General features: G+C 38.9%; 3 protein-coding genes and 1 pseudogene across 7 annotated transcripts in view; all 4 read left to right on the top strand.

Annotated features, from left to right (window-relative positions):
• c12h1orf53 (chromosome 12 C1orf53 homolog) overlaps window positions 1-5,581 on the top strand; it is an 18,903-nt gene extending 13,322 nt beyond the window's left edge. For both annotated transcript variants that reach the window (XM_088350369.1, XM_088350368.1), the window contains exon 4: window positions 1,448-5,581. In XM_088350369.1, coding sequence (XP_088206495.1) covers window positions 1,448-1,529 — 82 coding nt within the window. In that variant the 3' untranslated portion in view covers window positions 1,530-5,581. The remainder of the gene's footprint in view (window positions 1-1,447) is intronic.
• An 8,636-nt stretch (window positions 5,582-14,217) lies between these two features.
• Window positions 14,218-35,928, top strand: lhx9 (LIM homeobox 9). 4 transcript variants are annotated; one of them, XM_088349504.1, is made up of 6 exons: window positions 14,218-14,352; window positions 16,670-16,931; window positions 17,940-18,142; window positions 20,955-21,313; window positions 27,385-27,587; window positions 33,903-35,928. In XM_088349504.1, the coding sequence occupies exons 2-6, from the start codon at window positions 16,758-16,760 to the stop codon at window positions 33,957-33,959; spliced, it is 996 nt and encodes a 331-aa protein (XP_088205630.1). In that variant the 5' UTR covers window positions 14,218-14,352; window positions 16,670-16,757; the 3' UTR covers window positions 33,960-35,928. The 4 variants fall into 4 exon arrangements, with proteins under 4 accessions (XP_088205630.1, XP_088205629.1, XP_088205627.1 ...); XM_088349503.1 differs by lacking the exon at window positions 33,903-35,928 and adding an exon at window positions 29,715-32,259 and having other exon boundaries at window positions 20,958-21,313; XM_088349501.1 differs by lacking the exon at window positions 33,903-35,928 and adding an exon at window positions 29,715-32,259.
• Window positions 35,929-59,566: 23,638 nt separating this feature from the next.
• On the top strand, window positions 59,567-131,813 carry nek7 (NIMA-related kinase 7). The gene is made up of 10 exons (XM_088348828.1): window positions 59,567-59,923; window positions 84,713-84,799; window positions 97,605-97,745; window positions 99,150-99,212; window positions 106,019-106,129; window positions 111,303-111,411; window positions 112,200-112,307; window positions 119,892-119,986; window positions 126,187-126,300; window positions 129,196-131,813. The coding sequence occupies exons 2-10, from the start codon at window positions 84,740-84,742 to the stop codon at window positions 129,304-129,306; spliced, it is 912 nt and encodes a 303-aa protein (XP_088204954.1). The 5' UTR covers window positions 59,567-59,923; window positions 84,713-84,739; the 3' UTR covers window positions 129,307-131,813.
• Window positions 92,181-92,303, top strand: LOC148355330 (U2 spliceosomal RNA; annotated as a pseudogene).
• Window positions 131,814-144,179: the final 12,366 nt, after the last annotated feature.

The following is a 144,179-nucleotide window of genomic DNA, read 5'->3' as shown; positions in this document are numbered from 1 at the left end:
CATAAGAAATTTCAATTTCTTTCCAAGGTCCTCCCATGAGTCCTTTTTTTAAAGTTAAAAAAGGGGGTGTGGCTTATCAAATAATGTAACATAATTGGCTAATAGTGGCAATGTTTTAAAGCACAAAAAGTCAAAATAACAAACAACATGGCAACATAAGAGTAAAAACAAATAACAGTGAGCCAAACATAACGAACTGTGCACAATAATAACAGACAAAATAACTAATAACCTTGGCATTCTCAGAAAAAAATATTTCAGGTGTCCGATTGTAAAAGCAGAATAAATTATTTACTTATCATTCCCTCTTTTTTATGTAACAGAATAAAATGAATTATCAGCAGTTTTTATTGTCTGAATAAATGATTTACCAAATAGTATGTTGGGTAGAAGAGATGTATCATATTTTCCTTATGCTAAGGTGCACCCGTTCATAAGGCAGACCACCAACAATAACTTTCCATATACAAGGCACTTTGATTGATCAGTTGTAACATCACTGGTTATAATTGCACACAATTGTATTGCATTGAATTCAACAGGACTTAAACACAGAATGCAGCGTGGGGGGGTTTATTCACTATACCACTAGATAAGCATTTAACCTTCAAAAAGAGTATTACTTCTTATTGCATCATCACACTATTTTTACTCACGGTACCTAATTGTTGATGTTGTAATTGGGCTGGGCTGCAAGAATATTGTCAAACATTAAACTGGTCCATGGTACAGCTGACTCGCAAAGTTATTACAAAGCACAGAAATTTTTATTTGAATGACGAGAAAGTTATTGTAGGAAGTAATTTGGTCGTTCTAAACAGAATAAAGAGAACACCATTGTGAGAAGTAATCTGCCCTGAAATATATAAATATATGCATGGCCGCACATATTCACGTTTGTCACTTACAATACTTAGTTTTAGCTGAGAAAAATTGAAACAACATTCTTTCTACTCTTAACATATCTGGTACCGTGACTAAAAATAGAGTATGAGGTAAAACCTGATGCCTTTTCATATGTCATCTACATGCCTGGTAGTAAGAATTTGGTGCTCTCCTAGCTTTTTTTCATTGCAATCAACATAATGCAATTGTGATCAGCCTCCTAAATCCCTAACAACCTGGTCCATTTTGGTGATCTTACCATCGCTAGCCAGTTTGATCACCATTTCCTCTACTAGTATGCAATTGTGGTTTAGTGATAATATTGTATGATCAATAACTTTACAAAGAGGACAATGTATTTCCAACTTTGTATGCATATAAGGCTGTTTTGGGGTGTACCTTATTGTTCAGAATGTTTTTGTTTGTTGGAGAAGTTGCTTTAGCCAGCCAGACCAGACAGGATCCTTTCAGGCATTTTGGACTGAACATCTCTGACCTTCAGCTCGAGCATATGCTGCATCAGAGATGTGTGGCAGCTACTAACCGTGTGCCTTTTTCGCAGGATGTTGGCACTAGCCGCGGAGAAAAAGAGAGCTGTCCAGTTTACAACCGGGACCAGACGCGGTCCAGTCACAACCAGTTGACAGGCCGAGCGGTTGAATCTCCTCTCGTCGCCTCCAACTGGCACGGCAGCCCCACGGCCAACTACTTGCACCGACGTCACTTACAACTTCTCCATCATTGTTGGCAAGACTGGCTGCAAACTGACGCATGGCTGGCCAAGGGGTTACATAAAAAAGTGTTATTGCTTAGATCGCTGAAAGGAACATCAGTCCCAGCAATTGTCGAGACCCTGTCTTAGTTGTCGGTGCATGAGCACATGCAGAAGTGTTTTGATAATCAAGCATTTCGAGCATCTCCATCAATGTCTGGTCCACAAAGACGATGTCAGTTTGCCTCAGGGTAGCACCCTGTGCAGTGGTCATATGGACAAGCACATCCCTGTGGTAGAATTAGGGATAAAAACACGCGGTCGCTGCGTGACAGTCAGGGTGCCAGATTCCTCTGGACAGACTGGCTCCAAATAGCTCTGAGGGGCACTTTCCTCCCCTGGACCGCAAACCGCGCACACGCTGATGCCAGGCCGAGTCGTGGCTGCCGCCAGATGAGCCCAGATGAAAGGAGAGTCCGGGGCACTCACTGGCACCTCCGCGAGGTACTGCATTTTGGCAGGTTTATTTCTGCCTGACCACATGTGTCGGTAGACGCAAGCTTGGTCCTAAAGGACTTTAGGATCAAGAGGTTATAGGTTTGACGCCCATCAAGGACATGCACTCCCTCCCACCCAGCACAACCCCCACCCCAAGGCAGTGGCCTATTTGCAGAGACATGCTGTTAAAAATGTGATTGGTTGCTGGACAGATTAATTTTTTACTCTCATTTTGATAGTACAATGCTGCCTCTACATGCCTATTGATCACATTTCCAGCTAACGAATGGCCTCTTGTGGAAAAATACTGCATCTATATTTGATAGAAACTTCAGGGTACAATGGGTCCTTGGAATTGATTGATATATTTATTGATTTCCCTCTTTTCGAAAAGCCCAACTCATAAACTTACACTTATGTCCCGAATGACGGAATTTTGGCGTGCACACTATCAATTAACTTCACAAAATACTTATACATGCACATAATCTGAAAGTGAAAGGACTAACCTAACTATCGCAATTGGAAAATTTGCAGTAGGACTAATACCCTCATTGAACTATTATGTGTGTTTCAATCGCTTTCCATAATCTAAATACTGGAGATATTCAATTGCAATATGTTATTTACCTGGGTGTAAACGCACCCAATGATGAACACCTTCCTTTTGAGAATTCCAGTGGTAGTGAATATCTCACTATCACTCCTTATATAACAAATCAGAGTGAACCGGATACATACAAAATACAATATTTTCTTTGGATTTCTCTTGCAAGGTGCTCTCAGCCACTGGAAGAAGCTTTGCCTCTTTCGACAACCGTCTCTTAGCATAAGACTAAGTCCAAAAATCATTTAAAGCGGTGTGTTTACCCAAAAACCTCCACTTTGTCATATTGCCATAGGAAACATCCATATGTCATGTTACCTTGTCCTTTCTAGTGTGGCCAGATATGAACTAATGTGTGCGCCAGCCCCCGGGCTGATAACCTATCCTCAGGGGATTTAAAAGAAGCGTGTGGAGGTGGCGGCGGGCTATTGGAGCTGTTCAGGGTGTGGTATTGGGGGAAAGGGGGGTGTCTGGTGCGTGCAGGCAGCAGTTGGTGTGCAGAGACCAGAGGCTCAGACCAGCTAGTTAAGAGCTTCTCTCTCCTATCCTCCATCTGCCAGGGACTGGGGTTGTGATTTGAGCTCCAGCAGAGCAAAGCTGGGAGGAGATCGAAGAAGGGATGGGGGGAGCGTAAAGAGACAGAAGAGGAAAGTGGAAGAAGATGGTAAAAGTAAGCAGGATAAGGAATTGTTGGAATCAAACGCAAAGTATATAAACTGCATGAAAATTTTTTTTACAGCATTGTCCTGTGAATATCTACCTATCTCTCCTTATATAAAAAAATACAGAATATCTTCCTTGGGTACAACATCTTCCCGGAGAGGATCCGGACCTACATGAAAGTACAATTGGGGGGACACAATGTCATCAACGTCCCGTTTTGCTGATGATATTGCCAGACTGGCACGAGAAAAACAAGAGATCAGGTGAATCGCCTGGACAAAGCATCACCCCATTATGGGATGGAAATCAGCAAAGGGATAGAGAGTAAAAGAAACAAAGAGTGCATGATAGATAGATAGATAGATACTTTATTCATTCCCGTAGGGAAATTCACACTCCAGCAGTCTACCCTGTTGTTTGTTAACAGATTAACATGATGCCCTAGGGGTGCTTGTAGCGAAGTGGATGACGTCACACGCTAGTCCAAAAGTTCGACATCCCTGCGGCCGATGGAAACACCACCTAGTGATAGCGAGTCCGCCTTCTCTCCGATTCCCGCAGGCTTTCGTGTCTCTGTATAGCGGCGCTGAAGCCGGATAGCTCCGGGTGGCTACACGTTAGCGTCCGGGGTGCTAAACGTGAGCCACGTTTCCGCAAAAACACAGCAACTGCGCTCCCTGTGCGCTTCGATGTTTTCCACCAGCACTCTTTGGTCTTATTTGGTAGTGAGTTCACATTTACCATGATTACGGACGCTACCGCAGACTTATAACGCTGCTAGCCGCTTAGCTAGGTCCGGCTCTTCTTCCACGATAGGCACCTCATCACACCGGCACGAGAATTCTTCAGGGCAAGGAGTTGAATCCTCAAATAACTGCATTTTTGTGCGCAAAAACCCATTTCCATAGGATAGAAAGTAATCCAAATGTTTAGTTGCGAAACGGGAAGAAAAACACCGAAGATAGAAGCAGACAATAAAACAATAAATCACAAAAAGTGAGAGATAACAGGGAGAGTTGCTGGAAAGGCAACCACTCGGTGGCGGCGTCGCTTTGATAGTCACACTAAGTAGTATGCCAGATTTTTGCAGACTTCAAAATACGCATTTTCTATGAAAACTACAACAACAAAAAACGAGAAATGATTATCTTTGTCTTCAACATGTTGATTATTATAAATACAGATGCTCCCCTACATACAACCATTCGAATTACGTAAAACGGTAGATGGATGGCGAAAAATATCTGGACATTGCTGTAAAATAGATTTTGTAAGACATGACTAGTGCTTCTTTCTGCTGCTACCGGCATGTGGCGCTGTGAGAGCTCACCCGGCATCTACTCCGAGGAAGAAATTCGCTTCCTATTCCTAGTTCATGTAAAAACATTCCATATTGTATCTCCAGCGTGCTAAGATCTTTGACATTTTTATTGTTTAATATCTCGTGCATCCATTTATTATGGTTGGTGTGAAGTGTTTCTTTTGAAATGAAAGTCACATGAGAATGCTTGATGCTAGATATTCGACAATACTCAAAAAGGTTCAGATAAAATATTTTCAAATTATATTTATTGTTACAGCACGTTTGACACAATAGAATGCTCACTGTGTATAAAAACTGATTGGGCCCTCAAATAAATATACTCCTTTTTCCTCACCCTATGTCCCGACTGTCAGAAAAGTGTTAATAAGGAATGTCAATGCACAGATTAACCATGTGAGGACCCGATGATGGCGACGTCAACAAAAATAGTTAAAAGCCATGCTCCTCTAAGCCTTGTCACCATATTGGGAAAACACTGAAGTTTAAAGAACTTAAAAGAATGCTGAAGCATAAAAAAAAGATTTTGAGTGATGTTTTTGATTAAATAGAAGATTTCTGACCAGCTCAAATTATCCTAATTTGAGTTTGTAAAAAATAACACTCCAACCATGATGTTAAATATTTTTACTCTTAATCTATGAAATGTCCATTGACTATTTTGATCTACTTTGGCATTCGACATCAATGGAGTCCTCCCGAGCGTGTGGGAGGAAATAGAAAGAGCAAATTCCGCTTTAATTGGACAATAGTAGAATCGTACCAGTGGCCTGGGAGGAGAACGTGTTAACCGTCAGGACTGCCAATCACTTATTTGGGTTGTTTTGAGACTCAAATGCTTGTTGGAAATTTCCAATGTCAAATCTTTGAAATAAAAGAATGCGCAAGAAGAAAACTTTGTGGAACTTAATGTGATTTCAAACAGTTTATGGGAATTCAAAGGGTTAATTATTTTCTCAGCTTACTTGGGTGCAGCATGTCTGTCCCAATGAAGTGTTTCCCAACCTTTTTTGATGCAAAGTCACACTTTTTCAATACAACAAATCGTGAGACACAACAGTGATACAACATTTTAAAATGTGGAATTTTGGCTTTATTCAGTCAGTACTGTGTAGAAAAGGGGTCTCCAGCGTGGTGCCCATTAAGGACAGTTGAGATCCCCACAGACCTGTTCTGAAAATATCTCACCAGTGCTGCATCATCATACCTGTCAACCCGTACAAAGTACGTTTATTATGCATTTTAAGACGTGTACGACGTACAAGAAAATCTGTACGGAAAAACGCAAATTTGTCAATTATGGGTACCATCCGGTATACACCGACTATCACGAAACAGAAAATCAAGTCAAACGAGTTCGCCGCGGTAGCCTCTATCTCGATATCGTTTTTTTTTTTTTTGCAAACGAAGCGAGCTACTGTGCGCATGCGTCTGCCTCCTGGGGATTTCCCACCATGCATCATACACCATCGGATTTCATGTGGTAGTTGTGTAGTGAAAGGGAGTCCGTCTCTTTTTGAAGAGAACCGGCTTTTTCGGCTCAACTCATTAAGGAGAGCCGGCTCTCAAACGTCTCACTTACCTCGATGCATTATATTACAAATGATTATGCCGTATAAAGAAGTTAAGAAAAAAAGGAAGTATAAAAGGAGAAAATGAAAAAAGACAGATTTGTGGTTATTTCTTTAATCAGTATATGACCAACAATAATTTAATGCAGAAAATTAATCAATAATTTGAATAAGAAAATGTATTATTCTACTTAATTATATTTGCATGTATTTTTTTCCTTCTACAGTGAAGCTACTTAATTTTTTAACTTTTTTTATAATAAACCTCATTCATGTCGAGCAACTCAGTATCTCACAACAAAATGTTAATTAACAATATAAATGATATAACGGAACACATGTCCAATATAACATGTTAAACTAAATAAATAAACATGTTTGAAAAAAATATGGTGTAAGATTATTTTGTAAGGGAAAATAAGACAGTTTGTAAGGGCATAGAGCCGTGGAGGTTGACAGGTATGCATTATTGTGATTATTTTCATTTTTTTACTTGTTTTATTTAACCCCTTTTCAGGAATAAACCCAGTAATAACATCGTCGCAACATAGTAATAACATGATAAGTTGTTATTTTGGACATTCAAATAAATAAATTCCAGTTTTTGGGCTTCGTGGACAAAAAAAAAATCTATTTAAGTATTGCTAATTATTTTTTTATAAGTGTGTTTTAAACTTAGATTTAAACACTTCAACTGAGGTTGTAAATTAAATCTCAGAAGCCAGAGCATTCCACGGGCCTGGGGCCCGAATGGAGAACGTTCTCATACCTGCAGATATCTTCTTGGTTCATGGGATCAGTTAAAGCGAATGAGCACAAAATTTGCAGGGGTTTTTGGCACACTATATGGCTACATTTTTAATTTGATAATTAGCTATCTTCCTACATTTTTAGCTATCTAGGAAGCTATCTAGCTAGCTAATTACATATTTTTGCATGCTATCTAGCTAACATTTCACCTTTTTTCTCGTTACCAAACAAAATGTTGGTCTCTTATTTAGCTAGCTATCTAGCGTTGTGTTTTCTACCTGGCTATTTAGATGGGTTTCTACTCTTTTCGCTATCTAGCTCCCTTTTTAGGTATTTCGCAAGCATCCAGCTAAGTTGCTATTTTAGAATTTCATATAAAACTGGGTGCCCTTTGCGCTAATTAGTAACAAAAAGTAGCTTGACGCTTGAAAAAGGTCGGAGACCCCTGGGCTAGAATGTCCCATAAATTGAAAATATGAAGTTGTTCTCATCATTGTGTTTTGAATGTAATTTATGTTTTATTGCGTCCGTGGCTTAGGAAGTAGTACGGTGAATTAAATGTTTGTCTAATTTCATTAATTTGCATTACGGTTAACTCGTTTTTTTTCTTCACATTTTTACTAAATTTCAACTAGTTTGTGTTGTTAAGTATAAAGGGAAAGACAGGAAAAATATATCTAAATTAGCAAACGTACTGTAAGCCAAAAGAAAACATTTGTTAATCGAATAGTTTTTTGGGGGGGAAAAAGAAGAAAAATAATGCATACAATGTAAGGTGGACAATTTAATGCAGTAAACTCAACAAAATTTCCCAGCACACGAGTGTTCCGCGGCACACAGGTTGAAAAACACCGTCTGGAGGTTTTATCTAATTCTTATTTCTGATTTTTCAGCCTTTTCTAAGAATTACCATATGATAATTAATAATTAATTAATTGGGTCAACTAAATAGAAAAGGTTTGGCTTTCGCACCATTAAAAATTGATTAATATGAATTTGTTATTACTCTAAATTGTAGTTCCAATGTTGGTACCTTACACTGTTGAGTATTAATACCATAAAACAGTGTTTTGACGACCAGTGTGTTTTTGTAAACTAGTGTGCTGTCTGTTGTGCCACAGGAAATAGTCCAAGTTTATCTAATTAGTGACAACAAATTGATCGTTACTGATAAATTGATTCTGTTTTAGTAGTGGACACCTGCAAAGTAAATTGCATTAGATGCTTGTTATCGTGCACTGTTCTTGGTTGTTTTGACTATTATGCACTTGTCGCTGTAGCCCATTATTTTGCTGTTATTTGATTTTCACAAAGGGCGGATCTGCTTTTGCAACCGAGTAGATTTAATATCAAGAAAGGGCTCAGGGCAAGGCTTTTAGAAGAGGTTGGAATTTTTTTTATGGTTTGGGCTCTCCTGTTTTCCTTGCAAGCTCAAAATACATTGATGTCTTCTCTCCTTATTTTGAGTGTCTATTAAACATTAAACCTATCAATTACGTTCACACAATGCAACGAGTGCCACTGGATCAAATCAAAACTGCCCAGAATAGGTGGTCATTATGTGGTTTTAGCGCCTCCTTGTGGACGTTTTATAAAAATCTTTGCATTTTGCCTTACTCAATTTTCAGACAGGGCTGAAACATCCATCTAACTTGTTATGATATTTTGGTTATTTTGATTTTATTTTACTTTTACTATTTGAGGAAACACTGCATTATATCCAACATACACCCCAAAAAATTTATTATTACTTAATTGGCACAACTGTTTACTCATTTTAAGTAACTTTTTTTCTTGTTTCAAGATAATTTATCCTGTTTCTTGAACAAATAGGTGAAAATATGCTTCAAATAAACAAAATTAAATTGATGCTAGATTACAGCAATCCCTAGCATTATCGTGGTTTACTCATTGCAGTTTCACTACTTTAAGTATTTTCAACGTGCATTGTGTTCTGCATTCTGATTGGCTATTCAGAGGAAGATGCTTTCTATCGCCAACAAATTTGTACATCTCTACCTCCTAAGCCTGCTCAAGAGCCACATTTGGGTCTTTAGCATGCCCAAGTGGCTCCCTGGCGCATTTTAAAAATGTTTGATAATAGAAATATGTATAAACTTTGTAGGACAGAACCGGAATGTGAATGTAGTTTTCCATTACGTCCACATGATGGTGGCAAAGTATCAAGTAAAGTATAGTCAAGGCATGTTTATTTGTAATGCCTTTAATCACAAAGAGTCTCAAAGGGCTGCACAGACCACAGATTATTGCAAATCACACTATTATGACACCATCCCCTGATCTAAAACCTACACGAGGGCAAATAATACACAGATATTGTCAACATAAAATATAGGTTATTCATATGCTATGGAATAGAAGTGTGTTTTAAGCCTAGATTTAGACTGCGGTTTCAGATCAAATCTCAGGGGGAAGAGCATTCCACAGCACTGGGGCCCGAATGGAGAACACTCTCGAACCTGCAGATCTCTTTTTGGCTCTTGAGAACACTAGTAGATGAGCATTTTCCGAGCTAAGGCTTCAGATCGGAACATAGGGCGAAATTAAATCAGAAAGATCTGAGGGAGCAAGTCCATGCATGATTTTGTATACTACCAACAGACCCTGAATCGTTTCCTTAATCCATACAGTTGTTCAATGAAATTAAAATAATAATTTTGTAGTCCAGGTGGTACAGTACTTTTATTTGTTAAAAAATACTGGAGCCTGTATATTAGGTTTGTTCTTGGACAACAAATAAATAATTAAATCGATCTTAAAACTGTTTTACTTCGCGGCTTTCGACAATCACAGGATGTTTTAAGTACGCAACCCCCACTGAAAACGAGGGGATTACTGTGTGTTACTCAATTTTTGACTAAATGAGAGAGAAAAAATGTTTAGGTTTCAATAAAAATCATTTGTCCCTTTCATGGGAAGAAAAGCATTAGTCTGATGCATAAAATGGTAGTTTTGGTGAGTATGTACTTCATGTGGCAAACAATCGTCACTATTTATAAACCAGTCAAAAATTTGTAGAATATAAATCCTGTTTTTTCCATGATAGACTTAGGTCTGCTTTGTTTGTAAATATTTCCAGGATACCATCTACTAACCAAGGCACGTGTGACTGGGATGCATCTTTGCAGCACCTCCCCCTCCCATCCTCCCTCAGATCCTCCTCCTGAAACCCCCTCAACACGCCACCCACCTCCCGTCGTTTCCCTTCCACACTCCTCTCCCTCTTTCTGTCAGCTTTTTCACCCGAGCTTCCTCAGTTCCACGGCAGATCCCTGGGAGAAGCTACCCGCCTCCCCGGCCTTGCCGGGGAAGGAGGCTGGGTGTCACTCGGGGTGACCCAGAAATGATAACGCCAGATGAACCTTGAGACGTTCGCTATGATAAGCACTAAGCTCTCCGGCACAGAGCAGGCAGTCACCCGTGGTCTGAGGTAGGCCCGGTTGAACCGAGACTGCTGGACGTATACCCGCTGTGAGAAGCTATCACGCTCAGGAACCCACGGCATCCTCTGTGCACATTGCAGTACACAGTGAAACGGATCCAGGCGCCCCCCCTCCTCCATTGCATTATTGATGAGAGAGGGAGAAAGCATAAGGAGCAAAGTGAGTGTATAACAGCATGGCACGTGTTCATTTATGTAAGCAGGAGAGGTGTAATTAATTGTCACCCTTTGCTCACAGCCCAAGTGTTCACCCAGACAATCTTCTATTCGCTCCTTGTCAATTGAAATAACTCCACCCACACCTCCTGAAAGTGTGATACTGCCTGCAGGAAGGCTCCCTGTGTCATTTTAACATTTCAATCCAGGTGCTTAAAGGTCTGGGCTATTTTATGACCATTATGAGCATCCCTTTATGGCTCCCCCCCCCCTTTTTTAACATTGTCCAGACGTTCGGGGACAGAAATATTCATAGCCTAAAGCATCATTATTCGATAGTTGAGGAAATATTGTCTCGTTTGTAGGTCAGGTACGAGGTAGCACTTCAAAACAATTTTGATAAAAAATACAAATATCTGACATTAATAGAATGGGTAGATGTTTCACCTTCTTTTATTCGTTAGTTGATGCATTGTGAGACCAAAAGGGTGTAGAACACTGGTTCTCGAGTGGTCTGACTTCAGGACCCACCATTCTACCCGAAAGACAAGCTGCAACCCAAATTTAAAAAGTCCACTTCCCAAATGTATCTAATGAAAGTATTGTGCTGTTTAAAGTAAAGAGTAAAAAATACTCGCCAAAAAAACGATTTTAAGTCCTGTATATACTTGCATATCAGCCTACATTGCATATAAGCAAAACCCTAAAACTGCTTTAAAATAATCACATACATAAATATTAATAGAGTGTGTACCTAAACATGGATGATATTTACTAAAAAAAGATTAATATACTACAAAAATCTAAGAAAATAGATTTTTTTTAAGAACCTTTATCGTACCATCGAGCTGCGCCAAAATGCAGACATTCGAACACCATTTTTGTATTTTGCAATCGTTTCCATATTCGACTTAACTATTGTTGTCACTATTTTCCCCTTTTTTTCCCCTTATCACTAATTCTCTTGGCACCATTATAAAATGCAAAAAAAACGAAAACCAACACAATAATAATAAAATGAGAATTGGTCCCTCTCTAACGCGCTGCTTGACCAAACGGGTAGAAGAGTTCGAACAGAGCATTATCGCCATCTACTGCTAAGGAGTGTAATTAACCCTCTGTTTTTTCTTCTTCTTAGTATTATTTTGTCAACGAAAAGGCCCTGGCCCCACTGCAAATGGGTCCGCGACCCACTTTTGGGTCACAACCCATTAGTTGAGAAACACTGGTCTTCAACAGCGGTTGCCAACCTTTATTGAAGCTGAGAGCTACTTTTTTGTTCGATTAGGGAAAAGGACTCCCAGTAGTATATGCATCTCTAAACATACTATTACTATGTTGTAAATAGTACTTGTAATTAATAAAGGTTAAAATAGGCTCAGTCGACCACAAAACATCATGCCACATAGATATCAAATTTCCTAAAATATTACAATGACCCAGGATATGTTTTCAGGACCAGTCTGTGGGCTATTCAGGCGGTGTTACAGGGCTACCTAGGGCCTGCGGGCATGACAGTGGAGATCCCTGGTTTAGAATGTAAAATCTCATTAGCAATTGAGCATATTAAGTGTGAATGTTGTTTAAGGCGCATGTTATAAAAAAATGAAAAAAATCTGAAAAATAATTTAATTGGATAGTTTGTTATCAAAATAACTAAATCTGACCTTTTACATAAGAATATTTTGGTTACTTTTGGCATACAGTACAGTCAACCCTTGTTTATCGGGAGGTTACGGTCCAAAAACAACCCGTGTTAGTTGAAATCTGTGAAGTAAAAAAAAAAAAAAATTATTTCACAATTATTATACCATTATATACTCTATTATACATAGAAACCAAAGAACAGACCCTCTTACTGCCCAAGCATTTCTTTAACAAAAAAGTACTATACACAGTACCTGTAAACATTCATTTTGTATTTTCTAAATGTGTCAATCTCATGGCCCGCGGGCTACATTTGGCCACTTTATGTGACCCGCAGGGGCTTAAACTGTCTCTTCAATTAGGAATAAATGGTTCAAGACTGCTTTGACCAAAAGCTACATTTCCCACAATACCTCTAAGTGACGGCTCAGCATCTCTAAATTATAGGGTTTCTATATCAATGCCAACGGGTGGAAATGAGAAATTATCTCAAATGCCCAATACTATGTTTTTATATACATTTAATAGTATACATAAGAAGCTATAGCCCGTCAATGCAACTGTAATGTTTAAGACTTGAATACGTTATCAATTTGGTTATTTCATATTAGTAGTAACATTTATAAGTTACCCGAGGGCATTTGTGGACATTACGCTGATGTGGCCCTCGGTGAAAATTAGTTTTAGTGTTCCTCATCTGGTGGGTCAGGACCTAAAACTTGTCGCGGACCAATTTTCAGTAGGTCGCGGGCCTTGCTTTGGCAAAATAATGCTAGAGTAAATTACACTCCTTAAAAGTAGCTTGCTACAATGCCTTTCTCAATCTTTTCTTTCTTTTCAGTCAATATGCCCTGTCTCAATTGCGTTTGAGAGGGACCACTTCTCGTTTTATTGGGATTTGATTGGTTTTATTTCCTTTTTCTGGTAATAATAATGGGTTCGAAGAAAGTAGGTGATAAAGGGAAGGAAAAGTGAAAAAAAGTGACACAACGATCGATTTGAAGAAGGCAAAGATTGCGAAATATGAAAAAGGTGTATGAGGGCCATTGAAGTGCGGCTGGGGGGTACAGTAAATGGTTTAAAAATATTATATTTTTCGCTTTATACCAGTATATAAATCTTTATCTACTTAATTTATTATTTTCGTTCTTTAGGTACACGTTTTATGAATATTTTGAATCAATTTTTCTTTGTGGCTATCTTAAAGCAGTTTTAGGAGGTCTCATATATGTAAGCTCTCTATGCCTGAATATATGATACTAATTTTGCTGGTCATTTTGTTTTGTAAAAAAAAAAGTTAATATATTCTGCTATCTTTGCTTTAAATTGTGCAATCCTTTCATTCAATGAATTGGAGAAGTGGATATTTTCTTGGGATTTGGGTTATAGCTTGTTATTGGGGTGCAATGGAGTGTCCTGAAGTCAGACTAGTTGAGAAGCACTGGTGTAGGGGATTGTTCTACAACGTGAGTGGAATATTTGTTTTTGTTTGGGGTACTGGTTTGTTTACACAAATTGACCCATTTTTTTGTCTGAAACAAATTAGTGGAGTATTTTTTTTCATAGCAAACCCAAGAGGTTGCAGGTTCGAATTAACCCAACTAATGGATCAGTCCGTGCCTGACCCAAATTGGGTTATTTTCGACACAAGAATATGCTTCATGAATCATCACGCGGATGATTATGGCTCGCCATCAGGCGGTAACCGATCCAGGATGGTGTTATTACGCCCTTTGTTTTTAATTCGCGGCGACATCCGCCATCAGAAGCTGCACGCGCGCAAAGGAAGGCCATTGGCTTGCAGTTTGCTGTGCGCCTTGTTGTGTCTTTTGCATGCACGCCGGAGGAATATTTAAATGACTTGCGTTTTAATTGAGCTTGGAAGTAGAGCCGCAACTCACAAACGTTGAGCAACCCCCATCTACCGGCAGCCGGGCAGTCAACGCCTCTCTCTCCTCTCTACTCCTCCTCTTCTCTTCTCCTCGATCTCATCCACAGCATATTGCAGATCGGATTGGAGCTTTTGCTACTCCGCCGTGCGCACCTTGCGCTCAACCTTTACCTGCAGAGCATCCCCAGGTAAGAACCAAACTCTGTCCGGCCTGTCTCCAAATTGGAAGGAATTCGGTGCAGCAAGATATTGGTTAACGAAAACTGGAATAGCTGGGAACGGAAAAATCCTCTTTTAACTCTGAAAAACACCCATTTTGGTTTTTGTGCGTGCTGTGTATCTTAGCCTACATTTAACAATAAAATTAGAAATTGGGAATAATTCCACACGATAAAAATAAATGAAACACTGGTTACCATCCTGAGATAATGTGCGATACTGAAAAGAGATGATTCAGTTCTTTATTCGTTTTTTTATTTGTATTTATTTTTACACTACAAATAATAATTTATTATTTTTAAACTGTGGTATTTTGTCCTGTCAATGTATTTGCACCGACAGGATGTCACCTTTTAATTTTGTTGTTCGTTCCACATGCTACATACAAAGACAATAAACTCTATTCGGTTCGGTTCTATTTTATATATAAATGTCACGTTTTCTTAATTTATTACAAAAACACGAAAGCTTCTCTGCAGCCTTTCACCGATATTCTATATGGTAAAATATCCCCTCAAAATAGTAGTTTGTATTATTTGACGTCGTTTAAAGACTTGACAAAAATATTGAATTCACTACTTTAGAAAGAGTCATAACAAAACACAATCTATTCTCTTAAATGGGCGTTTATGAGAAATTGAGAAAGAAAAAGTGGGAAGTAAAAGGAACGTATCTAACAGGCATATGACAATTATTCTTGCAAATCCCCAAATGGCATTATGTTGTGTATGTGCGCTCTACGTGCTCATTGGCGCGTTGCTAAATTGTCCTAAGTCAAATCAAATGTTACTGCTGCAGGCTACAAGTCGACACAATTCTCCTTTTATTGACATTTGAAGTCGTCAAAAATTTGATTTTTTTTAATTGAATATTTAAAAAGACGTGCAATTTTTATAATAGGGTGCATTCGTTTTGTATGTAAAAATATGTTTTTTTTAACCAAGACATTATAAGAGTATCTGAATCAACGTTCAACCCTTTATCTGGCTTCCAATTAAGACTCCAAAACGTATGGCAGAAGTGCATGTCGAAGGCTGACGGTGTAAAAAATAAAATATTGCGACCAAAGGCCGGTAGGCCGACACTTACAGTCATGGTAGCAGATGTTGCCATATTTTTCCTTTAAATGCTCATATAAATTTGTAGCACCAAACCTCTGCATGCAAATCTACACAAATAATAATCATGCATCGTGTCACGCCTTATTTTTGAAATAATGTGTATTAGCAATTCTCTATGACTTGACTGACACGTTTTAATATATCTAATAATCTCAGTAAAGCCTGGTTTTGTGGATCATGTCAATAATAAACGAAACTTCTGAAGAGGTGGTAATTGGTGAAGTCAAACCCCGCCCACTGTTTCTATTCGCCTCTATGGCTTTTAATTTTTTTTGCTGCACACGCACATCACTAACCTGGTGGAAAATGTCACTCCATGCAAGCTATCCTCTTCTCTTTATTTAAAAGAAACAAATGTACTACACTGATTTGGTCCCAAGCAAAATATAAATGAAGTTCATAATTTAAGAAACATTGTAAAAAAAGGCAATTTAAGGAGTGTTGATATCATTGGCATGATTTGGCTTAAGGTTTAATAGAATTAAATCACACCTATAGTGCACGTGCACACAGTGAAGCAACTTAACATTGAATGCAGCTTCTGATCAATTGGTTATTTTATTGTGGTATGAAGACGAAACGGACATTTGGTGACTGTAGTACTCATTTTAAAATTTATATTGTACATTTCAGAATGTTCATGTGTTCACGTGTAAAAAATATATAGATAACCAAGTGAATGTGTAAAGTTGCGTTCAGAGGTCCTAAAGAAATGGTCTTCTATTGTTGGGCAATAGGAATAAATGGCGAGGGAGAGTAAGAGAGGTAGACTGAAACTGGAGAGAAGAGGGAGAGAGAGGATGGGGAACTCCTCCCACCAAATTATTCAGACTGGGCAGGCTTTGCTCTCTTCACAAATAGGACACGGTGCTCAAATGCAGGCAGTTCCAATCTGACCTCCAAATACCAAGGAGCCTTGACTGGGAACTTTGAAATTGAAAAAAAGAAGAAACAAACCGAAGCTTGTGTCATTATTTTTGGCTGCAGCCCCCTCCCCTTTTTATTCTCGTCATCCATTTGGACTATACATGTTTTTCCTTGGATGAGAGACATTCTGGAAAGAAGGAACAAGCTCTTGCGCGTCCCACCCATGCTCCTGCTGCTGTTGTAGTTTCTCTCCCTCCATTTTTGCTCATTTCTTGCTTCCTGTTGCCTTTGCATGCAGTTGGGCCGGTGAATGATCCGACTCTCGGCGTTTTGGATGCACTGAACCGAGCCGGCATCGCAAGCGCACCGGTCGGCGTCCACGGTTTATGGAAGTCGTGGGCTGCAAGGCAGAAGCTCTCACATTGCGCCCAAGACCGGGAGCCATGCTTTTCCACGGGATCTCCGGGGACCACATTCAAGGGATCATGGAGGAGATGGAAAGAAGGTCCAAGTCGGAATCGCGCTTGGTCAAAAGCATGCAGATCAACGGTAGAGAGACGGTAAGGCGGGGCCTTTAAAACGAATTGTAAGGAAATATTGTGTATTATTTCTGGCGGCTGAATTGCACCAGGATTCCGTTTGAAATTAATAGTTCAACAAAACGCTGTCACCTTTAAAGTTGATCAAAATTGTCCACATAACTTGACACGTTACAGAAGATACTTCTCCTATCAGACATGCATTTTAGCGCTTGCAAAAATAATACTTTAATTAGGCTACCATGCTTTTTATTAAATTTGAAAATGATGCATTCCTTAAATATCCAGTGCACTCCAAACATTTGTCAACAATACAAACACACCCATCAACTTATACTTTCCCCCCGTATTTTACACGTTTTTGACCATTTCAAATAGTGTACGCCATAAAACAGCTTTTGTACAAAAGGAAAAAAATAAACTCGTTTGTTTGTCAAATCGATCTCGTCTTGCCAATTTCAGGTCGAACACGGATCGTCTCGGTCGCTGGTATACAGCCGACGACAAAGTTATTGTATATTGCTAATATTGTCGCAGTACACGAGCAAATGCATGTTACCCTCCATCAATTATTTATTTTGAATTAAAGTGTGACAGCTTCTGTTACAGAGTAAAAACATTTGTAGTTTTGGAGTAGTCTGTAAATAAAATCCTGCACTGCTATACGAATAATAAGCAACACTAAATCTACTGCAAGTGCAGGGTAAAGAACTAAGAAGGATGCTAAAATAATTGGTTACGTTAATTTGGAAAAAACAAATAAACTTCTTGACACAAATTATGTTTTTTTTCAACTTTACATAGTCGGTCTTGCTGTGCGTGATTGTGTGCCACATTGTGTTTGTAAGGTTTATTAGGGGATCAATTGTCTGAGGTTGACAGGTATGCACAATGTGAAAATATTTGATTGTGCAGTGTTTTGCACCGTAAGGCTTATATTTAAAAAAATGCAAAATGTGACAGTATTCTCGTACAATTTTCTGCAGTATAGAAAATAGTTTTGCTGTAACTGTTTATTGTTGTGTCCAGACCATGCCCTCCATGAGCCCGGAGAAGCCGGCTTTGTGCGCCGGCTGCGGCGGCAAAATTTCGGACAGATACTACCTCCTGGCCGTGGACAAGCAATGGCACCTGCGCTGTCTCAAATGTTGTGAATGTAAATTAGCGCTGGAGTCGGAGTTAACCTGTTTCGCAAAGGATGGCAGCATCTACTGCAAAGAGGATTACTACAGGTAAATGTATACACGGACGTCGTTCAGAAAAACTTTTATTCAGATCTACATGTTCGAAGAATATGGGGGTTGGTTTTAATAGGAGGTATATTTACTTAGGTTACACGATTGGAACAGATCCCACCAATAGGTTTAAAACACAATTCAATGTAAAATTCAGATTATTTTTTTAACCGGGTGTGTGAGTGCTTATCTTTTAAACAGGCCTTTTGATTTTATGTAAAAAAAAAAATCATTGGCAGCATTTATTTCCCCCTAAACTGTATTGGTTGAAAAGAAATAATAACAATGAAATTAGATGATGATTATTAAAAATAATTATTAACAATAAAAAAATCTAAATTAAAACTAATACGAATCTGCCCCGCAAATACAACCGGAGGGTGTCTCTTTAAAATAGCCATCTTTTTGTGCTCATTCCGTGCATTTGGCAGCAATGGTCCAGTGGAAAGGTAAAGTAAAAAAATCACCATATTAATTAAAAAATACCATCTTTATATTTCGTATTACTAAAAAACAATATTAAATACATTGTAAACAAAACAAAAACGAATTTGACCCACAAATGCAAATGAATGCTGTCTCTTTAAATCGCCATTTTCTGCTTATATTGGGTAGCGAGCAGTAATGGTACAAAAGAAAGGTAAAGCAAAAAAGCTTTTTTTTAATAACAAAAATGATGTATTCATATTTCTTACTCCTAAGACACACGATTTAGTAAATAAATTGTCTTGCAATTGAAGACTGCCTCTTTAAATCGACATGTCTTTGTCCCTTTTTTATGTTTTTTTTAATTGAACATTGTATCCCTACAACCAAATTGGCATAAAACTGTCGATCACTATAACGTTATTAATTTTTTAGGGAACAGAAAGAAAGAAAATAAATAAATACAGTAAAAAGAAATAATAATAATAAGGACATGTTTAAGTCAACACGTTCATATTTATGCTTATCCTGCGCATCTAGCTGTAATGGTACATTAAAATGGTAAGGTAAATACGCTATTTCTTATATACAAAACAAATAATATTTACACTTTAACTCCTATTACACTATACATAATAATTTATAAACGAAACGAAAAACAAAATCGCAAATGAAGACTGTCTCTTTAAAATGCCTTTTTTTCGTGCTTATCTAGGGAAGTTAGCAGCAATGGTAGAGTGCGTAGGGAAAGTAAATCAAAACAAAATCTATATTAATTGCGAAAGAGACGATATTGCTTTACTCTATTCGCCCAAGATTAAATAAATTAGTCTAGAAAAATAACAACAACAAATATTTGACCCGCAAAGGAGGGCTGTCTTTTCACATCACCATCTTCGTGCTCATCCCGGTAAGCTAGCTCTAACTGGACAGTGGAAATGTAAAGTAAATAATCTCTTTTTAATTACAATTGCTTATTAATCTAACTTCTGTTACTCGAGGTAAAATACATTACGTTTAAAAAAAACATATTCGACCCATCGTTGCAAATGAATGCTCTCTCTCTAAATCGCCATCTTTTCGTTTTTAACCCCGGAATTTAGCAGCAATTGTACTGTGGAAAGGTAAACGATTCCTAAACAGATGATGTTTATTTTTCTTATTCATATTACTCTAAATAAAATACGTTATAAACAAAAAACAAACCTATATGAAAACATTTGACTCGCAGTTAACAATAAAGGCTATGTCTTTCAAACTTTTTGTTCTTATCCCGGGAAGCTAGCTGTAATCATACTATGGAACGGTAAAGTAAATGAGCTTTTTTTATTAAAATTACAAAACTTTCAACCAATTCTTATTCTTATTGCCCAATAGTAATTACATTAAAACCCTAAACATATTTGATAGATGCAAATGAAGACTGTCCCTCGAAGTCGCCATCTTTTCCTGCTCACCCCTGTAAGCTAGCAGTGATGGTATAGAGGAAAAGTTAATAAGCTCTTTAATTCCTACAAAACTGACTATAGTTATCTTAATCCTTGCAAATTATACACACCAAAGAATATATTAGTGACACTTGGTTGTAATAAAACTAAGCTGTTTAAAAAAGTGATGACGAAGGTGCAGGGGGTGGGGTGGGGGGTGTTGTCATGCATTTGAAATAATGTACTATTTGGGAGAAAAACGCTAATAGAACTGTAAGCTGTTTTTTATATTTCCATTATGAAGGATTTAGCAACAATGATGTAAAATGTATATGACCTGCTCTGCCGATATGAGTCGCACGTAGCAACGTTCTATTTTTAGCCACAGCCCGATAACTAAGAAATAACAAAGAAAATCATGAAGTTAAAAAAAAAAAAACTCGCTATCTTGAAATATATGACATTTAAAAACACGTTCTGCGAGTTTTATAATCCACATACATAGGGAAAGTATAAAAACAACAATTGAAGATCAATATTTCGTTTTAATAAATATATGCTAAAATGTCTTTCAGTTTGGGCTCAGTCTTTTTGTGTATGTGTAAAAGTGCCTTTGATCAAATGTAACTTTAGAAATAGACTATCCCTGCAACTGTAAAAACATTTGAAAGACATCACACCCAAAAAAGCAAAGACAACTGGAAACGTGATTTTCTCATGTTTTTGATCTCCAAAAGGTGTACCGAAGGCCGTAATTCAAATGGCCATAGCTTCGAAATATAATGTTATCATATAGCTTTGACTTTAGTATCATTTTAAAGATCATTTCTTATTCTTTTCCATTGACACAAACAACCCAAATTTGAGATTTGCCTCTCTGTGACTCACTTCGGTAGATCAGGTCACATATGTATTTGTGCTCCCAAGAGTGTGTTTTGACGATGCGTCTGTTCCAGAAGGTTCTCGGTGCAGAGGTGCGCGCGTTGCCACTTGGGCATTTCCGCCTCGGAGATGGTGATGCGTGCAAGAGATTCTGTCTACCACCTGAGCTGCTTCACGTGCACCTCATGCAACAAAACTCTCACAACGGGGGATCACTTCGGCATGAAGGACAGTCTCGTCTACTGCCGCCTCCATTTCGAGAGCTTGGTGCAGGGAGCTGACTACCACCCCCAGCTCAACTTCGCCGAGCTAGCAGCCAAGGGCGGCGGCCTCAGTTTGCCCTACTTCAATGGCACCGGCACGGCTCAAAAGGGGCGGCCGAGGAAGAGGAAAAGCCCTGCCATGGGCTTGGACTTACCAAGCTATAACACAGGTGAGGTCCACACACAATTCAGTGCCAAAGGCGGATTTTCACGTCATTTACTTAAAACATGTCATTAAATGCTAGAACAAACAATTTCGCTGTATGTAAAGTACATTTAGTTAAACATTGAGTAAAAGTAAAAATATTTGTGAATGAGAAAAATCCAACTGTTACTTAAGCAACATATCATTTTGCTATTCAAAACATTTTAGACTTTAACAACCCTTAAATGAGCAGAAGGTCCGAATGTGCCTTTTTTAATAAATCGACATTGATTGGTCAAATATTACACCCTGTCCCTTCAAGAAAAAATTTCCAGCAAGATATGAAATATAAAAATATTGTCAAATTTGAAAAAAGAAAAACAAGCGACATTTTCTGACAAGGGAGTAAGATTTATGTTTCTCAAAAAGAATATAAATTAGTGATACGTTTAAATTAAATGTTACAAGAGTCACTGGCAATACCATTATAGCAACAGTCTCCAAACTTTTTGAGATGTGGGCCGCAATGGTTTAAAAAAATTCTCTCAAAGCATATGGTTGGTTGGTTCGTTGGTTGATTGGTCTGTTGGTTGGTCGGTTGGTTGGGTGGTTATATACCTTAACCACAAGGGGTCGTAAGGGAACCATTTCCTGTGGTGAGTCTTGGGCAAGTACAGCCTGGTGATGCCCATCCCTCTCCAGGCCATCATATGTTTCCACTCGATCTTGAACCGGGGAGCGTTCACTGCACTACAAAGCATACACATATGGGAAAAAAATATTTAGGTTGTTATTGTCTTTGCAAAATATTCTTAAAATGTATGACAATTTTATGTTGTTGATTTATCCACTCACAATATGAAAATCCTTTAACAATTGCATTTCAAAGAATTTTGTATTTACAAATATAACGCATTATTAAATGCAAATATATGTGGCCACAAGATATTCCTATTGGCCTTACAAAATACTTTTGAAATATGTCTATTTTATTGATTTCTCAAAACTTAACATAAAAATATATTCCTTTGATGAATCGAATGTCAAAATATTCAGTGTTTTTCAAAATAACACATTATTTAAATAAATATGAGGTCACAACAGTCCCACTTTCCAAAGACAATCATGTCAGGTCGATGGGCCGGTCCAAATTGTCCCTAGGTGTGAATGAGCGAGCGTGTTGTCTCTGTGTGTCATGTGACTTGCTGGCAACCAGTTCTGCCAACCGCCCGAAGATAGTTGGGATGGGCTCCAGCATTCCCGCGGTCCTACTGAGAATAAGCAGTGCAGAAAATGTATGAATGGATGAGGTCACAACAGGTGGCACGGCAGATCAGTATTCTGCGCGTTTGCGGCACAGTTCTGTGGTTGCGGGTTCAAATCCAGCCTTCATGTGCAGAGTTTGCATGTTCTTTCCATGCTTTCCATGCCTCTGGGCACTCAAGTTTCCTCCCACATTCCAAAAACATGCATGTCAGGTTAATTGGCCGGTCCAAATTGTCCCTTTAGGTGTGAATGGGCGAGTGTGTTGTCTGCCCCTGTGTGCCCTGCCACTGGCTGGCAACCAGTTGAGGGTGTCCCCTGCCCACTGCCCGAAGACAGCTGGGATGGGCTCCAGCACCACTGCAATCCTACAGAGTATAAGCGGTATAGATAAAGGATGGATGGGTGATTTACTCATATTGGCTTTACAAAATATTTTCAAAATGTATGTATTTTTTATAATTTTGATTTCTCAAAAAACAACATGGCGAATATGTCCTTAAGTTGAATTTTTTTTTTTAATTCAGTGTTTACCAAAGTAACGCGTTATTTTAAAAAGAGGGGTCACCTTATGTTCTTTAAAATGGATGACTATTTTTCATGTTATAGATTTCTAGAAATACAACATCACCACATTTTTCCAATAATGAATTGAATTTGGAATAATTTTATGTTTACTAAAGCTACATGTCATTCCAATAGATAGGAGGTCACACATTGCCATCAAACAAAAGATCAACCCATGTCCTTAGTATAGATTTGTGAAAATATACATTCTAAGAGAAGCAGCCAAAATATTTTTACATAATTAAGATAAATTGAACAATATCTCATCAATTGCATAAAATGAAATTACAACGTTAATTTACACTTTTTCTTTACTAAACAACATAATTTTAAAAAAAGCACTAGCTCAATCATACATCACTGTTCACTTTTGTTTGAATTCAGATAAACCAAACATAAATTGGAATATAATCTTATGGCAGGCTGCTTAACCATCGTTTTCCAGAAGTTCAATGCATTTAGTAGAAGTATATTCAATTCTTTAGCATTTTTTTTTTATCTCAGTGGAATATTGTACAACGTAATAAAACCGTTTTCACTATTTTCTAAATATTTAATGAAAAACTCATCCTGGGAAAAATGGATTGATTGTTTCCTATGTTATTTATAGAATCTATATTCGTCATCCAAATTACCTTTTACATGAGAAACGAAAAGAACGTGTATGGATTATAATTAGGAGATTCTACCATTTTTTTTGATTGATTACGTGGTATTGTAGAATTCCCTGCTACAACCTGATCATCTCTCACAGTACACATCTAAATTAGACGATGAGTTCAAATGTAAATCTGTGGATGCGTTGTGTGTCTGAATGAAATGCATCTGCCCTCAGGCCAAACGATGCCCCTCGTTGCAATGTTTTCTGTCATCCGTTCATTTTCACATCCATCATGCAAACGTGTAAACACGTGATTTTTTTTGCTTGCTTGCATGATTACACTTAAAAGCATTTACACTGCTGTAAATACAATTCTATTTTAACGTAACCAACAAAAACGGATAAAAAAAAACCGAAACTGTCTGTGACTGGGAATCGCTGCAGCGTCCCAATTTTTCGTGCGCGCTTGATAAACGAGTCATTGTGCTGCTGTGCTTGCGACGAAATGGGGGCAGGAAAAAGCAAGATGGGTAATCTGCGCGTTAATTGTTCGGGCTTAATTGGAAGCGACGTTGGAATCTCGGGCCTCCAAGCCAGGCCAGGCCAGGCTGCTCCTCTCAGGCCACCGCATCAACTGTATAGCACAAAAATGTTCCCCTTGTATCCTTTATGCAAATCTGGACTCCCCCTCCTATAGCGAGTTTTAATTACGAAGTGGAAAATGCATTCTTGTTTGCACCTAAATAATATTTCCACGCGTCGTTAATATTTAATATAATAAACAATGAATAATCAAATGTGATTTATTAAATATGAACTCGACAGAAAAAAATCCATTTAGTCAATTTTGAATGCGTACAAACCTTTGACACCCTTTTCATAGTAGTGTTCCCCAAATGTTGTTGTTAATATCCGTCAGTCTGAGCACATCTAAAAGCTGACATTTGCTACAAATAGGATCCGATTCGGCGGTTGTTTTGATGTTATTTGTCTCAAGTGAGCCTTTTTCTTGCTTGTTTTGAACACGCCAATCTGGCTGAGTTGCTCTGCTGAGGATTGTTGTTGCACAGTCCCTCCATGCAGGAGGTTAGGTCTTCTTTGGATACAGAGCCCCCTAGTGGATCAATTGTACAAAACAACGGCAAGGCTCATCATGCTTCGTTTTATGAGAGTGAAAAGATGCCAAGTAGAGCTGTTGTTACAAACACAATAGAAATCAGGGGTGCTCACACTTTTTTAGCATGCCAGGTATTTACACACCTACCAGGGCAAAATGATCTACCCACCACAAAAAAAAGGAGTTTCATCAAGAGCAGTCTAGAATTCAAAAATGTGTCCTAAATAGTGCAATTGAATGCTTTCTGTATTTCTCAATGAATGCTTAAATAAATTAAATACATTTCATCAAAATGAAAATATCTAATACTATAGTAAACACTATTAATTGATTCAAGACGGCCTTTTTTTAATTGCCAAAGCTTTTGTCCAATGATGCTCTTAAAAGAAATTTGTATCACTGTACTGCTGAAGTGCAGTTTGTTAAATCAGAAAAAAAAATCTTTGTACTGAAACCTTGCAAATACCTACATTTTTAACGAATAATGAACATTTCAACATTTACCTAAATAGTAATTTAATTAACGGTACTTTTGCTTTTTTTTTTTTTTGATGAACTCTATTACACATTTTGCAATGTATAAATGTACTGTAAGTGCAAATATTACATTTCAATTGGAATCTTTATCATGAAATACTTTACATCATAAGCATAAAATTAAAATCAAATAATCGTAATAAATTACACTTTCACAGTTCACGGTTCCCTTAACTGCTAGGGTCACCACTTCTTGTGCTGTGTCTTGTGCAAGTACAGCTTGGTGGCACCCATCGCTCTCCAGGCTGTTTTTTTGGGGTTGGAGTTTGCTCCCCCACATGAAACAGATAGTATACATCGACAAAATTGAGCTCTCCAATTTGTTACTGGTACTAAGCAACCTTGACATCTATGCCGAAATACTGCATTTAATAATCCTATCAAATACAATTGACATAATACTTTCCCGCCATCTACCAGTACTACCTCAGTTATCCACCGTTAGATCACGATCTATGTAATGAGCACCCCTGATATAAACCATAGCTTTGTACCAAATTTTCCTGCAGATTTATTATGTTTTTCTGTAGTTCTTGCTTCAAATTTACTGTATTAGTGTGTATAAGTGTATATTAAATAGTATGTTGCATTTAAGCTTAAGTGTTGTCCAGTCTAAAGTAAACTTTAAAAGGCGAATCCTCTAAATCAGAGGTCAGCAAACTTTGAGGAAAAAATTAGCACAGTTGGCCAACCCACTGAAGAAAAATAGCTGATTGATGAACATACTTTTTTTTTGTATATGCCAATAGTCTTGAATCCGATACCCCGGCAATACATGAAGAAAAAAGATAACATAAACAAATCCATTTTTTAGGTTTGCATTCACTGCACATGTTTTGTTTCATTGTCTATTTGTTTATAAAGGGAACATTTCATCTAATTGGTCTTTAAACACATGAAATATACAAATAATTTTACACGTTTGAAAAATAAAAACTTTATTTGAGAGTTATGCCAAAGTAAAATCTCCATTTTTAAGCACTAAATTTGAACATTTGCATTGAACAACGTAATTCAATAGGTTTAAATCAGGTGTTTCATTGCATAAAATGTAATCTTGATTTTTTTTTTTTTTTTTTTAAAGCAAGCAATTCATATGAGTGCAATTGTATTTCCTTAAGCAAAGACTGTTATCTTTTATATCAACTAACATCAGGATGGGCATTTGTTCTCTGTGTGATGAATGCTAATCAGCATATACGTAGCTACAGTGGGTGGAGTGGCGCGTTGCATCCAGTTGGCATTTTTAATACTGCAGGTCATTGTATGATTAAAAACAACTTATTCTTTTTCATATGCTTCTCTCAGCATAGTCTCGCGGGCTGGATTAAATCCGTTGGCGGGTCTGATGCAGGACACAGTTTGGTGACCCCCAGTCGTATTTATGGTCTCAGGCGGAATTAATAATGTGCAGGGGTGTTTTCATTTCGAACGATGTGCCATACCACAGTTAGCGGACCTCTCACTGGATGTCTGCCTTCAATTTTTTACAGTTTTGTAACTTGGAACATGATGCACATTGTCCCCCATAATTACAGTTTCACAGTTTACGGATCCTAAATAAAAATGTCATTATTCACATGATGAATGAAAATATAACAGACTGCATGAGAGTAACATTTTAAGTGAAATTTGAAACTAACTATATACTGTTATACATATATACCGTTTTATAATGAGTGTATGTGTGTATGTGCTATTACATTGTGGTGAAATATTGCACGTCACAATTCAACTTAAATTCCACAAATCTAATCTATTGTGCAGCCCATGCATATGTGTGCCATTTTTGCAAATTATTGACCAATCATAAATGTGACTTGTGCTCTTTGACGATGCATTGTAAAACGCGCTACTTTTGAGGACCCTTCCTTTGGAGAATCAAGGATTTTATTTGATGCCAACAGTTATAAACATAAAACATAATTAGATCTCAAAAATATTTTTAAAGCTGGAACAACGTAAGCACATAAGCCCACAGTTGACATGGTTCCACGTTTTCTGCCTGCAGGGTGCAACGAGAACGACGCGGACCATTTGGACCGGGACCAGCAGGCCTACGCACCAACGCAGAAGACCAAGCGCATGCGGACCTCCTTTAAGCACCACCAGCTCCGGACAATGAAATCCTACTTTGCCATCAACCACAACCCTGACGCTAAAGACCTCAAGCAGCTGGCCCAAAAGACGGGCCTGACCAAAAGAGTTCTCCAGGTAAGGACGGTTTTGTTGGTTAACAGACCTCAAACCCCTCATTCACAAACATCCCTCCACTTACCACAACCGACCCCTCGCCCGTTTATCACTTTTTCTTTTTTCCTTAATTTTTTTTTTCTTTTGACATTATGGATGTAGTCATCAGTGTTGGGTGAAAAAAAGTAATTAGTTTCAGTGACTACTTACCTTATGTAAAAAAATAATCGCGATACCCTTGTAGATTACTGACACCAAAAAGTAGCGCATTATTCTGAAAGTAACTATCTCGTGACAAATTACGGTATATACTCATACATTGAAGGTGAGCCCCTAAAACTGCTTAAGAATAGCCACCTGATAGAAGAAGAAGCAAAAGTGTACTATAACCTTTAGGAGCGTTAAACCCTTCATATTTCTAGGCTAGTGTAATCTTGAGAGCTTGCAAACGTACACCTAGCCGAGACACTCCATATCCATTTTGTCCCTGAGATTCAACCCATTTCCTCCTCCATAATGACTGTTTGAATTTGGAAAAAAACATAATTACTAATTAATTTTTGCGACCAGTATTCAATTTTGATTCAATTTTTATAAAAAAAAAAGAGAGATTTTTTTTGATTACTTAACCATCATGTTGTCCTCAGGTTAAAAATGACCTGCCAGTATGTCGTTAAAAGCCTATAAAGATCCCTTTGAATGAAATTTAATATAACTTGTTAAATGTTATGACTTAGGGGCAGCACGGCGGCGCAGTGGTTAGCACGTGTGCGGCACAGTTCTGAGGTCATGAGATTAAACCTCCTGTGTGGAGTTTGCATGTTTTCCACGTGCTTGCGTGGGTTCCCTCCCACATTCCAAAAACATGCATGTCAGGTTAATTGGCCCGTCCAAATTGCCCCTAGGTGTGAATGAGCAAGTGAGTTGTCTGTCCCTGTGTACCCTGCGACTGGCTGGCAACCAGTTCAGGGTGTCTCCTGCCCACTGCCCGAAGACGGCTAGGATGGGCTCCAGCACCCCCGCTACCCTACTGAGGATAAGCGGTGCAGATCATGGATGGATGGATGGATGTTATGACTTTTCCTAGATCGGTTCCAACATTAGAGAAATTAAATGTGTTTTTTATTCACATTTCCATGTAAGCTGGATGAAAAAGTACAAAAATGGTCCTTAAAATTCAGACAACAGGTAGGGTAATGATTTAGACATTTTTTAACCATAAGTAATCGCCCTGTTCTGGCTAGCTTTGTTACAGTGTCTTTCTGCTCACACAAGGCTCAACCCGCAGTGTCTTGAGATCACACGATCGCACTACATCATACCGCAATATCGATGAGTGCAGCCCTATACTCTATAGCTGGTACTGTCCAAGAGTTTTGCTTCTGTCCAGGTATGGTGTATTGCAATAATAATTTAACAAATTTTAAAAAATCAGTTCTCTTAGACTGTAAATTTTGAGCTCACGTTTGCCTATTGATTTAGTTGTTCGTGTACAAGCCACGCATAGCATTTACTACTGGTGAGACACAACCAAATGTGTTCATATAAACTGACCCATGATTATAGTAGTTGATTTTATAGTTGTAAATACAACTTGGATGCAAGTATATATGGTAGGGAGAAATTATTGTACTCAGTTTGAGACGCTGTTACCGTAACTGTATTAAGTTGTACTTTTTAGGGCCATATAAACATGCCACCTACACTAAGAATGTGATGACTATGGTAGCATTAATCCATTTTAAGCAAGGGGGGAACAGATTAGATGGCATTGAAATTCGAGAAAGGTAGCGGAGTAATGCACTATGTTGTAACGATGTTTGAGTCAAATTTTCATTCATAACGCTTTACAGTACTCGTTACTAAGAAAAGTAATTGTATTCCAGGAACGAGTTACTCCCAACACTGACTGTAACTGACCCCTTCCCTGTTCATTGCTTTTTCTGTCTTTCTTCCATCTTTATTTGAAATATTATGGATGTAGTCAGATGTTTTAGTGGTGTACATTTATGAGGCGGAAACGAGAGCACGAAGGCAAGAAACCGACACAGTCGTCAGGCGAAATATGCGTTACTTCCTCTGTTGATCTGCGGCTGTGTTTCTTGAAAGCGTCCAAAAAATAAAAGCCCGACTGGCATTGGTTTTCAGGTTTGGTTCCAAAACGCGAGGGCCAAATTCAGACGGAACGTTTTGCGACAGGAGAACGGCGTCGATAAGACTGACGGCGCCTCGCTCCCGCCGCCTTCGTCCGACAGTGGTGCAATGACTCCCCCCTCCAGCGCGGCTACGCTAACAGACCTGACAAACCCCTCCATAACTGTAGTGACCTCCGTCACCTCCAGTTTGGACAGCCACGATTCGGGGAGCCCTTCACAAACTACCTTGACGAACCTTTTCTAAGCTAGCGGACTGCTTCTTCTTTTTTTTCTTTTTTTTTTTAAACCCATCAAAATGTTTGCCAATTTTTTTTCAATTGCCCTTTAAAGGTATTCCCGAATTCTTAAACGCGCAAAATGTGAGGAAATAGTTTATGGTTTTTGCATAAAATTTTAATATATTTCATCTGTATATTCTAATTATTTTTCGAGATAATGCATTCTGAAGACAGAATGTCTTGTCTTTGTCATCATGAGCTGTGACATTATCGGAGGAACACCAGCACCCTCGCAAGCCAGTTGCCATTTTGGTTTACATGTAAATTAGTAAAAGAGGTTATGTGTTTTTTACACACAGTTTGGGAATTTTTGCAGAGAATGCCTAGGCGCTGTGTAGCAGTTCGATGCAGTAATGGCCAAACAGTGACAAGCCCAAAGCTAGCTGGGAAAGAATCAACGTCACGGCAAAACCGACTCTAATCCCAGTCTAGCTGGCCATAAAACGCACAGTGGGCAGCCAACGTGTGCCAACCAGGAGCAAACAAAACAGTAAAGCCCTAGCCATCCCCAAGTTTAACTGGGAGCTACCCGGACAAAATTATATGAACCACGACACACGCTGCAAAAAACACAAAGCCACAATTGCCTACCTAAAAAGAGTGCAAGGCAGACAAGGAACGTACGCTGTAACGAGAGGAAGTAAACTTACCCCATGCAACTTTTGGAGGTCGAAGCACGCAACTCTGACAGAATCGTGACGAGACCCCACGACAGGGTGAGCAAAAATGTGCAGTATTCAATTGCTGTTCACTGAGCTGACATCACATATTGTGTTAATGGGAGTCGCCGTGCTGAAAGTGATGTTTTCCTTCAATGACGTCACAGCTCTAGAGGATATTATGAAAATCATTCAACTTTGGAACTATATTTCTCGAGTACCCCGGCTCGTAGAATATTTTGCAACATATTTGCATAATTGTAAGGAGAAACACTGCACGTTCTGTGATTGAAAAAAATCTGTTTGGGAATACCTTTAAATCAAGCAGAGATGGCCCTGTTGAGGAGATCCAGAAGAGCAGTGGCCACAAATCTTGTGTAGCATTTGACACCTTGCAGCAGAAAATGACTTTATAGTAGAAATCAAATACTATTTTCTTATATGTTCTTTGGGCCCCTCTTAGCTTCTTCATGGCATCACAGATTGCAGTGGTGTGCATTGACAAATGTTTTAGAACAAGGGCTATTGCTTTGAGTAAAAAGTTCACTTTTGCTAACATTTCCTCATAAAATTTTCAATTTAACAAATGAACAATTATGAGATAATATGGACACGTTTTTAAATGTCTCACTTGACTGTGTTTGTTCTTATTGTACTATTGTCTAAACTGTTAATATATTACAAAAAAAACTCTGTAAAAGGGAATTTTTTGCTCAAGCACCGCCTCTTGTCTATCTGTGCACACCACTGAGTAACAACCAATCATGGATGAGCTTCTGAAACCACGTAAACTGTGTCAAAAAATAAACACCCCCTTAGATTGCGTTTGCTTCCTAACTCACAATACTAGTCAAAATTCTGCATTCAGACCAGTAAGGGCAGAAAAAATCGTGAAAAAACTTTTGTGGCAGTTGATCTTACCTACCCTCAATTTCAGTTTCTTTATTGTACATTTGTAGTGATTATGGACAAATTGATCCCTTATGAAGTAATGCGGAAATTATGACTGTAATTGTACGCTTCCTATCCCGTTTCTGTTCCGATTTCATTTGGGAAGCAAAACATGTCGAATGTTCTGTATATGGCTCCAAATCCAGAAGACAGTCCTTGAATTCTCTTTTTGAATGTCTCCCATCTGTACGGCAGTTGAATCAGTTGTTACGCTGGAAAAGTCATATTTCTTTAACTCAATTTGAAAACAGTGTATCTGAAAAACAAACACTGTTGTAATAATACAACATTTGAGACAAATTATGACAGGAGCACAAAGCCCTTTCTCCAAAATAAGAGTACATTATTGTTGCCTCATGTTGCTCAGGATTTGTTTTTTAATGGGCATTAAATAGCAGCCTGGATTTGCAAAAATAATCATCTTACCCCACTTGCAGACAATTTTGCTTATTTTAAGTTTAAATGTTTAACTGAAAGATGTTTTAGTTGAGTTTTAGGAAAAATAAGCTTAAAATCAACATGATTGTCTTATTTGGAAAACTATTTTATTTTATTTGGTCATTTTAATGTTTTTTTTTTAAACTAGGTGGCAAATTTTTTTTTTTAATCTTAAAAAAAAAGGAACAGCTAAATAAAAACCAGAAAAAATGTAGTAACAATGAGCAAAGAGATTATGGGTTCAGAATTTGGCAGTGGTTAGTGGGTGTGTCGCACAGTTCTGATGTCATGAGATTGAACCTCCTGTGTGAAGTTTGCATGTTCTCCCCATGCTTGCGTGAGTTTCCTCCGGGCACTCCGGTTTCCTCCCACATTCCAAAATCATGCATTTCAGGTTAATTGGCCGGTCCAAATTGCCCCTAGGTGTGAATGAGAGAGTGAGTTGTCTGTCTATGTGTGCCCTGCGACTGTCTGGCAACCAGTTCAGGGTGTCTTCTGCCCAATGCCCGAAGATAGCTGGGATGGGCTCCTGCACCGCCGTGACCCTACTGAGGATAAATGGTGCAGATCATGGATGGATGGATGGATGGATTCAATCATAGAACACAATTGTACCAAATCTCATGAGGATTGTATCGTTATTTTATCTGAAAAAAAAGAAAAATATCTTAGAAACCAAAACAATGCAGGAATATTAAGCAAAATTCGCTCACTATGTGTTCTTCTATCTTTTATCTTGTTCTCAAAAAATAAAAAATGAATCATTCATAAGCAAAATGTCTCGTTCAGCAGATAGGACTGTTTTGCAAAATTTACGAAAATGAACAAAATGAACTACCGCCTGCTAAATCGGATAGATAATTTGGCTAATATTTTTACTTATAAGATAGCTTAAAATATTAAAACATATACTTCAATAAGCCAAAATTTCTGCCGATGAGGTAAGAAGTTATTTTTTGCAGTTCCGATATTTGCAGTTAAAACCGACTTCCCGGTAAGCCACTCGTCACCGATCAGAAACCCCCGAAAATGTCGTATATTGAATAAAATCACCACATGACACTGTTCACTGAAAGATAGAGAAAGGAGCAGCGTCCTGATTTGTTCAATAATTGAACAAAATGGTTCCTCCGAGTCTACTGGATGAAGTAGATGCCTAACTCAGTTGTACTCCATGTGCCTTATGCAAGACAAGGTTGTGAAAATCAGGATTTTGTGTGTTCTTTGTGAACTGATTCACACCCTTTGGACGCCTCACTAGTTTTGTACTGTTTTTTGCATCTTATTTTCAAAGATCTTTTTATGGTGTATCCTGTTTTGGGAAAAAAAGAAGAGGGAGAAGGATTTTGGGAAGGATGTCATAAAAGCATTTGTGCACTCTTTCAAATATAGTTCCAAGAACCTTATATATTGATCTTCGTGTTAATAGTTGAGTACAGTAAGTGTTCTATCAAGATTGTCCATGTTTCCCTGTTTCTTGATAAAGATGGTGTATAGAAACTATTTCCCCCGTAAATATTTATGGACCAAACGGTTGTTATATATCTTATTCAATTTGTGTGAATAAAAACAATACTTTGCTTTAAACTGCTTTTTGTTTTCTTGCACTCGGCTCAGGGAGAGTTGTCTGTTTTTCATTTTGGCTCCCGTTTTCATTTCTATCCCCTCTTTTTGCCGTAATGCCCCACAGATTTGCATCCAAACCCTGCAGTCCAAAGCTAATCTCGAATGCATGATTGTAGACTTTTCCATGGACGGAATGCCGCAGACGTGGTCAAAGTAAAATTCAATGCAAACCTGGTTAAGCGAGGTTGCTCTGTAGTTAATATATTCTTACTCTATCGTTTCTTGCAGGGAGAACAAATCTTGGGGCATTACAGCCATACATCCCGACGTTTGAAAATTCCCTAAAGTTTTAAAGAGAAGGGGGAAACTTTGATGGCAGTTCGTCAGCATTGAAGACAAAGACAGTCTTAGGATGAGATGATAAAACATTGAGATCAAATATTCCCTTGCAAGTGTACAGCAGATGTTGTTTTGGGTTTGAATCCGTCCAGCAAGGAGGCCCCGTGATGATGTATGACGCCCCACTCCTTTTCTGTCTTGGAAGGACTCACGCACAACTATGACAATAAAATATATTGTGATGTGGTGAAAACAAACTCATAAACACACACCCACACATACACAGGGGTGGGCAAACTGCAGGCCGGAAGCCACATGCCCATCAGGCTTTTTTATCCGGCCCCCTAAACAAAAATGTCTGTAATACATGTATATAAAAAATGTTGGGGGCTAAAAAAGTACTACCAAAAACAAAATGTCAATTTGGTGCCATTCTTGTCCCCAGTGTCTCCAACATTCAAATTGCTTGCTACTTTTTCTTTACTTACTATTTCCATTATGTATTTACCAAGTTACGGTATTAATGTATTAATCCAGTGTCTGAAACTCGTGACAAAATGTTAGCGGACACCAGGGCAGACAACTCTGAAAAGTTGCCTGGCCAAGCCATAAAGTTGCCTGCCCCATTTTTCACAACTTGAAACACAATAAGATGACTAATTGCAAAAAAAACCATTGTTGCAAAGTATTAAGGATTGATAATCAGAATATATAAACAGATAGATAGATACTTTATTCATCCCCGTATGGAAATTCACACTTCCAGCAGTATCTTTGTGTTGAAAATAAAACAATAATAAAGTAAAAGGAATATAATACATAAATACCCGATGTAACGTGTTACGTGTTGTTATAGAGTATTTTAGATAGTGCTACATAAAATACACACTGTAGTAAAAATACGGTAATATGCAAATGTGGGGGTGGGGTTCAATGTGGGCTTTTACTCCCCCAGGTGGAGTTAAAGAGCCTCATGGCATGAGGAATAAATGATCTCCTCAGTCTGTCCGTGGAACAAGACTGTGACAGCAGTCTGTCGCTGAAGCTGCTCTTCCGTTTGGAGATGATAACACTTTAAAATTAAGGTTATTATAAATGTACTTATAACATTCGTTGCATGTATATGACATCACTGTTTTCCATCTGCTATGAGTATGTACCTGTATTTACTCATCTTCATTCATGCAATGTTTACGTTGCGTCGTCTGCAACAAGCCACGTGAACTCTTTCCACAATGCTTTTAATGTACGTTTGCGTTTTGTAGCGTCATTAATTCTGTTAGCTTCTCTTGAATCCTTCTTCTGGGGCTGAAATTTTGGCTCGATTCCTAACCACTTATCCATTTTTTATGTGTTCTCTTGGCGTCTACTTTGGAAAATGATATGCAAATGAACGACCTTATAACGCTCGGGAAAGTCCGGAATTACGAAGTTATTCGATGCAGGCTTCTGATCGGCTGTATTCAAATTGCCAAACGAACCAAAATTCAGAAATATCCAAACTGAACAAAGATTTTGAAATCGGAATAAAGAAAAAAAACAAGATTTATTTGTTCTTTCTTGAAAAAGTTGTCGGACACCCGGGCAGAGACTTTGCGTAAGTTGTACGCCCGATGTAAAAGATGTGTCCGGGCAGACATTATTTCAGACACTGATTAATCCCTTAAATCTTAGACAGCCCGACGACGGGCTATCAGATTATTGATAAACAAACACGTGTCTTCACGATTTCCCTGGACACTAAAATATATCATGCCACGTATCATTAGGAAGCCCAAACTCTTGGGATTCAAGATATGATAGAAATATACCCATCACAGAAAATACATGATCAGTCTGAAACCAGGTACCCGAAAACAATTAAGCTGGGATTGCTCACCAATAACGTCCCCTGGTGGTCATATCATGAGTTGATTCTTCACAAAAAATGGTTTGGTTATATTCACAAGAATCCGGTCAATCCAACTGTCAAATATTTACTCCAAAACATGCGTTAATGCCGACAGATTAAAACAATCCTGAAAGTATTTCTTCCCCATAATTTCCTTTTAAAAGTAAAAAAAAACTCTTGAGATAATTTCTAATATGGCCATTAACCCCTGACACCAATCTCAGCCAATTGCAAGCTTTTTTCACAAATATGACCTACTTTGGCTTCAAAACATATCCGCCAATAGTGACCTGTTCAAATGATGATTAATTCTCACATTGGTTAGCCAGTTAAATTCCCAACATAAATCAATGAGATTTTCTGGGGGTGTATACATTTTTACGTGCAATTATCACACGCAAGTGTGCACAATTATGAATTGACTTCTGGAGAGAGACTTTAAACATTTACAACTCTTTAACAATGTCCAAAAATTGGCCAAAGTAATATACCCGGCTGCAGAGGTTTTAGGGCTGTAAATTGGCCGTCTCCAAATGACCACTTTGGGAAAAGCTTTGACATACTTTAAGAAAAATGTGTCAACTGCAGTGTTTAGTTTTTCGGATTCTGATCAAATTTGACCTAGGGCTTCATGGTATTGTCCCAGCTGCTTTCAAGCTAAGATGCTCCACTTTTGCAGGCGTGTGATTGCAAAAAAATAAAAAAGGCATGATAAAAACCTTATATATCTGTGTGTTCCAAATTAGATTACTCAATGTTATCAGCTCTTGCAGTGATTATTTCAGTCGGAGACAAATCTTGAGAGTGTTACCTTTCAAAACGTTTCAAGAACACATTCCATGTACTAAGGCTACGTCTTGGGTTGGGATTTTAGGTGAATTTCACAGGAATGGTAAGGGGTTAAATTTAATAACAAAAAAACAACGTCTGAACTATTCATACTGATTTTTGAGTTTTTCAAAGTAGATAATCAAATAGTGCTTTTAAAAGGGGCATCATTTATTACTTTGTTTTATACTTCTAATTGAACTGAGAATGATCCAAGGCAAGAAACATGTCTTCACGTTGTCACCAGTCACTTATATACATCATGCCACATATCATTGGACTATTAATTTAAAAGATTTCAAAATATACTCACACCAGAAACATCACAGTCAGTCTGAAACAACATACCAGAGGATTTTAGGTGAATTTCACAGGATTGTTAAGGGGTTAAAGTGTCACTGTCTGTCCCGTCCTGTCCAGTATCGACCCCATCCGTCCGATATCTGCAATTGCCCAAGGATTTATATCAAAATTGGACATCGAAATTAAACAGGACAAACTAGACGAGAACGAAACTGGGGATCGATATTAAACAGGACCAAATAGACGGGAACAATACCGGACAGGAATACAAGCAGGAAACCGGACAGTCTAAACCCACGTCTTGCAGGTGCAGAGGATTGTTGACGGACTGACAAAGGGTGAGTGAGAGCACTGAGCTTGAATAGAAGGGAAGCCAATCTGTCAACGAGCTGCAGCTGACGCCACATGGGCGGGGCCAATTGGGCGCCATGGCAACCGAGACATAACGGGACGGTGTGTATTATTTAGCATTCTTTCTGGTTAAAAACAATGTATTTGACATAGCCTGAACTTCACCTCTAAAGGATAATCGTTTGAATTTTTTTGTCCTTGCAGGTTTGCTGCTTTTGTATTCATTGTAAAATATAGATTTAGATTAGATACATATATTCATATGTTACAGTAATATACAAAACAAGTGCTTCAAAAATAAAGGTGATGCAAATCTTTTATGAACTAAAAGGGTGATGGGAGGGGGGACATTATAGAGGTAGGGTCCGGGAAGAGGTATGGAACTTGGATTTTGTAATCTTTGATGCTTCTTTGGTCAAAGGAACATTCTGGTTTTGCATGCACCTTATGGTTAATGTTTTGAGCTATCTCTTGAGTCGCTGTGTGATTGTCCTCTAGAAATTAAAACATGTGGGATAGAAAAAAATGTCCCTTCCACATGTTTAACACACGCATACATAATGTAGTAAATAGACATACAACATGCTTGACATTCGTCACACTGTAGTAGAGAGCTGTTATAGTGTTATATGTGAAGGATTTTATACATTTGACTATAAGGGATTTTGTACAATCAAATACAAATACAGTCCCTTAGCAGGCCTGGTCTGGCCCGCGGGCCGCCTGTTTGACACCTGTGGTTTAGACACTTGCGTGAATGTGTAAGTGTGAAGTACATTGTAAAGCGCTTTGGGAAGTCTGCAGTGACTTAAAACGCGCTCCATTTACTTTATAATAATAAAGCCACACAACAAACTTTAAATATCCAGAAGTTCTAGCAAAGCACCTAGAGCAATTTGATTAGGTGAGTGGCTGGAATGGGTGGGGCTTGTCAGATTAATTTGGGATATTAATCTCTGGCTGATATGAGAGTCAAGGAAGATGCAGATTTGATATTTCCAGGAGGCCTCCAGTTACCGCGGGGAGAAAAACGGACCCACTCCTCTGAATGACTCCTCTTTCTCACCGTGGCCCTGTATCGCGATTCTTTTTATTAGAAGAAGTCAAGCAGTTGTAAAAACATACCGTGATGAGTTTCCTGTACCCTTCAAAATAAACACTGAAAGTATGCGTGTTTTTAAAAAGAATCATATAAAAGAGTAGAAAAATAGAGAACAGAGAATAAAAAACAGTATGAAAGCAAGTATATTCCATCAGAGCCATTTGTAACGTGAGTAACTGAGAAAATTACAAATAACTAAATGTAATATACCTTACATCTCCCCCCTGTTGTAAATTTCGAAGAACATCAGTGAAAACAATACCAGAGGTTTCAAGTTTACACAGCCTGTACGCCCGATGCGCACACTCCTTTTCCTCGCCCAGCGCCATCTGCACTGAAGGTAAATACGTTGATATCCCTGTTAGCAGTATTTTGTGACACTTTTACTAAATAACTTTGCTTGCATCTTGAGGGAGACATATTTTGAGTGGTACATTGATATGAGTCGCAGTCTCTGGCATTATTAGCATTTTATAGATTTGATCAAATTATCAAATAAAATGTGCTGAAGAATTAGCTTTTGTCTGGAGAGCGGGGTTGGCGGGTTCTTTGAATTTTGTCTTAAAGACTACAAAATACAACTACAGTACCACTGCAATAAAACCACAGATATACTACAAAAATTATACCGTGGAAATACTACAAAAATACTATTGTAGAAATGGCCAAATTAAAGAGACCAAGTCTCAGCTCAACAAGCAGCCAGAGAATCTTGGCAAGTCGGCAGACAAGCTTGATCAAACTAGCGGCCAAACTGGTGGGACAAAGCCAGCAGTCAACCTCTGCCTCAACACCCTGCATCCTGTGGTCCTCGTCCCACCCGGTTCTCAAGCCTACCAGGATTGCACATCGCTTTACAGCATAGGACATAAGGACTGGGTCGCCATCTTCATTGAAGCAGAACCTCGCAGAACATCTTGTGGTTGCTAGGTATTGGTGTGACGTTTTTGTCTATCAAAATACAAAAACCTAATAATATAGCCAATGTTGTTATCTATCCAAATGGTGCCAGTTTAAGTTCTCAACTTCTAGTTTTGTTTTGTTTTATTTTCCTATTATTGTTTTGTGTTCTATTCAAGCATCTTCAGTAGATGATTAGTAAAAGAAAACTCCATAAATCCAATAGTGTGTGTGTCTTGATTAAAGTACCGTATTTTCCGCACTATAAGGTGCACCGGGTTATAGGGCGCACCCCCAAAAAATAGTTTTTGGTCCTATATTTTCCATACATAAGGCGCACCGGATTATAAGGCGCTACAATGGGAACGTCGACAAAACAGTCAGATAGTTCAGTCAAACTTATTACCCCCGTAACATTCCGAAAGCTTGCAAAGAAGCAAATATGTGTCGTAGACACGTGCGAATGCGGTGTCCGTACGATGTCACCAAACAAACATTTCTTAGTTTCCATTTTATTTTTTGCTGGCAACTGTGTGGACAGCAAAGTAAGAATTTTATTGTGCAGGGAAAACGGGGTTCTTTACTGTGCATATGACAATAAACACTTTGAATTGAATTTAGTTTAAAAATAGACTCATCACATCAAGATCGTTCTTAAACAAGATACCAGAAAAATATAAAGCCGCCTAGCTCACCTAAGTTCTCTTGCAGCCATCACGTTCAATAATGATACGTAACCATGGTCTTCTTACAAATGTGAGTGTAGTAAATCCAAGAGAGTAAAATATTTACAAATACAGAATAGTAAAAAATGTTTTCTCTATGCCGTAGTGCAACCCAACATGTGATTCACATTCATCTTTTTCGGCCAATTGCAGGCTTTGTTTCGCCCCTTTAGCCTATGCGAGCCTGTAAATGATAAAGAGGATCCGCCCCCTTTACCTCCGAATAACTTTAGCCAATAGTGATTGATTCAAATGATGATTGACACATTGGTTAGAAAATGAAACGCCGGTATATAAATCCCAGCATACACCGCGGACTACTTCGCCTTCGGGGAAAAATCTAGTCGGCGGCTGCTTGCCTTAGTTGCAAGACTTTGCGACTTAATATTGATCCATATATAAGGCGCACTGTATTATAAGGCGCATGGTCAGCTTTTAGGTGCGCCTTATAGTGCGGAAAATACGGTATATTGAACTATCAAAAACGGTAAAAAAAATTCACCTAAAGTGAATGTAGCCGACCTTCAGAATAACTAAACAAGGTTTTTAATCAGTTTTCCTGACATAATGATCCAAAAACCTATGATAAGTGGTTCTCCAAAAAGGTGAGACGAGTTTTGAAAAGAATAAACTCGGCTATTTAATTCAATCGGTCGATAAATTGTTTGTTAGAATACTTTATTTACCACGCATTTTCGCTACACCACTAATAGAGTGAAGTCATCAACTTGATATGCAGGATGTCATTTCTCCCATCCAAAATGGTGACAGTGACTTTGATATGAGAATCAACGCTGATAAGAGTGATGAGGAGGCAGTTGAAGAATGATCAGCCCTCTGACTGCCCAGCTGATGATCACATGGACATTGAACTCCAACCAACCACACCGTGCCCTATGACAGCTATTGCTTGCTGAAAAAGTAATTTATCAGTCCAAATACAGATATTTTTTAGCCAAAACCTCAATGATGATTTAACGTCGCTCTAGACACCATTGGACTGCTTCCAGAAGTTTGTGTCAGAAGACATGATTCAGGCTCTGGCCACAAAACACTACTGTACAGCTTGCAAATGGGAGAAAGACTCTGAGTTCCCCTCCGTTGGTGATGTGATGTCAGGTAAAATATTTCAATCTCTGTTGACGTCATTGCATTTTGTAAATAACTCAACAGTGCCGGAGTCACTGAAAAGACAAACACTGGAAAGTCAGACCTTGTCTTGGTTCATTCAGAGAAAAATGCCTCCAGGTGGTACCAGAAGAACATAACTCAGTTGATGAGATGGTGCGTCGGTTCATGGGCAAATTTACCAGTATATGCAAGGAAAGCCAAATCCATGGGGATTCAAGGTATGGGTGAGAGCTGGAATCTCTGGCATGGTGTATGACTTTGACGTGTACCAAGGCAGTGTTGATGGAAAATTATCAAAATCTGAACTTGGATTGTCAGGGGATAAAGTGATATAACGTGCCTCCACGCTTCCAATAGGTCAGAACCATTAGATATACGGAGACAACTACTTCACCTGTTTCCCATTGGTAGTGAATCTCCGTGTTTAAGGAATTCAGTATGAAGGAACAGCCAGGCAGGTGTGCATACCCAACTTAACCTTGAAGATAAAAAAAAGCTTGAAGAAAAAGGGCAGAGGAAGTTTTTATTTGCTAATGGAAGAAGAACACAACATCACTGATGTCAAATGGTAGGACAACAGGGCAGTCACACTCGTATCATCCTTTGTTGGACCAGAACCTGTACAGAAGATTCAGCACCAGGACAAAGCCTACAAAACTTACATTGAAGTTGACAGGCCTGACATTGTGGGTATCTGTTACATATGTAACGGGTGTAATAATAACTTTTGTTTTATTGAAATTCCTGCTGAAATATGTTGTATAGTTTCTGTATAAGTGTCCTGCAATGATGAGTCTAACAGTGCCACCTGCTGGTATGTGGTAAGGTTTGGTTTGGCTTTAGACTTTGCGACAGGAAGGTGGGTTTTTTTGGCAGTCTACAACGAGCTGCCAACGGTACGACACGATCTTTTGGTGCTCCGCAAAAAGTTAATTTTAAACATTAAAACCACAGCTGACAAATCTCTCAAAATGCACAGTAATGAGATTGATGTTGTCAAGCTGTTTGGATTTGTTTTTGTTTTGTTTCTGTCGTCTTTTATGTTAGTTTTGCCAGACGTTGCATATTGTGCTAAAATGCTAATTCTCCTTATAGAGATCAAAGCCAGCAGAGAAGCTTACCACGTGTTGTGTTGTGACTCATTCATTTGCATGTAAATTACACTCGTTCTTTATACTCGTTATTGTTATTATTTCTATTTTCTCATATATATAAAACGGATGATGTTGGTTGAAATTCAGACTAAAGAAAAATATGTTGAATTTATTGTAAACGTTAAAAAAACACTACGATCTCTTGTTAAAAGTATCTTGTTAAAATGGATTGTGATGGTTGATATTCTAAAATGTATTTTATGTAAACTGAAAAGAAAGCTCTTTCATATGTTTTGGGCAGTCTACAACGAGCTGCCAACGAGATCAAAGCCAGCAGAGAAGCTTACCACATGTTGCGTTGTGACTCATTCATTTGCAGCAACTGTTATAAAAACCTCATCATCCAGTCCAGCGTGAATGTGGATCTTTGGTTGGACAGGTACACCGCGGTTACACAAATACATGGGTGGTGTGGATTTGTTGGACTTCCCTGCAGCCAAGTACGAGAATCACATAAAAACCCGCCGCTGATACTTGTACATCTTCTGGCACAAAATCATCCTCGCCGTGATCAATAGCTGGCTTCTTTACAAGCGAGACAGCAAAGTTCTCAACATACCCAGGAAAGACATCCTGATCAGAAGACAGCTAGCATCTTCACTCATCCTGGTAAGAATATTGTTCGCAATATTTCTCTATATTTGTTGGTTCTTAATATTTTTTACTTGCATCTTTATGTATTTTTAAATGTATGTTCTGAAGTCATGTGGACACCCTCCATTGAATGTCTACAAGGATCTCACAGCACACCTTCCGATGAAAACAAAAACAAAAACAGGATGCTTCAAGGCATTGTGATAAAGAGTACACCAGCCTGATGTGTAGCAAATGCAATGGTTGCCTTTGCCTCATAAAGGAAGAAACTTTTTTGAAGGATCACTTAAAATACATAAAGTGAATGGAGCAAAGAGGAGGTCAGAATGTGGCCTAAACAAGGGGAATGAAAATAACTTTTCATCCCTTTTTAAAAATCTTTCTTTTGACTAATAAATGACTTATTGATATAAAGAAATTGACATGATGTTGGGTTAATATTCATGTTACACAACATACTGTTATGGGGGCGGATTTTGTAGGGGTTATTGTTCTATATTCATTGTCAATTATCCATTATCTATTATCGGTCAATTCATAATTCACTACAAAGCCACGGGCCGAGACACTTGTTCTCGGCCAAGAGGCCGAGTCAAGGTCCTAGTACTGTCCTGACCAACACGTGCCGATACTATGGAGCCAAGTAGGCAACCAAACCCACCCCACAAAGAAACACTTAGTTTATATTTGCTCAGACAAAGTAAATACAGATACAGAAATTCTGCTCCTCACAAAGCCCAATGATGCCATATGACAACATAAAAAAAAAAAAAATACTTATACGCAATTTCTTTAAAAAATATTTTATTTCTGCATCTGAAGAATCTCACAAGAATATCTGAAAGGTAAAAAAGATTGCAGGTAATTTTCTGTAACTGGGCCTTACATTTTTTCGATAGTTCAATATAATATAACCAAGACACATAACTTATATTGATGGAGTTTTCAGAGGAAACTTGACTGGAACACAAAACAAAAGCAGGATAAGTAAATAAACAAAGAAAAATAGAACTTGAGATCTTGACTGGCACCATTTGGATAGAAAAACAACGTTGGCCTAATTTTAACTGTAGATAAGATTTCAGCAAAGTCGCGTCAATCTATAGCCGACACAGTGAGATGGGCTTTAGTCTCGGTTCTGTGGTGTTGGCGTGTAGTTCTAATGTTCTTGGTGGTAGAGTGGCAGTCCTCAAGTCTGTTGGCTCTGTCTGGACCAGGATCACTGCATGGTGTTAATGCTGTGGTCCTTTGCTGGATTCCAATAACTTGGCAGCGGGCTCGATCAGGCTTAGACATCAGATAAGCAAGGTTTTTTTGGTTGCTTGCTTTGTTGGGACTTGGTCAAAAACCTTTTGGTTGTTTACGGGCCAGGATTTGGGCCTGTGCTGCTTGTTTGGCTGGAACCTGACTCGCTGGCTTCAGAGAACTCTTTTGGAAACCAGACATCTGCTCGCTGGCTTCTTTGAAACTGAAAATCAGGTGCTGAGACCGCTCCGCTCCCGGCTCCAGCCTCCTGGGGGGGTGTGGAGACACCATCGTCTTACGTCGGCCTCCCACCGCTCTGGCTGGCCCCCTGGAGGGAGTTGTCAAGGCAACTTTCGCTTCACTCATGCGAGAAAACACCAAACCTCACGCCAGTTGCCACTAGATCACATCAATCACTGTGAATAATTTAATTAAAGCTTAGCAAGAAAATCCAGGCAATGGAGATGTGATGCTACAGGTAACTTCTAGACATCAGCTACTTAGCCCATGTGACAAATGCACGGGGTGCAACACCATCAGAGGGCACATTGGACCCCACGAAGAACTGTTGTCAACTGTGCGCAGACGGAAATCTCAGTGGTATGGTCAAAATCATCAGGGATGACCAAGATCATTCTCGAGGGCATAGGCCAAGGGGGAAAGTGGAGAGGAAGAGCGAAAAAGAACTGGACCGGGAAGATTAAGGAACGGACTGGACTTTGCCACGAGCCCAAAACGGGCTGGGGACCGTCAACAGCAGTGTTCCCTCTAAGCTGGGCGCGTGCACAACTGTGCACTGCCTGCACATTCTCGGCACACAAGAAAATCTATCCAGCGCAATGTTCCCTCTAAGCTGCGTGTGTGAGTTTGGTCACTTTGAGTCTCCATAGTTTGTGTTCTTCCTTGGGATTTTAAGCATTCGTTTTCGGTTGCACTACACCGAAGGACAGAGTGCCCGCGGACCTGTTTTTGAAAATAGCCCACCAGCGTTGGGTCATTGTAATTTTCTCATGAAATGTTTTTTTTTTGTTTGTGTGTGGCTGATTGAGTCTATTTCACTGCCCTCTTGTGGTAGCTTGTAGGCAACACGCCCCATGTAGGGTCTGTGGCAATTTGTGTGTTAAATCAGCTGTATGATACACAAAAAAATATTATACATCATTTTTTTCTCGTATATTGGTTACCTTTCCATGAGAATATTGTGTTGTTTTGGTGTGGGTTTTTGGGCCTTTTTCCCACCAGTATAGGCCTCAGTTTTTCTGTTACCAGACCAACACAGAAGGGTATTGCGACAAATCTGCTCAATATCTTTTTATCCATTTTTTCATCTAAATAATATTAATTTTACCATGTGTTATTAAAAGTTTAAGAAGCCTCAATGCTATAAACAAATGTATTTGGTTTTGTATGCTTGTGGCGTTCACACAATAGATCCAGCCACATACAGGTTGCATTTAGTTGGCTAGAAGGTTCTCAGCCTTTGAATAAAATGACTAAATTTTGTGCAGGCTTGGGGAGTAACGGAATACATGGAACGGCAAAAATGATGTTGGCAAGCTGTTTGGATTCATTTTCATTTTGTTTCTGTCGCATTTCATGTTAGTTTTGCCGGAGATCAAAGAGATCAAAGCCAGGAGAGAACGCTTACCACATGTTGTGAGTCATCATTTCATTCGTATTTAGTTTCTTTTGTCTTTTATTAGCATATTTGGTATTGAAGTAATCCAAATGTAATTGAAAGTAATCCAGTTAAAGTAACCCTACCCAACCCTGACCACACGTTACTTGACCTTCCATTACAAGAGTGCAGTGACAACTGGTGTGGAATGATGACTGAGGTGCAGGTCACGTGATGTGCAGGATTTTATTCGTGTGATGCGCAGTTTTACACGTTGCTGTGATAGTGTCGTTGCTGTCACATATACTTGTGATGGGGCGCGTTTGTGCCTGCCTGTTGTGCCTCGCTAGCTTCCTCTCATTGCTAAGCGTCTCTTTAACCTCGGCTCACGCACGCGCTGACACCGACTCGCACCGGCGCCCCCGCGTCAGGGGGGTGACCATGTGAGGGAGACGCCGTGTGCGTGTGCATGCAGCATCATGGCACGCACACGCATCAACATGGTATCTCCCTGACATGGTTATGGAGGACTGTCCCTGGCATATGTAGAAATAAATGTAAAACAGGATTGGGAGGCTTACTTTAAAAATGTAATCCGACACAGTTACCTGTTTGAAAATGTAATCAGTAACGTAACACGTTAATATTGCAGTACTGTAACTCAATTACTTTTCAATTACTTACCAAATATGCAAATGAAAGACATAATGTAATTACATACCTGTCAACCTGTACGGTTTTGCCATACAAAGTACGTTTTTATGCATTCTAAGACGAGTACTACGTAAAAGGAAATCTGTACAGAAAAACGCAAATGGCTCCCTGGTGATTTTTCAACAAACCACGGCCTTAACAACCTCCCCAAATAGAATGCCTCGCAACGCCGAGCCTGACAACGCCAGGATATTTTGCTTGTTTTTACATATGGCAGGAATGGTCCTCCATAGCCTGCTGAGTGATGCAGAACAGGTGGAAGAATTCACTGGACATGTGCCAATATACTATATGAACAACAATAAAAAAGGCACACGGCACCCAAATCGAAAGGTTGAAGAACAGATTTTATGAGTGATGCCAGAAACAATATGCCAGTTTTGTCCTTCACATTATCACAAACAATCTCTCCCATGCCTCATTTGCACAAAGCTCCCCCGTGCACCATAAATCCTCCGTTCCTCTGTTGTGCAGTTATTCTATATTTAAACGTATTCATCATGTGATGCTTCGCATCTCCGCAACCTTGAAAACGCTGCGATCAAGGCCGATAACAACGGGCTGCCGTTGCGCTTTGAAGACAAAACAACATTAATTAGACCATAAAATGGAAATTCGGGCTGCCTCCAAACGTGAACACCGAGTCAACCTTTCTCTCCTGCAGGTAGCGCTTGCATGAAGGGGGAAGCCGGCGTGCAATGATGCGGCGTGTGTCAGTGCCTGACAGGTCAGCTTTGTAGCGCTCCAGTGTAACCTCGCAGTTGCTGTTCCGGCTTCGGGATGCTCGCAGCTTCTCTCTCCTCCGTCTGCTGCCGTCTATGAAGTGTGCGCCTGATCACAGCCGCTCTGACGGCAGCTTCTGTCTCTACCGCAACTGAGTCGTGCATCACCCCTGAGCCACATCAACAACACAAAGCGAGACAGGAGGGGGAAACATCAACGCATTTTTCAAATTCACTCTTCAAATCGGCAAGAGTAGATGTATCTACCTACCTACCGACCTATCTACCTACCAACCTACCTACCTACTGTACCTGCGCACCTACCTAACAGGTTTAAGGTTTGTTTCGAATAAACATATTCATTATTTATTTGGAACGTCAAGAAAGCATCATACAAACTGTGGCATGGTGTCACAAGCCAGAAACGGAGACAGGACCCAGTAGCGTTCGTTTACTCCGTTTTATTGATAGAGAAAGAGAGCAGTGCTTGCTTCCACGATCTGATGATCGATGGACACGGGTAGCAGGTGGCTGGAACGCGGAAGTGGCACTTCCGTGTCGAGCAAGGATAATCGTAGGCAGCAGGGATACTGGTCACTAGCCAGGACGGGAGGGCAAGGGCGGTATAGAGTCCAGAAAAGAAGTCTGCAACAGATATCAGGCAGGAAACAAGGCAAAACAGGTCGAAGCCCGGGATGGCAGAACAGGGCAGAAACGGGTCCAGAAACAGGTTGGCAACAGGTATCAGGCAGAAGAAAACAGGGCAGGAAAATGTCAGAAGGTATGAGCTTACCTAGCTGTTCGCAAACGGTCTGACAGCTTCCTCTTGGAAGCCGGGGGTTTAAAAAGAGTCTCTAAACCAATCAACGCTAAGGGCTGTTGGCGCCAATTGGGCAGTCACAGGTGCCCTGAATCAGCAATCATGACACGTGGGAATAAAGATTTTATTGTCTTACTGTAAGGCCATGCGCTGCTTCTTTTGAATCAAAGCATCAATCGAGAGTTAATCATCTATTATGAAAAAAGTTCATGCTACAAGAAAAAATACTACTGGATGGCTTAACTTGTTGTTAGTTGGCTAATACTATCATTAATTATATCTGTTGTGGATTAGGTCTGCGCCAAATCAGAATCCTTGGTGTCACTATTGCACTCTGAGGCATGGTAATTGCAATAACAGACACTCAGCACAGTAATCTTTTCCTGTCCTTTCCGACTCCCTGGCTGGTGGTGATATGAGGGAGAAGGACGGATTGGGTTGAGTCAGCAGACCAGCACCTGAACCTAAAGCATGTCAAAGTCTGCATCAACCAGCTGGCTGAGATGGGAAGCTTTGTTCTCATGGACTTCTTGACCAGTTTTACATATTACCTATTTTTTATTGATGTTAGCTATGTTTGGTGTATTGCAACATCCATTGTATTATGGTCATTCTAGAACGGGGATTACCACTTGTGTGGCCACTTCTCAAGGTGTCTTACTTTACTCATAATCAGGGTTGGGTAGGGTTACTTTAACTTGATTACTTTCAATTACTTTTGGATTACTCCAATACCAAATTTACTAATAAAAGACAAAAGAAACTAAATATGAATAAAATTATGAGTCACAACACGTGGTAAGCTTTCTCTCCTGGCTTTGATCTCTTTGATCTTCGGCAAAACTAACATAAAATGCGACAGAAACAAAATGAAAATAAATCCAAACAGCTTGCCAACATCATTTTTGCCGTTTCATGTGTTTCGTTACTCCCCAAGCCTGCACAAAACTTAGTAATTTTATTCATATTTAGTTTCTTTTGTCTTTTATTAGCATATTTGGTATTGGAGTAATCCAAAAGTACTTGAAAGTAATCAAGTTAAAGTAACCCTACCCCACCCTGCTCATAATGAGGTTTTTCAGTTTTTCCTTGCCCGCAGGTAGGTCTCAGATCAGGGGATGGTGTAATTGTGGCTTTTGCAGTCATTTGAGACATTTTGTGATTAAAGATATACAAATAGATGTACCTTCTCTTTACTTGTATGTATTTAAAAAATACATGTTCATATAACTGTTTATTTATTTTTGCTTATCATTCAAATCAATAATGTTTTCTTAGCTCAATAAGTTACCGCTAGGAGACACAAAATATCACACAATGCCCCTTAAAAAAACAAAAACATGAAGCTAAGAATTAATTTTTAAATATTTTGAATGGGGGCAGTACGGCAGTGCAGTGGCTAACGCATGTACGGCACAGTTGAGGTCATGAAATCGAACCTTCCTGTCTGGAGTTTGCATGTTCTCCCCGTGTTTGCATGGGTTTCCTCCCACATTCCAAAAACATGCATGTCAGGTTAATTGGCCCGTCCAAATTGTCCCAAGGTGTGAAAAAAGTTTGGAAAACACTAGCTAGACAACAGTTTTGAGTTTCTTTTTTATGAATGAAAGGAGCAGTATACAAATAAGTTTGGTAAGCACTCACAAGCTTCTCTCAGTTCACTTAAAGAAACGGTTGACAGATGTGTCTGTATTGTGTAGTTTAATCAAAACAAGTGCTACAAGGCACAAGGAATAATATAAACTACGGCGACTCAAAGTGACTGAACCGCACTAATTTTCTACTAATTGTTGGGTTTTGGGGGTTACCCTTAGCAGGAAATGGTAAACAGACTGCATTTATATAGTACTTTTCAAGTCACGGAAGGCCTTACAAAGCGCTTTACAATGTATCTCACACTTACCCATTCACACACACTCATGCCATGCTTATAATTAAGGGTTCAGTGTCTTGCCCGAGGACACTAATCTCTGAGGAGTCTGTAATTAAACCTGCGACCTGTTGATCCTTGATCCCTACCTCCTGAGCTACTGCCACCCTTGTAACATTACAGTAACAGTAACATTTTGTTAATTAACAGGTTAATTAGATGTGCTATGTAGTGAAAGAGACTACAATGGATTCTCTTGACAAAACACATGTAGGTTAGTAGAATTGAAAACGTTATTATCTTTATTACAAATGGAGGTCCATTTCTCAATTTTTCAATTTCTATATGTTTTAACATGTGTTTGTCCAACAAAAACAATACAAGAAATGAGGAGACTATTCCACTATTGACCAAATGAAACAATTTTCTTCCTTCTTTTATAATTAAAGAATAAAAAAATGTTAAAATAACGAGAGTAATACTTGAAATGAGTACGAACTTCTGCCAATGCGTTTTTCTTCCAAAGTATTTGAAGTTAGATGATTTCTTTTGGCATTGTCATGAACCAGGACAGGAAACAGGAATGAGAACCCAATCGCGTAACGTTATTCATAGTTTATTGGGGAGAGGAGGAATGAGCGCACACTCGATCCGGGGATCGATGGTCGCGGAAGTAGATTGAAATCAGAACTAAGGAGTGGTCAAAATCAAACAGATCGGGCCGAAAATAAAACAGGATCAAAAAACAGGCAAAAACGGAGATTCACAGGACTTGGCATATCACAACAGAGTCTAGCAGGAGTTTCACAGACGCTCTGACACCAGGCGACTCACAAGACAGCGTTTAAGTAGTCCGGCAGCAATCCGTCAACGTGTTTCACCTGGTGTCCATGGGCGTGGCAACCGTGACAGAACCTGGCGCCACACGGCGGGGACCAATTGGGCGCCATGGCAACCGTGAGAGGCACAAATTACAATACACTATTGTTTTTCAATTTTTCCGAACAAAGAAAATCTATAATTTGGGATTTTACTACATTTTTAACATTTTTCTCCAAGTTTTGCCATGCTTTAATCTTGTCTTTGATCAAAAAATAACAAAAAATACTGTAATTGTTCAAATGAGCAAAATGTTATCTGAAAGGAGGACCAAAAATGTTTTACTAACTACTAACTTTTTAAAAAAAACTAAATAAGAGAGTAATAAAAATCAGCACATTTATGTGCAAGAATTTTACCTTATTGGATTTATTTGATTTGTATTTTTTGTAGTGCAATTTTAACAAAATACAGTGGTACCTCGACTTACAAATGTCTGCATACAAAAGTTTCAGGTTACAAAGTACATGAACGAAAATTTTTTTTCCCTCTAGTTACAAAGGATTTGCATGATACAGGGCCGATGCGTAGGGGCCTTCGTGTCCCCTTCCCGCTCAATAAAGTCTACTGCATGGTACCACTACGAAGAGCTATTATTCACAATGGCCCCCATGAAAGACATGCAAAAAAGTGAACAAGGAGAAAAGAAAGTGGGACTCTATAGCATACGAGTAACCTAAACTTCTTATATGTAATAACTTGTGAAGCCCTTAGAGACTAATTGTGATTAAGGGCTATACAAATAAAAATGACTTGACTTGACTTGACTTTTTCTAGCAATTGAAACAAAGCAAGAGATCATAGGAACGATGAAAACATACTCTGCCGTGCAGGAGGAGTTCAGAGATGAAAAGGAGGAGCATGCAGCCATCATTCCATCACCCAGAAAAAGTGTTGACAGTTTAGGCTATCGCTCATTATGATGACGTCTTCCGCACGCATTTGCGAAGGATTGTCCCGAGCCGGAAAAAAGCAGACGTCATTGGATCAGTTTTTCAAGAAACGCAAGGCAAACAACACTGCTGAGGACCAGTTAAAAGGTAAATTAATATTTTTATGATTTCCTTTATTCTTTGTTTGCTAACATTATGTGCCTCTCGTTTTACATTTTTTTGTGAGGTAATCTAATTTTAACATGTATTTGTTTAATGTTTGAATGCCCTTTAATGATTTATCAAAAAAATCTGTCATACTTTTGCGGGACTTGGAATGGATTAGCCCATTTATACTCAAAAGGTGTCTCTACTTACAAATGTTTCAAGTTACAAAGCTACTCCCAGAACAAACAAAAAAAATTAAGTGAGGGTACCACTGTATGTCATTTAATATATTTCCCTGTAATACGACATGAGCAGATATTTAGTATTTAAAAAGAAAAAAAATTGTAATCTGCTCCCACTTACTGATTTGGATAAATGTTACAGTTACTTAGCTGATCAATGGATAAAAGCAAAAACACTGAACAATGGCACATCCATCCATTATCTGCACCCCTTATCCTCAGTAGGGTCGTGAGGGGGCTGAAGCCCATCCCAGCTGTCTTTGGGCAGTGGGCAGGGGACACCCCGAACTGCTTGCCAGCCAGTCGCAGGGCACAGAGACAGACAAGCCATTTGCTCATTCACACCTAGGGACAATTTGGACAATTAACCTGACATGCACGTTTTTGGAATGTGGAAGGAAACCAGAGTGCCCGGAGGAAACCCACGCAAACACGGGGAGAACATGCAAACTCCACACAGGAAGGTTTGATCTCATGACCTCAGAACTGTGGCGCACACGTGCTAACCACTGCGTCGCGGTGCTGCCCGAACAATGGCACACTGGTTGAAAAACACTCAATACAGGAATGCACACCAAAGTTAAGTTTTTATGCACAAACTGTCCGAAAAAGAGCAAAATTCAGCGGCACAGAATTGGAATCTTGATGCTATTGTTGCAGTAAAAGGTATAAAGTACCCCAATTAATTCACCACTTGAACCGCCTCCATGCAGCCTGAAGGAAGAACCTTTTGTAAGCGTCTTACCTGCAAGCAAAACTAAAAGTTTGCAGGAGGGAATAGAGTGAAACGCATCACAGCACTTTGTTGGTAGCGGTAAAAACACTCACAATCAAAAGGATACCCCATGTGTTAAATAAACAATATCAGCAAAAAGAACACAAAAAGTTTTCTATTGGTTTAAAGCGCCGCATCAGGCAGACAGGCACTTTTTAAAACAATGGAAATTCCACACAATTATGAAACAGTTTTCCACCAAACAGACGTGGCGGCACGCGCGTTGAACTGGAGAATCCGCGGGTGCAGCTTCCCGAGCAGACTGATGCATTACTTCTCATCCACCCGTCTAATTATTCCCTCAGAAACCTGAAATTTGAAGATACAAAAGACCGTCCCTATCTGTCACTGAGCGCCATTGATCTTATTGAGAGAAAATGTGGGTGTAGTGGAAACCCAATATAACTTGCGCCATTAAATTCCACACAGCATTATTCACATAGCGAATTGACAGATATCTGCGAGACATTTCTTTTAATCTTCAACCGTTGTTGAAGAAAAGGAAAGGGGGTTGTGAGGGGGGTCTGTACACTGCAGGCATCTCTCTCCCTTTTCCATTTTTGCTGTGAGGTTAACAAAAAAGCCGATTGAAGTACGGCGGAAAAAACACCATCCCACCTAACTTGTTGATTATTAACAATACGCGTGGTAAGACGGATGGATCACGCGTCTTTGAAATTTGTCAGTGTGAACAGGACGACAACAGCAAGCTTTTATCAAAGTCGTGTAAAATGATCAATTCCGCATGCTCGTCTGCAATCTCCAATTCCATTTAGTTGTCAATACGTCTTGATGATGTTTGTAATTATAAAACAAATTGGATATTGTGTAACTGCGTGTGTTCTCATCTGTTAGCCAGCGGACTACGCAGTGACGCAGAGCTGACGGATAATCTTTGCTGATCACTGCTCCGTTTTGAATTATGACGATGAAGCACGGTAAAAACTCCAACTGCAAGATTTAAAGGGCCTGAAAGATTTTCTATTTTATTTATTTGACTATAAGGGATTTTATACAATTTTATACAAGTCACATTTATTGAATACAAAGAAGAATTTTCACAGAGGAGGCTTAAGTTCGATGACAGGTCGCGCTGTTCCAAGTGCGGAGTGTTTTGGCTGGGGAATTTTGATAACGGGGTGCTGACGAAGGACTCAGGCCTTGTTTTGATAAACGCTTGGCATTGTTTTGAGAAGCACTTTTCTGATATGAGTTTTCCTTAGACGTGGCGGTGCCATTCGGCGAGGAGGTGGTGAAGCTGGCACCTGACCCTCCCCAGTTTTTTTCCATGTCTCCATATCTTCTATGAATTTGCATTTTAATATGGCCAAAAGCCACAGTAAGTACATTCAGCTGAATATGCATCGCTTCAAATGATGACTAAGATGTACAGCAGCTTCGTTTATTTGGAGATCTGACTGTGCCTCACTGGGTCCTTGCCCCAATTCCACGCCCATGGGCGCAACCAGCCTGTTTTGGGGGGTGCTCAATCACCCCAAAATTCAACCCAAGCACTCCGGAATTATATACATTTTAAAACTCTCTTTTTGCCAATAGGGGACAGGATTTTTAGTGAGGAATTGGCTTTGTATAATGAATAAAAGCTCCCTAAAATGGGATTCAGGTGATGTCAACTTTAAAGGAGTTGTTCCAGTGACAATGATTTTTCTACCATGTGGCCCCGGAGTTGAAATGAGTTTGACAGCCTTGCTCTAGGGGAACCTCATGTTATACGAAATACATTTTTAAAATTCACTTTTGAAAGAATAATGTCATTACCTCTCAACGTTTCTTGATTTCCTCATACTGAGGTTTTTGAGTTTTTCCTTGCCCTCACGCGGGTTTTAGATCATGGGATGGTAGTCTGTCGTCTGTACAGCCCTTTGAGACTCCTTGATATTAAGGGCTATATAAATATATATTTTTTAAAAAGTAAAACAAAACAAAAAATATGAACAACACAGAGTCCATTGCCTTAAAATTTTTCAGTCCTTTTGATTCCTAGCACTGCTCCTCTAACCCCTCCCCGCTCCTCTTTTGCTCGTATAGTGTTACCTATGGCATAGCGGCGGAGTCTGTGGAGGCTCCGGGAGAATGTTTTACAGTGCTTATGTTGAACTACTATATTGGCACCCAATACCATGACTTTGTTACCATCAACAGATATTAGTTCTCATTTTAACAGCATTGAATCAAACGCAACAATGATCAGCTTAGATTAAATGTTGCATGTGTGTAATCTTGGTGTGTGGTCATCCTCTCAGCACCAGCACGGACATTTGCAGTTTTTTTCTGTAAAAAAGCACCATGTTTTGTTAAGGGTCTATTACCCACAGTAACTATGAAGTCATGGGAAAAAAACTCCTCCTGATTTATTTCTAAGTGAAATGGAAACAAAAAAAAAACAGCCAGACACCCTGGGTGCTCAGCACCCCCAAAGCTCTGGACCTAAAATCGCCTCTGGTCACGCCACTGGTAAAAATGTCTTATTTATTGTATAACCTGACTAGCTGGCTACTGAAGGCGAATGACATTCCGAGTATTTGGACTTAGAAAAAAATAGAGCTGAAGAGAAGCAAAGCAGTTGAGGACATTTATTACAAAGTTCAAAAATAAAGCTGCAATCAGAGTGCACTACGGACCAATTAATGGAGACGTGTTCTCCCACCAAAAGGGATGCAAGAATGTTTCGGCCCCTCTCTTAGAGTAGAAAAGTTGTACATGAAGCATTACAGACACTCAGAATTTAGACCTCACGTTACAAAGCAAAAAACAGGACTCCCTCAACAAGATTAGTACTGCACATTGCTGAGTCTTCAAAGTTGCATGGTAAGACCATTGCTGTGAGAGTACAATAATATAAAAGAATACATTCGGGAAGTAAATACTTCACTAAAATCTGTGGATAAATATGATGTGCATTGACAACAGTATAATGTGATAATCAAAGTAATGATGTGATGATTAAATAATGAAGTTAATATTGTCACGGTTGCCCATTGCCCTCACTTGGCCCCGCCCGTTTGGCGCCAGCTGCGGCTCGTTGCCTGATTGGCTTCCGTCCTATTTAAGCTCAGTGCTCTCACTCAACCCTTGTCAGTCTGTCAACGAACCTCTGCACCCGCAAGACATGTGTTTTGACTCTGTCCGGTATCAATCCCGTGCATCTCGTCCTGTTTGAAATCTGAATCCAGTCCCCAGTGCCTGGTATCAATCCCGTCTGTCTTGTCCTGTCTGATATCTGACTCCTGTCTCAAGTATCGGGTATCAATCCCGACTATCTTGTCCTGTTTGATATCTGACTCCAATCTACAGTATCGGGTATCGATCCCGTCTATCGCGTCGTTTTTGTTATCAGACTCCAGTCTCTAGGGTCTGGTATCGATCTGGTCTGTCTCGTCCTGTCTGATATCTTGCTACAGTCTTCGGTATCTGGTATCGATTCCGCCTGTCTCATCCTGTCCGATATCTTGCACCAGTATCCGGTATCGATCCCGTTTGTCTTGTTCTGTCTGATATCTGTCTCCAGTCTCCAGTATCTGGTATTGATCCTGTCTGATCCGTCCTGTCCGGTATCGATCCCGTCTGCCCAGTAACTGCTCGGGTATCTGGTATCAATCCGGTCTGTCCGGTATCTACCCTGTCTCTCCAGTATTCTGGTCTCGATCTCGTCGGCCTCTGGCTTCCTGTATTTCCATGCCGTACTTCTGTCTTACTTCTTCCACCCAGCGATCGCCGAATCACTGGCATTTGTGTTCACGCGCATGACTGCCCCATTCCTGTAAAATAAAGCTTGTGTGAAAAGGTTACGCATCTGGGTCCTCCTCCGGTTCTGGTTTTGACAAATATAGCTGGAAAACTCATGTTATGGTAGCAACATACTCAGTGACCTAGTTCAATAATCCAACACTATGTCATAGAGGGAAGCGTTATATTCAGAATGTAATTGTTTTTATTTAATTCAAGTTTCAAGTATCGTTTATTTGAAAAGGGACAGGTATGCTGCATAAACTCATGTCACATACTATAACATTTTAGCTAATTCTCAATATCTGTCCCCAGAATAGCTATTACAAAAAAAAACAAAAAACAATATATATATATATATATATATATATATATATATATATATATATATATATATATATATATATATATATATATATATATATATATACACAATCAGGGTTGGGTAGGGTTGCTTTAACTTCATTACTTTCAATTACTTTTGGATGACTCCAATACCAAATATGCTAATAAAAGACAAAAGAAACTAAATATGAATAAAATTTGAAAATTTTGTGCAGGCTTGGGGAGTAACGGAACACATGAAACGGCAAAAATGATGTTGGCAAGCTGTTTGGATTTATTTTCATTTTGTTTCTGTCGCATTTTATGTTAGTTTTTCCAGAGATCAAAGCCAGGATAGAAAGCTTACCACGTGTTGTGAGTCATAATTTTAGTCATATTTAGTTTATTTTGTCTTTTATTAGCATATTTGGAATTGGAGTAATCCAAAAGTAATTGAATGTAATCAAGTTAAAGTAACCCTACCCAACCCTGTACACAATATTATAAAACAGCACATCTCTGATTAAAAAGTCTTTAAGTTTATGTCTAAAAAGGACCCAGTTTGACTCTTACTTTAGTTCAGCGGGTTAACAGTTCCAGGCTTTAGCGCCTTGTATAGTAAAAGCTTATCGTCCAAAAGTAGTTTTCCGCCTCGGGACTTGACAGTTCCCGCTCTGAGCTCCTCTGGTTTTGAAGCTCACAGCCCTAAGGGGAACTATGCTCTCACTAAGTACCTGAGGAGTCCTGTTGATGGAAGCATTTACAAATAAGCTTTTAATGAACTTTGTAAAATATAACATTTTTTAGTTCTCCAAACTAACACAATGACGTGACCTAATGGACTTTTTATCTAAAATTTTAACCGCTCTATTGTAAATCATTTGTAGTGGCTTATTATAGTGACTGTGGCCTGTGACCAGGAGCAGATGCAGTAGTTTATGTGTGAAAAGATAATTTTTTGGCAAGTTCATCCTCCTGGTGCTTAGTGTTGACCTTTGGTTACCGCGTTGCATCATCTGTGTGATTTTCAGGTAAGTCTCCAAGCAATATGTAACCTTTTGAGTTTTTCCTTGCCCTGTTAGGAAATAAACTATTAAAATGTATCGTTTACCAAATTGTTTAAATTACTATCTGACTCCATTAACCAAACATAACCTTCATTCACCTAACAATGCATGCTCGTTTCTTTTTGGGAAAAGATGTACAAGAATAGACAACATTTTCACACGGGGGCAGATTTATTTTCTTAAAGTATTTAACTAAGTGAACTCCATCGAATTAGTCGAATTAGTGTCAAGCGTTCTCCCTCGATCTTCTGCCTTTCTCGATCTTCTGAAGTTCTCTTGGCCCACACGTTTTTTCCACAAGCCGGCACCCCATGCGCGGGCCATAGACTCCCCACGAGGTCTCCACCTTCTCAGAGAAGAGCGTCGTGATGTCTGTCCTTGTGCGTCTGGCCTTCTGCGTAGAGTCAACAGAACTAAACAAAACGTTCGCATTCGGAACGGTGTGACCTGAAGCTCACTCAGTGAAAATCTTTTGCATTAAATGTAATTTGTATTTGATCGTACAACATTTCTTATAGTCTCATCTCTCATCTCATCTCATTAGCTGTACCGCTTACCCTTATTAGGGTCGCGGGGCGGCTGGAGCCCATCCCAGTCCTCTCCGGACAGTGGGCAGGGGACACCCTGAACTGGTTGCCAGCCAATCGCAGGGCACACGGGGACAGACACCTCGCTCGCTCATTCACACCTAGGGACAATTTGGACCGGCCAATCCACGTGAAATGTCTTATAGTCTCATCTCATCTCATTAGCTGCACCGCTTATCCTCAGTAGGGTCGCGGGGGTGCTGGAGCCCATCCCAGCCATCATTGGGCAGTGGACACCCTGAACTGGTTGCCAGCCAATCGCAGGGCACACGGGGACAGACAACTCGCTCGCTCATTCACACCTAGGGACAATTTGGACGGGCCAATCCACGTGAAATGCCTTATAGTCTCATCTCATCTCATTAGCTGCACCACTCATCCTCAGTAGGGTCGCGGGGGTGCTGGAGCCCATCCCAGCAATCATCGGGCAGTGGGCAGGGGACACCCTGAACTGGGTGCCAGCCAATCGCAGGGCACACAGGGACAGACAACTCGCTCGCACATTCACACCTAGGGACAATTTGGACGGGCCAATCCACGTGAAATGCCTTATAGTCTCATCTCATCTCATTAGCTGCACCACTCATCCTCAGTAGGGTCGCGGGGGTGCTGGAGCCCATCCCAGCAATCATCGGGCAGTGGGCAGGGGACACCCTGAACTGGGTGCCAGCCAATCGCAGGGCACACAGGGACAGACAACTCGCTCGCACATTCACACCTAGGGACAATTTGAACCGGCCAATCCACCTGAAATGCCTTATAGTCAAATGTATAAAATCCTTCAGCCCTCATGTAGGTTCGAGATCAGGGGACGTTGTAATTAATGATAGTCAGTAGTCTGAAATAATCTGTGCAGCCCTTTGAGACTTCCTGTGCGCTATACAAGTAAACATGACTTGACTTAACAATACCCTATTTAAAAAAGAGGAGCGTCAAGGAAGTCATCAAATGAAACACATTTTTGGGAGGCTAGGGCCTCTGTGCGAAGTCTCGCGGTATTTGACAGCTCCCCGGGAAGGCTCCCTTGTTTACATTGGTGGCACGCGTGTCAGAAGTTTGGCGGCTGCTGGGGGGCCTAGCGGACGGACTGCTTGCCTGCCTTTCACAACACGCTCACAAGCTCACTGATACGGCAGCACTTTCTCTCCAGTCTTCCCCAAAACCGCAAAAAACTTGAGGGTTTCGACAACGCAACAACAGGCTGAGCCAGCCAACTCACCCCCTCCTCCATTGCCGGTGCTCTTGGACAGGAAAAGTCCGAAAAAGACGAGCGGTGTAACAATTAGTGGAGTGTCTAACGCGTGAAGAGGGAATAGTTTAGCAACATAACTGCACTTCCTGGTAAGTCCTTACACAGCCGACCGTGAACTTAGCTAAACTACTACGGAAGCGGCTAAAGGCTGTTCGTCAAGTGTTTAACAGAGTTATTTCGGGCAAAAATTGGACTAAACTATTGCTAGAAGTTCTCCAGGGTTACTATTGTCGTTGCCCATGCGCGAGAATTTCCCATTTAAGGAAGGAGGAAAAGTTAGAGGAGTTCGTTAGCTACCTTAGCTTGCTCGAGGCTAGCATTTAGCAACGCTGACTTTCACTACATTCCGCTCTGAGTCGAAGCTGCTCGTGTCAAGTGTCACTTCGGAATGATGGGGTGTTTTTAGTCGAACGTTTTCCGACCAAACCGACGGCGTTAAATACATTTAAGTGTTAGATAACTACTTGTTGACTCCATACAGAGGGTTCTAAATGATGCAACATAATACTCCGTAGGCTTTGAGTTGTACTGCTTTTTTCCCTACTCCAATAGATTTAAGCGATTGGATTTTCTAAAATGTTTTTAAAGTTGCGTTATGTGTGTGTTGTACGAGGGGAACACGCTCCTGTCATGTTATTACGTGATTAAGAAGGCGATCATGTGCCTCTTGTCATCCAGCTAGACACGTGTTTTCACTGCTACTAACTCACCTCAAGAGGCTATCAGATCATATAAACCAGGGGATTTTCCAGGTTCAGAGATTTGGGGTACTGTGCACCCAAAGGGTCTGGCTGGTTCAATATTTCACTCGGTAATCTAGAATCATTCAACAGTAATCTATACCATGCCCTTACAAACTGTCGTATTTTCCCTTACAAAATACAAAATAATCTTACACCATATTTTTTTCCAAACGTGTTTGTTTATGTAGTTTAACATGTTATATTTTACATGTGTTTTGTTATATCATATATATTGTTAATTAACATTTTGTTGTGAGATCCTGAGTTGGTCGACATGATTGAGGTTTATTATAAAAAAAAAGTTCAAATTTTAAGTAGCTTGGACTTCACTGTAGAAGGAAAAAATACATGCAAATATAATAAAGCAGAATAATTCATTTTTTAATTTAAATTATGAATTCATTTTCTGCATTAAATTATTGTTGGTATTATACTGATTAAAGAGATAACCACAAACATGTCTTTTTTCATGTTCTCATTTTATACTTCCTTTTTTTCTTAACTTCTTTATACAACATATTAATTCGTAAAATAATGCATCAAAGAGAGTGAGCCGTTTGAGAGCCGGATCTCTTTAATGAATTGATCCGAAAAAGCCGGTTCTTTAAAAAGAGACGGACTTCCTTTCACTACACAACTCGAACTCGTTTGACTTGATTGATTTGCCGTTTCGTGAAAGTCGATGTATACTGGATGCTGCCTATAATTGACAAATTGCGTTTTTCTGTACAGATTTTCTCGTACGTCGTACACGTCTTAAAATGCACAATGAACTTACTTTGTACGGCAAAACCGTACAGGTTGGCAGGTATGGTAACCAGGAGTGTAACTTCCCATTTGTTAACATTGCATTACATTTCAAACTGATCCCATCAGTATTGCTGACAACCATATACAAATAAATTAGGAGGAGGTTTTGTGTATTTCTTTATAGTTAATGTGGGGAATAGACTCTCACCTGAGTACAGTGCCTTTTTTAAAGAGAAAAAAAAAAAGCAAAAGTCCATGCTGGTGAGGACATAGCGTACACATACGCAACAATTAGGCAAGGCTGATCATTCTTGCATTTGATTCAATGCTGCTAAAATGAGAGCTCATACTTGTAGATGATAACAAAGTCAAGGTATTGGGTGTTAAGATAGTTGTGTGTAACATATTCTGACCGGAATACACCGGAGCCTCCACAGACTACGGCACTATGACACCAACCAGCTGAGCCGAGGAGGAGCAGAACTAGGAAACAAATCGACTCAACCATTTCAAGGCAGTTGTGTTGTTCTCATTTTTGTGTTGTTTTACTTATTTCATTTTATGTAGTGTTTTACGTCATATCTGAGCCTATTCTAACCTTATTAAGGTAAAATATTTTATAAATGCTATAATTTTGCTTGGGTTGAATTTGGATGTGCCCGAGCACACATCTGTATCCTTTTCATTTGCAGTATTTTGTGAAGAGTGTACAAAAGAACTCTGCGGGCACTGTGTTTTGAAATGATTATTTACGACAAAAAATGTTGGTCAAAATATGCCATATCGAATTTTAGTAACATTGAGTGAGAGACCAATTTTAGGTGGTTCATTCGTTGATGTAGGACACAGACTCTGGCATTATTATTATTATTATTATTATTATTGCATAGGTTTTATCAAATAATCAAACTTCAAACAGTGGAATAAATGCATTGAAGAATTAGAAATTGTTTGGAAAGCTGGTTTCGTGGAATTTTGTCCAAAAAAATAAAAATACATTGCATTCATGTGTCTTTGAGTCAAAAGATTTGCAACCCAAAATTAATTGAGTCAATATGGACCTAAAGTTTTTAGCGTGAAAATATAGATATTGAAACCAGTAATTCATTTACTAATCTCCGATTTTGAAGAAAAGTGTCAAGTTGTCAAAATCTAACAAATAAGCAGGATTGAAAAAGTGAAACGCTTGGCTTAAGTACAAAAACGACAACACCGACTACAATGTTCCCACTATGCTTCCACAAGTCTGAGCAATTACCGTAAAATTCAGACTAAAAGGCTCACCTGATTATAAGCCGCACCCAGTACATTTTTACAAGGACTTTTTTTTTTTTTTTTGTACAATGACTTTGTTACATCAAGTACAATTCATATTATCCCACCGTGTAAAATATTGACTCCAAAACACACGATAAAGCCAACAAATAAATAGAAATCTGTCTTAAACATTTCTGCTTTGTTGGACGTTGCTTATTTTTATAATGTGTTCGTTTAGCCACATTATTTCTGTTGACAAATAAACAGGCTCGTAAAATTATTCCCAGTATAGTAGTTGTCCCTCCTCTTTCGATCGACACCTTTTCCCAAAATGAGCGTCCGTTTATGCTAGTTTTATTCATGTACAAAGCGCAAAGTTACATTAACTCGCGTCTTCCTGGACACGTATATAACATGTGTCTCACTGTTACATTATTACTGCTCTAGCACTCCTGGAGACCGTTAGAAAATGAATTAATAATAATAATAATAATTTCCTTGTATTGTCATTCTGTGTAACAATGTACACAGAACGAAATGTCGATTGCACCTGACCCGTTGTAGCGAGCTGATGCAGCCGCAGCCAACAGAGGGCGCCGCCGACCACTTTTTAAGTCTTAGGAATGACTCGGCCGGGGCGCGAACCACCGACCTCCCAGTCTCAAAGCGGGCGCCTTACCATCTAGGCTACTGAGCTGGTTAGCCACATCATTGCATAAGCCGCAGGGTTGAAAGCTTGGGAAAAAGTCACGGCTTATAGTCTGAATTTTACGGTACACAAAGTGTGTGAGCATTGCTTGCAACATCAACCCTGCGAGGGGCAACCAAATCATTATCAAACATGTTCAAAACCCGAGATCAAAACAAGTTACATTTTTCTGAGATCCTGGCAATAGTAAATTATTTTTTTTACATATTTATAAATTGGTAAATTTACTATTGGAAATGTTACATGGCTCACAGATGTGTTTTTTCTTCTTCATTTAAAAAAACAAAAACAAATTCTGTCCCCTTAAGGAAATTTATTTTCACGGATTGTACTGGAGGGGTACACTCAGTGCTGTCACAGCAGAGTGTGCGCCCAATGACCTACCTACACCACCTGGTATTACCATGCGGTCTCCAATACGACCAGGCCTGACCCTGCTTAGCTTCCCGAGATCAGGTGGTCTCAGGATGTATGAAAAGATTGGCGCGTGCGTAATGTAGCTTCATTAAGCGGTTTCATGAGTACAATTTATACCGCAACGTTATTGACGCACAGGCAGAAACAGACAGAAGAGGGTTGGGGGCGACTGTTTAGCCAATCAGAATGCAGAACACAATGCTCAATGACAATCCACAGAATGGCAAAACCGTGATATAACGAGAGATTACCTTAAATTTCATCTGATAGATTTTCCTTCTCACTAGGTGACTTATGAGGACATACGTCCCAGAAATGAAATGTTGGGATATCCTTCTGATAACGAAATGTATAACTCACCATACTTGACAAAACCCCTCTAAATATTCAACAATGTGGGAGTTCTGTCATGTGGGCATCCATTTATTCATCTATTGTTTTACAATGCTTGCCTTTAGCAGCGTCAAATGCACCCTACCTCTTCTGAAAAGAGGAGGGGACAGAGAAATACATTTTCTCCATCATGGTGGATTTGTGGTGTTTTTAATAGCTAGTTATAGCTTGGATATCCTCTCTGAGGTAATGCAAAATGAATAAGGAAAGTCCGATCAGAATCCTTGTTTTTTCCCATGTTGTCATCAGGCAGTTCTGACAAAATTATGTAAGTCCGTATTGTAACATAAATGCTGATTTTTGTTGTAAATGAAAGCATGTTGGGGTTCAAGAGTATTTTGTAGTCTGATTTTTGTGAAATATTCAAATCTTTTTTGGTAGGGCATTTGAGCATGGCAATGGTGTGATAGTAGTCAGTGGGGTCTTTTTAGACTTTATGTAATTGAAAAACATTTATTTGAACTTCACGTAGCTTGAATTGGATCTGCATCGTTTAAAATGGGAGCCCTATATTTTGAGATGACAGCGGCAGGGCAACCATACTGAGGAGAATAGTGCCAGATTGCAACCCATATGTGGTTTTTGTGCAGTTGTCATTGATGGTTTTGTAATGACGGACCAAATTGCATTAACTTGTCATCGTTTTCCGGGGATTAAAAGAAACACCAGCTACCTGACAATGACTGATCATACAAAAAGAGAAGTGAAAAAAATCTGACTGGTTACTTCCATTGCTGTTTAATTTGCATGCATAAATTGTGGACTTGATTTGTGGGTGAAAAAGTAGAAATATCTCGAGTACCGTATTTTCCGCACTATAGGGCGCACCGGGTTATAGGGCGCACCCCCAAAAAATAGTTTTTGGTCCTATATCTTCCATACATAAGGCGCACCGGATTATAAGGCGCTACAATGGGAATGTCCACAAAACAGTCAGATGATTCATTCAAACTTATTACCCCCTTAACATTCCGAAAGCTTGCAAAGAAGCAAATACGTGTCGTAGACATGTGCGGATGCGGTGTCCGTACGATGTCACTCAAATGCATTGTTCCAAATATCATTCGGAAGGTTAAAGTCTTGGGATTCAAGAAATGCCAACCATTCCTTACTTTCTATTTTCTTTTTCGCTCGCAACCTTACTGTGCATATGACAATAAACACTTGGAATTGAGTTTAATTTAAAAAAAGACTCATCACAGAAATCGAGATCACTCTGAAACAAGATACTGGGAAAATATATAGCTGGAGTAGCTCACCGAAGTCGTTGCGTTCAATAATAATGTGCAACCATGGTCCTCTTATATCCGTGAGTGTAGTAAATCCAGGAGAGTAAAATATTTACAAATACAGAATGGTAAAACATGTTTCCTCTATGCCGTAGACAACCAAACATGCTATTCACATTCATCTTTTTCGGTCAATTGCAGGCTTTGTTTTGCCCCTTTAGCCTATGCGAGCCTGTAAATGATAAAAAGGATCCGCCCCCTTTACCTCCGAATAACTAGCCAATAGTGATTGATTCAAATGATGATTGACACATTGGCTGGGAAATGAAACACCAGCATATGTATCCCAGCATACACCGTGGACCACATCGCCTACGAGGAAAAATTTAGTCGGCGGCTGCTTGCCTTTGTTGCGAGACCTCGCGACTTAATATTGATCCATATATAAGGCGCACTGTATTATAAGGCGCATGGTCAGTTTTTGATAAAAATAAAGGCTTTTAGGTGCGCCTTATAGTGCGGAAAATACGGTACTTGTAAATATTGAGTAAAGTACCATACTGGCAAACTTACGGTTTTGCTTCTGTAATGTTTTACTGTATATGAATTGTTTTGGGGAAAAACACAGAATACTCTCTCCCGACGGATGTCATAAATGTTTCCAGATGTCACCACAGTGTTTAGTATTTAGAGTGCATGCCTTGTGGAAAAGAGCAGCTCGCCGTTTTCCTTGGTGCTGCCGTGAAAAAAAACAAACTAGCCGCATCGTATTCAAAGACACAGTAGCGGCTTGTAGACTTTTATGATAGTTTGGATTTGGTTCATAAGAATGTGGGTAATTTAAATCATTTTGGGGGGGTCCACTCCTTCCACAATGAAGCTTTTCCTGTACAGTTTTTAAGTCAGATGGTCAATAATGTTATTCATGTTCCTGTTCTCTGTTGAATATTTTTATATTCAAGCCATCAAATTTAGCAATGATTGAGGGGAAATGATTCAACTGTGTGTGGGTGGGCGCTGACATATCTTGTAGACCTTATAATTACTCACTTGAATGTTGCCACATTTGATTTTCATCAAATACTAAATAAAAGATTGACTTTCCAAGCGTCCCCAGGAACCGTCTTAGTAAAGTTGAATGTCAGCTGTCAAGGTGTGTTATTGTGAACAGGATAAACGACAATGGCAGCCAAAGGTTTTGAATGAGTCTCAGTGATTTAGAAGTACTGTACTGCCAGGACAAAATGATTGTGATTGAATTTAATTAGGTTTAATCATACTTGATCCTACATACATTTAAACAAGCACCACAAAAGGACAAACTTTTTTAAGGAACAAATTCTCTCTCATTTGATTATGGAAATGCTGACATTTTTTTCACCAGAAGGACTAAGCCTTTGCTGTTTCCTCCTTTTCTTTTAATGTATTTCACAAAACAATACAGTTTCAGTGTCACCTCCTATAAAGTGTTTGACTACTGTGAATTAGATTAAAATGTGTCCCCTAAATAATCCAAATGCTAGGTTTGAAGCAGTGATTTAGTGTAATGGAATTCACCAATTCAGACAAGAATTCCCATTATAGCCCTTAAGCTGGTCATTTTACTGTACTGGGGATCAGAAGAGGCATTTGTCATCTGATCACTTTAAGTCATATTTTGCCTTTGGGATCTTTTTATTCAACAAAAAGAAACATAGGAGCTTTCTTCCTTCACAATGCATATTAGACAATGCTTCCTTAGGCCATTTTGAGCTACATTTAACACATTCTTGGAGGATGTCAAAGACCATAGCCACGAATCGCACAAAACTGCTGTTGGCAAAGGATCACGGCAAGCTTTATGCGTCGTTGGTGTTCCAACTTTGCAAATTTTTAAGTTTCAAGTTTGAAGCATTTAAATATAGGTTTGCTCCCTTCCTGGAACAATTTCGGAGTCTTCTCTTTTCCATCTTTCTATGGTTCAAGTTAAGAGTAAGGTCTTTGGCAATGAAAGCTATTCTAGCTTCTTCTTCCACTCCCTTGAAATTGTTCTTTTCATCAATACTTGTGCATCTCTTCCTTCTTCCTAACTAGGGTCATGTATGTTTCAAGCATTCATAACAGACTATGCCTCGCAGCTCCATGTATCTTGGAAACATCATTGTGGAACCAATGCATAGGTTCATTGGGCTCAGTTATTCCCTGTAGGAAAAAGACAACAAAGACACCCAAAGGCAATCACTACTGACCTTGGGCCTTGTTTGAAGATGATAATAAGAGTATTTGTGTTCTGGTAGGTCATTTAACGTAATGACTGCACAATCAATTTTTTTGCAATTCAAACCAGTATAATTTTACAGAAACCATTTACCGTTATACTATTTAATATATCATACACCGTCAAATTTTAAAATCGTGGTATTTTGGAATTAGTTGACATGATGACATGTAATAAAATGTATTTTCATTATTATGCATCGATGTACAGTGTTTCCCATACCCATGAAAGTCTTTGATTTGATTGGGTCTCAAACTTGTATTGTTAAAAAATAAAATGTTTTTATTTTTACATTGATATACATTTAATTAAAATAACCTTAAAGAATCTCATTATATAAAAGATCGCTAACCACATGCAAGCTTTTTTTTTCTTCATTTTGTCTTTGTTGTTAAATCTTTCACTATTTATTTTCATGCGTTTAGTAAAGTTTGAAACTGGGATTGCACCAAATTTTTTGTCCGAAAATGGGCAAAGGTACATTTTGTTTTTAGGGTGAAAAGAAATGCTAATGAGCTCACGTCAAAAGTGAGGCGAGTCTTACAAATCTGGCTTCACTTGTCTTTTCATTTTTCATTTTGCTGAGGATTTTGGCGATGGATAAAGCTGTGAAAACAGAAGCTCGCTCACGCCTTTACCAAAGGACACTTTCTCAAAAGTTAGTGTGTCCCTGTGCTTCCACGTTTTTGACCTTGGCTAATATTTACCTGCTAATACTACAAAGCAAACTGTCTACAGTTCAGCAGTTTTTATTCAGTAACAGGTCCTTGGTGTATGACATTCTATATGTTCATTCCGTCAACGTTGAATCTTTTGTTCATATTAACCTCGCTCACAGTCAACAACCGCTGTGAAAAATACTGCTGTGTTTTGCTAAATCCAAGTTTGCATGATTTGAACTGCAGTGGGAAGACAGCTCTCATGTAGTATTATACATTTTTATTTTAGATCACTCTCCAATTGCCCCCTTCTCCTCCATATCACTTTTCATCATCCACATGCAAACACAACATTCCGCTGAGGATACAAATTTATTTTCACCGAATGATAAGAAGATGCTGGATGCCACTGTAAACACCACTTCACTGATAGTGACAGTACGTATTTGTTATGAGATGAGACTGAAGCAGAATGATTTTGCACCCATCAACAAATTGAGAGAGGGAAGAAGTGTTTTTTATTTTAGTGTGCTGTGGGCATATCAGTCTTACTGCAAACAAGCTTTAATGTTTCACGCGTGTATTAGTGCACAATGCAGTAAGTTGACATCAAAGCATCTTGTTCTGAAAGCCAGATTTGTCCGCTTTCTTTTATGCACTGTGGATATCTTGCGACATTTAATTACATTTTAGCTCTGTCAAAAAATGAAGAGAAATGGGATTTTCTTTTGAACATTTCAAATCTTATATTACACAACTGGTGAGGAGCCGTTGTAAAAGATTGTCTTCATACACATATTCGACAACCAAGATGTCATTGCTCAACAGACCTTACTATTATATTGGTGAAAAGACTAGGGTCCATTTTTTGTGTTTTTTGCTGTACTCATCAGTTGGCATTTTAGCAAGCGCGTTGGCCATGTATACATTGCAAAGATGTTTAAATCAGATATTTCGATTATTCATCAGAATAATAACAATGCAGATCGCATTCACTGTTTTTTTACAGGACATAAATCCAATTCCAACTTGCATGGTCATGCATCGCACCTACAACCACACTGTCTTTATGTTGACACCCGATACGAACTGAAGAGTAATTATAGTAGACGTTTCACTGTCAACAAAACACTTTCCTGCCCAGTCCTACTTCAGTCTGTTAAAATGATTTAATTTCTTTAAGTTCTTTAAACATCTCTAGCAACATGCCTGTTTCCTGAACAGGCACACTTAGTCTTGGGGCCTCCATGTCCTCTACTTTATCTTGTTTTCTACTACCTTCAGGTAAATAAAATAAACATGTATTTACAATGAGCAAACATGCTGGCAGAGAGTGTTAACTACCAAGTCTGCGATGCTAATTGGTAATACCTAGTGTGCTGGTAATTATTTAATTTCAGTTCATGCTAGCCACCGATTCGGCGCAAATACGAGCTAAATGAAGTCCAGTAACTGCAAGAGTTTAACAATATTTTGTCCACTGCCAGATCTCGACCAGTTGGGCAACAAACTCCCTGTACAAGCTTTAAAACTTACCAAGGCTAGGCTACAGATGCCATGAGGGTAGAATGTAAAGAGTGGGAAAATCAATTTTATTATTGATTAAATTGTTCGTAGAAAGAAATGTATTTATTTGAAAACTAGATATATCAGTTACATCTAATAGCCTTTAACAGTGTATATTAAAATTGGGGCTATGCTTTATGTTCTATTATCGACTTAATATATATATAATTCTTTAAACTGTAAATTGTTATGAATTTTTTTCAAAGATCTTTATGCCATATTTAAGTGTATGTTGGAAAGGCTCTCACTTCAGTTTTCATTTCTGGAAACTGTTGTGCAGTAGCAGTAATGGGTGTAATCTACTTCCAAAGAAGCCCATCTTGAAATATATCCAACTAATTTCTTTTGCAAGTCCACTACAAAATTAGAACTATTTTTGTAAGCTAAGGGCAGGGGACAAATCACCCCTGCCCTCATTTGACTGCGAAGTCAGTGAATCACCATAGCTTCACATTTTGGCCTGAGGCCTTGATGACCTGGTGGTATGAATATGGAAAAACAATTCTGGGTATTACTCCTTTGTATATGTTGTGAAAAGAAAACGTCACATCCCAATTTCAATTAAATTTGAAGTTGTGGTATGATCAATCAACCACCACTCATGTCCACATCTCTTTGTGCTTTTAATTGTTGATCACATAAATGATCACCCAGTCGGAACTTTGCAACTTGCAGCAAACAACAAACAGACCAGCCTACATACAAAAGTAAAATTGTTTTTTCTTTTTGCTGGTGATGTTTATGTCATGCTTTTATGTTTAGCCAGATTAAATATCCAGCTGTAGCTGGTAAGTAGATACTTTGCTAAATACCGAGCATCATGCATTCCTCAATATGACCAACAGTCAAACTAAAAGTTGACGGGTAGATGTTTGACAAAAATGGTATACAGAGGAGAGCTTATGATATAGTTTTCATGCATTTCCTCCCAAAACCCCTTTTGGGCAGAACTATTACTCTCAAGATGTCATAGTCTAGGTGAGTGGGCTGCTATCTATTTGTATACAAGCAATCAAAAAGTGTATTCACAATATCTTGGTAACTGTTTTGCCCTTTTCTCAGAAGTGGACATTTTGACAAAATCCAAGCTCTTATTAATGTCCCATGGCACAGTGGTTGTGAATTATTGACATTTATATTTATATTCATTACATTTGAGTACCTTTTTTCCTCTCTACTTTTTCCCCCCCACCTGACCTTCCCTACTTAAGTTGGACTTGCATACTTTTTGCATATCTTCTTTTTTTGTCCCACTGATGTCTCGGTCTCTTTTCTTTGGAGGTCTTTGCTACCCGTGGCCACCACTGAGCGCAGCACCCCCCCCCCCCTCCAATTCCTCCCCGCCCATCCTGGCCCTCAGTCAATGGGACGCAGGCGGCCCGACTCCCTCTGAGCAGGAGGAAGCTCTAGCAGCAGGGGTTAGGCTTGTACGGCGCTGCCGGCTGTCTGTCAGAAGTCCTGCCAAGCCAAGGATGAGAGACCTTTGCTCGTGTGGTATTGGGGCACAGAATAAAAATATTTTATATCTGCAGGCAGGCATGGTGAGGCGGCGGCAGCGTTCTCACATTTAGTGCAGAGGGGAAAACTGTGTGTGCATATGAGTTAATTTCTGTGTGTGTGTGCGTTGTTTTTTTGGAGTTAAAAATGAAGAAAGTGCAAGTTAAGAAGATAGGAGAATTACTTTAATAAAATTACTCTCCCATGATGTAGGTATGCAAAACAATGAGAGGAATTTGTAGAATGGATTCAAAGTGATACAATGTCTTTGTACTAGGACCTCTAAACACAAGAATATCGATTCACAACATTTTTTTTACCAAAAATCTTGCTTGCTTTATGAAAAGAAATCCAGTTTATGAGCAGTCCCAGAGGCTACCACTAGACTGCTCGTGACGGCTTACCACTCCTGACCGCTCACTGCCACCAGCTTAGTCCAGTTTGCGCTTGTGCCCCCTACCATCAGGGACCTGATTCCGTGTCCTTGGTTAAACCTGCTGTATTCCGCAGACGGTTTGTTTCGATCGCATCTCTTTAATCACTTTGCATCTCCTTTTTGACACTTGCCTTCCGGAAAGGAAAACGGATAGGGGTCTGAGAAATAAAGGACATTGGCAATTGAAATGAAGCAAGATATAATAAAAAGACACAAGTGTGGTGTTCATGTGAGAGACCATCCCAAGGAGTAATATCAGGAAGCAGCAAGTGCTGATCACAAAGACGCGGAAGAATTTTTGCAGCAATAATTTCAGAGAGAGGATATAATGACGGTGGAGTTGCTGCTTTTGTTGAAAATTTAAAATATCCGGAAAAAGTGCAACTGGTTTGGCGATGCCTCTCTTTAATGACACCTGTGTTAAACATTTCCATCACATTTTGAAGGAGTGAAATCTCCTTGATATGGATGTTTTTTTTTCCTTAAGACCTTTAGAAAGTTCACTTTGATCCTTTTGAGAGGTCGGTAATAGGCCAAATACTTTTAAATCATTTCATTGGGGGAAAATTCAAATATTCTACGTGATGTTCGAGCTGCGAGCACAATCCTGGAATTAATTTAGCTCGTATGTCGAGCTACCACTGAACCTTTGTTTTTGGAGTATCCACAGCTACTTTAAATTGAATACATGGTTGGGCAGTGGGCAGCCAACAAGTTCTGCCTTGGCAGTTTAACAGTGAATATTTAACATCGCAGTGCGGGGCTGGGTTATAAATAGCAGTAAACTAACGGCATGGCAGCATAAGCCTGTGTGTTACCGGGCCTCAATTTCGAAGCCCATCGAAAAACAACACACGAGTAAGACGCTCATCTTGAGATTCTGATTTGAGAAAAAGGCAGATGGCATGGGCTGGTGGTGTCACGCTGTAAGGAAAAAAACACCAGGATTCCCTGATGAAAGCAGCTCCTTCCTGCTTTGAACAGGGAGTCTGTCATGGTTTGTGTCTGCTGCTTGGCTGCAGGGTCAAACTGTGATACCCAACTCCTGGAATTTTTGCTTTTTAGGTTTTTCATGTTCGAATCAACTGAGGGGGAAAATGCTTGCGGTGGGGGCTACGGAAGTCTCATTAATATTTATATTATAATGTCTGAAGGAGGCAGAATCTTTAGTTCAGCTACTTTCATCCTTTGTTTTTGTAGCTTTTTATTCTCTTCTCCACTCTGCTTTTCTGTTTCGCTAAGTAGCAGAAATATTGCGATTTATTTATTTTTTGGGGGGGAATGAAAAAAAAAATGTATCGGGACACCCCAAGATACAATGGAGCACTTTTGATTACGACGGACACTACTTTTTTTGTTTCGCATTTTTAAGTGACCTGATACTTTTAGTGACATGTGCTTACTGTAATAAAAACAGAAGGTGACCTGTTTTTGTTTGATAATGTCTTCTGTTTTGAAGGTTTAAAGCAAGTACCGTATTTTCCGCACTATAGGGCGCACCGGGTTATAGGGCGCACCCCCAAAAATAGTTTTTGGTCCTATATCTTCCATAGATAAGGCGCACCGGATTATAAGGCGCTACAATGGGAACGTCGACAAAACAGTCAGGTAGTTCAGTCAAACTTATTACCCCCTTAACATTCCCAAAGCTTGCAAAGAAGCAAATACGTGTCGTAGGCACAAGCGGATGCGGTGTCCGTACGATGTCACTCAAATGCATCGTTTCAAATATCATTCAGAAGGGTAAAGTCTTGGGATTCAAGAAATGCCAACCATTCCTTAGTTTCTATTTTCTTTTTTGCTCGCAACTTTACTGTGCATATGACAATAAACACTTGGAATTGAGTTTAATCCACTCAACTCATCACAGCAACATCAAGATCGTTCTAAAACAAGATACCGGGAAAATATAAAGCCGCATAGCTCACCTAAGTTCTCACGTTCAATAATGATACGCAACCATGGTCTTCTTGCAACCGTGAGTGAAGTAAATCCAGGAGAGTAAAATATTTACAAATACAGACTAATGAAACATGTTTCTTTATGGCGTACTTTAGCAAGCTTGCTATTCACAGTAATCTTTTTCGGCCAATTGCAGGGTTTGTTTTGGCCCTCTAGCCTATCAGAGGCTCCGAATAACTTCAGCCAATAGCGATCGATTTAACTGATGATTGACACATCTTTTTCGGCCAATTGCAGGGTTTGTTTTGGCCCTCTAGCCTATCCGAGGCTCCGAATAACTTCAGCCACTAGCGATCGATTCAACTGATGATTGACACATTGGTTAGCCAATGAAACGCCGGTATATAAATCCCCGCATACACCGCGGACTACTCCACGTTCGGGGGAAAATCGAGTCGGCGGCTGTTGCGTAAGTTGCGAGACCTTGCGACTTAATATTGAGCCATATATAAGGCGCACTGTATTATAAGGCGCATGGTCAGCTTTTGAAATAAATTAAGACTTTTAGGTGCGCCTTATAGTGCGGAAAATACGGTACTTAAATTATTTAAAATGGTCACTTATAAGAAAGTAACCCAATAATTTTTTTCCCATTGTTTTCATAACAACTTTGTGTCTATGGCTGCTTTAAAGCTGGGAGATGTGAAGAATGTATTTAATTATATATATATATATATATATATATATATGTATATATATACAGTGAAGAAAAGTATTTGAACACCCTCCAATTTTGCTATTTCTCCCACAGTGGCCTGAAATTTTCATCGTAGGTGCAGGTCCGCTGTGAGAGAGATAAATTTAAGAAAAAAATCCAGAAATCACAATGGATGATTTTGTTATTGGTTTATTTGTCTGACAAAGCTGCAAATAAGTATTTGAACACACAAAAAAATGAATGTTAATATTTGGTACAGTAGCCTTTGTTTGCTATTACAGTGGTTTAACTTTTCCTGTAGTCTTTCACCAGGTTGGCACACACTGCAGGAGTGGGCTTCTCCACACAGATCTTCTCAATCAGTCAGGTTTCTGGGTTGTCGCTGAGAAACCCCGATTTTGAGTTCCAGCCAAAGATTTTAGATTGGGTTCATGTCTGGAGACTGGCTGGGCCATGCTGGAACCCTAATATGCTTCTTACAAGGCCACTCCTCGGTTTTTCTATCTGTGTACTTCGGGTCGTTTTCGTGTTGGAAGACCCAGCCACGACCCATCTTCAATGCTCTGACTGAGGGAAAGAGGTTGTTCCCCAAAATCTCACAATACACTGCCCCCAGTCATCCTCTTTTTAATGCTGTGCACTCATCCTGTCCCATGAGCAGAAAAGCATTCCCAAGGCACCACCACACTTCACAGTAGGGATGGCGTTCTTCGGATTTTACTCTTTATTCTTCTTCATCCAAACACGCGTAGTGGAATTATGACCAAAAAGTTCTACTTTGGTCTCATCTGACCACAAAACTGTCTCCCATGACTCCTCTGTATCATCCAAATGGTCATATGCAACCTTAAGACGGGCTTTGACATGTGCTGGTTTAAGCAGGCAACCTTTCGTTCCACGCATGATTTCAAATCATGACGTCTTGGCGTATTACCTACTGTAACCTTGGAAACGATAGTCCTATTCCTCCTAGGTCATTGACCAACTCATGTTGTGTAGTTTCGGGCTTATTACTCACCTTTCTTAGAATCATCGAGACCCCACGAGGTGATATCTTGCATGGGGCTCCACTTCAATTGAGATTGACCGTCATGTTTAGCTTCTTCCATTTTCTAATGATTGCTCTAACAGCGGACCTTTTTTCACCAAGCTGCTTGGCAATTGCTCCGTAGCCCTTTCCAGCCTTGTGGAGGTGTACAATTTTGTCTCTGGTGTCTTTGGACAGCTCTTTGGTCTTCGCCATGTTACAAGTTAAAGTCTTACTGATTGTATGGGGTGTCTTTATGCAGATGATGACCTCAAACAGGTCCATCTTATTCAGAATGATACATGGAATGCTGGTGGTTTGCTAATTTGCGGACTAACAGGTCTTTCAGGGTCAGAATTCTAGAGGATACACAGCTGTTTGAATACTATTTACATCTATATCACAAATAAACTGTTAAAAAAAATGTGCATTGTGATTTCTGGATTTTTCTTTTTAGTTTATCCCTCTCACATTGGACATGCACCTACGATAAAAAATTCAGACCCCTACATGATTTTTACGTGGGATAAATAGCAAAATAGCAAGGTGTTCAAATACTTTTTTTCTTCACTATACACTTTCATACATATTTGGGTGTAGCGAGGCAAGGAAAGGTGTGGACCCAGGAAATTAAATTAAATGCGGAATGTGTGTATATATTTTGTCTGCCTGTGTATATGTGGTAGGTATGAGTTTTTTTGTTTCTGTAATAATTACAGTTTGACCAATCATTTAAAGGTTTTATTTGCCATCTCTATCTTTAAATGTAGAAAAAAGAAAAAGAAGGATTTCCAGGGTTGTGCACGAGAGGAACATCCTTAAGAATCCCCAAATGTTTCTCATTTCATTTGTCAGCAAGTTTTCTGATTTCTAATTCCCATGTTTACCTCTTTCACTTAGAAGCCTGATTCGTCTCTTGCAGGGCAAACAGAAGCCCAGCCCTGTGGTGGTTGAATGTCACATTGAATATTTTGGTGCCAGGGGCGATTAAGCTAATTTGGTGGTCATTCAGTGACATGGCTAAGAAACAAAGCCTCTATTAGTCCCGAAGCCCTGCAAATACTGCTCTTCTGTGCGATGTCCTGCTTTGCATTGTGAAAATCATGAGCTGTTGCCTCTCGGCACTAAAGCAGCCTAATGCTCAGGGATATTTGTGCAGATGTGGATAGACATATTTTGAAAATTAGGTAGGCTCCCTCAAAAATTTAACATTTGTCATCCTTTTTATTTCAGTGTTTTACTGTGTTATGTCGGTTTGTCTTGAGCTGTCCTTTTTAACATTATGCTATGACTTTGAATATTTTTTTGCATATAAAAACATCTCATCTCATCTCATTAGCTGCACCGCTTATCCTCAGTAGGGTCGCAGGGGTGCTGGAGCCCATCCCAGCAATCATCGGGCAGTGGGCAGGGGACACCCTGAACTGGTTGCCAGCCAATCACAGGGCATATAAAAACATCAAGAAATTAAATTTTGCCTTTGTTTCCTTGTTTACAATTTGTATACCGTTCCTCTATTTCTCAAGCATATGGGACACTATTCATCACCTATTCCAGGAAATAAATTAATCAGATGATTTTAGTCGTCCTACAAGCAGGAAATGTAATACTTATGCAAATTGTGGTGTTCACCATCTTCTGTCCACCCTGAAATTTACAATCATAGTGGACTTGTGTGAACTTGTGTTCTTCCTTAACTTCTGCCACTGTGTTTTCTTGGAGGCATCTGTTCAATTTTATTTGGAGGGAACCCTTGTGTTTTTTATAACTAGGGTATGTTTACAATCAAAGGATAGTTTATCAATGAAAATATCCTGTCCGGACGGTAGCTTTAATTTGGTCCACTCAATGTATATTGTTGTTAGGTTTTACAATTATAGACCAACCTCCTCGTCTAAAAGAGTGTTTTCCCTTTCTTACAGGTACACGACGGATAATTGGATGACTTAAATTCAGCTGTTTTTCTGTATCTGTACCCTGTCCACAATGTGTCTTTTTTAAGTTATCGTCAAACTGTTTTCAGACCTCATTTACTACCATTGATTGACAGCATGAATGATATCGCCTTCGAAAGGGGCATTGTACTGGCAAGTCTGATTGATCTTGTATTGTGCCTGTTGGCTACATTTCTTTTATCATTGAAATTGGAGTTTATCTTTTTCAAGCGTGAATGTAATGGGTTTTTTTTGTGACTTGATCATTAGGATCCTCCTTGGCTGCCTCCCCGTTTTGAGATGAACACATCAAACGTTTTTTTATGAGAAGAAAACTGGATGGCTGATTCTGTCTTTTCAGAGTAAGGCACCTGCTGAATTGATAGAAATGCAACAAAGAGCTCCTCGCCATTTGTGTGTTGTCACTGCTGCGTTTGAGTGGATAGAACAATAGAGTTGAGAGGTGGCCTGGATTTAAGCCACGTGCCAACTCGTTTTAACAACATGCAGGACCAACAGAGCACAGAAGGACATGAAGCCGGTGTGCAGAGGAGGGAGGTAGAGTGAAAGGCTGACACCTGCATCTGCTTGAGTTATTGTTATTGGTTTTTTTTTTAAATGCACAACGGCAAGAATCCTAACCAGATAAGAGGAGGTTGAAGTGAATACCAATGAATGCAGGTGTGCCTAGGCCAAACATTAGAGCATGTATTAAGGATGCTGCTTGCTCATTGAAGGTCATCTTAAAATCTTGACAAGTATTTTTGAGGATTCGTTCGGTGAACTATAAACACTCTAAAGGCACCGAGCTGTGCTACTTTGGTTTGGATGGCTGGGAAATAAATCAATTCAGGCCTCACATGAAGCTCAGGCTTTTTGTGCTGTGCTGTTTATTTCTGCAGTAAAATAATCATTAGCCTATAAAATTCTGAAAGTGAAAAATGTAAAGGAGGCATATAAATAGTAGGTGGCGAGCAGTATTATGGATCTCTGGCCTTGTAGTTTCCCTAGGGACCCCAGTGGTTTTCTTTGTCTTGATTCCCTTTTTGATCAATTTGCTCTGCCGCCCCCAACAGCTATCGAGTGAAGGTCTGAGTTATGCAAACAAATCCAGCATTCCATTTACAAGACCTAGCTATTAATTCATGTAATCCAACTTTTGAATAATTTTATCTGTTTAATGTCTGTGTTGCTGTTCTTGTTTTTGATCGCTTGAGCTGAAAAATAAGCAAAAATGTAATCAGCTCCCTGATCTTTTCTTGCTTAGCTGGCAGGATTTGGAAGACGTACTGGAAGCGTCTAAAGTATGTTTAGCTGGCTTTGCAAAACGAGTTTCTCATATTTTTTCATAATTCTTTTGTTATAGATGAAGAAACAACGTTTTTGCTTCTTCTTGTTTTTCACTGAGCTTGGGCTTCCTCAAAAACTAAAGACGCGGAGGTGTAATTGGTGTGATATGGCTTTCCTCCCTGTGTGCATTTATTAGTCCAATGTAGATGAGTGTTGGAGTGTTTGCAGATTTGGGCTAATGATTTTGCATAGTGATTAAAATGAATTGGAGAGTATGCTTCTTTTGTAGGATCTGGACCCCTCCATCATTAGTGGATGGCTTGCTCTTTTTCTGTATCATCAGTTTTAGTCAGGCAGTGGATTCATTCAAGGCCTTGGGTTGGCTTTCATGAGCACAAACTCAAAGGTTTCTCCACTTCTTGTAATCATGGACACCGCTCTTCTAGGCCATTCACTGTCGTCTTGTGGCTCCTCAAAGGTGCCTTTGATTCCTTCACATCCGAAACCCGGGCCGCATAGTGCCACTTTATATGTTCCGCTTTCCTTCTTTAACTATGCAGCCCAACCCCACTCTTCACCCCCTTTTCTTGTCCTTCTCTCTTTAACTTTTTCAATGCCGCAAGCTCATCAATTTCTGGTTTTCTGTTTATTTCTTCGTGTTTAGAGCGGATTTTGTACTTTTTTCTTTCAAGGAATGAGCTCTTTTCCTTCTTCCATCCAGGTTCATCTGTCAGGGTGCTGTGGTGATTCACCTTTTTATAAATGAGCACTCATTTATGTATTTTGCTTTTACCCCCAACTTAAATGTGAAAGAATTGTGAGTGTATACCCATAAAAACGTTGGTGCTGCACAGTTCCACGGATCCACACAGCATTTCTGGCCAAACTCTTGGCGTTCTCTTGTTCCAACTTTTTAGTTAGTTGGTTACACAGAACTTTGTTGCTTTTGTCTTAGTACATCAACATCATACCATAAAGTTTTTTGATAAAACCATTTTTTCTGACAAGATATCATTACAATTTACTTTATTGTTTTGTTAATTTCTCTGCAACCTATATTGGTGAAAGAAAAAAATGAATGGATTTTAACTCATATGTATAGAAAGATTCTTGTGGTTTAAAGCAGCTTCTGTCAAATTAGCCAGACCCTGTGACATATGCGCACATGACACAAGCTGAAAAATAAGTTCCACTCCCTTGGCCTCAGAAATAGCAGCTATCAGTTACGTGCAGGATACATCCACGGTGCTTAAGTTTAAGTTAACTATTTGACTATTTCACCGCTCCGCTACCCTTTCCTCATGCCCCCTATTTATATCAAATATTTTGCAATTAAAGTGGGTCCTCTTTGCATCAGTTATTTGGAGAAATTTGCGGTCTTTGACGTGGATTGTTACGCTCTTATGTGCATGTATCCTGTGGGTCAAATACGTTAGTCAATAATCAATCTTTTTACAGGGCGGAAGTTTATCATACTCAAATTGCCTTTAATTTTAAATGAAAGCCCAAAGCATGAAATGATGCCAGTATCACCTGGATATTGTTCGACATTAATAAGAACATAGTTTAGATGCAAATTTCACTAATGGTTGTGACTTTATTTAGGAGACAGGCCAAAGCTAAACTGTAGCCTAGCCAGCATTCTTGTGGCAGTCTACACCATTAAAGTCTTTAATTAACAAAATAACATTCTCGGATATTATACCTCCACACCTTAAACCGTTTTCCCAGAGCGTCAGGTCACAGTAGTAAAATGATAGCATGTTTTTCAAAATGCGGCACCACTTCGTGTCAATAGTCAGAGAATAGAAATGTAGACTAAAACGTCTGTTTCAAAGTTTTATCTGAGCATTTGTCGTGCCCGACTTAAAAACAATGCAGGGTTTGACAATCTCCCTTCAGACACATGCTTAAGGATGAGTATTATGCTGGTGAGAGGAAGTGGGGCAAATTTATGATTATTGGATGCATCGCAATCCTGACATTTAAGTAAGGGAGAGCTGAGAAGTGAGATTCTGTTTTTACCTGAAGGCTATATGTCGGCACGAACACTCGCTAGGACTGCTCAGTTTGAGAAAAAAAACTAATTGTGATTTTTTTCAGACAGGTCAAGTCATTTATTTGTATAGCCCTTAATCACAAAATGTCTCAAAGGACTGCACAGGCCACCATTACACCATCAACTGATGTAAAACCGACATGTGGGCATGGAAATACTTAAATGCCTCATTGTGAGGAAAAAGAGAAACCTTGAGAAGTGGTAATTCATTTTCTAGATTGACCAGGCAGCAATAAATGCTGCATTGGGTAACAATACACATAACATAGTCAGCATCGATAAAAACATAGGGATTCTGTAAAATTCTTCAAGAAGTCCATGACAGCAATGCAGAAGATGATATGCTTCAAGTCCAGGTGCTTGTCCGCTGACTCATCCCGATTGGCTCTTCTCCCTCATTTTGCCAACTAGGCAACTGGAAGGGACTGGAAACTATGCATGAGGTCTGCATCAATTATAAGCTATAGAATATAAGTCTGAAATTAAAAACTTCCTCTGAGGTTGCAGATCTTGTCTCGGGAGAATGAGCATTCCACAGCACCAGGGCCCGAATAGAGAATACTCTCGAGCCTGCAGATTTCTTCTTGGCTCTTGGAGTCACAAGTAGACCAGTATTTTCCCAGCGGATGCTCTGTGCAGAAATATAGGGACTATTGTAACCAGAGCGTTAAGAGGGGGCATGTCTATTCAAACATTTTTATGAAAGTAAGACGACCCTAAAGTCGCATCTTGAGCAGACCGGAAGTCAGTGCACATTAGCCAATAGTAGCGATATGGTCAAACTTTCTTGTCTTAGTCAAAAGTTTCGCTGGTGCATTTGAACCAGTTGCAAACCTTTGATTCTAGACATCGGGAGACCATAGAGCAATACATTTCAGTAATATAGACTAGTATTTGAATGTTGATTATTTTTTTTATTTTATTTTTTTTTAATTATTATTATTTTTATTAAGAAGAAGAAGAGTGTAATTTCTGTTTTAGTTTTGTTTTTGTGACTATTTAATACTAGTGACAAGCTTTAAACTTGAGTAAACAGTGCCCTCGTCTGGGGAGCTTTGTGATAGTTGCTGTCACCACCTGAGGCTCACACATCGGTGTCTGGCATGCAACTAACAAACTTTGCCTCGCCTTTATTGGTTAGTGCTGTGAAAACTTGCCTCTGATTGTCTGGCGTTGTTAAAAGCAAGCAGTGACAATTCTGGTTGGCTGAACGCTACATCACTCAAAAAAATAAAAGGGAAACTATACATCCTTGAAAAAGAAAGCGCAGTGTCTTGAGATTACACAATCACGCTACGACACATCGCAATATCGATTTTGGTTAATCGTGCAAACCCTATCGCTTGCTAATGGTTATATAAACAACCCGCTTCTCAATCAAACTTAAAAATGTTGAAATCATATGACTTCTACAGTGCTGATGTAACGGACATTTTATCCCAGTTTTGTCGCGCTAAAATATAAACCCCACACAGACGTTATTGTGACGGCAGGCTGGACTCTGCCGCATTGCTGCCATTTATCAACCGAAAACCTGACGGCTTTGTTTGGAAAGTGTGAGCTCAGGTAGGTAATACAACCCAACGCTATTTTACTTAAACTAGAAATTACAGACGCACTGTTAAAGCAATCTAAAAACGTGTTCACCGGGATATGATGCATGGACATCTCAAACAATGTATTAGTGTAAGTGCGCATTTTATCATTGGTGATCTCAAACTGGAGGTTTGCAACAGGATTAAATAATACTGGTGTTTTGCGGAAGATTGAACACGTTTCTGCTTCTTCCTATGATGCTTGCGATATTTACGGTTGCAAATCAAAGTTTTTATACAGATAAAAAAACTTTTTAAGCTACCGGCTCTGAAGTAGAAATTTGGACTTAAATGAGTGTGTTCTATTTTGAAAGTTTGCATTTTCCATAATTTTTGCTTTGCTTTGTTACAGATGTTATTAAAAACTGCTGTTTGATTTTTAGTGAGGTAAAAAATGCTTATATCGTGGTTTCATAATCTTAATCTTACCCCCTTAGTCATAATTGAATCATAATATAGCCAACTATTCTCATCCCCACTGCTGATGCCCAAAATGTTTTTATCAGTGCTGATGGGGCCACACAAGATTACATTTTGTTGTGTGATTACTGTTGCCTTTCTATTTAAATTTTTGTTTTTGAAGTCATGTCAAACCGTAGCGTGATCGGTTGTATTTGCGAAAATGATTGATTTGAGGTTGTGTCCACTTGCTACCCCACTGCAATAGCCAAGTCTCATTTTTCAGCTTGACAAAAATGCTGGCAGACTGGTACCTTATGCTCACTGCTGTTGCAGCCACCAACAAATGAGAGAAGATATACTGAGGGGCCAGGATAGACTTTTCTAAAAGTACTTACCAATTTTTCGTAAAGGTCTGTTCAATTTAAAAATGTTTTCTGAACAAAAATGTTTGGGTCTTTGATCAATTCTGAAAGATTCTCAGACCATAAGGAGAGTGATAACTCTCCTTGACTGGCAACCCGCATAATTAATTGCCCATTTTTAGGAGGTTCAATAATGCGACATGACAGGCTTAATTTATCTTATTGTAAGACTTGGAGCTCAAATGCCCTCTGGTTATTTTGACAAAAAGGCAGGCAAGAACTCAAAATATTTCAAAAGATGAGTAATGGTGCCAGCTTCAATCTGGCAAAGCATACTTCTCAAGTGCCAAGAGTCAAATGGGGGCGAGCAAGGTCACTGGGTGAGTAATTGCTATATGCGTATTGTCCTTAATACAGAAATGGGCATTTTTGCTTTTTTTGCCAATCACATAACACCTAAATCCAACTGTTTAACATTTTTTTTAAATCAATGTGATGTGCCAGTGATATAGTTTGTATGTATTCATTTTGAAATGTGTCTATATTTGTTTTGATGGCCTCTGCTAATTAACAGGATCCAATCAAAATTTCTGGATTGACTATTTTCAATGTATCCTGTCAAATCCTTTTTAACATGTTTAAGTAATCTTGTCTAAATTGCCAGGAGGAATGTGCAGCGAATGACTTAGGTAGTGCACCTGTAATGTTTGTCTCTCTTCCTTTTGGTGAGGCTTTTCTTGGCTGGTCTTATTTTGGTGCATTTTGTGCATGTCAATTGTCATAATTTTCTCTGACTGGAGTGTGAACTACTATAAATGTTTCATAAAAGTGACCTTCATGCACATAATAGGTGACTTTAAGAGAGTGTTGACAGAATTAAATATGTTTGGTCCATTGTGATATTTTATTATCTCAAGCCGAGAAGATATTTGCGGAGACGGAGAAGTAATATGGGAAAACAGGCTGAGGCTTTTGGATCTTAATCTTTGATCTTATTGAGATGTCTACTAATGATTATGTCACATTAGGTTGTTATCTACAGCGTGTACTCCATTGATATCTCCGGGGGAATCGCTGGAATCGATGTATTTTTTATACAAAAATAACCATGAAATATTTTAAGTAACATTTTACTATGAACAAATATTTATGCTATTACTACCAAATTGTGGCTGACCATCTTTAGAAAACAATGTCTGCTTAGCCTACATGCCAGAACGTGCAATTATTCAGCACTATGACATATGCTCATATTCAGTGCACCAACCTCTGCGTGACCTATTTTCTTAGAAGAACTAAAAAGATGTGAAGCTCTTTAACCGTTAGTAATTCCCATGGAAGGATGTTTGTGGAAAAGCCAAGTACATGAATTGATGTAGTGTCATTATCTCGGTTTCCATAATACTAGTGCACGCTTGATCTCTTCAGGATGCAATGTGAGAGGGTTCAACACGTTGTCTCAGATTCACATGTGTGACACTGGATCCGTTTCTGTTGAAAAGGCACAGCCCCCTTGTTCTGTGTTAGTTGGTTATTTGTGCATTCTGTGCTAAAAACATTACTGATATAGAGATTTATTTCAAAGGTGAACTGATAAAATCCTAGGTTTTTCCAACTCATGCATGCTGACCTTTCATTTGCCAATTAGAATTTCTGTTTTTTGTTTTTTTCCCAAGACGGGGGAGAAACTGATTCTCGGCACCATGGATATGGACACTCAGCCTCAAGGACAGCAAGCGGCCATTCCAGTGTTTCAACCACAGGTTAGAAAAGGCTGATCAAGACAGTTTATTTATGCATCCATGTATTATTATTTGTGCAGAGAGCTAATTTTAGTCTGTACTACCAGATTCTCTGAACTCTTTTCCAAGTCAATGCAATGAAAATTCAAAAAGTGCATTTTTACCTGAAATTTAGACATTTTCAGTTGCGCACCATGCTTTACGGTAGCGCCCCTCCTCCTCTGCACCAAGTGTGAGTGTGTGTCTGTGCGGGGCCTCGCAGAGGAGGAGCTATCCGTGTTTCAACCAAGCCACAGAAACACGGGCGCGCAATAAATGAAGGAATAGTGACGGCTCCTCCAGCCAAAAAAATCTCGTTCTTTCCAGCCAGTGTGGAGAGATGTCTTGGGCTTTGTGAAATTAATGTCCATGCTTATTGTGCATTATGCCTCGAGAGCGTGGTACCTCGCACATCAAGTGTTGAACATCATTACGAGATGAAACATGAATTTGAGGATGAGTCTGAAAAGGCGGAGACATTAAAACGTGCTGTGTCCATGTACGGCAAACAAACACAGACCCTGAAAACCTTTGTCTAAAAACACCACCACTGAAGCAAGCTATCACATTGTTCACTGCATAACAAAGCAAGGAAAACTGTGTGCGTGCTGTGTCAGTGGTAATTTCTGTAGCACTTATTTTCAAGTAGCCTTCTGCCTTGCTGCTGTTATTTCAAGTCTTGATATTTTCTGCCTTCCATATCACTTGTTTTTTGATTGTAGTTTATTGTTGATGAAGAATGGTTAATTCTGGTTGATTCCTGTAGTAAAAAGTTCAAGTGCTCATATCCCATTTTTAGTTTATTGGTGAACAAGAATAGTGGAAGATCAGTTAGTTGGTCAGGTATACGATTTTAATATATATCCATGTTGTATATTTGGACTGGTGTAAAATTACAGCTCTGTTGGATACAAAAAAATGTTGTGTGAGTCTTTGTGTGGCACACTGATTTACAAGGAAATTTGATAGTGGGCACTCCACACCGAAAAGGTTGCTGACCCATGCATTATATATGGGACGGACGTATGAGGACGATGGTGAAATAAAAGAAGACACTGAAGCTTTTAGCGCAGGAAATCACTGATATAAAAATACAGCAAAAAGACATCCCGGACCTGATGGAGGAGGTGAAACGGCTGCACCTCCAGAACAACGAGAAGGACAGGAGGCGCCGAGCTGGAGCAATACACGCGGGTAAACTACTGTACGTGATCGGCACAGGGACTGAGATAAAGCCTTGCTCCCATGGACAGACTGTGGCTGCGAGTGTCGGGGAGCCTAGCATCGAGGATACCAGATCAATGGAACAACAAATTGCATCCTTCCTCTTCAGCGAAGGGATTGAGATGGACCTGGGACACATCAAGGCCTGTCACCAGTACCAGAGAGGAACCAGAGACTGCCAGCCATAATTATGAGGTTGACCAGTAGGAAGAACAAAGTTGCATTATTAAAACAAGGACGAAAATTGAAAGGCACTAACGTTTACATCAATGAGCATCTGATTAGGAAGAACTTTGACATCGCAAGGAAGGCAAGATTTCCAAAAAAACATGGTAAAATACAACACACCTTGGGTCACTAACTAAAATTTTCATCAAACTGAACGAGACTCCAGAAGAAGCTAAAGTGTTATGAGTAAAGAATTTGAAATAACTTGATAAATACAACTAACAGAAATCTGTCAAAGTAACCATAAATTGTATTGACAACCAAAAAAGACAACTACATTAACATCTCAAAGTACAACTGGGCATGACATGGACATTTTGAAATCAATACTACAACAACAAGCTAGACTTTGATAAGAAGCACAATATTGACCAAGAAACAGACCCTGAAATTTTCTGCGAAAACAATATTTCCTCCCCTGTTTGTTGAGAACTGGAATTATATCACCTAAGAGCAAAATAATAACAGAATTAAACACTGTTCGACCGAAGTCCGCAAAAGTGTGGGAGCACTTTACAGAACAAAATAGTAATATGGCACAAAAGCACCGCGAGGGTGAGGTGGCAATCAAACCCAAAACATGGAGTCACTGAAGAGGATGAAGGGAGCTCAGGAGAAGGGTAACCCGCTACATTATTTGTTTTTATTCGTTTGTGATTTGCGTTTTTAATCGTGGAAACGTAACTTTCGTCTCTGGTAGCTAACTGATGATAGTGTTTACCTTTTAGCTGTTGCATGTGTGTGTGTGTGCGTAAAACGGCCATTATTAAAGACGTGCGTTACTTTTAATGCAGAACGCCAACGGCGGGGTATCCCCGCACACCTCAGGTGGTTTGCAGCGGAGCGGTTTTACGCGATACTCCGTATTCGTTTCGTCACGTCTTTTGGAATCATGTCACCATTCAAAATAGTGACTACCATATAGTTAGATAGCTATGACGAATACAGTTTTGACCAACATGTAATGCAATCTTCTAAACCAGAATTGACTCTGTTCATTATAAACACAACCAAATATGTGCTGTGATTTCTCTGGATATCTGATTTGCTGAGTACATGCGGTTTTTGAGTTTTTTTTCTTGCCCTCATAAAGGTTTTTAGATCAGGAAATGGTGTAATAATACTCTGTAGTTTGCAATAATCTGATGTCTGTGCAGCCCTATGAGACTCCTAGTTATTAAGGGCATCACAAACAAACATGTCTTGACTTAAACCGCCGAAAGAAAAGGCGAATTGGTGAATGCGGAAATCGACTCTTGGCGTTTGCGAACAAAGCGGCTATATAAAAAGTCTCTCGCAAGTGAGATGCTGCCTTTCAATATGGTTGACAAACCAACGTCCAAAAACATTTGTACAAGTTCGATAAGCTATGCGACCCACCAGGCAAAACAATTTTAGGTTTACAAGTTTATATTAAGTTCATATTCTGCTGTATTCAAGTGTGTGTGTTGGAATTCGAGTGTTTTTTCTTATCCATGCACCCCATTTTTGCACTTTGTCAAATTTTGCGCTTTATTACTTAAAAGTTGAGTCAAAGACCTTATGGTCTTGTTACGTCGCCTAAGCATTGATCCTCAGAAGGTTTCATTCTAACAGGCTGAAATCATGCACTTTTGCATTTTTTTAATAAAAGGAACATAATCCTAAATTAATAATGATTTCTTGATCTTTACATTGCTCTTCTTTGTTAAAGTGTGCAGTGTAGGTAATAGTAAGCTCATATGATCATAGTAGAATATGACAAGTAATCGTCTCCAGAAATTCGTATTTGACAGCCCTGGAAATACAGTACACAAAATTGAAAAGTTATGATACTTGGCTTAGTGCAATTCGTCACTCTTTGTATTGTGGTCTATACATTTGAGATGTACAGTACAAACGCCGCCCGAGCTACGATCGTTCGCAAGTTGCTTCAGTGCTATATTTTGCATGTTTATATAAGTATGTTTAATGCTTGTATAGGTAACCTGTATTGTTTTTTACAAAAAAATAAACATTTCATAAAATAATATGCTCTATAAAGATAAATAAAGTGAGGTTTAACTTACTTTTAGGAGATGCGCTTTGAGAGGCCATTTTCTCAACCGCATCAAGCTTTCTTATTCCACTTTCATTTCAAAAGAACCATCTCGCTTCTTCTTTAAACTTTACACCAACCATATTGAACAGATGTACAAGATAATAAACAATAAAAAAGTCAAAGTTCTTAACGTGCTAGCCATACAGTACACGTTGTTATGATTACACACGAACCAAGAAGAAAAAGCCGGATTTTTTTCTTCAGTGTGGATGCTGGGTGACCTCTCACAGCCCACGCGGTGGAAAGAAGCAATACAATACTGTCCTCTACTCGCAAAAAGGTGCACACAATACAAAAGCTAACTTAGAGCAATTTCCGGATATTTTTCGACATCCAGAAACAAATGTTCGTATCTACCGTTTTGCGCAATTCGAATGGTTGTAATTTGGGGAGCTTCTGTTATTGCATGTGCTTTTTCTTTATTATCGTCCTTCTTTCTTTCAATCATACCAAGATCGGGGTTACAATTGTATGAGGCGGGCAGCTGGAGATTAATGCACATTGTTTGTATTGATAAGACCTCTTGAGGCTAACACACCTAGGCCTTTCTGCTTATCTTTCTTGGTTCGATAAACTGCACATATGGTTGCTGTTGGATTTTACCTCTGTCCTTCACCAACCCTATTGTTTTTTTTTCCAGAAGGATGTTTTTTTGCCTCGACAACCATTGAATAGTCTTTAAACAAGGGTTTTCATCCATATGCCCCAGAGTAAATGTGGATTTTTGTTGCAAAATAAACCACAATAAAAATAGACTCTAGTTGTTGTTGTTCCTTGTATACGCAAGCACAGGCATTACACCACTAATACTGGAATTGTCGAGGGAGTCAATTTATTCTAATTGCAAAATTAAGGATAATTGGGTTGCCCACAGAAGAAACTCAGATAAAAGCTCTAATGATTAATTTGACTTTAGGCAACCCCCCATACACTCAAACTAGATTATTTGTGGATCCCCCAGTTGTTGATTTATATGTTCTTTTTCACGCTTAATGACTCTTTTTCTCAGTGGTTTTGAAGCTATTTCAAGTTTTGCTCTTGCATTTAATTCCAGTCCTGCCCTTTGTGCTAATCTTTCACTGTTGCCAAAATTTCACATTTGACGAGAGTTGACATTAAATATAGTAAATTAAAATTTCTTCGGATAGACACGTTTCAACAAGTAATGTTTCTAGTACACTTTTAGGGAAGGAGGCTTCCACCACCCGGAAGAAAACTGAATTGTATATCCAATACAAGACATTCTGAATGTCTTGCATTATATAGTCGTTTCTTCGAGTCCCGGAGGTGTGATGCATATGCATAAGGTAAATGAGATAGGATAGTAAGCTGTGCATTTTCAATGGCGCATTTGTTTTATCCGTGCAGGGAGATTTAGGAGCAGTCACAAACGCAATCTCTCCGATGTGATTTTGATCGTCGCTGTATAGCTTGACAGACACAGACCCGTGAGCGCGAGAGTGGAGATGGATTGAGAGCCAAACGGGTAGCACCTTTGGGCTGTATTCTGGCGTTTTGGCTGCCTGGTCGGCTCACTAGCTGAGGATGAATATTGCATGGTGCCATGCTCAGGGGGGCTATGATGGCTGAGAGGAGGTGTGAGCCCTTCTGCCTGCCAGTCACTGTCTCTTCTTGTAGTCCTCACTTTCTTCTTGGAGTCTACATTACTCTCAACTATTTTTTAGTTGTGTGTGTTTAATGCAGTACAAGACAATAGTTCTCAAAAGTAATGCACAGAATTTTTGGCATTTTTTGTGCATTTTCGATTTCAGCTACAAGAAAAAAATGAACCCAAAACAATAGCTCCCGAAAGAAAAATACTTATACTTGAGAAGAGTTGGTGCACTATGTGGCTGCTTATTTTTCCATTTTGCACCCGAGAATGAAGTAGATGGAGAATGCTGTCAAAGGGGAGCGGTGAGAGTTTAACCAACCAGACAGTTGGTGTGTCCTTTGGCCCCTATGTTTTTGGTAGCTGTTATCCCAGTGCTTCTTGATTATTTTATGTCACCCCCCTCGGAAAAAAAATTCCTCTTGCACCGCCTCCAAGACACTGGACATCCCCTCGTCTATAAAATTAAGTACACTGCTGTCCATTGCAAAATGTATCCTGATTAACGTAAAAAAGAAAGAAATATGGACCAACTTACAGCAAAAATAGCTTTGTTAACTATACCAGAAAAAAAACTAGAGTGAATCTGAAATTCAAAAAATAAAGATATTTAAACTTTAAACATTTTTGACTTATCTTGTCAAACCATATACTGAATTAAATTACATATATCAATAAATAATAATGCACTTAAACATACAACCAACATAAACTTAGGGCTACAATTTTAAAACCTGCAAAACAAAGATATATATATATAAATTAATTAGTGCTGATTTTTTTTACAATATTTTTTTATTAAATACAAAATGAATGAATCAGCATGTTTTGCAATACACAGCTTTTTGAAGCAGAACATAGCAGTTCTCCGCTCTTGCTCAATTAAATAATGCCAACAACGCTAGCTGGTTTACTGGCGTCAAAGTCACAATCGGCACCAAGTACCTAAGTTTGCGGTTGGCAATTTGTGAGGACTAAATCATAGCAAAGCATAAGTATCACGAGAAATAAAGGAGAGGCGCTGCCAACACATTTGTCGTATGCGATAGTGCTTCAGGAGAGAACGTGATGTAAACCTTTCCGCGCTGCTATGATTGATCTTATTTTTTTCATGATTGCTTGATATTGGTGGGAACATGTCACCTCCGTCCATGGCAAATCTGCCTATGCGCGTTTCGCTAAAGATAAAACTCAGACGGTCCAGAAGAGACAGCTTATTTTATTTGGCTTTGTGCTTTCCGATGCAAAATTTTAAAATTCAAATATTTTTATGGGGTCATCTGAAGGTCCGCTCTACTTCATGTCAACACCTCATACTGAATGCTCTGACACTGTGCTATATGCTATCAGGAGGCAAAATATAAGCAAAACACTCTGCCAAGAGATCGCCGCTGCTCCCTTAGTGTAGTGAAGTTGAGATTGCACATGATTCTGGGATAGTTTAACAAAAAAAGTTCCCTGATCTCAAACACGGCCTGCCTCACTTGAAGGAGCCTCGCGCCTCCCTGTGGCCCACTATTTGAAAACCACTGCTTTACCCAGACTTTGGCTAACACTTAAAGAGCGAACTATCTACATTTAAACAGTTTTAATTTGGAAACTTATGCTTTGTGTTTGGAATCTGGGATTTAAATATTGCTAGAGCATCCACTTGAGCTAGTGCAAACAGATGACATTTTACTGGCACCACTGTAATGTAACGAGCATAATGATAGTTCTTATCATGTAATTTACATCAGGGCAACCAGAGTAAGGCATCCTTACTGGATTTGGTGTAAGTTTACATTATCATTCGAAATATGGCGATCAAAGATCTAGTTTGGCTGTTGGTAAATGTTCCGGGCAAAGTCATGACCACAAATGTTTACTGCTGTACAAACAAGACCCATACACGCTATAGAAAATGTTATAGGGGTTAAGGTTCGAATAAAGCAATCTCTTGGACTCATTGTAGCCAACAAACTGGGCACAATTATTGGCAAGGTGTTTTAGCGTGCCCAGTTCAACCCTCAGGATTGCGCTGTGTTAATTCAGAGCCGAGCTTTCCCCTCCACTCACTGGATAAGGGTGCAATCTTTTTCGCCAGGCTTTCAGGGACACTCAGAGCTCTTTTTGGAGATCATTTGGACTGGAAAAGGCCGTAATATTTAAGGTTTATGGCGCACAACCGTTAGTTTCAAAGGGCCTATTGCAAGTGAGGTTCTCGCTCTGGCTATTATATAACAGTATTAGAAATGAACAAAGTTACAACAAATGCAATCCGGAGATGGAATAAGAGCTTGCTCTGTCCACTCCACGCATCGGCCCGGTATTGCAGTACCTCCGGGAACGATGCATTCGCAATGATCGCAGCAAGGCTATAGGGCTAGGACCTTAGCTTAGCCTTTTGGCTGAGAGTAAGTGTCCCGGCTCCTAGGCTTTGTAGCGTATTATGAACTGACCGATAACGGATAATGGATAATGAATAACGAAGATAGAACAATAACCCTTAAAAACCCCAAAACCCCACACATTTCAATTTCATTTGAACATTTAACAAAATTAGTGAAGGCCCGTGACAACAACAAATGGCGTCCGGTAGACCCATTCAATATGGCCGACTGTTTATGTTCGGAAATGCGCGTGACTTCACGCAAAAACTATCAAGTGGTCGCTATCTTGAGTCCTGGTTGAGTACAGCGTTTTGACAAACTTTTGTTTGTGTATATTTCTCCTCTAGAATCACATAAAGCGTCTTCTGAGACAAATTTTCATTTCTGCCATTTTACCCACAAGTTTAAAATATGTATTCTTCAGCCTCTCACTTGGGCAGAGGGCCAGCGCGCTTTGGAAATGAGGCAGCATGGTGCCGATGTACTTGAAGTGTGGATGTCCGCCCGTCTGTCCTCTTCGCTGCTGTTGGCCTTTCTTTGGCAGCCGTTGGCACTGGCGAGCTGTCACATCAAACCCTCTCCCCCTCTGCTGCTTGTCTTTCCTCGCTCCCTCCCTCCCCCGTCTCCCGCCTTGCCCCGTCAACCCTCCATGTGTCTTGTCAGCTGTGTTTGGAAATGGCGTCATTATTGGTCAGCCTGTATCACACTTTGTCTGATGAGCTCTCTCTCACACACTCCTTCTCTCTCTCTCCAATTCCTGAATTCCACTCTTCTGAAAAAAGCCTGGCAGTTGTATGTCACCGTCACCTTTTTACCCACAACACCCTCACACAAACTACCCATAATGCTTTGCCTTCCTTAACACCTTGTCCCCATCACCTGTCAGAATGACAGCCCTGCAAACCATGTGGTGCAACTATAAAATTTGGAGAAATGGCATGAAGATTATAAATGACTTTTTTACTATATTTTCCACACCTTAAGGTGCGCTGGGCTGTATGGCACAACAGCCAAAAAGTATTTTGTGATATATCTTCCATATAAAAGATGTATTGGATTATAAGGCGCACAATATTCTGAACTGTAAAAAGAGAAAGGAATTGTGGGAAATAATTCAGTCATCTTGGAAAAAATGAACCCATAGACACACATACTCAAAACTTTGTCTTTTTGTCAATATTTAGTTTAACCTGAGAAAAAGTTAAAAATAAATTTTAGTATTGATTTTTAATAACTGTATCTTTTCTCATTTCTTTAATATATTGGAACCATGAATAAAAATACTGTCATAAGGTAAGACCCAATGCCTTTTCATGTGTCTTCTGTATAGCTAATGGTTTGATGCAGTGGTCTGCAACCTTTTCTGTACCACTTCTTTTACGGCCTGGACCAAGGGCAGAAAACATATTGTAGTTTTCCTACATTTATAATAATGACAATACTAAAAACAATTATACAATTTATGATATTATCAGCATCAATGCTGATAATAAAAATAATAACAACGGAATTAAATCCCCTGTGAAGTCATGTTAAACATTTAGATGTCCTTGTAACATCACACCAAAATCACATTCAATTATTTTTCGAACCGCTTACCCTAACCTGAGTTGATGGGGTGCTATTTTTGGAATGTGGTAGGAGATGGGAGTGCCCAAGGGCACAGGGAGAACATGCAGACTCCCATCAAAGTGGCCATTTGCAGGAATTGAATCCGTGACCTCTGAACTGTGATGCGTACGTGCAAATAGCAGCTTAATTTTGTTGCTATTGTGACGTTCAACTCAAAACCTCACGACGATCTGCGCGCCAAGTAATTAAAAATCAAACTCACCAAATGAACCAACCCCGCAACGTGCTTGCTGGTATGATGTGGTCTCTGTGCCATGTTCTTTACTTAAAGATCCATGCATCCTCCAACTTTGTTGCCAAAAGTTTTTCCATTGTGACAAGTGGTCTTTTTCGCATTTATTTTTTGACCGTTCTCCACAGGAGTTGGCTATGAGCGCCAAAGTTTGGTTTGATTCATCCATCTCTGCATCTTCAGCGGTTGGATATCCTTGTTCCTATTGTGACAGATGCACTGCCCAAGAGACAACTGTGCCCGCCCATGCGAACCACACTAAATTCAAACATACCTCTTCATAGCCCTGGTTAATTTCCAGTTAGAAATCTAGCAGTGACAGTTGAACCACAATCGTTAAAAAAAATGATAGAACTTATTTTTCCCTCAGTGCGGCCCGGTACCTGTCCACGGCCCGCTGGTTTCTAAAATATGGGCTAGTGGACAGAATCGGGTGCTCTCCTCACTGTGATCAGGGTTTGATGCATCCAATGTTATGCAATTGTTAACAAACATCCTTGGCCCTGGTGATTAGGAATTGGTGCTATTAGCTTTGCTATCCAGGTCAATCCACCATTGTTATGAGATTTTGGTGAGTGATAAGATGAATCTACTGATTAATAATTGCACAAATATGGGTGCACCCTTATAATCCAGAAAATACGGTCCTTTTTAAAAAAAAAATCCCAAAATAGAATTTGTGCAGTGCTTTTCCTACAGTATGACCTCTTCTCTCCATGCTTCCTTGAGTCACCCCAACGTCATTCAGGGTCATCCCTGTGTGACATCTCCTTATGTGTGAGCTTGTCTCCGTCAGGCCCTTATTTCATCCTTGATTGTGTGACACCCATGTGCGGCGGATGAGACGGCCTGTCAGTCAGCTGCGGCTTGGCTGCCCTTTGAGGGCCAGGCCAGGGGGCGAAGAGGTGCCGCAAATGGCCTGTGAAGTTTACATACACTGCCCACTGCTAAACAGATTAGCTCTAATGAAGTGTCTAATGCCGGGGCTGCCGGCTGACATAATCCTGCCTGGCAGCCTGGCCCCTCGGCTGCCAAAAAAGACGCCCTCCCTCCAGCCCTCTCCTCCGCCCTCGCACGGCCTCTGCTGCCACCCAAGGCGACTCCACACGGGGAGGTGCCCACTGTTAATCATGCCGGACAGTGTGCGATCTGACATGCAAATGTAGGTCATTGCATATGTAAATGTGTGATTACGGGGCCGCCGTGCCAGGACACATTAGCAAGACTGTGCTCTCAGCAGGCGGTTGTCACAGTGCTTTAGAGGCTCATGCTAACATTTGTCAAACTACCACGCAGCGAATGAAAGCAATGCCCTCTTGTCCTCTTCCTCCCTCTATCTTTTGGTCAGCCTCTATCTCCTAGTCTTTCTCTGTCTCTCCCGCTCTGTCTCTCTCTCTCTCTCTCTCTCTCTCTCTCTCTCTGTCTCTGTCTCTGTCTCTGTCTCTGTCTCTCTCTCTGTCTCTCTCTCTCTCTTTCTGTCTCTCTCTCTCTCTTTCTGTCTCTCACTACTACTCTCTCTCTCACTCCTTTTCACTCCGTTTCTTTCCCTTCAATTCCAGTTTTGTGGTTTGTATGGTAGCTGTCAGTTACTTGCAGACATCTAATTGTGGAGTTACGAAAAAAGTAAACACATTTCAGGGGGGTCAATTACATACATAATCTGACAGACTCAATGTTTTTTCTTTTGCCGTCAAGTAATGTAAAAAAAAGGTGTAATACAACCGAACTCGAGTGTTAAAAAGCACAAGGAGAATGCAAAATACAGACATTCAAAGGGACCAAAACGCATTTTCTTTTTTTTTTGCCTAGTCTTTTAGACTATTGCCTACCCGTAGAGGCAAGATCCCTGACAATGGTGTCAGCTCTTTAAGTGAGGTTCATGTTATGTAAAATGAATGCAACTTTTTCGCTTTTGGTTTTAAAAAATGCAGGTTTGTATTATAGTTAACGTATTTTTGCTGAATATTTAAACCAGTATTGTTTCTTTTTAAACAAATTAAATGTTAGCACTAGGAGGTACTAAATAATACACATTGTCCCTTCAAACCTATTTTTTGACTGTCAAGAAAGATTGTCGTTTTCCCTTACACTCTTTCTCCCGAGCTTCTTTCAAAACTACTATGACATTAATAGAACCCTGACCTAGGGCTATACAATCGATTAATTTAATATTTAATTGAACTGTTAACTTTGTTGATAAATCGATTAAATTTATATTATAAAGATGCTTTCATCTGAATTCATGTAAGGAGATGATATCACTACAGGTGGGTGGTTGTTTTGTCTGATCAGCAGTGCTATGGAGAGCAAACCCGACACCACAGTAACAAAACCCTTTTTTTTTTTTTTTCTCGCTGTATACATCACTCTTACTGCGTGACTTCCTGTGACTGTGCGCATTTGCGGGCAATTGTACTGTGCTCAGGGCCACCTCTCCTAAGCCTTCCCAACTGGGGAACAGTGTCGTGTTCAGATATAGATTGAATGTGCTTAGACTACATTTAAAATCAGGATTTCAACAGCAAGCATGCTTGGGGACCGTATGATGGCTTTAGTGTGAGTGTGCCCTAAGGATTCATGTCAAGACACATTGTCTGCAAAGGCGACAATTACAACATGCCCTAGTATGAAACCTGCATGCGGGCAAGGAAAATTACAAATCTTGAAGGGGCCACACAATAGGTAGTCCCCTTTCCAGGATGACCATGTTGCAATGCAGATGATGGCATGCTTCAGGTCTCTGTGCTGGTCTGCAGACACATCCCAGTTTGTCCTACTCCCTCACTCTGCCACCACCCAGGCAACCACAAAGACAGTAAAATAAAATGTTGAGGTCAGCATCAATCATAAGCTATATAAGTGTCTTCAGTCTAGATTTCAATACTTCCACTGAAGATTCATATCTTCAAGGGCAGAACATTCCACAGCAGCTGGGCCTAGATGGAGAACGCTCTCGAGCATGCAGGTTTCTTCTTGGCTCTTGGAGTCACAAGCAGACCTGCATTCTCTGTACGGAGGCTCAGCAGGAACAAAGGGGGAAATCAAAAAAGAAGGATAAGATGGGGCAAGTCCATGCAAACTTTGAAAGATTCTGTAGACAAGCTCCAAAAAAGTGTTGGGGACAATTCTTTTTTGGAAGTAATCTCCATTATCGTTGCTGCTCCCGCGACAAAATGATGAATGCACGGATAACGTTGTGGAACTTCTCTTTCTTAGGGTTTACCAACAAATTTTTCCACCCGATTTGCACTGATGAAAAACTGTATTTCATTTGTTCATCTCTAACATTTTTGTCAAACCTGGACTTAAGTTTTTTCTCAGTTGTTGTTCCTTGCCAGTACATCAACAACTTGACACATTCACTTTGCTGTATATGCAGTGTTTCAAACATTTGTTTTGCTTTTCAGAAACCACTACAACCAGACATGGGCCACAATTCACTTGCTAACTTCCAGATTGAGAAGAAAATAGGCCGGGGACAATTCAGCGAGGTTTATCGGGCAAGGTATCTACTCGACAACACATCGGTGGCCCTGAAAAAAGTTCAGGTAAGAAACCATTAACAATTTAATCGCCATACACCATAGATCACATTGATAAAATTGAATTGTTAAAAACAAACAGACTGAAAAATCGAATGCGTATACTTTAAATACACATACAAAATTAAATATAACTGAATAATCATTGGAATAAACAATATGTGATTATTTCTAAACATATTATTGTTACTCAAGCTTTTTTTTCAACTTGTGAAACTGAAGTCAGTAGACTTCCATCAGTCTTGCAATAGTACATATGTTTTTTTGTAATTTAACTTTTTTTTGGGGAATATACAACAAATAAAGAGCGAAGGAGGAAAAGCGGATAAATAAAAAAGGCAGAACAACATTGCAGTGTTGGAAAATATCTTCCATGCTCAAGTCATTATATTTAAAGGCCAGGGTCGGGCCTGGTTAGTACTTGAATGGGACACCGCCTGGGAATACTGTATATTGGTCATTTGCCACACGCTCTACTGCGACAGCACTGACTGTACCCCCTTGGTACAGTCTGTGGAAATGAATTTCCCTAAGGCAGGTAAAAGTCCGACCCATTACCAAACATTTACTGGCCCGCGGCATTTATCATATCATTAACAAATAATAAAAATCATGTGACCTGTCAGGAATGTTGACAACAATGAAATATATTTGTACAAAAAATAAACAAATGACCAATTCCTCAGATGATGGCAGCAACCCTTTGGCCACCTTGTCTCTAGCTTTCGGTTAGAATTTCAGCCCACCCCATTTCCACCATAGCAACCGTAAATAAAAAAAAGGAAAAATTACTGTGAGGGTTGTCGCCCATCTATGACAAAATTTAAGTATTTAATTATATTTGTCACTGAAATCTAAAACAACTGTGTCGGCCTAATTTGCCAAGAGACTGTGGCTGTTTTTTAACAATATATTATCATTAGGCATTGCCAGATGAAACATGCTGGCGACAAAAAGCTAACTAGAAACAAACGCTGTGAAAAGATGAAGCAACTGGAAGCTGTTGTAACAGCACATCAGAGCTTTTTCGCGAGACCCTGTGAGTTAAAGGAAATACTACAAAGGCGAGCAACGCGGTCGCACATCTGATCGCCAGGCACTGCAAACCTTTCATGGAGGGTGCAATTATCAAAGACTTTAAAAAATGCCAGGCTGAAATGTCGGCCCTCACACATTTTCAACTTACCAAATTTGGCCTGCTTTCTGAATTGTCTGGACACCCCTGCCCTAAAGGGACCAAATAAATAAAAAATGATAATAATAATAGTCAATGACCAAATATGTTTTTTTTAAAGATTGTTTTCTTTTTTTGCTACTCTCTCTGGAATTCTCTCTACCTTCGATTTGTTGTTCCGCACCTGATTTCTCTCTCTCCCTTTCTGCTTCTCTCCTTTTTTGATCCCCTAATAGATATTTGACTTGATGGATGCCAAAGCTCGGCAGGATTGCATCAAAGAGATAGATCTCCTTAAGGTAAGCAACCAGAGCATAGGGGGATTGTGTATTTTGCAGCATTTTTTTTTCTTTTTAAAGGAGTCCTTGCTCCTCAACAGAACAATTAAAGTGCACCAGGCATCTTGCGTGTATGTGAGAGATGCTCGTGGATGCATTTGTTTTCTTTTGTTTGTGTGGTTGCAGGAAACCTAATCTTAAAAGTTAACTGTGTAAACAGAAGTACATTCAATTTCTTTTGAGTATGTGTTTGAGTGTATCTAAAATGTGATGTTTTTAAGGTTACGATATTTGTTTACGGTCAAACATTCGCATTTGTTTTATTGATCTGAATTTTAAACATGCGCGTGTGATATTTCGATATCAATGGGGATGTCTCAAACATACTTTTTGGCACACGAGTAAAAGTCTTTGATTCAAAGTATCTGCCGAGTTCTTAGATGATGCCTCAGCAATGCATCTGAAAGAAAATTTCAATTGTTGTAACATATGAATCTACCTACAGACATGTATTTGTAAACAGCATAAAGTAGGGGCCGGGAACCTATGGCTCTTTTTATACATATAGTTTGGAGTTAAAATTAACCATTGCATATTTGTCTGTGGCGTTCCAAAGTATAAGTGATTTCATCCCAACCTGGTTTATGCAGAGCGTAAACAACTATCCGAAGGGTTTAGTCCAGTATACATAGGGCACATTCTCAACAACAGTTTACAGTCAAGATGTTATACCCCATTTTGGCAGTAGGTTCAGCCAAAAAACCTTTATATGGAAGCTCATTAAGCTATATGTTCACTGTTGAGAGACTTTATTATGAAAACACACTGATCAAACCGTAAATAAATAAAAACTTCATGGTTTCAACTGGTAAAGGCTTGCCTCAATTAGGCAAGGCAGGCAGGCACTTGTTTTTGTTGGCTTGTTTAGGATGAGATATTAGTCAATGGAGACGGATTTGGGAATAACTTATTTTCTTTGCGTCTTACTAAAAAATAAAAAAGCAGGTCTCACATGAGGCGTATCTGCACATTTAACTGTGCGTGGGTGTGTGACAGCTCTGCTACTATACAGTATGTCGAACAAAGCTGGAAATGTAACATTGAGAAATATAAAGCTAACTTTGTGGCCCTTAAAATTTGTTTGCCTGATCATCTTGGATGATACTGATAAACTGCAGGTATTGTGATTGGGGCTGATATCCAATTATGTGATCAGCATCGGGACATCCCAAAAATATCAACATGCATTGTGATGGACATGCTATCAATACCAATCCAAAATGTGTTGGGTAAAATATTTTGGGGTAACTAGAAGCAATAAGATTTTCTGCAAAAATAAATTCTGCGCAATTCCGGTGTCCTTCTTAAAAGTCTGATCAACAAACTGAAAACTTTCAAATCAACAAAAGAAATGCATCACTTTAACTTAGAAGGGCCTGATAAGTATGGCACATAGACAGTGAACAAATGTGAGCCTTGCTTAGGCTTTGCTGTATTTAATGACTAGTGTACTTTTCCAAACAGTTACAGAACTTTAGCCATATTGTGCTCACAAACCTCGTTAACAGCTGTGAGTAGATTTGCATGATAGATATAAAGTTTTTTTTTGACACGTTCAGGCCCCCCAGCATTGCAATTGTATATGGCCAAGGATGAAACCTGTAAAGTGAAAAAGTTCATAAACAACTGGGATGTTGGCAAGTCAAGTCAATACAGCCGACTAACCTTTCATCTCAGCTTTTATTTTATTGTGTTTGGCCTTTTCTTTCACCATGGTATCGATTAATAAAAGTTGAGTCTTCAATATTTTTTTAAATGCTTGAGAAATCTCAGTGAGACGTTTTTTTGAATTCACTTCCCAACGTACATTTCGAGATTATGTTTGCCTTCACTTCTGTGCTCGTCTTCCATGTGTACTCACTGCAGGCGGTTTATGCTTGTATGCTTTCTCACATATACATTAAGAATAAGAAAACTAATTCGATTAGTTTGTGCAACTCTAAACACTCCGGTGTTGCTTCGGGGTCCGATCAAAGACAAGGATCCTCGCATGAAGGCACTGCATTGTAGCAAGATGTAAGCTGAGCAGCCCATCTTGGACTTGATGCCAAGAGACGTCAGGGTTAAACTGTATGTATCGCTGACCTCCTACAAGTGGTAACAGCAGGGCTCACTGTCAGTGTCTGACAAGTGACTACGGTCCTCATTTATTTTAGTTTGTTAATTTCTCCATTGTTTCTCTCCTGACTGTCACAAATATGACGTCCCACCATTTTGTCATCAATATCGGACTCAAAAAGCTCCGTCCTGATGGTGGCTCACCTTCTGCCTTGAGCCTCCCTCTCCTTTTTTCTAAGCTCATTCAAGTGAACACGGAGGTTCTGCCTGGCCCTTGACTGCACGCCTTGATATAAAAGACCAAATGTGAGAGAGACAGCAATTTTGCCTTATCCCCCCTTTAGACAGCCAAACAGGAGACGCAGCCAAATCAGAATAATGAGAGACACAGTGGCATGGACCGACTGGAATGACATACATACTTGTGCGTGGTTCCAAGCACGCATGCATGGACACACACACAGGCACATACACAGACCTCTTAGTCACGCTGTTCATTGGTTTGCCTGTTTGTTCGTTTGTCTGTCCGTGTTTGTGTCTGCTTATACATCTGCATCACCTTGTTCTGACATGTCAATTTCAAACGGAGAATCTTACTTCTACGAACGGAGAATCTCACTTCTAACGTAGTCTATTTTTTTCGACTGAGTGTGTAGTTCACTGACATTCATTACTTTTCATCACACTTGTAGTCACGCATCTCTGCTTCTCTTTGTCAATTACTAACAAGTCTGGATTATGCTCCAAAGGATAATGTCAACAATTAGAGATGCTAATAACTGTATGAATGAATGTATGTGTGCATGAATGTGATTAGGTAGCGTGTGTTCACTGCCAAAACAAATACAGTACATGCTGTATAATAAACTTATTATTTTTTTCCTCTATATTAAGTTTTTCAATCAAGTAACAAAAGTTGTAGAAATAGCCCCTTTTATGCACGATTGACCTTGACCAATTTGTTGTCTTATGAAAAAAGGATATTGAATATTCAACAGCATTTTTGGGCAGGGGGTTAAAAAAGTTCATTTACCATTATATGCACTTAAATTTGTAGCAATTCCGCCTATACATCTCCTATAAAAGAGTATAGACAAGATCAATCCATTAGGAATTCTCAAACTAATCGCAAACTATTTTTTAATTCAATTGAATCTTGGAATGGTCAATTCTCCAAATTCACAATATTTCAGTTTTTCAGCATTGAATATTTGCTGATATTTATTGTCCTCCATGATTGACTACTTTACTGTATTTTTTGTGTCAAACCAAAGTAAAACATTGTCTTACATTGGAATTACATTTAATCGGTTAAGTTTCTTTCTTTCTTGAATTTTTCTTCCATATCGGTATTATTGTTCAGTCTCCACTCTCCAGACTTCCCATGAGTAGGCAAACCTCTGATACGTTCTTTAAAATCTATTGACTATTTAATGCCTTAGTTTCAGGGGTAGTTTTCTTTAATATGACCAACTTCGTAATTAAAATGACAGATTTCTTCAGTTTCAATTTTCAATAATGAAGTTTAAGGTTTTCATTTTATTTTATCAACCTAAAAAACAAGACTGATTAATGGATTTTAAAAATGGTGTCTTCTCGCAGGCTGCAGCCCTATAAACAATTAAATGACACTAGTGCTCGATCTGTTTAAAACTTTTTACGTTTCAGCTTCATTTAAATCATCTTTCGGTTATATCGTTGACTAACTGTGTACATATCATGCACAGTTTTACATCATTAATTGCACACGATGGTTGGTCCCAGGCTGTGTTTGTATAATTACATAATCAAAATCCTCTGTGATATTTCCTAATGAATGATTATTGTTTGACACCAGGCTTCCATCTGTCATCATCATCAGCATCTGTATGTGAATATATCGTTGCAGTCCTCTCTATCTTTTGCCTGAGGTTACAGTTATTATGGAAGAGAAACGGGTCGTGTGGGCCTGTCATCCCTCTCCGGCTGTGCTACTGTGTAAAGACATGTAGAACTGACACACCGAGCCAAATATACATCTGGCAAGGGAGAGGGCGAGGGAAAGATAGAGACATGCGGGAAGTAGAAGGGGGGGACAAGTGAGGATCCTAAAAGGATGCGGAGATGGGCGGAGAGTGCATTGTGGTGCTGTGTACTGTACCGAGTCCTCCTTTTTCCTTTTCTGCATCATTCAGTGCATGAACATTACTTTAATCACTGTGTAGGATGTGTAGGCCGTGTGTCACACTGCTCTGTCAACTCTTGTCTCATACCTCCCCTGACAATATCACAGCGTTATGATGCCACCACGAGACAGCGTCTTCAGGTCTCCATATATCCTTTTCATGCTCATTCTCATTATTATTAGTATTATTTTTTACTTATGTGCAAGTTGCGCTCAGTTAAGTTTTTACTCCATGTTTAATGCTTTTGTGTTTCAAATGAATATTGTCCCTCCTCTGTTTCTCTTTCGTCCTTCTTGCTCTGGATGGATACACTTTTGTTTACAACGCGAAATTTTCTTTTTTTATTGACCAACCAACAGGAAGGATCCGCAGCCTTAGATAAGCCCAGCTTGTTTTTCTGACTGCCAGCTATGTCAAGCTGTCAAGCGTGCATTGTATGTGTATGTGAGTATGCATTGCGTGTGTGGTGTGCCTTTCAAGAGTTGTTGTCATTACAGTTTGGGTGGTTGTTGTGACGTTTCAGCCAGCTTTGTCACACTAGAGGACAAAATCCTTTCGTTAGGTCCAAGGGAATGCTAAAAGGATTATCGTACAAATACAATATTTATTCAACTGTTTCACGTAAGATTTGTGGTCCCTGGTCAAACCCAGGCTGTGATTAAATGAAATGATGTTACATTGAAGCTTCCACTTTTATGTTTTTTCTTTTTTTTTCCTGTTTATATTCCTTTTTTTAATTGCATTAAATTATGGCCAAGTGTGCCTTCTGTAAATTGTCAGGATAGGTGTGGCTATATTAGACAATTAACTTGTTTCCCTGTCTTGGCCTCAACATATGTTAAAGTTCAATTTTACTCTCAAGTGGGATGGTCATGAATTAGTAAATTGTGCGATTTGTTTCTTGCAACTGATAAAGTAAATTAAGAAAATGATCTACATTGTTTGCAATCAGAGATGACCAAGTTTTACGAAACTATTTTAAATTGCATATTACGTCTTTGACTTTTACTTAAAGCTTGCCCTGGATGGGCAATTACTGATAGCGGGCATCTTTGCCAATACAAGTATTTTCTAAGGTATCAGTACTTGCTATTGTAGTTGATGCAAGTATTGCCTGACCTCAACTCCCTGTTGAACTTGAAATCAAAAGAATGGTTAATTGCCATTTTCTGTGCCTTTCGAAAGTACTCAGTCCTATACTTTTCAACCCATTGTCACATTTCAGGCTTCAAACATAGAAAAAAGAACATATTATTATTATTATTTGTTTTTTTTGGGTCAAGAATAAAAAAGAAACCGGGATCCAATTTTGCAGAGTAACAAAACTGAAAAGTGTGGCGTGCGATATTAGCTGGCCCTTTTACCTTCAGTGCAGCAAACTCCAGCGAGAGTCTCCAATTGATTCAATGTTGTCGTAAATGTCTGATGATGATACATGAAATCCACCTGTGTGAAATTGCGTCTTTTTTCTAAATCCACCTCTTTTGTGATAATATCAGGGTTCTTTTTTAAGTGCAGACTTTTATCCAATTGTGTGCAAATGATTGTAAAAATATGTTCTTACATTTGTTATATACTTGAGTTTGTAATGAAATAAGAATTGTACATCATTTTTGCCATAATGCTCAACCTTTCATTCATTTAAAGTTGAAGCCAGATCAATGTCATGGTAATCCAATATTTTCAATTTAATGGTGGCCTCAAATTCTCTGGTTAAGATGATTGTGCCAATAGTGTCTAAAAATAAAACTGCTGTCTTGCCAGCACACTTTGGCACACTTGAACAAGTGGTTTACCAATAAAAAGATGGACATTGTCAACAGCTTATTTTACAAGGTATAAAAGGTATTTGTCAACAATTTATAAGGAATACAAAGATAGAACAGACTTTCCCCGCATGGCAGAGCGCTACAGTAGCAAATAGTGAAAAAAATATTAAGTAAGGCTCACTGGGAGGGTTACTAGCTCTATTGGGGGGGACAGAGCAAAACATGTTGCACCCAGGACACAAGGGAATTGCCCCCTTGGGATGCCATTTCCCAAACGTTTTCAGAGGTAAAATGATTATCAGGAGGACACTGGCGGCAAGTGAGAACTTGTGATAAGTTTTGTCTCTGATGCCACTTGATTATGGGAGTGAGAACAGTAGAGCGAGACTTCCAGTGTGAAAAAAAGACTTTGATTCTACCCCTTGAATGCAAGGAAATGGGCTGTGTGTTCTTGTTTGATTGCTGTCTGTAAAGGGCTGTTCTTCACGTATTAACAATATAATGAAAAGTTGGAAATTTAAAGCTGCAGCTCTGTACCAACGCCAAAATGTGTGATTTACAACTTAATGAATGCTCATGTTCATGTTTGCTATGGGAAAAGTATGTGACTTTTGTCAATTATAAATCATCAATTGTTCATAAGGAAGTTTTGAAACATGGTCTCCATAGTCACTTTAGTGTGAATTAACAAAAAAGGCTTGTTTATGTATCCAGAACAGTTGGGCCAAGAAGTTTGACTTCAATATTACTTGCATTTATTTTCTTTCTCCCACAGCAACTGAACCATCCAAATGTCATAAAGTATCATGCATCTTTTATCGAGGACAATGAGCTAAACATAGTTCTGGAGCTAGCTGATGCTGGAGACCTCTCACGAATGATCAAGGTAAGTCTTCCCACTGCACTAGCAGATTTAAGCAATTGTATACATTATGAATCGCCGTGATAATAACATCTATTGAATACCAAATGTTAATTGTTTGCTAATTGCAGTTGTATAAACTTCCTTCCAGTAGCATTTGCATAGGTATGCACACGTTTGTTTTTGTTTGATTTTGATTATACATTGGTGTTGATGTTAACAAATCAAGATATCAAAAGGTCAGCATTTATTTTGAGCAATTTGATTCTGAATGCAAAACAATACTTCAAAGAAATAATATTGTCGTAAACTATATTTTTATTTGAGCAAAGGTATTTATTGGATTAAAGTGAACAAAACTCAATAAATATTTACATTGGACTGTTGCATATTAATTTGTTTTATAAAAGTATCAAATGTCATTGTATCATAAAAAAGTGGAAATCAAAGCTGGAAATACATTCTCCCGTTTCAAAAAAACCCAATGAATTGGAAATCTTATCTGCAATTAAAAACCCTAATACTATTGATTTAAAAAATATATTTTGTCAGTGTATCTTTCACGGCCTAGCATCTTTTCACCTAACATTGAATGTGTACATGTTAAAACGGAGCGGTTCTAATGACTGCAGTTTATTTTATTGTGTTACGTCTTCAAGGATGAGGTCTGAAAATAAGTACAAGTTTGCCACCTTATTGGCTCCCTATTGAGGCCAAGGCAATGTTGACTCGGAAACATCACTAGGTATATCTTCATAATAGAGGCAGAATATCTGTGGGTTCTGTAAAACTGGCTTTTTGGCTACCTGTACAAAGAGTATGCAGTAACTGAATCATATATTTTCTAATTTGACCAAAATCCAAATATTATAGGACCCCCTAAAAATCTTCTTTATGGTAGTTGGCGCTCTACTTCCTATTGTCACCTTTTCCATGAAAAGGGTTCCTTCATGCTAGTTTTATTCATGCACTGAGCACAAAGTTACATTAAACTTGTGTCCTCCTTGACACATATATTCCACTCTTACTGCTTGGGCGCCCCTGGCGGCCATTAGAAAAATGCATACATTGGCCATATTGTTGCATAAACCTCAGGGTTGAAAGCTAGGGGAAAAGTCCTAGGTTATAGTCTGAATTTTACGGTAAAATTGGTTAGATGGTGTTGTATGTGAATTCCCTCGTTTAATTGTGGCATTTTGATCAATATTGGCTTTTTGGTGTGTGATTGAGTTGGCAAAATTCACCCTTTTTTTGATCCAAAGAAAACTGGCATAATGTTTGTCTTGAGTTATTGCCAAATCAATACCCAATACAAAAGGCACTTCTCATTACTTTATAATTCGGAGCCATCAAGCTAATGTGTCGTATCAACAAACTATAAACTACAACATGTCTTTAAAAATGATTCTTGGACATGTATTTCAAACCCAAACTATGAGCTGAAAAGTTTTCTCCGATTTGAGTTAGACAATCAACCAGCCGATTTGGAATGACATTTTGCAAAGTTTGCTTCCTGCATAGTGTGAAAAAGCAGCAACAATTGTGCCAGGATGACAACTGTCGCCTGACAACTGACTGCTCATAGTCAGCACCTGACAGTACTTGGACAGTAGCAAGAGTTTGGCAATTATGGCTTTTAAAAACACGATTTTCTCTGTAACAATAATTTGACAATATTGTGCAACTTTGAAGTTTCCGACATATACATCATGTGACATAGTAGCAGATGTAGCAATAGATTGAGGAATAGAAGTGGTGTGATTGCCTAAGACACACCATAGGAAATGGCCGCCCTAGTGGTTAAGGGATTCAACCAACCAACCAATAAAATATTAAATAAACATTAAAAATGCTTATGTTCGAATGGTTGTCAATAATGTAGGCGATGGACTGTATCATGTCTTTCTATTTTTTTCGTTCTTTGTAAACTGCAAAGTGATTTGCTAAAATTGGTAAAGGTTGTGTGTTCCACACCTCCATTGATGTGTTATTTAGTACTAGTTTTTGAAGCTTGTTGACTTTCAACTTTTTACTCATTAGTCATAAGGATTCTTGTCTTACAGTTTGCCACATACGTTACAAGGTTATTCTGACCAATGTCAATCTTGTTAACTATGAATATTTCCAGGCTATAAACATTGGCTCTTAGGTCTTGCGATTAATATACTTGCAAGATGATTAACTCAATCTTAAGGTGTCTGGTGTCAAAGAGCGAGGCAGCTAAATCTTTTCTGTTGAATCACACAGTATCACTTCCTCCTTTGATATCTATTCACTCTGACTCATTTGATGAGGACTTTTATCACTTTCTTTTGCCTTGGGGACTATCAATGGATTCCTTCCTTTTTGTTATTTTTTCGTTTTATTTTTTGAAACAATTCAAGCAACATTGCAAGGGAAACCAGATATTGACATGCCGTATACTGTATTAAGATTACCATAAAAAAGAGCTTCATTAAATCTGAGTAGAATCCTTCTGAATATTCAAAGGTGAGGCAGTAAAGACTAGCGTGTTACAATTAATCGAAGCTTACTGTAATTTGGATTTACACTTAATGTTATAATAATGTGTTAATAATTTAACTCTAACCGGACTATAAGTCGCACCCCTTTCCACCCAACCATCCATTATCTGCACTGCTTGCCCTCAGTAGGGTTGCGGGGGTGCTGGAGCCCATCCCAGCTATCTTAAGGCAGTGGGCAGGGGACACCCTGAACTGGTTGCCAGCCAGTCGCAGGGCATAGACAGACAACTCACTCTGTCATTCACACCTAGGGACAATTTGGACTGGCCAATTAACCTGACATGCATGTTTTTGGAATGTGGGAGGAAACCGGAGTGGCCGGAGGAAACCTACACAAGAACAGGGAGAACATGCAAACTCTGCACAGGAATGTTTGATCTCACAACCTCAGAACTGTGCCGCGCACGCACGAACCACTGCACCGTCGTGCTGCCCCACCCTTTTCCAAACTATAATAAAACTGCAACTTATAGTCCAGAAAATACAGTAGATATTTTGTTGGAATTTTAGCTATTAATGGGCAAAAAAGTAAATGGTGACAACATGACAGGAGGAAGGGCACTGACAACGACGATGATGATGATAGTGAAGTATTCAGCGCAGCCTAATGCAACGAGTCACAAATGCATATTCACCAAGGTTAAATAACAATATTATTTATGTAGTTCGTGTTTACAAATTAGAACTTCTCACATGTATACAGTTAGTTCCTTAGTGATGGCTCTTAAACATCAGCCATAGTCCACCTAACAGCTAAGGAAAACGTGAACACAAACGGACGAACCATCTTTTGTAAAAATGTCTTTTTAGTAAAGGCTTTGCAGCACTCACGTTTTGACGCTGTTCTCTCTCCTTCCTTTTCGTGCACTAAATAAAACGTAAACAGCAGCAACAAACACAAGCCTTCACCTGAGGAAGCCATTTTCACAAGGCTTGTCTCACATTTGACGTGACGTGATCACTCCATAGTTTTTTTCGGGACCTATTTTTAGTTTTTCTTACGGACCAAACCAAAAAAGCACATTTGGTTGATTTTCAGCAGATAAGGAATTTGAATGATAAAAATTCAGTGCATCCCTGATCTTTCGTGATACAATATTATGATAACCTATGACACACCTTGCAGGCTACTACATACATCGCAGACTATTTCCTATTTTAAGCTAAATCGAAACGTAATTTTTTTGTCTTTCAAAGCAAATAGTTGGTTTGCAGGCCTCTCCTCTGCATAAATGATGCAGCGTTGTGTCAGCATAACTAGACAAGCTGTTTGCAGTCACACTCAGCAGCTTCACATCGAAACAGTTCAACACAGCAAATTAGGAGAGATGAGGATTCGATGTAGGAATGAGTGAACATGGCGGACTGAGGGATCTGTTGCACACATAAACATACACTAGTCTTGAATGTGTTAGCACAGACTTTGCAGACACAATCATGAAATTATAAGATTTGTTTTTATCAAGCTCAAATACTAACATTAACTAATGTACCTTGAGGAATAAAATCAAGGTGCACTTGTTCCACTATTAGAGTTGTATGGGTTCAGATATTGAGTTAATTCATCATTGCACACATTTGTCATCTTTTGCTTTTATTCTGGTACAACCTTTTCCTCTCAGAATTCAAAGAAGATCAAGTGGCTAAATTTGCATGCATTTAGAGCATATTGCATGAAATGTGCAGTGTTTGCAGTTAAGGGCATAACAGATAGAGTGGTGGTGGGCATCTTTGTGCTCCCCCATTGACATCAAACAATCCTCTGATATGGAAATGGGAGGGCAAGGGAAGAATGGCTTCTTAGCGGGGCTTTGTTAAGATATAGGCCAAGGTCTATCCTTTCCTCCTTCCCATCGACCTCGATCACCCCCCTCTTACTTTATTGTTCCATCGGGTTGTTTACCCACTGAATTCACCCAAATGCTGTTCTTTATGTCTTTTTACCATTAGTTATACAAAGCAAATAATTGTTAATTGCGTTCTGGTGTGACCAAAATGGACCAGTGAAACATACCTTAGCAAGAAGGTGGTCACAGTTAAATATATTCCCCCAATTTGGTAAGACATTAATATTATATATATATATATATATATATATATATATATATATATATATATATATATATATATATATATATATATAATTTCAACTGGTCTGTTTCTCTACTCTTTGAATGGGTTTTCAGCTGTTGGTATGTGCTCCGTAATTGTGATATATTCAACCTTTGTGTATTTTTTTAAATAATGGATCATATACTGGCTGATTCCGATATCCCTTACCCTCCAGAATAAACTACAAAGAAGATAAAACAATGTTTCTATGTAGAACTGAAAGCCTTACATGCAAAGTGGGCGAGTTTGGAAGGTACCGTTCAGTTATTCTTTGTTTTTTGAGTGCATGTGCTTTTTATTGAAGGCAGTAAAGAAAATGAGTTAGTTAGAACCAGGCTAAAAGAGAGGAAAATTGATGCGGGTCCCATTCGATATAGAGCACAGAGTAGGGGCTGAAGACTGCAATGGATCATGGGGATAGGTCAGTGTAATACTTGGAACAATTCTTGAACTGTTTTGCGGGTACCAAGGTTTATGTTTTTTTATGTTGTTTTTAAATTATTGTTGAAAGTCCTTCTAATTTGGATTGTGTGTAAATGCCTCCTTAACATCTCTTTCAGCACTTTAAAAAGCAGAGGAGACTTATTCCCGAAAAAACTGTGTGGAAGTACTTTGTCCAGCTTTGCAGCGCACTTGAGCACATGCACTCCCGGAGAGTCATGCACAGAGGTGGGCTTGACCAAAAAAAAAACATGTACTGGTTTCTCAAAGACATTTTTTGGTCACTGGGTTTTTAGTTTATGCTACAATATACTGGCATGTTAAATACACAAGCACATAAAATGGCTCTTTTCTTGAAATTGTATTTGTTAATATAAAATATAACAAATTATTATCGTTCAATAATTTTAAACATGCCTATAAAGAACCCAAGTTATTTTTAAATGTCCATCACAAATGTAAACCTAATTTCTAAGAGTTCGTGCAAAAATGATCCGTTGTACTTAAATACACATTCTTATTGATCTCAAGGAGTTTAACCTATACCACCACACGTGATTTCACCCAATCAACATATTTGCCTAAAATATTCACAATGCTTCTTGTACAGAGGTTTCAGAACAGTTAATGTTTAACCAGATATGGCCAAAGTACAGGGTGTTTATGATGCTATGTGTGTTCAATAGCACATCAAATGAAGCTGTTAGAATTGCGCACACTCACCTACAGGTGTGTTATATTTCCGCTAGACTGTCTCTGATTATAGTAGACTGTAATGAATCTTGAGATCAACGATTTAACGACCGTTTTGCAGAGAAGGCCTGATGAAAAGCCCCATCACAATCATAATATACAAAGTGAATCCATCTCGGAGGCTGATTAATTGACAAGATACTCCAAAATTGAAACCATGGTTTGGCTGATGTTAGATTTTGAAAATAAACTGCCTTAATTATTCAACACTTTTGAAATTTTCTGTACTACAATTACCTTGAACTAACGTGTTTCTTTTTCAGATATTAAGCCAGCCAATGTCTTCATCACAGCTACAGGAGTAGTGAAGCTAGGAGATCTAGGGCTGGGTCGGTTCTTCAGCTCTAAAACCACGGCTGCTCATTCTCTCGGTAATTCACGGAAGTTTATGAATTCTTGGAGTTCAAAGTCATGCGCACTCCATGTTTGTGCTCTCGCACGCCAATACACTTGCAAAATGCAGGGCTAGTAATCGCAGTTGGATGTGTTTTATTAACTATGGTGAGAGTGGAGTCTTGTGTCATGGAGCCATGCTGCCGACCCAGACTTGTGCCCAACTGCTTCATAGGCCACTCAGTTACTTCCTGTCACACTGCCCTTTAACCCCTGTGCAGATGGCTACAGTTACTGGCTGTGTGCTATAAAACAAGATGACAAACTTTACAATCTGAGTTACTGTTAAGTAGCTGCCTATTTGCCTGAGAAATAAAATCTGATAATGCAGCCTTTTCTTTGAAAATATGAGACGCTAGACTGACTGGGATGTTGGCCTCGTTTTAGACTGCACACAAATACATGGCTTTAAACAGGAGACAAATTGACAATATGGAACCTTATGCTTAAAGTTATTCTTCTATTATGAGTTGGATGTTTGGTGTATTATGTATTTCAACTCTTTTTGAAGTGCAGCCAGTTAGCAATTGAGGCGATAATTAATTTAGAGGAGGAGAGCAAGCTATTTATTTCACTTTTAAGTAGGCATGGGGTTCAACACAAAAAAGAATGCCTTTTTCCCACCTCAAAAGTGTTTAAATTGTAGTCTTCCCCCTTAACAATTTGTGTGTATATATATATATATATATATATATATATATATATATCCTCACTAGGGCCATAGGGTGCTTGAGCGCTTCTTCGGGCAGTGGGCAGGGCACCCTGAACAGGTTGCTAGGCAGTTGCAGGCACACGGAGACATAAAATCACATGCTCATTCACACCTAAGGAAAGGAAGACTGGCCAATTAACCTGACATGCATGTTTTTGGAATGCGGGAGTAAACTGCAGTGCCTGGAGTAAACCCAAGCAGGCCTCGAAGAGATCATGTAAGCTTCACATGGGGAAGCTGCACACATATATACGGACACCCACACATGGCAATATGTGTGTATTCATGTACAAAAATATAGTTCTTTTTACAAAAAGGTGAAATTTGTTTAACTCAATGATAGAAAGATTGTTGTAAAATTGGCTATGGTTCGGATTCAGATTGACAGATCGAACTTAATTTTCTTTGGTCATGGAGTAAGGCAGCTTAAAATAAGCAGATCAACATATACTCAAAATATTACACTCATTCACATTGTCTCAAGGCAAAGTGTTGTTATCACACACAGGAGGATATTCCAGGGCGTCTGTATTAGAGCAGCAGCATCTTCGGCCGTGGAGAACGTGTGACTCTCATGATTAAAATGCCTACAATTGCTCATTTGACACAAAGTCCACAGCACCCTCTTTAGGCTGACCAGGGACAGGCAATTTAATTCCCATGGGTTACCATTACTATAATATTTTGTGTTGAGCCTTGGATCTTAACTTACTAGTACCAAAAAAAAAAAAAAAACATGCGGAGAGACGTTTGTTTTCATGTACAGTATGTATTTCTGTGTGTCATCAATCTTCTTGCTGCATAATATTCCTGAACTGAAGCCAAACATTATTTGTAATGGCTAAAATGTTACTATTATTTGATCTTCTGTGGTCAATGTATAACAAGGTGGAAACTATTAAAATAATTTACATCAACTCAAATATTGCAACTCGCAACTTTATTTCTATATACATTTTTAAACAACCGTCGATGCATACAGAGCACTAAACAAATAACGTCAGTCTTGCATTAAATTGAAAATAAAGTAGCCAATAAGTAAGAAGATAAAATATATAGGTAGATACGATTACTCTAATTAAAGAATAGAAAGGACACCATCAACATTGAGTCAAATGCCCATGAATAAAAACTTGGCTTTCAGATTGGATTTAAATGTGAAAAGAGTTTGGCGGCTTAAAATTTAGAGGAAGACTCACTCCCTTCTTGTAATTATTTAAGGTGAACCTCTCTACCATTTGGCACTGCTCAGATGGGAGGAATTTACAGATATTCAAGAAGAAAAACTAAAGCTCAACCATAACAACAAACTATATATGGGGCAAAATAAATTAGTGCATTTAGCCACAAACTGTGCAAAGTCAAATATAAAGAGAAAGGTGAACAAAAACACTCGATATTGGACGATATCGTAGAGGATTTTGATGTGAATTCAATTAAAACCTTTTTAAAGCTATAACAAAAGTCGTAGAAGCTGGTATTGCCATAATCAAATAAATGGCACAGTAGGATATGTAGGAAAATCAATGGTTCGCACGTGACTAGAACCGACCCCTCATTGGCTACTACTTATACCGGACAATATCAAACAACAAAAAAGGATGAAAAATGAAAAAAAACAAAAAATTCACAGGTCAACAATCATAGCCAGTGATTTTCAAACCTATAGATTGATTTAGGTTCTGAATTGATAAAGGAAATCCCAATTTAAAAGAACTTTGTAGGGTCAAAGAGAGCGGCCCAGATTTTTTAGTAAACATGATGATGCAGCTTTTATATGGTACGCTGGACATGATTGGAATACACTCCCAATCGAAGTCGGCCACTAGGGTCATTGGTTCTAAGACTCTCCATACGTTTTAAAAATGTTAACATTTTAATTTTTTGTTCTTTCACTTTACTTTCCTCTTATAATTTCATAAATGTTTTTATAATGTAATTGTACTTAAATTTACATCACATTTGCTGACCTTGTGCCTGGAATTTATATATTAAAAACAGTGGGCCCTCAGTAAAGAAAAACAAACACTGTGGTCAAAATTCTGTTTTAAAAGTGTGGATTTTATTTTGTTTTTATCTTGCCACTATTGCCAGTAATGTGGCTCAGCTTCTTTACTGTATCTATGAACGTGCGGCTCTCTGTGGCCGCAGTTGTCTCTCACGCATCCGTAGAACCCAACCAACCGCTCGTTTTTCTTTGTTAATCCAAGGCTTTAAAGTTTAGTCCACATGTACACAATAAAACATTTTCTGACATTCACAGTTGACTAATGACTGTCAAAAAGGATAAAATAGCGTACACAAATACACGAGTATACATGCATGCTCGCACACACACACACACACACACACACAAATTCTTTGCTTGGCTTGTAACACTGCCAGGATTTATATTTTCTGTTGCTACTTCCAAACACTTATTCCAGTTGTATCAACTGCGAAAAATCGATAAAACCCTTTTGCTTGAATGCTAAATTCAGTGTTTTATGACAAATGATTCCACATTTGAGAAGAAAGGCTGCAGATGGTTAGCCCATACTTATACTACTAATACTAATTCCACAACCACTCTTGCTAATGTTGGAAATAATTTGACAATATTGTGCAACTCTGAAGTTGGACTTGGTATTAAAGTTGAATACCTTTACAGTGTTCGTACGGATGCTTGAAATCCTTGAACAATGCTTGAATTTCAATGTTGTGTTTTCGACGTCAGTAAAATCTTTAATTTTGGGCTTAGTGCTTGAAAATGCTTGAAATTATTTCCATTGTCGTGATTCATGACAGTCTGGCTTGATAGCTTACTATTTTAAATGAAAAATTACGCCAATGGTGGCTCCAGTCTTTGTTATTGAGTTGTCAGGTCAAGCATTATTCCCCCACTACAGCTGCATGCAAGAGAACAAGTATATAGAATAGAATAGAATTTACTTTTATTGTCATTCTTTGTAACAATGCACACAGAACGAAATGTGGATACAACTGACACGTACAGTTAAACTGTAGCGAGCCAATGCAGCCGCAGCCAAACAGGGCGCAGCCATTTTAGTCATTAGGTGACCAATATAATAATAATAATAATAATTTCCTTTGTATTGTCATTCTTTGTAACAATGTACACAGAACGAAATGTCGATACACCTGACCCGTTGTAGCGAGCCGATGCATATCAGACTTGTCATGAGAATTCTGCCTCTTTTCGAGAAGCTGTTCTTTCGGCTCAGTGCACTGAGAACAGCTGGCTCTTTTGGCTACCAAAAGGCTCCTCAGATTTTTTTAAGTGATATATTATCAATAATAATAAAACATTATGCACCAAATTATTTAGTAATTAGTATTGTCATATGTTTTGCAGGGTTTCCCCACAAAACACATGAAATATAGAATAAATCATCACAGATCTACATTATTTTTGTAAAATACTATACAATTTTAGTTGTTTACACACTCAGCAGGTTTAAAGATGAACAACACAAAATCCCTGAATGCAAAACAATAAAATATAAATGAAGATTTAAAATCTTCAGTGCTATAAATAAATGATTAAAAAAAAAATTACAACTGTATTCAAACCATATATTGTTGGTGATAAGAATGAGCGGAGAGGTGTTTGTTGGTGATGGAATGAGTGGAGAGGTGTTGTAAAAGGATAGTGGGATGTTTAGACGTGTTCTAAGGGATGGACAGGGCACCTGTATGATGCGGCAGGGGTAAACCAGTGAAAGCTATCGGGCCCTGCTACTTTTCCCCTTTTTATTAATTTTCTTTGTTTTTGTGTGTGTTTGTCTTGCTGTTGGTCATCCCTCTCGAGGGATATGACCAGGGTAGATAGATGCATAGATGGATTTAAACCAATTTAGACACAGATCTTCTGATGTGCAAAAAATACAAATTAAAATAAATAAAAAGAAAAAGCAAAAGATCACCATTCTCGAAGGTTGAAAGATTGAATGCAGTTTGCTCCGGAGAATTTAATATCATTAAAATTAGTCTAAAACAAAACAGCACATAGTGAGATAGCGACTTTATTTGAGTCATCAAAGCCAACAACAAAAAATAAGTTATTTTGATCGGCACTGTATTTCTTACTTTGAAATTACTGGAAAAATTGGCTTGAAAGGTGCTTGATTTAGCCATTTTAAAAGTGTACAAACACTGCTTTTGGCATTTCATGTCAACTTTTTTTTAACTGTTATAGTTTGTCGTACAGTTAGAAATCAATCTCAACATGGCTCTCAATTTATTTGAATAAATAACTAATGTGCTCTTAATTTAGTATTCTGAAGCAGCTTCGACCCAGCACAGTTTTCTTTTTATGCTACTATTAGCATACTAGAAGTTGAATTTTTTTTTCTTTTAATCAGCTAATAAGGAATGTTTGGGGAGCTTGTTCCAACGGTATCCTGAGACCACACACAAGTGCACCTGAGCTAGAAAACCAGCCTTATGACCAATTAGAGCCTCCTGTTTATCCTTCAAGTCGGCTCTCTTACTGCTTCTGCGGGTTGTTTTTCTAATGACAGGTATCACTTGATTATTCTAAAAAGTGTTTTATCACCTCAGTTATATCTTCTCTTCAAAAAAGAAAAAAAAGGTAAATAGAAGATTTCAGATATTGACTAATATCATGTGTGAATAAAGTTCTTGAATCTGTTCACAAATCCCCAATTCCTTTATAGTCTCTCGGGGAAGTGCAGGCCCGTGGCGCCCATCCCTCTCCAGGCCGATTTTGGGGTAGGCGTTTGCTCCCCCAGATGAAGATAGTACTGGTTTCTATGGTTACCAGTAGAAGGAGAAGCCACTGCTTGGAACTGTATTGCATTCAATGCATTGACTAAACACATTAATAAACTATTGAGTTTCACAATTGGCTTTCATCGTTATTCTTCCATAGAGACATTCTCTACTTCTCCTGATTTTTCACAGGACAGAATAGCCTAGAGCAGTAGTGTCAAGGGCAAATGGATCAAGGGCCTAATGCAAAATTTGGCTACAAGCTGAACTTGTTCAACGCTTATTAAAACATTAAAATTATTAAAGATATGCTAGAAAAAAAACATCAACTGAAGCAGGAAGGTACTTACCTCAAAGAAAAATTACATGTCCTGTACATCGGTAGTGCAGTGGTTAGCACATTTACCTAACATGCGACAGGTCCCTGGTTTTAAGACCGGGTGGAAACATATGTTTACCTGGAGAGGGATGGGTGCCACCAGGCTGTACTTCCCCAAAACACACCACAGGAAATGGTGCCCCCACAACTGGTTAAGGGATCCAACCAACCAACCCACATCAAATAAATTACCAGTAAGTACTATTTGGTCGTGGCCCTGTCAGTAACTTTAAAAAGAGAACATTTTAACAGGCAAACAAGTACATTCGAGTTGTAAGTTTCCTGTGCTACTCAATCATCTTTTCACTTCTTTCAAATAGTAAAATGAGAAATAAAGGACTAAACGAGTTTTATTATTTTTTATAGCTCTTATCTGCCAATTTCTCGGAAGCCTTTGAACTGAAAAATAGATACAAATAAATACAATACTATAAAATAGAATCATATGTGGCACACAAACAAAACAATACTTCCTTCAAAGAAAAATCTGATCTTGTAAGAAAAAAGGTATATGTGTACCTGAATAAAAAATGGAAAACATATTACAGTCTGGAAGACATTGCTGGCAACAGAGCCAAGAACATTATAGAGGAATCCTTTCACTTCGGCCAGCACTTAAACTGTTAAGTAAATGTCATGTACTTGATACTTTTCAATTGTGCACGTGCATTTTTCACAACCAGCTTTTGCAACCTTTCTAAAACAATACTAAAAGGGACTTAAGAACCACTTTTGGATCTCTAAAATACAGAAAATAATTTACCAAACCGTGTTCTAACATAGAAAAAAGAGTTTCTTTGCATTCAAAATCAACCGTGCTATTTGGGGCAAAAAAGTTGTATATGTTTAATAGTGGAATGATGACTTGGGGTTTTTACTTTGCTACCCAATTCTGTGAAAAAAGCTAGTTAAAGAACAAAGCCTTTGCTGGCTTAATGTGCATTCTCTCAGGTTTCCACATTTGCAGTAGAGATGTGGAATGGGTACATGTTAGTAAAATGGCCAACCATATGTGATTACTCTAATGTAAAACTCCTGCCGGATGTGCTTGGTTGACTTTTACGTGGGAAATCCCGGCAAACAGATTTGAAATTCAAAAAGCAGCTTCTCAAACGTTGCAAAGAAAGCAGCCAATCTATAAAGCGAGCTACAGCATCTCATAGACATGATGTAAATATGCGGTTGCTGTTGGGAGCCAGTTTGGATGGAGGGCTGATTCTCTGGAAAGTTGCCAGTCACCTCGGTAGTTTGCAATTCTTGTATTTCCAAACCAGGACCATAAACAGGCTTCCTTAAAAGGCCCCATCAATGCTCCTGGGGGAGTTGAATAGCTGCCATTTTATATCATTACTGAGCCCACTAATCAAAACCGATTAGTGTGTGTTTTCCTGCCGCGCATGCACTTATAATTTTGTTGTGCTTTAACAATTGCATGGAGTTTATTGCATGGGTAGCGCGTTTAATTGCAACCTTTAAATATCATCTTACTTGAGCCCTCTTATAATTGATAGGTGCACTAAACTTAAATAAATCCCTGTCGTTTGCCTTACTTGCATTCATATTACAATTAATCAGTGTTCAAACCACTGAACTTGTCACGGTTGAAAAGCCATCTAAATTCCTTGTCAGCTTTCTTTAGCCACGTGAGTGTACGTTGCAAAGTATATAAACTGCGATTAGAAATGTAATAGGTAATAATCACTGTTCTTCCATTTCTCTTTTCTCACTTCCATCTAGTGGGTACTCCATACTACATGTCACCGGAGAGAATACATGAAAACGGATACAACTTCAAATCGGACATCTGGTCGCTAGGATGCCTGCTCTACGAGGTGAAGTAAATCTAAAATGGACTATGTATCACTAGGGCTTTTCCCCTAAGCAATACCACAATTTTCTACTGAACCTAATCGAGAGTCTCAGCATTGATTAAATTAATCAAACTGGACAAACTATGCATCACATGCTTCTGTTGGGTATGTACACAGACACATCAAATATTGTCAGATATCATCTTTTATTAAAATAATTATAGCTAGAATTTCTGCGCGACAAAAAGGAAAAGAAGTATGAGTGCAAAGAAGACCAGGTCCACCAGGTCAAGGTTGGCCATAATAGGCACGGTTAGAGGTACATATTTTATTGCTTAACAGTTACCCAAGCCCTGCCCAGCACACCATGCACTTCTTTTTGAAGTACAGACACTTGCTGTCCAAACTGTTTCGGCCCAGAGTGCACCCACAATGCATGGAAACTCTCTCCAGCTTTCTTAGCCGTTCTTATCTATTGCCTTTTTTTTTCGATTCTCTGTCCCCCTTTTCCTCAATTGACTTTCAGGCATAAGGAATTCACAGACATCCAAGCAGAATCCCATTGGTGCTCATTGAATTCACTCTGAACATGGCAGGGGCTGAGAGTTGTGGTGGTTTGTGCATATGTATGTGTCTGCTTATATGTACACCAGTTCCATTTGAATTGAGAGTACCTGTTTTTTTTGTTTGATAATTGACCACCTTATCTCCCTTCATTAATCCTGCTTGTGGGTTTGGTAAACTACAAAGGTATGTCAATACCTGGTCATTGTATCAGCGTCGATCTTCATCTTACACTAAGTTTGATCCCTTTCGTCTTGTGTCCAACCTCATTACGTCCTTTGACTCTGCATTTGTGCCGCACAGCTATGCACATCTGCATTGGTAACAGCATTTGACCTCTCACGTCATCAAATGGCGGTAAAAGTTACGATTGTGCCAGCAGATTTAGTTTCTTTACTACAAAACCAAAGTTGAATGTGGCACCAACGAATGAGAAATAGTTGAAGAAAATTCCTTTTTTGGAAGCATGTAACCCCTAACTCCATTTTATTTGTTGTCATTTCCCTGAGATTGACAATAACTTAAAAATGTACACACCCTGAAACGTGGAAACAATAAGTCTCCTCTGTCTCCTGCAGTTTCTTTTTTTATGAATGTATCAATGTATTGGGGAATCACGGCTCGACCGGGAGGAGGTGTATATTTAATGATTGTCCTCAGACACCCTGACTTTGTTCCTTGATGAATATGTGATAAAGAAAGGCGAAGGACCAAAGTGAACATAAAAAAGTCAGGATTTTTTCTTGGAAAAACTTTGTGGTGCCCACAAGAATGTGAAAGTGCGAGGAAGCAGCAAATGAACAAGCACCTAAATGATGTTACTTGAAGATTATATGAAGTAGGGCTGCACGATTTAGGAAAAAAAACTAATTGTGTTTTTTCAGACCAGTATTGCAATTTCGATGCGATTTTTGATACGTTTTTTTAAGCACATTTTCTGTTTTAGTTGGGTTTTTTTTGTCAGTACTCAATCGATTCCTCAATCGATATAAGTACAGTACCTACCTACCTGTGAATTGCAATAGATAGCACTTCAAGCTCATTAAAATAGTGGTCCAGTCTACACAATTTTCCAAATAAATACACAGCACAAAATAACATTTCAATTATTTATTTGGACATGTCATCATAACCAAACAAAGTCAACCTCTAAGATTTGAAAAAGGAAAAAATAAACTCTTAAAAAACCACGAACATTTGCAGACTATAAAAGATAAACTTTGCACACTTAAAATAGCCCACACCAAACAAAGTAAACATGTATCATTAATAACATTTGATAAAAGGAAAATATATTCTAGGGCTGCACGATTTTGGAAAAAAAACCTAATTGCGATTTTTCAGACCAAAATCGCAATTTCGATCCAAATTTTCGATTTCCAAAGAAAAGTTAATTTTCTATGCTAGTTTTTTTTTTCCGGCAAGAAAATAAAACCTAGTGAAATGCAAACATAATTTGAGATAACGTACTTAGAAACAGAGAGTTACAAAAAATCAACTGGAGATGTACAAATAAAAACATTATTGCAGTTGAACAAATGGTCTTTCTTGTCATTATACAAAAGGGCAACGAAATGAGAGGGTATTTGCCTTCTGTGTAAATAAACGATTAAGAGGCCTGGCAAGCTACACGCTAGAGTCGTGTCCCCGCAACTTCTGCAATGTCTTTGTGATTATTAAAATACAAGAGACACAGATATAGCGGTTATCCACGAGTAGTAGCTCCAAGTTGTCTGCTTTATTGGTAATGGATTTGGCGTTTGTGACTGGCCACGTTCGACAGTGGTGGCTTAGGAGTTGTTACCCTAGCTGTTAGCTTAGCCATTCGACGCCGTCTCGGGTCAATTCCCTGACGCGATAAAAATCCAGGCAGCACCCGCTTTTCTTTGCGCCTTTCTTACTTTCCTTGGAATTTGATTTAATTAATGAAATTATTTTCAATGTAACGAGATGGCAAAGCTACATACTGTGGCATTTGTTTTGCTGGCTATTTTGTATACGTGCTGTTAGGCTACCGCAGCTTATTCCAGCCTATCAAAGTCGTTGATCTATCTATCGACCAAGGTAGATAGGTGGATCAAAGTCATGCACACACGTTTTGCAAACTTTGCCTCGCCTTTATTGATTGGTGCCATTAAAACCTGCTTCTGATTGGGCAGCGATGTTAAACCCCGATATGTGACAATTCTCGATGGCCAAACACTCAGTCAATCAATGAACTGTGTAAGTGGAACTATGAATCCTTGGGAAAAATGCAGTGGTTTGCGGTTACACTATTGCACGACGTCACATTGCGATGACGATTTGATTTCGGTTAATCGTGCAAGTATAGTACGAAGTGTGTAAACTAGATTAATGTGAACTGCTTGCACGAATGGCTGAACAAGCTTGAAGTCTAAATCAATGTTTTTCAACTGGTAGGTCGCAACCCATGAGTAGGTCGCCGTGGGTCGCGGGCCTTAGCCTTGACCAAATAATGCTAAAAAAACTAACTGTGGGTCTATTACACTTCATAACACAAAATGGCGATGATGCTGTGCAAATGCTGACAAATGTTGACAGCCACCATTTCACCCCACAAGGAATAGATTGGTCATGTTTGTTTACACATGTTAAGGGTGGCCAAATGCAGATATACGAGATATAGATTTTATCATATCAAAACAAATCCACTGAAGTGGAGTGTTTTGATTTTATTAAAAAGCAGATAATTTATCATTAAAGGGACAGTGTGTATGATTTGACCACTCGATTTCTTATTATATAGTTCAACCAAAACAAGTGCTACAAAGTACAATTAAAAATACAAACCATAGAGAGTCAGAGTGACCAAACCGCAACATTTTTCTTTTCATTTTTTGGCAAGCCTTTCTTGACCTTTCTGTTTACTTTGGGTTTACTTTAGCGAAATTCATTGATTGATTGATTGACGTGTTTAAAAATTGTCCACTGATCATCAAATACAAGGTTACAATGAATTCAAAATTCAAATGTTTGATTTTGAATTGACAAAACCGAAGGAAAAAAAGGGGAATAAGGCATAGCATGAATCAAATCATGGCAGACTATTATGATAAACTAATTTTGACTTGGCGATTATTAACAGTTGGAAAGAAACAGAGATTTTTGGGGGGTAGATTTGGGCCTCATCTTGTAATTAGACTGGTCCTGACGTCACACGAGTTAAGAACTACTGGTCAAAAGAACTAAAAGAATGAGAAAATAACAGAAATCATTTGTTGATTAAGAGTAGAGTGACAATCTGACCTGCTCAAAAAAAAGACAAGAACCCGTTTCTCTTTGTGTGGCTGCATGTTCTGCTCCCGACGGCTCACACCCCTTTAGACAGCAGGCATGCGTCCGCATTGAATTTTTCTCGAATATCAATGAACCATGCACTCCTTTTGCACCTCGCTCTCTTTGGTGTGTGTGCACACTAACCTCACACACGTGCACACACCAGGGCCTCAGAGGTCAGACAGTGAGTCAATCATCGAACCCGTTGCAATGACAGAAAAAAATGAGTATGCGTTTGTGTGGCACGCATCTCTATGCTGGTGTGCGTGAGCGCAGGGCCCAGCAGCTGTCAGGGGCGAGGAGCAGCAGACACTAATGAAGCAGATGAATAGTGCAAAAACTCCCAAATAAAAACAGGACAGTTGACATTTTTCATCTGTCAAAAGTAGAAGATGCATGAAAATACGTTGGGGTCTTGTTTAACCCTTTGCCTCCGAGTATCTAGTGCTTGCAGATTCTCCCAAGCCTGAACACCCACCCCCACCCCACCACATTATTCCGTTTCAGTCTTCCTCTCTTTTTGTCTTCCTTCCTTTGAAGAGCATATTTTGGGTAAACATTCACCAGCCCTCACCAACGTGCGATCTGTTACAGTGAATCAAAAGGCAGACACCCGGAGAGAGAAAATGTTTTTTTCCGGTGTCATTGAAATGAAATTTTACAGCAAGTAGTCAGCATGTTTCGTGCAACAAATCAATAAGCATCCCCAGAAAGATATTTTTTCTCCATTGTTGTCTTCTGCAATTTTTATATATTTTCACAGCAATTAAGAGTGATTGGAAAAAGTGAAACTGGAAGCTCTCTTTGACATTTAAAGCAAATGTCTCACCTCAAATAGACTGATGACATTTCAGGTTGGAAAGAATGTATTAAATGCTGTGCCAACCTAATGGCCAGAAATGTAATGTTAATTGTGAGGTGGATATTTATGAGTTGGGTTATTTCTGAAAAGTTATTAATTGGTTGAGCAAGGGAGCACAGGCCCTGTGATTGCCCCTTATTAATGGCATTTTGCTCCTACAAATGTATATGTGAGCTTTTTTATTATTATACATTTTAAAAAAATGTTGTCAAACATTTGTTTCACTTCTAAGTCAGTTTATCACAGACATAATGAAATTGAAATGGAATGTTTTCTGCAGTAGTCTTTTGAAAACGTTTAAATCAAATTAAATGTTATTAAAACCAGTCCGCCCCTGTTAGTTTAATATATACTTTTTTGTTAAATTACCATTTGAAAACTTAAAATGATAGTTCTATTGAAATGTATTATATATGTAATACTTGTATGTGAGAGCAGCCTTTTAATGCCCATGTGGTAGAAAAACAAATTCCACAGAGTTTTCCACTTTTAAGAATGCTGTAGAAATTCTCAACCTATTTTCACATAGCTGTAAGCCTGCTGTCTTTACCATCCACATCTGTTTTCCCCCATTCGGTGGTGCTTTTGTGCATCTGGACTCCAGCGTATATATTTTTTCCTTGCTCCAGAAAAGAAAAGTGTCCTTTCAAATCACCTCATGACTCATTTCCATATCCAGTCTTTCTGTCAGATGAAACTTTCCCATGGAGCACAGTGTGATTAAAATGAACTTAAAGAGAATGGTAATTATTTAAATTGTTTGGATTTGGTTTTGTCCACAATGTCTAACGTAATCACTGGAGACTAAACTTTATGAAGGAATATTAATATAATCCTCCGGTATGAACTATCGATCAGAGATTATGGTAACGGTAAATATCATGAAAAATCAAATGGAAAAACAAGTGAAACGCCAACAGGCAGTTTTATCCCTCCATAAAAGCAACAAAAAATCTGTCTGTCGTGCATTGACTCAAGTTGCCCACAACTAACCTTAAGCTTCGTGCCAAGAAGCCTTCCCACTCCCCACTACGCCCACTTATCCCCAACACTCTATGCTTTGATAATTTAAAAATTTGCTTCACAATAATTTACGCTTCGCAGGTTTACAATTCATCAGATTGATCGATTATTCAGTCAATTAAATTACTATTTGTTAATTATTATTTTTTGGGGTGCAGCAGGTTATTGGAAATTGGCACCACACTGTGAACATATTGAGTAATGGATCACAGGAAAATAAAATTAAGTGCAACTCTGGCTAACAATATTATGCTTAGGGAGGAATTTCTTTCTTTAAAATGCATTGAAAATTTTCAGTTGAAGCAGAAGATTGTTATCTAAAAGCATAAATTTGGTTTCCATTAATTTGGTGTATACTGATTGAAGTGTGCATTTTGGAGTATCGGTTTACCCCTAAAGAGTTTGTGTTTTTAAAAATGGTTTTACATTCTTCTCTTTTTTCCTGACATTCTTCTTGCATTTCTAAACATTTCAGATGGCAGCCCTACAGAGTCCATTCTATGGAGATAAGATGAACCTCTACTCCCTCTGTAAGAAGATAGAGCAGTGTGACTACCCGCCTCTTCCATCAGATCATTACTCGGAGGAAGTAAGTAATTCTGCTGTCACATATCATTTGCAGTACGGCGTGGTAGGATTTACACTGCTTTCACATCAGTCTGGATTCGTGAAAAAGCTGAAAGTGTTGTTTCAACAATCAACATGCAATAGGACTGAGTTGTTGTTTTTCTTTTTTTTTGTTCCAAGCCACTGATTTTAAATTGAATTGGCTTTTTTGTACACATCTGAAATCAATCCAACTGGCATCGCAGTGCATTTCCTGTAATATCATTAACTCTATGATCAAAAGACCATGATTTGAACCTTTTGAAAACGAATTCTAGCATATCAAAAGCATCTGTCTGTGCTACAGACTGGGTTGAAGCGAAATGAGCATGAGTGTCAAGTTTCTCTTACTAAATGTTAAATTATCTAACGTAATTCCCCCCGTTCGTGCATATACATGTAATGCAGTCAGGCTGTGGTTACGGATGATATTCTAGATGATTGCTAATGACGTGGGTGTGTGTATGTTTGTCAGAACTTTGCATTTGCATGCTGGCTCGGCTATGCGCACATTTTGTTGGACATTTTTTTTTTTGTATTTGTCTCAAATCCTAAAAGTGAAATTTAGATTGGTTGCAATTTAAATATCTTAAATAGAAATTTCTTTAAAGAAATCCAAATGATTTTCAAGTATCTGCATATTTGCATCTATAAAAAGCCTAGAAGTAAAACAAAAAAGTTTTTTACGTAATAATGTATATATTTACAAATATTACAGTCATAATTTCATATTATAAGATTAAATGTATGATATGTTCAAATAGGGCCCTCTTTTGGAAGATGGGTTTAAATCCACAACTTTTGGCCTCCAATTGCAAAATTTACAAATACAAACTAAACACAATAAAGGTGCTGTCCATAATTTGAAAATGCATTACTTTCTGCCGCCATCTCCGAACTTAAAGCTATGATCCCAGCCTTAGTCAGATCATTCATGTGCATATCTTAAATGCGCTTTAATAAACTCTTCTTTTGTCATCTTTTGGGGTTTGGTTTGGCGTTTGACTAAATTTGTAACAGGCCTTTTCATACTTAACCATTTTCTTGCTTCACTAACAAAAAACTACAATGATAACCACCCTCCTCCACTCCCATTTTCCTCTTACCTTATGTCCAAGAACAGTTTTGGTAAAAGTCAGATAAAAGCAGATTGGCGCAGTGGGAAAAAATGATAAACGGCTTTTTGAACTCCGGTTGGCATTGTTAACACATACTTCATAGAGAAACTATTGTACTCTCAACTTTTTTAGGATACCTCAAAAGATGCAACCACCTTTAAGTATTTTGTTTTTGTTTTTATTATTTTATTCTTTTATACTTTTTTGATGGTCTTTTTTTAATGGTTGTGTTACTCATTTTTGTTTCTAATTTACCTGCTTTTTTGTTTTGTTATTTGATACATTGTCCAAATTGTTTCAATGTTTTTTTTTTAGATGTTATGCTTCACACCCTGGTTTGATTCCAACCGTCTCAGTCATTTTACTGGCTTCTCTTAATGATCGCTTCACTTCACACAAGCCATAGGAAACCACAAGCCTGCCATTTCAAAAGGCTAATAAAATCCCCTTATTAGCGCAAATATCGTGTCCCGCTTTCTCTTTTTAGACTATTAAAAGTTGCATGTACCTTGCGCATTATATGAAAACCTTTTAACTATTTGTTAGTCATATTGTTACTATTGTGAAAATAGTTCATGGATGCTTTTACTCTAAGAAATACATATTTGGGAACAATAATATAGCCCCTGAAGGTAAAAGCAGGTGGCCATTACATGCATTTAAATGACCGCATCACCTCTTTACTACCTGTGTGTCTGCTTGGACGAGTCCACAGAGGGTAGTTAGAAGTTTTCCCACTAACTCCTGCAGTGCTTTTCATTACACTTTGGTGTTTACTTCATTAGTTAGACAAAGGCTAATTGCATGGTGTTTCATGTCTTTGCATGTATTTTTTTTTTTCTTATGTACTCGAGCCATCGCAAAAGTGCCTATTTGTTACAGTAGTTCCCACTCTGCACACCCACCGCTCAGAGCTGGAACGTGCCCCGCATGTCACCCCCATCCCGCAGATAGGCAGACAAAGCGATAGAGTGCGCGAATGATGGAGCTGGAGACGGGCTGATGGCGAGATGGAGATGAGGGGGGGTGCCTACAGCGCCTGTCTGGATGTAAACAATGCTCCTGAAGGATCGGCGGCAAACTGTCAGCTGCTCATCTTTGTTGTGTCATTTAACCATCTCCGTCTACGCTTTCCACCGCCTCCCTTCACCAGCGCTCGCCCTCCCCACCACCCGCCACCTGACACTTTGCACTGCTTCCCCCACCCCACTCGCCATGCAAAGGAGCACATGAATATTTTACATATCTGCATCTTTTTTTTTTAAACCCCACCCAAATCTCCATTCGGCTGTGCTAATTCTCAGACTGTCTGAATTTACATCTTCCTCTCACTCTGGCGCCGACATACGCGCTCAGCAGCTGACGAGAACTCGTCCGAGCCACTGCCGCGCAATAGAACTCGTGAAGTTGGCAGACAGTTACCATAGCGACCTCACATAGATGTGTTTTTTTTCCCTTTTTTTTCCTCTGCATCCTTTATTCTCTTCTTTTTTTTTAATGATGTTGGTGGCTGTTCCGCCTGCGAGCCCGTCTATCTATCTGCTCCAATCAGCCGCTTCGCTTGGCTTTGTGTGTGAGCGCCAGCAACACTGTGTGTGTCTGTGTGAACCTGTCAGTCCAGTTACCTGTGGCCTTGTTGCCGCATATCAGAAAGCTAGTCCGAAGAGTTTGTTGGCGTTTGGATGTAGTTCATTGTCTTTTCAGTAAAATTAACACAAATGTTTTTGCTTTCTTTTACCGAAACAACCACCTGTCATCAGCTGAGAAATTTGGTAGACATGTGCATCAACCCCGACCCAGAGAAGAGGCCGGACATCACCTACGTGTACGACATCGCCAAACACATGCAGAACGTAATTCAGGGCAGCTAAGGCTGCAATTGCACAAACTATAGCTTGTAGAACACATCCCTCCTCAATTTCCATGCTGGACGTGCTTCTATGCAATTACTTAGTCCAGAGCTCATTGTGATAAGCAGGACAACATGTTTTTTTGGAGGATGTAAACGTGACTGGCAGCCTAAAATTCTCCCTGTGAGACGTACATATTATGCTCAAATAAGACACTCGCAAACCCTTTAAGTCAATTTGCAAATCCCTTTTTATTATGGTAGCTTTAGTATTTTTTCATGTAGGGCCCAAAATTGTTTACATACAATACTTCATATTTTAGTTACACTGTTTAACAAAGGATAAACGATATAAGAAGAACGGTATACTTGAGAGAGAGATGATTTGGTGGCACTTTTCGTAGTGATGGTAGGGGCCTGGAAGGGTTGGTATGTAGAGTATTTAAAAATAAAACTCAACTTGAACATTAAACACAAAACACTCATGTTTGTGCATCTATTGTCAGTACTATAAACTCAGTCTAAAGTCAAGCAATTTTAAAAATACTAGTTCTTACCCCCAACGTAGTTCCTCGGTTTGACTTGACTTCGACTTTGCTTTTTGTTGTTTACTGCTCCTCCTAAATGAACATGCTCGTGTTTATCTTGGAAAAAATAACAGTTGATGGACTTTGTTAACTTTGCTTTCTTTTTGTCTTTATTTCTTTGTTGTTTTTTTCTGCAAGAACAAAATTTTAAAAGAAACAAATGTTTGCCTTGCATGTATCATGTCAATTCAATGTATTTTGTTATTGCGCGGTATTTTGTTTAAAACAGTTCATTCTTTAACTTAATAATAATCTTTCTGTATCACTGTGCAAATCCCGAACACTTCCCATGAAACACTCCATAAATATGGCAGGCATGCTGCACTAACAACTCAATCTTGCTATAGGAAAACCACAACTGTGGTTAGGAAATCTTTATCTTTTATTTGTCAATGCATTTTGTTTTGTCCAACAACCTGCAATGTCAATGGACTATCTGGTCCACCATGTTTGTAAATGTTTACCTGAAGTCTTGCCCTTGTACCTGTACACTCAGCCAGATTCTCTAGTAAGAGGATCTTTAAATTATAGAATTGGTTTACAGCTGAGACCAGTGATGCTACATAATGGGTATTTTAATAGTAATGTAATGAAAATGAATATATATTGATATCACAGTATTAAAATTACCAAAATATTTTCTCGTTGCGTCACAATATTAATAGGCACACATCTGTTAAAAAAGTGATTCGGTTTGTAAAACGATATTACCCTTTGTTGGCTAGTTTATCAGTACGGTTTGATCTGTTGGAGCACTGTTTGGCCATTGCTCTAGTCAAGGCTGTAGTAAATACTTTCAGCATGTCCATTAAAATATTTTTTCTGCCACTTCAGCATTCAGACAGCATTGTGAAAAACTCAGAGACTCTAATCCACTATGATGGCATGCGACATGTATCACAAAAACGTTTTTTGTGTGTGCCTATTAACCTACCCACAATATTGTATTAATTATAGCATTGCAAAGTCATATTGGAATATATATTGTATAATGATGATTGCTCCTGTTTTTAGCAATATTGGTAAAGCCCCCCCTGACTGTATTGGTTGCAGGTACTCTTGTTTACTTTACATATTCAGACTTCCAGTATACAAAGCCTGACAGATTAAAATATAAAAAACAATTTAGCTGTACCACAGAATGTTTTGCTGCCATCGTACTTTATTCATAACTTGCCGCGCTCCTACACCATTTGAACCGTTTTTATAGTTAGATTTTTTTTTTGTTAAATATTTGTACTAACTGCTGCCTACCAAAAATTTGTATTGTTTTGTAATTGCAATTGAAGGTTTACTCTAAGAATAAGTTAGATCTCTTGGATAACAAGCAAAAAGTGACTCCTTTAGAAACAAAATGCACCTCAATGCAAACGTTACCATAACATTTAGGTTTACAGTGAAAGCACCATGCCATCGTTCTCATTACAACCAACAGAATATTTATCCTCAATCATTTTTACACTCTTAAAGATATTCTTTATGGATATTTTAAATCTTTGAAATTATCTACACCTTTGTGGTTGTTACCTTCAACATGGTTGATTTTAAACATGAACATCACTTTGCCTGAAGTTGGGCTTCATGTTTTGTTTGTGCACAGTGAGATCTAGGTCGTTGTTAAGTCCTCACAAGGGGCTTGTTAAACATACATAGTGCAGAGGATTATAGCGCTTCTTACTAGGGTGAAATCCTTCTCGCTGCACACTGCAAAGTATCACAGGGCTCTACTGTGTCCCATCATTTTACCTTGACTCGGTTACATTTTCCAAAGGCCATCTTCCGTAAGTTGTTTCGTTGGGGAGTCGAGGAGTTTTCCCAGAAGAAAAATAATAGCTTCTATTGGCGTTATTTATGGTTCGGCTAGTGGTCGTTATGGTTTCATCTCGTGTTCAATGCCATGTATTTTAGCCTCATGCAATAAAGCTCCAACATTTCTCCTGACTATTTGAGTGTATAATTTGAAATGAATGTGCGTGCACAGACACATACTTTGCGTACACAAATAAATAAAATAAATTATATTGTTTTATTGGTTTTAGAGCAACCTAAAATGATTGCATTATTATTATAAATAGTACTAGTCGTAGTATTGCATTGTATTACAGTATATAAAGACACTAGAGGGCTGTGTAACATTAATAACAATTCTTATATGACTTTTTGGCCTTTATTTTTCTGTACAAGCAAAGAATTATTACCAAGTAATTGCATTTAAAACAATCTCTGAAAGCTCATTGTCACTGTTTTCTGTCGAGAGACCAAATGAAAGACATTTAAAAAAGGTTATTCTCACATACATAATTAAAATGACTATGCACAGTGATCCTTCGCTAAACAGCATTTTACTTTTCACGATTTTGCTACTTCACAGATTTGCTGAGTTTTGTTTTGGATTGACTACACAGCTCCAAAGATAGTAGTTATTGGCCATAAATAAATTGATAATTACAGTATGCAGTATGTTTATTTTTTATACAAATGCTGTGGCCTGCAAAAATATGTTGTTCTTTGAATACTAGGCATTGTAGAGTATTAAATTGTTTAAAAACAAGAGTTTTTGCTTCATTGATTTCGCCTTTCTCGGGTTGATTTTGAAACCTAACCCCCATCGATAAAAGAGGGATCACTGTATACAAAACCAGGAAATCAACAGTATAATTTTATGAGTTGAATTTGCATTCCCCAAAGCTCTTGCTGAATATTCTTTTATTGCTACTATTTAATTGTGGCAAGTTATTGAAATGCTCCAAGTGAAGTTTTTATTTAAAAAATGCATTAAACCTGATTCAAAATCAGTTTTTCTTGTCTGAACATTTTGCACAGAATGCATATTTTAATCGTTTAACTTTCTTTAAATAAATGAGTTGGGTGGGAATAAGTGGTTCTAAATCAATGACTTATAAACAAACCTTACTCTTACCTTTTTATGTTTGGTATTTTTATTACTGTGACGTCTTACTTTTGAGACAATCATCAGTAAAAAACACTTCATTGTCTAGTCACGAGGTTTGTTTGAATGCCACACTGGATGCAGGCCTATCAGCCCAAGAAAATTTGATGGAAGCCAAATTGTCTGAGGGTTGCACGATCAAGTAGAGAGGTAAACTAACTTTGTGCAAAAATAAAAATTGTTCTCTTGTTAAGGTAGAAATGTTAACGTTTCCCTGGAAATGTCTTTGAAGCGGTCAGCGGGGAAGGCGAAAGGCCATGTGGACGTGCAGCACAATAGGCCTGTTTTTAGTAACGAAATCCAAGTTAAAAATACTGTATAAACGCAGACAAAGAAAAATGAAGTGTGGATAAGAAAATCTGCGAGAGAGGAGCGTGCCACCCCAGCCCGGAATTCAGATTGGGCTTAAGATCTTGCCTCTAGGCTATAAGTGGCAGGACAAAACCATTTTCCGCTTGTGAAAGGCTTGCTTGCTTTAGTGTCTTTTCAGACCTTTTGCCATGAAATAAACACAATTTATTTCTTTGGTTTGGTGTATCACTCCCCCCTAGCCAGTCATAGTTGGGGAGACTGATGACGTCTCAAAGCTGGCTTCGAGACACCAGTTCAAAATCTTATGGCTAAACCAACCGCTTTCTCGAAGACTGGTTTTATGGGCCAGGGCCTACAGATTTTTTTGTGAAGGCCTCCGGATAGAGCTTAGCAACAACTAATGGCTAAAATGTGATTGGTTTAATGCTCCAATGTCAATTCATTTATCTGGAAGCACAACCAAGGAGAATTAATGAAAGGAAGCTGACATACTATTTGAAGATGTCTAATAAGTACAGCGATCCCTCAGTTTTTGAGGTTAATGGGGACCATAACCAACCACAAAAAGTGAAAAGTCGCATTGCACCTTCATAAAAGCCCCCAAAGGGTTAAACTTACCAACTGAGAGTATATGTCTGTAACAAAATAACAACTATAGATCTACAAGTATTGGCACACAACACATAATTGAGATTGAATGGAAGCTTTATTGTCTTTAAACAAAAGCAATGCTGCAGTGGCTAATCGGGAGGAAAAGGAGATTTCACTAAGGGCCATTTCATGTCAAGGTGGAGTTTGGGCTGTCTGGATGGAAAGAGTAACCTAAACATGTATCTGTCACTTGCACTAAACTCTTGCATTCATTCTCTATTCAGTTATTTGGCCACATTTATCGCAACCCCAACATTGTAGCAGATGAGGTGAGTTTTACCATCTGGGGAAATTTTCCCCTCCCAAATTTGAAGTTGGTTTGTCCCACAACCACTCTTCTGTAGCTGTAAAATGAATACAGAACAGCGCAAATGATTTGAGGCATGTACCATGGAGGGCAGAAATGTGCTAAGTTGAGACGAAAAGCCAGGGAAACGAAAATAAACACGTTAAAACAAGGACTGTTCTCATTCATTTCACTCATCTTGCACTTTTTACCTGTCATGTGTGTCTCCGGTTGTGTGCTGTGCTATGTGTTTGCAGAATTTAGCAGCTAAATGCCTTCACCGGCTAGCTGCTCACACTCAAGCTCGCAGTGATGGAAATTCCGTCTTTTTCCAAGAAGCGACTCTTACGGCTCAGCTCACTAAAAAGTACAATTATTCCATCCCCCAAAAGCCTCTTCAGATTGTTTTTGTTGCTTCTATCCATATATTAAAAATTATTACATAACTTTATGCACACAATTACTTCTGGAGGACAAATAAAGCTAAAAAAAAAAAAAAAAAGAAGAAATAAAAAAACAATGAAAATAGAAACAACAAATGAAAAAAGGCAAAAAAAATAGGAAAAAGAATAAACAATGATAAAGGGAAAAAAGTAAAAGGCTAGAAGACTCAAATAAATACAAAGAAAATTTGCACATTACTGTACTGGCCACTTTAACTATTTTGCACACCTGCTATTGAAAATATTCTGTTTTTTGTGTATTTTATTTTTTTAATATTTCTGCATACTTGTTTATACTGTTCATATTCTAGCTGTTATTCATTATTCACTGTCTTACTGCTGTAACAAAATAAATTTCCCCATTGTGGGATGAATAAATTACTATCTTATCTTAAAATGAGAAAAAGGAAGGAAAAGCAGGAAAGAATTAGAAAAAGTAAAAAAGTGATAGAAAAATAATAAGGGGAGGGGAGGGTGGTTTGATGAAAACGAAGAAAAAAACTGGTCCTCTCGCATTATAACTTCCTCACGGATGCCTACCATGTCATTGGGCTGGCATATAAGTTCCTTTTGAGCCTTGCCTGTACTCAGGTTGCATGTGAGTAAAGCTTCTCTGCTTTAAAATGTCTGAAAACTAGGCTCGGAAGCTGACTGTCTCAGGAACTTTTGGAGTCCTTCATGCTCATTTACACTGAAAAGGAAATTCTCATGTCTATAGACAATAAGGTTGGCATAAACAAAGTGAAGGGAGCCCAGTGCTTTGCTTAGGAGGATTTGGACATTTAAGTAGTGTACTTCAAATGTGTGTAGTTAAGCTACTTCACAAGAGACCAGTGTAAATCCTAGCAATCTGTTGGAAAGGCAATTTTGATTTTGAATGACTGATAATGTACATAGGTAAATATGTTTTCATCTATATCAAAATCTTGATATAATTTTCCTTTGAATTAAAATTGTAAAGTCTTGCCTGTTAACTTATCAATATCTACCTGAATGTCTTCCCAATGATGATGCATCAAAAGAGCTCACGGCTGTTCCATACATTCCAATTCCTCTTCCATAGCTAAGTGGTCCGGCTTTGGGTAGAAAATTCCCGGGCTGAAAAAGGGGCCCACTTCGGGCCTGTACAAAAGCGAAACAAAATTGGAGGGCTTCTTCTCACTGAGTAAGAAAGCAATTTAGAGAGCGGCTGGCTAGCGCACACAAGCATCAGGTTTTCTTATTTGAGCAAAGTCTTTGCCTGATTAAAATAAAAGTGTCCCGAATGTAATGGTTTCCCACGAGTTGTAGCTCCAGGTCATTTATTTTATGTTTAATGGCTCTGGCATTGCTGAAATACAGGTCCCCCTGGGTAGCTTGTGAGGTTTGTTAGCTTAGCCATAGCAGTAGGCTGGACTTTCAGCCTTGCTATTACCTTCTCTCCTGAGGTTGTCTCCATTGATTCCTGGACCGAATATCAATCTACGGAGTAGCCTTTCTCTGGGTTCTTCTGACGTATTTAAGAGTCCAATTTAATTTCTGAATTTATTTTCAATGTAACGAGCTGCTATAAGCGCGTGGCTGCTATCTTTCACAGTTTGTTTTGATTTGGAGATGTAGACTGCTCATGCCCACGCTGGCTGTTTGACAGGCAGCATACACCAGCCTATCACAGTCTCGTTTGCAAGCAGTCACGTCCACCCAATACGCGCACACATGACAAGCCCCTTGCAGGAACTTACTGTGTGCTCCGTCTGACCGCAATGAACGATGCGACAATAAATACATTTCAATTCTAAATCTGTAAAGGAGTGATCCAGCGATAACCGAAACCTGAAGAAGCCAAGGGTCTCTCAGTGTTCTCGTTTGCCCGCGTCCCATGCTTCCTAGACGCATCATTTTTGCTGGGGACGCGTAGTCTCAAATCAAAGTGCGTCCCCGGAAAGCAACTCTTTTGCCCCAAAATTGTCATTATTAGCTTATTACTTTTTTTTTTTAACAAAGATTTACCGCACTCCAAACTTTTCGTCAGCCAGATCCTCCATTGTTGTTTTGGTCTCGCGGTTCGTGTTTTCCCCTGCATGCCGATCTCGGCCAACGAGATCTCGTTGTTTCGAGATGACGTCATTGTTGTGTTGCTTGTTGTCAAACGAAGGTTAAGTCTGCCTCCGAAAAAACAGTATTTGGTGAAAATCAACACAAAATTGGTAATTTCTTCAGTGTCAGTAATAAGTCGGAACATGATGCAGAAAGTGATAACGGCATTAATCCCGGCACAAAAAATCAGCGGAGAAATTCATACCTGTCAACCTGTACGTTTTTGCCGTACAAAGTACGTATATAGATAGATAGATAGATAGATAGATACTTTGTTCATCCCCGAAGGGAAATTCACATTTCCAGCAGCATCCCTGAGCTGAGAACAATCGAGAACAATCGAAAATAACACGGGAGCTGTATATTGCATTTTAAGACGTGTACGACGTACAAGAAAATCTGTACGGAAAAACGAAAACTTAATTATGGGTACCATCCGTTATACACCGACTATCACAAAACGGCAAATCAATCAAGTCAAACGCGTTCGAGTTGTGTAGTGAAAGGAAGTCCGTCTTTTTTTAGAGAACCGGCTTTTTTGGCTCAACTCATTAAAGAGAGCCGGCTCTCAAACGGCTCACTTGCTTTGATGATTGATATTACGAATTATGTTGTATAAAGAAGTTTAGAAAAAAGTATAAAAGGAGAAAATGAAAAAAAGACCTGGTTTGTGGTTATCCCATTAATAATAATAATAATTATTAATAATTTCCTTTGTATTGTCATTCTTTGTAACAATGTACACAGAACGAAATGTCGATACACCTGACCCGTTGTAGCGAGTCGATGCAGCCGCAGCCAGAGGGCGCCGCCATTATACCAATTAGGTATGTCTCGGTCGAGGCGCGAACCAGCGACCTCCCAGTCTCAAAGCGGGCACACTACCATCTAGGCTACTGAGCTGGTCGGTATATTACCAACAATAATTTGATGCAGAAAATGAATTCATAATTTGATGATTAAAACTGAATGAATATATAGATTTATATTATATATTTGTCACCGATTTACAATTTCAACCTCGATAACACTAAATTTTCGGGACCCATAGATCTCTGTTGGGACCCATAGATTTATGAGCATGCGACCCATCACGTTTCAGATGTAAAATGAACACTGGTCTCTGTATTGAAGTAAAAAATAAATTTAACATCACATGATTCAGATATATTTAGGCCAGCAGAGAAGGCCTTGCAGTCCCTCACAGCCCACCACTGTGTGGTTATAAAGACTGACTGCAAATTTACACTCCTGCACTTAATTTCTTCACTTATTCATTGTTGCCCTCAACTTGTACCGATGCCTCCCGGAGGCCACTGAGGATTTGATCCAAGTTGAAGATACTTGGAACACTTCTCCACCAGACAGGAAATTGCTTTTTATGTTAATCCCATTGAGTTACTTGACAAGCGTAAAAAAGCCTGTTAAATGATAAAAAGTAGAAAAGGGCAGGCGTTACCGTATGAAAACATCCCTGTCAGATCCCTGTGTACTAGCCTTAAGGTGAAGTACGTCGACATGCTTCCACTCATCTCCAGAGGTAATGTTTGCTTAAAAGGCACCTAGACATCTGCTCACTTGATTTCAAACTCTCGAGTTCAATCCCGAATGAGCAGACGCGCTAAATCTTGGAGTTAGGAGTTTGATCATGCGCGCTCGCGCGGAGGCCTCCAGGATAGTGCGATTCTAAAGTTCATGTCAAACCGGCTTGCTCTGGGATACAGCTCCGAATACGACACCGTATTACCAAGCGCGGATCTGAAACGCCGAACAGGCAATTATTTCCCTGCTCCATCCTTTTACCGACTCCATCTTGCTCGTGTGCGGTTTCCCGTGCGGTTACATTTGATGAAGGCTCAGGAATAGACACATTTTTCGCTTTGTTTTCTGTACTTTTTTTGTGAACAACAAAAAACTGACATTTGCTCTCTACAAGCAAACTTCTTCATCTGAGCCATTGCGCTAATTTCTCTTGTGTTTTTCTCGTGTTTGAAGTCATTAGCAAAGCGGTTATGATGCTCTGCTTCCCCTGGAGTAACACCTCCCCTCTCCAGCTACACCATCACCCAGTCTCCAGGTCCTGTGAATCCCGGTTGGCAAGGGGTGCGGCGAGGTGGGCATTGAGTCTTTCGCCATAATGAACTCCACAGGGACTGTTCAGTTTCATTGCGGCGGGAAATGCTCCCATGGAGCCCTGACCACAGTAAAAACAAACACAAGTAAATATCTGAAATGAATGCTTGCACTGTGAGCTGACCCGGCTCCCTTAGTCCTTCCCCCACCTGCCTCAAAGCAAGGAAACATGAATGCAGTATGTTAACTGGATTTAAAAAGGTTGACTGGCGTTTCATTGTTATCCAAACAGTTCATCTTGCAACCGTGTAGCCCTATGTCCATCTTGTGGTAAAAATCTTCACTGCACTTTTTTCATCTGTTAAGCTTTAGTGTTTAAATAATGGTGAATTGCACAAAGATATGGAAATGAGAATATATTTGCATTTGTCATTTAAAATATTATCTAGTTGAGGCTGAATGATTTAAAAAGATGTATTTTTTTGCAGAATAAGGCACCTTGCAAAATGTTGACATATAGCCATATTTCTGGCTTCAAACTTAAAGAAAAAAAGGGTAAAATATTTTCTAAGTGTAACAAAATGTGAGACACAGTCGTGAAAAGAAGCCAAATGTTTTCAACATTTTCTATTACGGTAACAAATTGGAAAAATAAATGGTAGGCTTTGCAAATGTATTGGCCCCCTTTGTGTTGATTCTTTGTCCAACTTCCTTTTGCTGAGATCACAGCCACACAAGTCTTTTTGTGCATACCTGTCAACCTCCAAGGCTCCATGCCCTTACATTCGTAATTTCCCTTACAAAATACAAAATAATCTTCCACCATATTTTTTTTTCAAACGTGTTTATTTATGTAGTTGAACATGTTATATTGTACATGTGTTTCGTTATATCATCTATATTGTTGATTCACATTTTGTTGTGAGATACTGAATTGCTCGACATGAATGAGGTTTATTATAAAAAAAAAGTTCAAAACTTAAGTAGCTTGGATGTTCACTGTAGAAGGCAAAAATACATGCAAATATAATTAAGTAGAACTTTCTCATTCAAATTATGAATTCATTTTCTGCATTAAATTATTGTTGGTAATATATTGATTAAAGGGATAACCACAAACCTGTCTTTTTTCATTTTCATTTTTTTTCTTAACTTCTTTATACAACATCATAATTGGTAATATGGTGCAATAAAGCAAGTAAGCCGTTTGAGAGCCGGCTCTCTTTAATGAGTTGAGCCGAAAAAGCCGGTTCTCTAAAAAGAAACTGACTTCCTTTTACTACACAACTACCACGGAATGATGCATGATAGGAAAGCCCCCGGCGGCAGACGCATGCGCACAGTAGCATCAAACTGCTCGCTTCGTTTGCAACGGAAGAAAACGATACAGAGATAGAGGCTCATTTGACTTGATTGATTTGCCCTTTCGTTATAGTCGCTGTGTACCGGATAATACCCATCTTTGACAAATTTGCGTTTTTCCGTCCAGATTTTCTTGTACGTCGTACACGTCTTAAAATGCATAATAAACGTACTTTGTACGGCAAAAACCTACAGGTTGACAGGTATGTTTAAAGTTACTTTAAAGTTCATTGATCTCTACTCAAATGGGATGAGGTCTGGATTTGGCTCGGCCTTTCTAACACCTTTATATCATTTGTTTTCAACCATTCCATTGTAAATTTTGCTTTATGTTTATGGTCATTGTCCTGTCGAAAGGTGAACCTGCGCCCCATTCCCAGGTCTTTTGCAGACTCTACATCTTCCAGAATTGCCTCATTTTTGGCTCCATCCATCTTCCCATCAACAATTTTTCCAGTCCCTCTTGAAGAAAAGCAGCCCAAAAGAATGATGTTCCCTCCACCATGTTTAACAGTGAAGATGGCGTTTTCAGAATGATGTGCAGTGTTGGTCTAATGCCAAACGTAACACTTTGCATTCAGCCCCAAAAGTTCAATTTTGGTCTCATCTGACCAGAGCACCTAGTTCCACATGTTATGTGTGTCTCCCATGTGGCTTATTGCAAATGCCCAACGGGGCTTTTTATGGTATTCTCTCAAAAAAAGCCTCTTTGCTTTATAGAAGCAACTCTTCTATAAAGGGCAGATTTTTGCAGAGTACGAATAATAGTTGTCTTATGCACAGATCATCCCACCTCAGCTGTGTATGCTTGCAGGTCATCCAATGTGATGATGAGTGCCTTGGTTGCTTCTCTGATTAGTTTTCTCCTTTTTGAGCTGAAGTTTAAAGCAGTGTTTTTCAACCCTTTTTGAACCAAGGTACACTTTCATTTATAAAAAAGTTCCGAGGCACACCGTCTGTTGAAAATGTTTGAAAATGAAGTTATGTCAAATATTTCACAGTACTACCTCATAAGCAGAAAAATGGTATATAAAAAGAAGAGAATAATACTTAAAATAAAAATAATGATGTGCTTTATTTTTGTTTCCACAGTGCAATCTTAAACCGCTTTGTTAAAAAATTAGGTTATTAATTTTTAATGTGTGTGCTACCTTATGAGCAGATAGTGTATAAAACGTATATAAAAATCTACTGCCACCTACTGATATGGATGACTATTACAGTTGATCGTCTGAACATAGCAAAAATACTGAATAATGACCTAATTTTTTGGAAAGATAAAATTGGGCAAATTCCAGCGGCACACTAGACAAGGTCTCACGGCACACTGGTTGAAAAACACGGGTTTAAAGGGACAGCCAGGTCTTTGTAGGTTTAAGGTGGTTTTATCCTTTCTCCATTTTGATATTATTGCTCGCACAGTGCTCTGGGAGATTTGCAAATGTTGAGAAATCCTTTATCCCATTGCTGCTTTGATCTTTTCCACAACAGTATCCCAGAACTACTTCTTGTGTTCTTTGTCCTTCTGTTTTCCTGCGTCTCCTTTCACTGAACCCCAACCTCATCACAAAGCAGGTGAATTTAAACTGAGAATTAGTAACAGGCTGTCATTTTTAGGCGTTTAGGTCGACATTGGATCATATAGAAGTCATCAGGGAACTAATGAAGTTTAAGGCTCTAGTTAGATGTAGGTTTAGGGACTATGGTTCCACCTCGATGTTAGGGTTCCAGAATAGATTTAGAGCTAGGGTTACGGTTTGAAACAGGACTAGGGCTAGGGACTATGGTTTAACTCCATGTTAGGGTTCTAAACTGAATGTACAGAAGGGTTCCAAAAGAGGTTTAGAGCTAGGGTTAAAATTTGAAACAGGGTTAGGGTTACAGCTAGGGTGAGATGTAGAGCTAGGGTTTGTGCTGCAAGTTGGGGTTTTAATCTGATTTTAGGTTTCCTAAATGAGGTTGAGGCTATGCTTGGGTTTTGAAACTAATGTTTAGGCTCTCATTCTTTTACTCGACGCTGGATTTGTTATTTTAATGGTGGTGGAAAAAATTAAAAAATTGCTTTGAAAGTCCTTAAGTAGTGCTTGAATTTGGCCATGAAAAAAAAACGAACACTGCACACAGAGGGATAAAACCATTCACTCGTTCATTAACACCTTGAGACAATTCAGAGCCATTAATTAACCATGCATATTTTTGGAATGTGGGAAATCGGCATGCCCGGAGGAAACCCACATAGGCCCGGGGAGGCTGGTAACCGGTTTTGAAACCACGACCTCGGAACTCTTCCGTAGCTGTGCTAACCACTCAGCTGTCGTGCTGCTACTGTCCCAATAATACCTAAATAATGTTATGCTGAGTAAACATAAAAGCTATGAAATGCAATACAATTTCATATCCATTATTAACATTTTTTGTTTTACTCTATTAATACATGGTAAATTAGTATATAGGATAGTTAATACTGCATTCAAATTAGTCATTAGCAACAATAGACTAATGTTCTACCTTACACAAGGAGTTTATACACATCTTTACCAAAACCAAAAATAATAATTCAATTCCATATTTTTTCAAACTCCAACTAAGGTCTGCCAAGGGTTTAAATCCAGCTGGCGAGACAATGCTAAGCGAAGCCCAGTCGAAAAAACAAGCTGCAGTTTTAATTGTGTCCACCCGATGTCGCCAAAGCCAAGAGCTACATGCAAAGCAATTGGAGCTGTATTTCTCTCTGTCTCTTTCTCTCTTTTTTTTGCCTATCTGTTTTTTCTCTCACTCTCTCACGCTCGTTTTCCTTTCTCTTTTTCTCCCCTTACTTTTTCTCCTTTTACTTTTCTCTTTATCTTTCTTTTCTCTCCTACTTCTATCTCACACACACTCTTTTTCTCTCCTTGTCTCTTTCTCTCTGTCTTTTTCCTTCTTTTTCTGTCTTTCTGTCTCTCTTTTCTGTCTTTCTCTTCATCTCCTTTTTTTCTGTTTTGCAATCTCCCTCTCGTGCTCTCTTTCCCTCTCTTTCATCCTCTCTAACTTTTCGTCTCTTTTTTCTCTCTTGCTCTGGCTTCATTGTTTTCTCTCTCTTTCCTTCTCTCCCCTTTTCTCTGTTTTTCTGTCTTTCTTTCTCTCTTAAATCTACTAGTCTGACCCCTGTGAGATTGTTTTTCTAGGATGTGGCCACCTGCTAAAATGAATTGGACACCCCTGAATTATTTGGAAAATAGGTTTGTCGTTGATAGCCTTGCACACAATTATTCTGTTGCATTTCTTAACCTGCAAATGTTTAGAGTTTAATAGACACTCAAGATAAGGAGCGAAGAGAACAATTAATTTTGAACTTGGAAGAAGAATAGAAGGGAACTGTACAAACGGATATCTAACTCAACGGTAAATATATCAACCTGTTTGATTATAGACCAATGTTCCTAAAAACTAACACAGGCCTACATACATTTGTGAACTCACAGCTTGAGAACCGCGCTTGAGAAAAATAGCACGGCCCTCACTCAACCTTAAAATAGGGTTTAAGTTTAAACATCTCTGTGGTAATTCATAAGCATAATTTATGTGCCAGAGTAGATGTGAAGGTTTTAAAAAAAACAGTAGTTGGATAATCTCTCAGCTCATCATTTGTCCCAGGCGGTGTTCAAGTGAAAAGGGAAAAAAATAGGACTGTTCCATGGGACATTGACTTGATTTCCCACTGACATTTCTCCCCACTTCTCAGTTTGTTTGTTTTGTTTTTAGAAGCCTGGAATATCAATACTTGAGTGCACATTTGTAATAGCTTGTGGCGCATCCCTGGCTATGGCAGCCTGAGCTTCAAACATATTAGTTTGCTGGGAGAAGAGAATCACCGGGGACACTCTCCAAACACAGTCGGGAAACGCAGAGCAGTCCTGTTCGTCATTTGAACGCTGCTTTTGTTTCGACTTGGAAAACTTTAAACGGGTTCGAATCTGATTTCGATTTCCATGCACCCAGTTTTTTGGGTTGCGGTTTCTTTTGTAGGGGTCGTTTCTCCAACGAAAAGGTTGTCATTTATTTTTCTGTTTAAAGGTATTCCCAAACAGAAAAACTGTGGGTTTTTTTCAATTCCTCCACACAATTATGCAAATATGTTGCAAAATATTTCATGTGACGGGGGACTTTGAACTTATG

Source organism: Urocampus carinirostris, chromosome 12, assembly GCF_059441175.1.
Source record: "Urocampus carinirostris isolate Australia breed hairy pipefish chromosome 12, RoL_Ucar_1.0, whole genome shotgun sequence".
Taxonomy (NCBI): domain Eukaryota; kingdom Metazoa; phylum Chordata; class Actinopteri; order Syngnathiformes; family Syngnathidae; genus Urocampus; species Urocampus carinirostris.
Note: the sequence above shows the minus strand (reverse complement) of the source record. Positions and strands in the feature narration are given on the sequence as shown.

Coding starts and splice junctions, on each gene's coding strand:
- lhx9 (XM_088349501.1), top strand. CDS start 16,758: ATGGAAGTCGTGGGCTGCAAGGCAGAAGCTCTCACATTGCGCCCAAGA. Junction 16,932..17,939: donor AGATCAACGGTAGAGAGACG/GTAAGGCGGGGC, acceptor TGTTGTGTCCAG/ACCATGCCCTCCATGAGCCC. Junction 21,314..27,384: donor CTTACCAAGCTATAACACAG/GTGAGGTCCACA, acceptor TTCTGCCTGCAG/GGTGCAACGAGAACGACGCG.
- nek7 (XM_088348828.1), top strand. CDS start 84,740: ATGGATATGGACACTCAGCCTCAAGGACAGCAAGCGGCCATTCCAGTG. Junction 106,130..111,302: donor ACCTCTCACGAATGATCAAG/GTAAGTCTTCCC, acceptor CATCTCTTTCAG/CACTTTAAAAAGCAGAGGAG. Junction 111,412..112,199: donor CCGGAGAGTCATGCACAGAG/GTGGGCTTGACC, acceptor TTTCTTTTTCAG/ATATTAAGCCAGCCAATGTC.